We start from the raw sequence: 144,179 nt of genomic DNA on the forward strand, positions 1-144,179 counted from the left end.
GGAAGAAAGGGGGAAAGGTGCTGAAGGAGTCCTTGAACAAATTATAGCAGAGAGCTTCCCCAGTTTGGGGAAGGAAACACATTGAAATCTAAGAGGCATAGAGAACTCTTCTCAGACGTAACTTGAATCAATCTTCTGCATGACATATCATAGTGAAAATGGCAAAATATAAGGACAAAGAGAGAATTCTGAAAGCAGCTAGGGATAAAAGGGCCCTAACATACAAAGGGAAACCTATCAGAGTGGTGACAGACCTATCTACTGAAATGTGGCAGCCCAGAAAGGAATGGCAGGAAATCTTCAATGTGATGAACAGAAAAAATATGCAGCCAAGAATCCTCTATCCAGCAAGCCTGTCATTCAGAATAGAAGGAGAGATCAAAGTCTTCCCAAATAAACAAAAATTGAAAGAATTCATCACCACTAAACCAGCCCTACAAGAAATCCTAAGGGAGACTCTATGAAGGAAATGTTGCAAGGAACGCAAGGTACCAGAGCCACCACCACAAACATGAATCCTACAAAGAACACAATGACTCTAAACCCATATTTTTCTTTTTTTTTTTTAAATGTTTTTTATTTATTTCTAGNTCCAATCAAAAGACATAGGGTAGCAGAATGGATAAAAGAACAAAATCCATCTATTTGCTGTCTACAAGAAACTCATTTTAGACCTGAGGACACCTTCATATTGAAAGTAAGGGGATGAAGAAATATATATCATGCTACTGGAAATCAAAAGAAAGCTGGAGTAGCTATACTTATATCAGGCTAAAGTGGACTTTAAAGTAAAGGCAGTATCCTTGATGAATACAGATGCAAAAATCCTCAACAAGATACTTGGAAATCGAATTCAATAGCACATAAATGGAAATATCCACCATGATCAAGTGGGATTCATTCCTGGGTTACAGGGCTGGTTCAATATTCACAATCAATCAATGTGATACATCGTATTAACAAAAGAAAAGATAAAACCCATATGATCCTGTCGATAGATGCAGAAAAAGCATTTGACAAAATACAGCTCCCTTCTTTAAAATTTTTTTTTTTAAATGTTCTATTTATTTCTGAGAGAGAGAAAGAAAGACAGTGTGAACAGGGAAGGGTCAAAGAGAGAGGGAGATGCAGAATCTGAAGCAAGCTCCAGGCTCTGAGCTAGCTGTCAGCACAGACCCTGACACGGGGCTCGAACCCACAAACCATGAGATCATGACCTGAGCCAAAGTTGGGCGCTTTACTGACTGAGCTACCCAGGCACCCCCTGCATCTTAATAAGACCCCCAAGAAAGTTGGGATAGAAGGAACTTACTTAAACATCATAAAAGCCATTTATGAGAAGCCCTCAGCTAACATCATCTTCAATGGGGAAAAACTGAGAGCTTTCCCCCTGATATCAGGAACACGACAGGGATGTCCACTCTCACCACTGTTGTTTAACATAGTGCTGGAAGTCCTAGCATCAGCCATCAGACAACAAAAGGAAATAAAAGGCGTCAGAATTGGCAAAGAAGAAGCCAAACTTTCACTCTTCACAGACAACATGATACTCTACATAGAAAACCCGACAGACTCTACCAGAAGCCTACTAGAACTGATCCATGAATTCAGCAAAGTTGCAGGGTACAAAATCAATGTACAGAAATCAGTTGCATTTTTATACACCAATAATGAAGCAACAGAAAGAGAAATCAAGAAACTGATCCCATTCACAATTGCACAAAAAACCATAAAATACCTAGGAATAAATCAAATCAAAGATATAGGAGATCTGTATGGTGAAAACTATAGAAAACTTATGAAGGAAGTTGAAGAAGACACAAAGAAATGGAAAAACATTCCATGCTCATGGGTCGGAAGAATAAACATTGTTAAAATGTCATTACTACACAAAGCAATCTACACATTCAATGCAATCCCAGTCAAAACTGCACCAGCATTCTTCTCAAAACTAGAACAAACCATTCTAAAATTTGTATGGAACCACAAAAGAACCCAAATAGTCAAAGTAATATTTAATAAGAAAACCAAAACAGGAGGCATCACCATCCCAGACTTTAGCCTCTACTACAAAGCTGTCATCATCAAGACAGTATGGTATGGGCACAAAAACAGACACATAGACCAAAGGAATAGAATAGAGAACTCAGAATTGGACCCACAAATGTATGGCCAACTAATCTATGACAAAGCGGGAAAGAGTATCCAATGGAAAAAAGACAGCCTCTTGAACAGATGGTGCTGGGAGAACTGGACAGCAACATGCACAAGAATGAAACTAGATCATTTTCTCACATCATACACAAAAATAAACTCAAAATGGATAAAGGAGCCTAATATGAGACAGGAAACCATCAAAACCCCAGAGGAGAAGGCAGGAAACAACCTCTTTGACCTCAACTGCTGCAACTTCTTACTTGACACATCCCCAAAGACAGGGGAAGCAAGAGCAAAAATGAACTATTGGGACCTAATCAAGATAAAAAGCTTCTGTACAGCAAAGGAAATGATCAATAAAACTAATAGGCAACTGACAGAATGGGAAAAGATAGTCGTAAATGATCTATCAGATAAAGGGCTAGTATCCAAAATCTATAAGGAACTCACCAAACACCACACCCAAAAAATAAATAATCCAGTGAAGAAATGGGCAGAAGGCATGAACAGACACTTCTCCAAAGAGGACATCCAGATGGCCAACAGACACATGAAACGATGCTCAGCATCCCTCCTCATCAGGGAAATACAAATCAAAACCACACTGAGATACCACCTCACACCAGTCAAGTGGCTAAAATGAACAAATCAGGAGACTATAGATGCTTGCGAGGATGCGGAGAAATGGTCACTCTCCTACACTGTTGGTGGGAATGTGAACTGGTGCAGCCCCTCTGGAAAACAGTGTGGAGGTTCCTCAAAAAATGAACAATAGAACTCCCTTATGACCCAGCAATAGCACTGCTAGGAATTTACCCAAGGGATACAGAAATGCTGATGCATAGGGGCACATGGACCCCAATGTTCATAGCAGCACTCTCAACAATAGCCAAAACATGGAAAGAGCCTAAGTGTCCATCAAGTGATGAATGGATCAAGCTGTGGTTTATCTATACAATGGGATACTACCTGGAAATGAGAAAGAATTAAATCTGGCCACGTGTAGCAACATGGATGGAACTTGAGGGTGTTATGCTGAGTGAAATAAGGCAGGCAGAGAAGGACAGATACCATATGTTTGCACATCTAGGTGGATTAGGAAGAACTTAATGGAGGATCATGGAGGAGAAGAAGGGAAAAAATAGTTGTGGAGAGGGAGGGAGGCAAACCATGAGAGGCTCTTGAATGCTGAGAACAAACTGAGGGCTGATGGGGGTGGGGGGAGGGAAAGAGGGGTGATGGGCATGGAGGAAGGCACTTGTTGGGATGAGCACTGGGTGTTATATGGAAACCAACTTGACAGTAAACTATTTAAGAAAAATAAAATAAAAAAAAATTGCTTACCTTTATTTCTTGATTTAATAATAAACTTATGCTGCTCTTGTGAACACGTAGTTATTAATACAAACACTTCTAACATTCAGAGTCAAGAGCTGATCTTTGACCTATGTTTCCTCTTTATTCTTCTTGAGTGGATGTTCATATCATCCATCCATCCATCCACTCAGGAGGCAAGTCTATTTAGATTTTATGGAGGCATTTAGACAATACCCTGTAATATTTCTATATCTACTTTATATCCTTTTATGACTCCAGATTTGTTTTGTGTTGGTTTTGGTTTCTTCTCTACACCTTGGAGCCCCTTTCTACAAACCACCATCCCATACCTGGTATTATCCTGGTCAGGTCCTGCTCCTGCTCTAAGACCCTCTGAAAATCTTGTCATTCCCCCTTTCCTTTGTGGTGGCTTGCACCCCCTTCTCTCCCCTCTATTCTCTCCTCCCCCTACACCTGGGGTCTCCCACTGTACCTTGTACCTTACTATATTTGGAAATTTTCGATTGTGTGATTATTATCTACATAGCTGGTGTCCTTTGAGCAGTTGAGGTGCTCCTTGGTCCTCCATCTCACTTCCATCTCTATACCAGGGCATAGTTGCCTAATGATAGCTCATCTGCTTTTCCTGCAAACATGTTCCCTTCAGCCTAAAAGGAGGCTTCAAGGCTAATAACAACCTTGAAGATATTCCCTTAATAAATAGGCATTTACTGAGCACCTACTATATACCAAATACAGAGATTAACAAGGCATAGTCTCTCCCTCCAGTGGCTCAGCCAGGTGGAGGAGGCAGACATGAGCACTTGAAAATGAACCATAAACATGATTCCAGGGGATATCAGTGTCCTAATATGGCCCATCCAGTGATTTCTCTTGGAGTTCAAGAAACCCCTGCATGCTGTGTGGACAGGGAGAGACTTCCCTGGTGAGTTTAGGCTTAGAGCAGGGACTTCAAAGCAGAGAAAGATTCAGATGAACAGAGAGGATGGGGAGGGCATTTCAGGTATGGAAAACGGTGAGGCATGGGTGCAGAGGTGGTGGACTCCTGGTTTGTTCATAGGATTTACAGTCTGTAGGAATTGAAAGTCATTGGACTTAGTTCAGGCCTGATGTTCATGTCTAACTGATCACTTAGAATCTGCGTGCTTTCTCTGAGCCTCAATTTCCTTATGCATGAACTGGATGGTACATTACAAGGTTTATCTGGCTCACAGGGAAGTTAGGAGAGTCAAATGAAACAATTACATGATGTACAAAGCATCTTTGTAAATTCTAATGCAACACACTCATGGAATTCAAAGAATAATAATAGTCACCAATATGGCTGAAGGAAGGTGACTTGGAAGGGAACGGAAATGATGAACTATGTTAGAAATACTTAGGGTAGGGTTTGGAGAGGCCTTAAAGATTCCAAGTTTGCTTTTCTATTTGGATCTCACAATCTCCAGGATCATTCTGCTACGAATTCTTCCTTATCGATCTAGCCCCTTCACCCCTGTCTGGGTTAGTCTGCACCTCTGTGTTCCTAATCCCACTTAACTTGTAAAATAGCTTTTTAACTTCTGTTAACATATCTGTCTCCCAAACCAGGCTGGGAGTTTACTGAAGGCAGGTACCTTTCCCTATTTATTTTATATACTCAGTGCCTGGCACAGAGTGGCCAGTAGATGTGTTGGTAACAACTATCCTAGTGGCTCCTATTCGTGGATCAGTCATTTCGCTAAGAACCTAATGAGAATTTGCTTGTCCTCAGAACAATCTTATAAAGTAGATCTCATTCCTATTTTACGGATAGAAAAAGCGAGTCTTAGGAAGCTAAATAACTCAGCCAAGTTGATCCGAACCATAAGCATTCGAGCTGGATTTAAGCTGAAACAGGCATTAGTGTGCTATGCTTTTGGGTGACTTCATTCACTCATTCATCCCACCCAGTAATGGTCATGTGCCTACCGAGTGCCAGGAAATGCTCCAGGCTGAAGGACTATGTCTGGAAGATGTGATAAACAAGATCTCAGAAAAGCCCATGCCAGGTGAGAAAGGTGAAACAGATGGGGGACCAAAGCACAGCACATCCCAGAGGTGTGGGTGGGGTGTGGAGGATGCCTCTGACAGAGGAGAAAGGGGAGCAAGGGTATTGGGTCCAGGCAGAGGAAAGGGCAAGTGCAAAGACACCAAGATAGGAAGCAGCAAGTCAAGTGTGGATGATAGAGTGAACCTCGCTGCCTAGATAGTGTTCTTCTTGAGGGTGGAAAGTGTATCTTAAACATCTCTATGTTCATAACCATTCACAGAGCCTGGAATTAGGCACCCTAAAACAATGAGAATTTGGATAATGAATAATATTGGTTTCTACCTTTAAAAAAAAAAAAAAAGAACAAACTTTAAATTTCAGGAGAACACTGGGTGGCCGAATGGGAAAACGACTCCAGCTTGCAAAGGGCAGCCAAGGATGACCAAAAGGAAGTGACTTCGCGTTTTTCACAACCTCTTTGATAGGCCCAAAATATCCAGGCCTCCATCTGAAACCTACTCTCTTGTTAACAAATTGTGAAAACAAGCCCTTGTCTAAGGTACTGGGGCTTTTGCAAGTTGCTAGGATATCAATATATTTACCCACAGCCACAGACATTTGGCTGAGGAACAGCCCACTCAGTCCTCACATGAGGCTAGATCATGGGGATTCAATCCACATGAGGTCCTAGGGGGCTTTGAAATCAGCCAGGGAGTTGATAATTGCTTGGAGGTTTTGCTATAATAAGCCTTTTTGTTGTTGTTGTTAAGTTGATTTGCTTTGGCTTCTTTTGGGGTTTCAAATTCAGTTGTGATTTGCACCTGCTTTTTTGAACCTAACAAAACATGTGAGAGAGAGGGAGGAGTCATATTTTTTTACTCCACAGTCCCTGGACTTCCATCACGGGATGCTGTGTGTCTGGATGCCTTAGGGGAAAACAGGACAATTGGGTTCAGGGGCGGGGCCCTTTAAGGAAATGCAGGAAATATGGTCTAAAGCAGGTTGAAATCTTGGTCTAAGTGCCAAACACTAGTCCACTGCATCTGCAATGATTTTGGGGCATGTGTGGGACAGACTGTTTTTGTCAAACTGCAGGACACAGGGCTGACCCAAGACCTATGTCAGGGCCATGCACCTAGCCTTCATGTGCCTCAAATGTAAATAAATATGACAGAAGCAGGGGGAAAAAAATAGTCTCTGATTTTTAAAACTCTTCCAAACCATTGCTTTCTCTAAACAAGCAAACAAATGAACAAATTCTACCATCTCAACTCTGTCATTTTTTAAAAGAGCTGCAAACTTCTCTTGACATCACAATTAGCCACCACAATTAGGCCAAGAATTAAGGCCTTCTTCATGTGGATTCCAGGGCTATGAAGGCCAGCACTGGATCCTACTTATCATGGTCAGATGATAAGTCACAAAGGTGCCCCATAGCAATTCCTAAAGACACTGAAAGGAAAGGATCTTTTCTTCCACTGAAGTTATTATTTCAATGGCCATATGATTTATCTAATTATTGGCAGCATGGTAGCTTAATATCAACACTTATAACACTCTATTTTGGGTGGACAATGACTAGAAAAACATAATTAATACATAGTCCATAACCTCATAAACCATGAGCCCTTCAATGGCTCAAAATTTTAAGGTAACTTTAACGACACAATTTGCAACTAATTCAACCTAGAAGATTCACTGGCAAGTTAAACTGCTCAAAAGTGCATGTTCTATAGTATATTATTAAAATCTTCTCTGCAATTCTTTTGGACAAATGGCAACCCCTGCTTTGAAAAGTGTTCAGGTCTAAATCATTCTGACTACATTCAATGGCAGATACTGGCTCTTTTCAGGGCTTCCTTTGCCAAACACCGTCCCGCAGAAGATCATCTGTGTTGAGTTTTGTGGTCTCATTCTGTGATTGGTTTTGACCTTGAAGCTGCACAGAATCAAATGGATAGTTCACTGATAGAAATCCTGAGGGTCCTTATGGACTACAGATACATGTTCCTATGCCACCCCAATTTTCACATCTATAGTAACTTTATTTTTGAATCTTCCTGATTTTCATTTCATGTTTTGATTTTTAGCATTGTAAAATATTTACTATAAATCAAGAAACAAACTTAGAATATTTTTTTAAGTATCACCACTGGCCCTTCCATCTCCTTTGCCAACAGAGCCTCAGTGAGACTTTTGTAGGTGTATGTTTTCGCTGTTTGTTGAATTTAAGACATAATACTTGACCTCACATGGTCACGGAGAAAGGGCAGCTGGAAGCTATTTTCTACACTTCTGCTTTCCCAGGGAAAAACCGGGGAAATAATATATGCTCATATAAATTCAAGTCTGCTGTAGACATACTCTGTTTGTTCATGTGCTATAGAAATAAATAGTATGACAGGTCCACAGCCACATCTATACCTATTCTATATTTATATCATCGCTCAAGTATTATTGTTTTGATTTTAGTTCACATCGTCTGCCTTGTTTGGATTTGTTTATTTTTAAAGTAAATCTCTCTTCTCTTGTATTAGACTATGAGCTCCTTAGAGATAGAGACATGGTTTACTGAGTTTTGCATCTTACACTGGCACACAGTGGGTCCTCAAGGTAGGAACTGACATCAAGGGAAAGATAGCACCCATCAAACATACCCACTGCATCTGATGTTGTTCTGGGCAGAGCAGTCACCTCATCTCACTTAATCCTCGCCACCATGTGACCTTGTCTCGTTCTCTCCTGTACTGTGCTCTGGCCACACTGGCCTGTTTTTAATGCCTAAAATATACAAGCTTGTTTATTTAACCTCTGACTTTTGTACTGGCTGTTAATCTGACTGGAACATTGTCCCTGCCCCCCTATATCCTTCTATGGTTGGCTCTTTGTCTTCATTCAAGTGAAAATTCACCTCCTCTGTGAGTCTCATCCTGACCAGCTCAGTCAGGGAATCTGACCTGACCCCTCGACAAGACTATTCTATGTTCTAGTTCTTCTTTCAGTCTCTCCATAATACTTAACACCTGAAATTAGCTTGTTGATGTATTTATTTTCCTGTTTATTATATGTTTCCCCCTACCCCTTCCCCAATTGAAATGTAACTCCCATGAGGGCAGAGGTTAGCCTGCCTTTTTTGTGGCTATATTTATAGCCTAGAATAGAATCTATAATTCCTAGAATAGGAAATCAGGGCTGACACATAGTAGGTGCTCAATTATCACCCAAGGAGAAAATAACTTTGAGTGGAGGGTGTTACTAAACTATTATGAGAGCTTAGGAAACAGGCTCATGGATGTGGGGTGACATGCCTTCTGTGGGTGACTTGTGATCGGCAGATCTGAGACCCCAAACCTCTCACATTATAGGATACAGCTGCTCCCTGAGCACAGGCAGATGCATTGATGGATAAGAACGCTTCTTCTACTTTGATCTTCTGATAGTTCTGTTGTTTCCTTGTCAATTTTTAAATTATAGGCAACCAGGCACATGGATCTCTAATTTCAAAGTTTTATTCACCAGTGTAATAACAATAATTATTTCTATGTATGCTAATATGCAAAGAGTTTTGTATATATCGTTTCAATCCTTATAACAACTCAGTGAAGAGGGTAATTTTATCTCTGTTTCCCACATGAGGAAAATAAAACTCAGTAAGATAAAATGCCGCACCTAAAGTCAGTGGTATCAAGATGACAAGAATCAGGGTAACTTGAAAAGTGATTAATAAAAGACCAAAGGAACCAATATTTATCTCTTTGCTCCCAAAGCCTATATTCCTAACTGCAGAGATAGCCTCAGAACATTGTAAAAAGTAGGCTCTGAGCGGGGTACCAAGGACATGAAGACTCCCTGACCACAACAAGCTCACAGTCGGGAAAAGGGAGACCTGACTGAAACAAGAAAGGAGCCCAGGTATGGGGAGGATGTGTGGGTGGAAGGAGGGCTGTGTACTGCAGCCCTAAATGGGGGTGAATACAAAAGTGATTTCTGCAGAGCAACATGGGCTGTGGTGGGAGAAGGACCACTTGGAACTTATGTTTCAGGGATGTGTCCAGCACGGGAGAGAACCTGCTCACCTATGGGGGCTGGACAAGTATATAGCTGAAGTGTCCACACAGCGCTGGGCCACGGCAGAAGGAAAAAGCCGGAAGCTGACTCAGGAAATCAGGGCTACCACAGTGGTCCCAAGACCTGCCGGTCTACTTTCCCTCGTGGCCTCAAGCTGGTCACTGACTCATGGCCTTTTGGCTGCAGGAAATCCACAGTGACCCAGTTGAAAGCCTCGGACATTTGGTTTTGGTTTCATTTTCTGATACAGAGTATGGTCACAATGTTTATTAAGTGTACAGATTTTCTTCATACTTTCAAAGCTTCTTGTAGAATGGATGAGAAGGGGTCTTGTGACAGTGCGGTCACCTTGGTAAATGTCGCATAGCTGAACGGAGGGACAAGGGCTCCCTTCCCAGCCTGTTAAGCCACCACCCCAAATACCTGAGAAAAGTTGTCAGGGTTCCAGCAAGCACAGAAGGCATGTTCGAATGGGGTTATTTGGGGGACTTTTAGTGAAAGGACCCTTACTTAGATGCAAAGGAAAGCAATATCAAATAGAACAAGGGAATCTTGGGCTCACAATAGCAGAGAGCCACTACTATCACTAAGGCATGAAGGGGCAAGAATAAGGAGCTGTTCCTGGAGCCCAAAGAGAGTAGTTGTAGAGAGAGGGTCTTTTGAGAACAGGCTGCTGTCAATAAAGGAAATCACTGGGGCTTTAGAAGCCCTGAAAGGAGGAAGCCAGGGAGAAAAAAATACTCTAATTTCATTCTCCTTCCACTCTGCACCTGCTGGTGCCTCCCACAGGCTAGACTCATTTGAAGCTAGAAGACAAGGGAGCTTATCCACATGGTCCGTGGGGTACAGAGTGCAGAAAGACATCAGTGATGTGAAGGGACATGGAAGCTCACCAGAACAAGGGATATGGCTGATTAAGGATAGCTATCCAAAGAGTGGTGATTTGGGTAGATAGGTGGCATTGACATACTTGCTATATACCTAGTTCTTTTGAAAGCACTCCCGTGGACTAGTTCATCTGATAATCTGAGCAAGTCCATAAGGAAAGCACCACTCTGGTTCCATTTTACAGACTGGGAAAGTAGAGGTTAAAGAGGTCAAATACTAGCTGATAATTGGTGTGTGTGTGTGTGTGTGTGTGGACTTGAACCCAGATGGCTGTGATTACATATCCAGTGTTCTCTGTCCACTGGATCATCCTACCTTACCCAAAATGAAAATTTATTAGTTAGGTCATGAAGCATTGCTAAAATTTAGGGAGTGACTGAAATACAACCTAAGGAGACAAGGAAGAGATATTTCCATAAGCCAAATAAGGTCACATCAAATAAGACATCTGACATTGAACAAACAGACTCCTGTTAAAAGATATTAAAGTATAAGCCAAAAGAAAAGGGACAGGGATAGACAAAAAAATAGAGAAGGAGGCAGAGAGAGAAAGAAAGAGAAAAAGAAAAAGAGAGGGAGAGAGAACCAGCCAATTGTATACAGGATACAGGCCAAGTGTCTAATTATAGCTGATTAAGGCCCCTTATGATCTGTACCTTGCCCGACTCATCTTTCCCCATTCCCCATGGGGCACTGTGTCCCAGCCAAACTAAACTTTATTTAGTTCTCTAAATAGCCCTCAGATCTTGCCCATGCTGTCCCTTCTGCCTGGAGCACGGTCCCTTGCTTTCTGTTCTATTTATCTTATTTATCTATCAGGCCCTAAATCTGACCTTTCCTTCACCTGTCTCCCCTCTCCTCCTTCCTCCTTCCCTCTTCTAACACATATTTATTTATTGGGCACCCCGTACATAAAGGCACAGCGGTACGTGTTCGGACACTGGCCTGTGTTGGTCCCTGTCCTCATGGAGTTTCCATGAGGAAACCTTGGCTCCATGCCCAAATCTGGGTTGGAGGTTTCTTCTGTGTGTTTTCTCATGGGGAGGCCTACTCCTATTACAGCCCTTCTACTGTGTATTCTAGAACAATCTTTCTTCTGGTTCTGACCTATCTTCTCGACCACCAGACCATAGGTTTCTGTGGCTATGGGACTATGTTTCTGTGAGTATTCATTTCCTATTGCTGCTATAACAAATTACTACAACCTCAGTGGCTTCGCGCAACCCAAATCAATGGTCTTATGGATTCTAGAGGTCAGGAGTTTGACACAGGTCTCACTGGGCTAAAATCAAGGTGTGGGGAGGCTGTATTCCTTTATAGAGGCTCTGTGGCAGACTCTGTTTCCTTGCCTTTCCCAGCTGGAGGTTGCCCACACCCTTTGGCTTCATCTTCAAAGCCATCAATGGCTGGTGGGATCTTTCTCACATTGGATTACTCCAACACTGACTCTTTTACCTCTTCCATCTTTAAGGAATTTTGTGATTATATTGGTTCCACCTGGAGAGTGTAGGCTACTATCTGTAACTTAATTCTATCTGCAACCGTAATTCCCTTTGCCCTGTAGCGTAACATACTAGCATATTCTAGGAATCTTTAGGGGGCCACTATTCTGTCAACCACACTGTGTATCTCCAAATGCTAATCCAAGGGCAAGAATAAAATATCTGAATATCCAGGTAGGTTTTTATGGGTGTGGAACATATAGAATCTATAAACATGCCTGAGGCATGTGTCTGTTTGACACATGTTGGCTGGCTGTCCACACTGATGTCTGTGTTTGTGTGGGGATCAAGGGGCATACACTGCCTGACCTCATTAGCTATGGTCATATGTATATATGTATGTGTTGGGAGGCCGGGGGGACCACCCAAAGGGGGAAATATAAAGATGAACTAGACAACCAAGTATTATTTTCCGATACTTCAAGTTGTGAAATGTTTGGTTTATTGGCCATATGGACACTTATGGCTCAGAGACTTGGGTTACTGTGTTCTAGACTCATATGTGCTGTTTACCATATTCATAATGAAGGTAGCATCCTGTCTGGGCCAGGAAGCCCTTCTAGAAGGGCCTACATGAGTCAGAATACAGATCAGAGGCACATTTAGTGCTGCCAGCAATGAGCAGATCAATCAAATCATAGTATCCCATCTTTCCTGTGAGAGTAACAGCTTCTGACGTAGAATCCTGCTCAAACCACCAGCCCATTCCCTACCTCATTTTGTGAATCTAAGAACCACAGAGACTGGCAGAGCCTTGAGGGATCATCTAACTCACATCCTTCACTTTCCAGATAGGATTGGACCAAAGGAGCAGGTGACACATGCAGGTTCAGACAGCCAGCCTGAGTTGGGACAGGGATGGGGACTCCTACTGCAGTTAAGACCCTTATGAGGTGACTGTCAACCCCTTGAGGACAGGGACTCCACATTACATGCTCCTGTAGCACCAGGCATCCTTAGGGGTTTCTGTTCCTTAGGTCCTCATGTTTCGAAGAGATAAAATCCAGGGATATGCTTCTAGACACAGCCTCTTTATTCCCAAGAGTTGCTTCTACTAAGAATCTATCATACTTCTTACTTCTCATGGGAAACTAGGCAGGACAATCTAAAAATCTCACACAATGTTTTTCTGCCCTTCCTCTTGTACCTTAGATGAAGCCAGACCAAAACTGTAACCTTTTTCTCAGGGCTTCCTGGACATGTCCTGACACTCTTCAGCCTTCTGAAGAAAACATGCCATCTCCATGTGTTCGATCAACAATATTTGGGCATTACTACTGAGTGTAGTTGCTATGCTAGATGTCATGTGCATTACAGTAAACAGACAGGGATCCCTGCCCTCAAGGGGTGTATGGTCATAGAACTTCCCGGTTAAAAGCAACTTCAATCAGTCCTCAAATTGTTTCATTTTGAAAAAAGGAGAGCAGAGTGGGGACCTGGGTAGCTCACTCAGTTGAACATCTGACTCTAGATTTTGGCTCAAGTCATGATCCCAGGGTCATGGGATCAACCCCTGAGTCAGGATCAACACTGAGCATNAGCTCACTCAGTTGAACATCTGACTCTAGATTTTGGCTCAAGTTCTGAACCATGAGCAATGGGATCGATGTGGTACTCAAACTAATGAACCATGAGATTATGACCTCAGCCCAAACTAGGTATTTGACCTTAATCGATTGACCCACTCTGACAAAAAAAAAAAAAAAAAAAAAAAAAGATGAAGAAAAGAAAAAAAAGAAGAGAAAGAGAAAATGAGAGAGATGAACACCTCCAGTCAGAGTAGGGGTGGGCAGAGAGAAAACAGATCATGTGAACAAGAAAAAGACAGTCAGGGAGTACCTGGGGGGCTCAGTCGGTTAAGCATCTAACTTTGGCTTAGGTCACGAACTTACAGTTTGTGGGTTCGAGCCCCACATCGGGCTATGTGCTGATAGCTTGGAGCCTGGAGTCTGCTTTAGATTCTGTGTCTCCCTCTCTCTCTGCCCCTCCCTGCTCATACTCTGTCTCTCTCTGTATCAAAAATAAATTTAAAAAAAATTTTAAAAAAGAAAACAAAAAGAGAGTCAGAAGCACATGAAGACCCAGAAGGACAATGATGTGGCAAAAAATCTAGAAACAAAGAGAGAAGACCAAAGTGTCTCCCTACCGCAGAGACCTCCTTTGTATCTGCAGAGGATCCCAAGCAAGGCTCTTGCCTCCAGGATGGATGATCCTTGTGTGTCTCCCAGCTATGTTCAGGAAGGAAGCTAAGATGGAAAGAGACCCTCTGCAGAAGCTCCAATGTCCCCCAAGAAGCCTGGAGCATGGAGTGTATGGTCGGATCCTACCTAATGGCTGCTCTGAGCTCACCTCCTCCACAGAGACCTCCCAAGCATACCTGAACAGAAACCACTCTCCATCCAGATGAGAGGAAAAGCAAACCATCTATCCCATAGGCAGCCTTAGCTCATGCTGGGCCTGTTAGCTGTGGTTGTATGTACCATGTTGTGACACAGGTAAAGTACAGCAGGTGCTCCTTGGCCTTTCTCTATAAGGCTGAGAGCGGAAACCATTCATTTATTCTCATTTATCCAAACAATATTTATTGAGCACCTTTAGTATGTTAGACACCGTACTGGATGTGTATTTGCACCCCTAGCCTTAACCTAGGAGTCCACAACCCTGTACTGTGAATAAACAAAGATGTAGATCTCTACTTCACAGACAAGGGAGTAGAGACCCAGAGATAGCACAGGCCTCAGATAATGGCAAGACTCAGGTCTTCCCAGAACTGACCTTTCACTCTCTCTCTTCCCTACCCTCCCGCCCAGTCCTATCCATCCCGTATGTGCGCCCTGACTCCGAGCACAGGTGATTTCCTGGTCCTTGGGCTGGGGTTGGGGCTAGACAGGTTCCAGAAAGGAACCTTTCAGACTGAGTCAAGAGCTCTTCTAAGACAGGAATACTGTTTAATTCATCTTTGAAACCTCAGCACCCAGCCCCCGTCTCTAGCATGTAGTAGGATATGTGAAAGATTAGTTAAATGAATGAATAAACCTGTGAGGTTTTGACCTCTCAGATCCTGGAAACTTCCCTGTCTCATTTAAAATCTTAGCAAAGGAAACACTGCCCTCGAGCTCATGGCCTCTCTGCTGCCCTATTCCTAGATAAAACTTATGCCAACAGGTTACAGAGGGATCGTCCTCAAAGCATACGGGGACTTCCTCGTGAGCGACAGAAGCCTGGTGAGTTGGGGAAGGCAAGACCCTGAGCCGGGATGTCCCCAGTTCAATTCCCCATGTTGTAGGGGATGCGGCAACCCCAGGCTTGGAACCTAGTGCCAGAGGTTCCAAGATGGTAGAGGTGCATGGCAGCAGGACCTTCCAGACAACACGTGGTACCTGAAGGTGGGTGAGATCCAAGGTGATTTCTACTTTATTCTGAAAGGAGGACTCTGATCACGACACAGTTTGTAGCCTATGACAGAAGAGCACTCCAAGTCAAGGAGCAGCGTGAAGCACGAAAGAGCACGGGGTGGACCTGGAGGACTAACCAGCCATGGATGGGTGTGGGGCTTGAGCAGCAGGACAAGCCTGGGGGGGAGGCTGGAACCTGCTTCCAGAGGGCACTGAGTGCCAGGGGCTGGGAGCAGCCTGATCGGACAACGGGGTGAGAGGGACAAGGTGATGTTCATCCCGCAGTCAGAGCACTCTCGCAGGTTGGCAGGCGACCCCCTTGATGTGGGTGAGGGCATGAGACTTGCATAGGGACTGCACTAATCTGTTTGGACGGCTGTAACAGGGTACCAGCAGGCCTGGCCGCTTAAACGGTGGGTATTTCTTTTCTTTTTTTTTTTTTTAAGTGTTTTATTTATTTCTAGGAGAGAGAGAGAGACAGCGTGAGCAGGGGAGGGTCAGAGAGAGAGGGAGATACAGAATCCGAAACAGGCTCCAGGCTCTGAGCTGGCAGTCAGCACAGAGCCCGACACGGGGCTCGAACCCACGAACTGCGAGATCATGACCTAAGCGAAAGTCGGACGCTTAGCCGACTAAACCACCCAGGCGCCCCAACAATGGGTATTTCTCACAACTTTAGAGGCTGGAAGTCCACGATCTAGGTGTCAGTGTGGGTGGGTCCCAGCAAAGGCCCCTCCACAGCAGACTGTGGACTTCTCACTTCTACTCACATGGTGGAGGGTTAGCAAGTTCTCTGAGGCCTCTTTCATAAGGGCACCAATCCCATTCACGATGGTTCCATCTTCGGGAACCAAGCATCCCCCACAAGTCCCACCTTCTAATACTATCACACAGGACGTTAGGATTTCAACATATGATTTGGGGGGACACACACGTTCAGATCACACCAGAGACCAACAAGGAGACTATGGCAGTGGGCTAGGTGAGAGGCAATGAAAGCCTGAACGAGGCGAATGTCTGTGGGGAAGGAGAGAAGGGATCCAGTTCAAGAGAATGGGGGCAGGGAGAATGGACAACTTTCAAGGACGCATCAGATAAGAGAGACAGAGAAGGTAGAATGACTCCAGGCTCCCTGCAAGGGGCCTCCGTGGATGATGGTGCCCCACTCTGAGGTAGGAAATTTGAGAAGGGTGCAGACTGAGGGGAAGATCACAATTCCATTTTGGATGGTCAGGTTTGAGGGTTCTTGTCGGATACTAGAAGATGGTCAGGGGCACGTCTGGAATCTCGCACAACAGCTGACAGCACATGTGAATCTGAGATTCTGTCAGTAAGGCTCTCTGGGGGTGGCTGTGGGGGGCGGGGGTTATACTGAACCCAGCAAGACATGTAAGGCCCTACAAGGAAGAAAGAAACAAACAATGGCACCAGCCTTTTGAGCCCCAATTACACCCAGAACCAATGACTGCCATTGTTAGAAAGAGATTCTACAGTCCTCAAACTGAATATGCAAACATCAAGGTTAGTGTTCGGTGAGAACAAACCTTTGCCTGTCCCATAATCCAAGATTTTGCTAAGATGTACTAGCCTTTGATTTTTCTAAATCCTATTTCCTTATAATGCACCAAGTTTCCATCTGCACTCGGAAGCGGAAAGATCGCAACTTAAAATGAAAAGTCAGTCATCAAGGCAGCCTTCTCCTCAGCGGAGTCTTAGACACACAATGTTGTCAAAGGCTCCTTGTCCCAGATCAGCAGAATTTCCTCTCTTTACCGATTTACATATTTTTTCCTGCAGCCATCCAAAGGAACGCTTCAGGATTTTCACATTTCCTTCTGGCAAGGTGAGCACAGTAAGAAAAGGCAACATGGCCCCCCAGTCACCCGGGGCTCCCCGGTGCCAAGGAGAAAATGTTTACGGAACGATGTAGCCTGGAGCAAATCCGCCATCAGCATTTTTATAAACCTCTGAGAAAGATGAAGAAACAAAAGCTGTTGAAATGTGAAAATAATTAGAGAAGAGCCTTTCCCAGGGAACAAACATGGCCCACACTGTAACGGAGGGAAGAACAAACAAACTTTGGGGAGGTTATGGAGTTGTAAAATCCTTGTTTACTTCTGCAGAAAGAAATAACGTGGGAGGGAACCACCGGTCCGCACAACACTAAATCAAGTTCCAGGGGGGTGGGGGAGGAGGGGCTAGACTATAAATCCAGAGTCCAAAACAAAGCAACATTCCAGCAGTCCCTGGTGGCGTGTGAACCTGTACCGTTTGATTCCTGAGGAGCTCTGGCTCCTGCCCCACGTCACTGTCTTCCCCAAGTCAACGATGCCCCCCTGCCCCCCGGGGGGGGCGGTTCCTCCAGGCGGTCACCCCAGGGGCAAAGCATGTGGTTTGGGTTACGATTTCTGAAACGAAGTCGCAGGATGGCTGGACTCTCAGCAAGAAAGGGGGGAAAAAAATCAAAACAGCCTAGTTCCGTCTTCTCCTCGAGCTAAACTTTCCACAGCAGTTTCGGCAGCGACAGAAACCGCAGGCGGCTCAGCGAGGCGCAGCCAGGGCCGGGCCCAGGGAGGCAGGAGGAAATTCCCACCGCGCTGGGCCTCGCCTGGGAAGGGGAGCTCCCGGCCGCTTCCCGCCCCCCCCCCGGGGGGGGGGGGCCGGGGGTAAATTTGCCTGTGAAAGGTCACAAGTGAACGGAGCGGGCCTCCTGGCTAAGGGATTTTTCTCCCGGCTAACGTCCTAGGGTTTCTGGGAGAGAAGGGTTCTGTTTCCTGTTAAGTCAACCTCCTAGAAATGACACCAAGCGACACAGAGAACCCAAGGCCCTTTTAAAGTGACACAAACACCAGGTGCGAAGTGGTGGCTTTCGCCTTCAGCTAATAGCCCCGTGACACTCACTGCCGAGACCTTCAGGCCTTTCTCTATTTTTAGATGGAAATGAAAGCAAAGGGAATTAATTCCTCGAATATTGATTAAGCGCCTACTCTTTGCTGACTAGCTAAGCCCAGTAAAGGCGCGGCCTTGTGTAATGGTCGTAACTCGTCAATGAGATAAATACCACGATCATAAATACCATTGTCATGGTACAGATGGGGGAACTGCGGCTCAGAAAAGTTCACAGGGTCGGCCCCCTATCACCCAGCTGGCCGTGTGACTAGGATGCAAACTTAGGTCTGTCTCTAACTTCATTTCTCTTCACCACTCAGCTCTCTTAAACCCACAACACAGGTCCCGCTGGTAGAAATGGTGAAGAATACGGGAGATGAGGGAGAGCCTGGGTGGCTCAGTCGGGCTCTGTGCTGACAGCTCGGACCCTGGAGCCTGCTTGGGATTCTGTGTCTCCCTCTCTCTCTGCCCCCTCCCCTGCTCATGCTCTGTCTCTCTCTCTCTCTCTCCTTCAAAAATAGACATTAAAAAAATACAGGAGATGAAATTTTACTAAAGTTAATTAGCTTCATTTAGAGCTGGGTAGCCATAGTAACAAATAATAATACTGCTAAGAAACTGTTTATCATTGAGCACTTGCTATACTACGCTAAGGACTTTACATACATTATTTCAACCACCCTGCAAAAGTACCCATGGAGGAAGGTGGTATCCCCATTTTGCAGATGGGGGAAATGAGTCAGAGACAAGGTGAGGAGCTTCCCTAAGTGGCAGAATAATTTCAGGGTGTCACCTTGGTTCTAGCAGTGGTTCAAGCCTGGTTCTGATGGAGAAGTTCAGGGTCTTGGTGGTCTCTGCAAAATATCACCTATAAGGAGATTTCTTTTCAGGTTTATTTATTTTGAGACAGAGAGACATCACGAGTGGGGGAGGGGCAGAGAGAGAGAGTCCCAAACAGACTCCGCACTGTCAGCACAGAGCCCGACATGGGGCTGGAACTCATGAACTGTGACATCATGACCTGAGCTGGAACCAAGAGTCGGATGTCTAACCAGCTGAGCCACCCAAGGGCCCCAAGAATTTTTTTAGTGTAAAATGAACGTATAATTTACACTACAGGTAACATCTTAACCGAGTTTCATATGGACAAGGACCAAAGGCCTAAATGAGAGTGTGAGAACAAATCACCAAACTAATAAAACTATCCCTCCGACTCCTTTCTTTCCCCGTAATATGAGTAAGGGGTCTCCCGGCTGACGTCTAGAGGCTGCATCGGTCTAGCGCCTGCATTCCAGGGAAGGAGAACCCCACCCCGACCACCCTGCCACGATACTGTGTCATTCTTGAACACCAAGGTAATAGCATCTGCCCCTAGGAGCATCTCCTGCTGACAGGTTTATTAACCCATTTTCCAGATGAGGAGATCCTAACTCAAAGGTTACGCAACTCTCCCAAGCCAAGACCGCCAGCTGATGAAGCAGCCAGAACAAGCACTTGGGGTCTTTGATATTTTCTGAAGGGCTCTTCCAAGTACCCACACTGGCTCCACGATTCCTCCTCATTTCACTCCCGCTGCTTCTTTCCCTCACTTGCTTCTTGAGTTTCCTGTTGCTGCTGTAACAAAGTACTACAAACCTAGAGGCCTAAAACAACACGTGCTTAAATGGTTCCGGAGGCCAGAAGTTGGAAATCAGTACCGCGGGGGCTGAAATCAAGGTGGTGGCAGGGCCACGTGCCCTGAGGAGCCTCTAGGGCAGAACCCATTTCCTTGCCTCTTCTGTGCCTACAGGTGCATTCCCATGTGCCTTGGCTGGTGGCCCCTTCCTCCACCTTGACAGCCTGCAATGTAGCATCTGATTCGGCCTCACTCTTCTTGAGACATGTGGCCTCGTCTCCGTGTTGTAGTCAAATCCCCTTCTCTGTTTTCAACCACACATTACCTTCGTTTCCTTCCTTTCAGCTGCTATCAAAGCTCCCTCTGCCTCCCTCTGACAAGGACATCTGAGATTGCATTTAGGGCCCATGTGGATAATCCAAGATAATCTCCCCAACTCAAGATCCTTCACTTAAGGACATCTTTCCCCAGGTGAGGTAAAATTCGCAGGTTCTGGGGATGAGCATCTGACATCTTTGGGAGACATTTTCCAGCCTGCCATGCTTACTGTCCCCCCGAAAATTGCACTTCTATTTTTCCAGACGTGGAAGTAAGGTTGAGTTTGGTCATCCACCTCTCTTGCCTGATCTCCTTGGTGACCATGAACACTGTATATTCACCTGTTTCTTCCCGGTTTTTCAACTTTGTGTGCCAGCTGTCCTCTTACGGTATCCAGTCTGTGATGCTCCCTTCCTTATGCTGTTCTCACAAGGCAATGGCTGGTTGAAAGTCAAGTGCAAGGAATTAAGCTTATGAAGAGGAGAAAAGTACCAGGGCGCCTGGGTGGCTCAGTCGGTTAAGTATCCCACTCTTGATTTGGACTCAGGTCATGATCCCATGGTTCATGAGTTCAAGTCTGACTTTTGATTTCAGCTCAGGTCATGATCTCATGGTTTGTGAGTTCAAGCCCTGTGTCAAGCTCTGTGCTGACAGTGCAGAGCCTGCTTGGGATTCTTTCTCCCTCCATCTCTCTCTGCCCCTCCCCTGCTTATAGTCTCTCTTTCTGTGTCTCTCTCAAAATAAATAAACTTTTTTTTTCCCAAAAAAAGGGAGAAAAGTTCCTTTGAGTAAGTAATGGCCTTATTGAGGCAAAGTGTCACATACATATGAAAAATGACCTGGTAATGCCAAGGACTGTCTGCTAAATGCCAAGTCCTGAAAAGCAACAGGAATTTGGAAGTGAAAAGGGTCCAGTGAGCAGAAGAGGCCATGGAAGCCTTTCAGGAAGGGCTGCCGCCTGGAATAAGCTTCAAACATTAGCTAAGACTTTTAAGAAAAGAAGGGAGCCATCATATTTGAGCATCTTTGTGAGCTAAGGCTTTTACATCTGCCATCTCGTTACTCCTTGCCACACCTGGGGTGGTGGGTGTTATACATTTCCAAATGAAGAAACTGAGGCATGGTCAGAGAGACTGTGTCCCTTTCTTAGCTTGCAAATGGCAGAGCTGAGGTCCAATCTTGAGTCACCTGCTGAGAGCCCGTGCACTTTCCCTCCTCTGGCACCATTGACCTACAACCCTGGCGGCAGCAGGAAGTAATGGTAACATGATCATGGTGGCCAGTGTACTTAGGGAAGAAGGTGCCCGTATTGCAATATGGAGAGGAACAGAAACCACACACATTAACACACAGGAACATCAACACCTAGACTGGCAGAGGGTGCAGACTGGTGGCCCCCAGCCTCTATCAGGCTCACAGATGTATTTTTGGAAGGGCTCAACCAAGGTTTAAAGAAAATCTAAAACAGATTCCTGTAGCTAAATGTAAAATGTAGCCATCAGCATGGTGAAGGGGGTGACTTCTCATTCCTGCCAGGCAAAATCAGCTGGCATTAGACAGGACAGAAGCTCATCACTTTGAGGCACTAATCTCCAGACTTCTACAGGCATGTGAATCTGAGAGTCCAGATAAAACAATGTCTTTCAACATTTAGACATCCACTTTGAAGAACAAAATCAGACATACTCCACCTTCAATGTTAATTATAATTTCTCTTTTTTAAATTTTTTAATGTCTATTTTATTTTTGAGAGAGACATAGAGCATGAGGTGGGGAGGGGCACAGAGAGAGGGAGATACAGAATCCAAAGCAGGCTCCAGGCCCTGAGCTGTCAGCACAGAACCCAACATGGGGCTTGAACCCACGAACCGTGAGATCATGACTTGAGCCAAAGCCGGACGCCCAACCGACTAAGCCACCTAGGTACCCCTCTTTTTTTTTTTTTTAATGTTTCTTTCTGAGAGAGAGAGACAGACAGGCAGAGCATGAGTGGGGGAGGGGCAGACAGAGAAGGAGACAGAGGATCTGAAGTGATCTCCACACTGACAGCACAGAGCCCCATGCAGCCTTGAGCTCATGAACCGTGAGATCATGACCTGGGCTAAAGTCAGATGTTCAACTGACTGAGCCATCCAGGTCCCCTGTTAATTATAATTTCTAAGTAATGTCACTATAGTGATTGAAAACAAATCAAAAGACAGTTCTGTGTTCAAGCAAGACTTCCCCATAAGCTTTGTCACCCTGTGCGTCGTCAGCATCACTGGGGCCACTCTATCGGAGATGCATGATAACTCTTGTCAGAAGCATGCTGCTTTAGAGGCACCTGGGTGGTTCGGTTGGTTAAGCGACAGACATCAGCTCAGGTCATGATCTCGTGGTCCATGGGTTTGAGCCCAGTATTGGGCTTTGTGCTGACAGCTCAGAGCCTGGAGCCTGCTTCAGATTCTGTGTCTCCCTCTCTCTCTGCCCCTCCCCCACTTATGCTCTGTCTCCCTCCATCTCTCTAAAATGAATTAACATTAAAAAATGTTTTAAAAAGAAGCATGCTGTTTTGGTATACAAAACACTTTCATATGCCTTCATTTTTGTTATTCTCAGAAAAATGGTATGAGTTCGTGCTTACTATTTCTGTGTACAGATGGAGAATTCTTTAAAATGGCAGTAGTATCTATTGGAAAGAACACTGGCATTTGGGTTGAAGCCCTTGGAAGGTCTCAGCCCAGGACTTCCCTTTCCTGGACCGTAAACTCTATATCATAAGAGGCTTGTCAGATAAACTGACTTGTATAGACCCATCTACCCTGAAATTCTGTGAGAGAAGAGAAGAATTTTGTAACTCTAAACATATGCACTATTCTTTATATTGGCTTAAAATTGTCAAAATTTGGAATACACTGTGAATCTCGGTGGGAGGGTTTAGAAGTTTTAGCATCCACTTTGCTCTTTGGCACTAGTCCTGTCCTGTGTCTCTGTTGGTTGGTCTAGAAGGCCCTTCCAGGTCTCCTCAGAGTCAATCAGATTTTTAGAAGAAATGAATTCCTGACTGTGGAAACCTCAATCAGTGTTGGAGGAAAGTGAGGCTCAGAGAGGTTTAGTAGCTTGCTTGAGGACACACAGTGAGTGAGTGACAGTGAAAGAGAGTTCAGAGCGCCACACACACAGGGCGAGACTCTGGAGAGTTCCAAGCAAGAGCGGTTTCTCTAGCTCTGATTCACCTTGCGGTTGGTTGAACATGAGTTAAATTCAGATCTGTCTTGGAAGTTGAGTTCTGACATCACATTCAAGCACAACCTATCTCTTGGCCTTTTGGAGGGTCTGAGGCCTTAACTTTAAAATACATACATAAGGATTGATGGATGGTATGACAAGACAATGCTGTGGATATATCTGAGATGATGAGGGTGCTTGTTTGGGTCTCAAACAGAAGCTTTGTGATTGGCTGATAGGACCCAGCAGGCAGTGGTCTGTCCCTCTTACCAGCTAGTACCATCCACGAAATGCAGTCATGTGCATGTGGATGAACACTGCGTGGGAGGTATCCTGAATTGTGCATTGGGTCCAAGTTCATCCTCAACTCACCCAGTGATCTGTAGCATCTTCTCCACTTCTCTCTACTTTGGCTTCCCCATCTGGAAAATGGGAAGACAATGCTAGTTTCCAGAACCGTTCTGAAGCATCAGACCACCAACTTTGCAATGAGCCCGGATTTAAATCCCAGCTTGATTCCTTACTAACAGTGTGATCTGCAGTGAGATATTTAATCTTCTGAGCTCCAGCTTCATTTGTCAAATGAGGGTAAGAATCACGTTTCCAGAGGGTTGTTGCTAAGATGAAATAAAATCATGAGGCATTTAGGATTAAGACATCCATTTTTGTTCCAATGCCAAAGAGTTTTGTGAAACAGAAAGGGCCACTGAACTTTAAGGTGGAGGCATTATGGTTGCTGCATTATGGTTACTATCCTTCACAGATGGGTCTGGACAAGAGGCCCAAGGCAGTAGGAGGTACAAGAAGGCATGAGTCATGTAAGGGCAACTCCAGGAATTCTCAGTCCAAGGGGCATGACATTTTGGGCCAGCGGTAGAATCCCCCAATACCTTCTTCAGTCCCAAAGACAAAGACACACACACACACACACACACACACGCACACACACACACAATTGAAAAACAAACCACAGCACTAAAACACCTCCCATTGGTTTTGACTTTCCTTCCCCCACATATTGCTTTTGGGAAGGGCTGTTTCAGCCACAGCACTGCCAAGAAAACAGGGTGGTTTCCCTTGACCACTGGCCATGAATATGTGCCTTTTCCTAAGCTTCAGTGCAGGAACCCACAAGTGATTTTAAAAAATAATAAAATTCTTCTCTATAAATAAACCCTTATGCTTTCTGCTGTGGGTCTTGGAGGGATGAGTTTCCTCTTCCTTTGAACTTCCCATCCACAGAGGAACCACACATCATGAAGTGAGAGATACCCTGGATAATCATCCACCATTGTTTTCCATCAACACACATTCTGGAACTTAAGATCCATCATGCTCCTCAACAGACACACATCCCTCCACAGAGAACCCCATCCCTGCTTCCCCCAGAAATTTTACTACTGAGGGCTTTACTGACTTTCCGGAGTTGGGCAAATTAAGCTTTTGCAAGAATTTACTCAGTGACAAGGAGCAGCGGAGGAGGATACATTTTGGAGTCCCGAGACCTGGCATGGAATTCTGACTTTGTTCTTGACTAGCAGGCTGATCCTGGGCAGGGGACCTGACATCGGTGTGCCTGCCTCAGCTTCCTCATCTTGAAAATAGATATACATGATCTGGAACTAATGGGCCACAGTGAGAATGAGGAGAAATGGACTACATAGAGAGCCTCAGTCACACAGTCAATATTCAATATGTGATCACTGTTGTCATGTTCTCAGCATGACTAATTAACAGGAAGAAAAAGAAGCCTCACCCTCTGCTGGGCTCCTGGAGAGGATTTCACAAAGGGGGTAACGTGCAGGGGCCTGATAAGGGATAATGAGGCACCCAGGGACCTGTCACAGTGGGAAGCTATCACCATCCCTGTACCTGGAGGGATAGAGGAAGGGCCAGGTGTTGCTGGAGTCCATTAGAGGCAGAGCTGTAGGATAGGGGCCACTGGCAGAGGCTGTGGTTTTAGAGGAAACAAGCCACTGACAGACCCAAGCACAGAAGCAGAGAACAGAGCTGGGGCGGGGGGGGAGCATCCCAACCTCTTCTCCTACCCTCCCGTCTTTTCTTGTGATGCCCATCACCCACCAAACTCAGCGGGAAGACAGAGGCAAGGCAGCCCATCCCCGATTCAATCACAAAGGGCAGCCTCCCAGGGCACAGTGCAGACCAGAGAATAAATATCAGTGGAAAGAGGGTACAAAGGGTGAATCACCAGGCTGGTCAGAGAGCGGAATTCCTTGTGATTTACATATTGGCCAGTATTAGTCAACCCAAACCATAAACAAAACTCTTGCAAAAAATCCTCAAGTGGTGATTGTAATCACAATACTTCATGCCTAAAATCTCTGCATTGTTCCCCACTGCGCCCTCCTTCCACCCTGGGGATCCTGTCCCAGGCCCCCTCTACCAGTTTATCCCCTGTCTCTCCCCTACTTGCACCCTGTGGAATGTCCATGTCTTGTCACATCTTTTTGTTGTGCGTTTGCAGGTCTGTTTGAAACTTCTGATGAGTGACAATTTGATGACTGAAAGTCCTCACCAGTTCTCTGTCCCCGTCTTCTCTGCTTTACTGACTTCTTGTTATGCTCCAACACTCTGGGCAGGGCACCACCTCCTTCAGGCAGTGTGCCTTCCCCACTTTCACTAAGTTCTCATGCCGGGGCGGCAGACTGCTACCACAGAGGCTCTGGAGCCAGCCTGCCTGGCTTGCTCTTTCTGGCTGCAAAGTTTTCAAGCTGCATTGCGCCCTTGCCGCAGACCATCTCTGTGCCTCAGTATCACCATCTGTAAAACGGGGTGATGATAGCACCCACCTCATAGGGTTTTCTTAAGGATTAAATGAGTCAGTGTGTACAACTTGGAATAGTGCCTGGCACGTAGTAAGCACTTTATATTAGTCAATTTATTTTTATTTTTAATTATCACTCTATCATAGTACTTAACATAGTACTCGATATAGCATAATTCAAGGTTTTATTTGTCTGCTTCCCACATTTATTCTTTCAGCACTTCAACGGCAGGGTCTACATGTGTATGCCCAGTGCCTGGTTTACATAGTAGGTGCTCAGTAAATGACCAATGAGTGAATGAATGAACAAGGGAATGCATGAATGATACGAGGACTCAAAGTGAGTTTCTACAATCTGGTTTGGGCTTCCGTGTGAGGCATACTATAGGCCATTTCTCAAGAAATGAAGAGCTAATGAAGTCAAATCCAGAAAATTCAAGTCCCTCCAGAGCAGAACTGGGCCACCCAGCAGGGCAACTCCCCTGTAGGCTGAGTTTGGGTGGGTCCCTGCCCTGAGTAGCCAGCTACTTTCTCATCTAATTGTGTGATAAAAGAAATAGCTCCTCCACCCTTCTTCCCACTTCCTCCTCCCACGTTAAAAACCAAGAGTAATGATCTGCATTCATGTCAGAACCCAGTTGTCTCTGGGGAAGACACACACTTCACCCCATCCAGGCAAAACCTTCCATTAGGACTTTCAGGGTGGAGGACTCCAATCAGAGAATCCATGAGTATGCAGTGCATCTGTCTGCATGTTCCTCAGGTGGCTCAGTCCTGGAAGCAGGTGTGGGCCTGGGGAGGAGGGATGCCCACACTCTGTTATAGGCCCACCGTAGCCCTGATGTTCTTCCGGGCTTCTAGGACTCCCTCCTTCCTTCCATGAACTCATTCATGTTCTCTCCCAGTGCTTCCCATCATATTCATTGAAAATGAAATGCAAGGTCCTGCAACGCCCACATGACATACTTCCGGGATGCCCTCAGCCCTCATCTCTTCCACTCTCCCCTTCCCACGCCCTACTGCAGTCAATCAGTTCCTCAGCTGCTTCTCCATACACAGAGCACACTTGCTATTATCTTGCTTAAAAAGCTCTTGCTTCAGGCATCCTCATGGCTCTATTATTCTCGTTCTCCATGTTCATTTATTAGTCCTTTCAATTTAAAATTTTTTTCTTTTTAATTATGGTAAAAAAAAAACCATGCACAACTTTTCATCTTAACCATTTTAAAGTATACAGTTCAGGGGCACTAAGTACATTCACACTGTTGTCAGCCATCATCTCCAGAACTTCTTTCACCTTGAAAAACTGAAACTCTTGCAAAACAGACCCATTAAAGATGAACTCCTCATTCCCACTTCCCCCAGACCCTGGAACCATGATACTACTTTCTATCTCTATGAATCGGACTACTTATACAATATTTGTCCTTTTGTGGCTGGCTTCTTTTGCTTAGTATGATGTGTCCTAGGTTTACCCGTGTGGTAGCATGTGTTAGAATGTTCTTCCCTTTTTAAGGTTGAATAATAGCCTATGCATGTATATACCATATTTTGTTTACCCATTCATCTGTTAATGGACACTGAAGTTGCTTCTACCTTCGGGCTATCATGAATAATACTGATATGAACATGGGTGTACTAATGTCTGTTTGCATCTCTGCTTTTGTTTTTTAGGGGGTGTATGCCCAGAACCAGAGTTGATGAATTGTGTGATAATTTCATGTATAATTTTTTCAGGAGCCAGGATACTGTTTTCCACAGCAGCAGTACCATTTTACATTCCTATTAATAGTGCACAAATTTTCCAATTTCTCAACATCTTGGCCAGCACTTACTGTTTTCTGTTTGGGGCTCTTTGTCTTGTTTTAATAGTACCCATGTGAAAGGGTATCTTATTGTGGTTTTTAACAGACAATGTCTGAGAGCCTACTAGGGTCCAGGTCTAAACTGCATGATTATCAACACAGACAAATCAACTCTGGTCCTTCACCTCCAGGAAGAGAGAGTAGCACAATTAAAGCTAAACTGAGCCAATACCCTACAGATATTATCTTATTTAATCCTCACAATCTCCCTAAGGTGAGTATAATTATCCCACATTAATGAAGACACCTAGACTCTGACCTACAGAGCTATTATCGTTGATGGGACTGAAAACATGTTTTTGAGACTCAAAAGCCTATGCTCGTTTCTCTTTGACAGTTGTTCTCAGACATTTTTAAAATTTAACTAAGCCAAAAATATATAAAAATAACTTTGAGGCACCAAAAGAGTGTCGCCCACTTTATGTTTGGCAAAACAAAGAACATTGGAAAGCAATTAATTTGCCATAATGTCACTATTCTTGCACTGGAAGAAAATTTAACCACACACCCTTTGGAAAACACACACACATGATAAAGTTTTTTCAACTGAATAAACTAAGCTTTATGAAACCCTCACTCCACTGTCCTCCCCCAGCAATGAGGATCATTTCCCAAACCACGGTCAATCCTTGTCTTCTAGATGGCAGGTGCCCTGCCTGGAAGGCCCTCCGCTAGGTACTGTGGGAGATGGCAAGCCAAGTGTGAGTCAGCCTTGGGGTCAATCTGGACATGCACAGAACAGAGAAAATTAAGTGGCGCACAGGTTCGTCAACCTGCTCTGCAAGTGACAAGGAAGTAGAAAGCTTTTTCAAATCTGGCCGTTTCTGCCACCTTCGTGACCTCTCTTAAACTTTTCTCCTCCTCTCTTTTACCACTAACCCAGGTCCCATTTTTGAGAGGAAATTAAAAACTTCCATACAACATGAACCACCACAAATAAAGGGAAAAGATGAGCAATGAATGCCAAAAGCAGGTTTGTACTAAAGAATATAGAAAACAAAGATTTGCTCAGTATAACACCTTCAAGGTCCATCCACGTTGCTACACATGGCCAAATTTCATTCTTTCTCTTTGCCATGTCGTATTCCATCGTATAGATGAACCACATCTTTTTGATCCACTCATCAGGCGATGGACATTTAGGCTCTTTCCATGTTTTGGCCATTGTTGAGAGTGCTGCTATGAACATTGGGGTCCATGTGCCCCTATGCATCAGCACTCCTGTATCGCTTGGGTAAATTCCTAGCAGTGCTACTGCAGGGTCATAGGGGAGTTCTATTGTTAATTTTTTTAGGAATCTCCACACTGTTTTCCAGAGGGGCTGCACCAGTTTACATTCCCACCAACAGTGTAGGAGGGTGCCCGTTTCTCCACATCCTCGCCAGCAACTACAGTCTCCTGATTTGAATGAAATAAGTCAGGCAGAGAAGGACAAATACCATATGTTTGCACGTATAGGTGGATTAGGAGGAACTTAGAGGAGGATGCGGGAGAAGAAGGGGAAAAATAGTTGAGGAGAGGGAGGGAGGCAAACCATGAGAGACTCTTGAATGCTGAGAACTGAGGGCTGATGGGGGTGGGGGAGAGGAAGGGGGGGTGATGGGCATGGAGGAGGGCACTTGTTGGGATGAGCACTGGGTGTTATATGGAAATAAACTTGACAAAAAACTATTTTTTAAAAATTTAAAAAATATATAAAAATAAAGTCTATTTTGACCAATATAAAAAAAGAAAGAAAACAAAGATTTGTATTAAGAATTTATACAGTTTCAGTAGGAAAAAGGAGAAAGTCTCAAACAGTAATACCCTGCTATGTATGTGCCCCCAGCCTCATGCAAAATCTAAACAGTTCTCCACACCCAAGCAGAGAAATTACTCGAAACTGAGTTTGAATCAATTCATCACTCTGCTCAGAGGTGCAAAAAGTTATTCTCGTGGAGGCCAGCTCAGGATTTGGGACCAGACGACCTGTTTTCCATCCCAGCTCTCCCTTTACTAGCTTCATGACCTAGAGCAAGCTATTTAACCTGCCTGGGTTTCAAATTCTTCTTTTATAAATGAGGATGATTGTATGTACCTTATAAGGTTGTTGTGTGGAATGATTACTGCTTCTAGAAGTTACTATCTTACATCATCATTAGCATCATTGGCAGGAAGCCCTCCAAGACAGAACCTTCTTCCCTTCTTGCCAAGGCTTTTGTACTTCCGCAAGAAGTACCCCTTTATCACAGTTAGAGAAGTAACAAGGTATTCCCCACTCAGGAGAGCATAAATGATAGCGTAATTGGGGTGTCTGAGTGGCTCAAGTGGTTGGGCATCTGACTGTTGATTTCAGCTCAGGTGATGATCTCGTCGTTTGTGAGTTCAAGCCCTGCATCAAGGTGTGTGCTGACAGCGTGGAGCCTGCTTGGGACTCTCTGTCTCCCTCTCTCTCTGCCCCTCACTCACACTCTCCCTCTCCCTCTCCGCCCTTCTCAGAATTAAACATTAAAAAATAATAAAATAAAGAATTGTATAATGAAATCCCATTTTTTTTCCATCCTGCTCTTTAAGTCTTACCATTTGGCCATGTCTGATTCAGATTTTTTTTGTAAAGCAGGAAGTAAAGATGTGGTTCCTTGTGAGCCTATCTCTGATCCCTTCCCTCACTCCTTACATATGGCCACTATTCTGGTTTTCATTTATCCCCTCGCAAACATTTACACTGTATCCTGCAATATGAGGTAGTGTTCTCCTGGTTAAAAACCTTCAGAGGTTTCCCCTCACCTACAAGATCAACTGTAAGCTTCTATGCACAAATACTGGTAAGACAGCCCCCAGGCCATGGCCATTACTAGCTTCTCCGGCCGCAAGGATTATTCTGCTCACATCTGTGCTTCAGACACACCACACTGCTCTTTTAGCCCCCCACACTAGGCATCTTCACACACTGACTTCCTCTGACACCTCTATATTTAACACAACTGTGACAACTCCCTCTCTCCCCTGCCTCAACATAATGATACCAAGGCTTCAGGGGTGGGGTGGGAGGGCTGGTCTGCAAACGAGCAACTGTGTGCCAGACTCTTCTCCTGTTTTATAGTCCCATTAATTTTCCCCACAACACTGAGTACAGACCAGTGACCTCATTTTATAGATAAGCAAGTCAGTGTTCAGAGATGCTAAATGACCTGCTAAAGACACATAGCTATGTGTTCTATAGCTGAAAATGGCCAAATCAGAGGATGAACCCAAGTGTCTGGTGCTCTAATTATTGACACGCGGTCAGCCTGGTTCATGAGAACTAGGTGTGAAACCTGGCTTTGCCATTCACTTGTTTTATGACCTGGGTCAAGCCACTTCCCCTCTGTGAGTCTCAGTCTCTTCATTTGTAAAATTAGAAGATTAAACTCAATGGTCTGGAAGCCCCCTTCCTTCCTAGCAGCATGTAATTCTCTGCAGAGTCCTGCACGTTGCTTCAGTCTAGGGCTTCCCACTGGGAATAGTGAACTCTCTGATGATGAATCCCAAGTCAGCAGAAACCTGACAACCCTCTCTCATGCTCTTTAAAGTTTTTACTCTGAACTAGTAATTCCTGCCACAGGTCTGCATGTCTAGGCTGATGCCTGGCTCACTGCATCACTTACTAATGCCAAAAATCCATAAGGAGAAAAGAGATAGTGAATCCAAAGACAACATTCTCATGAATGTCATGAAATAACACTAAACTCTGCTCGCTCTCTGAGTGACCATGTGCAACCTGCTGCCTCACTCTGAGCCTTGATGACCTCCCTTATAGAACAATGGGGGTCAGTTTCCAGTAGACTGAGGTCCCTTCTAGATGCTGGGATATTACAAACTACCTGTGGCAGGAACTTACTTATAGAAGAAAGAGTCATCAAACAAAGGCCCATTCTCCCTGGGAGAACCTGACCTCAGCAAATTCAGATGTCTCTTTTGGAATATAAAAGTCCTCACCTCTCTGTGGAGAGATAGGTTCCAAGATGCCCAGTGGATGCCTGAAACTGCGGATAGTACCAAATCCTTTATACATGTTTTTTTTCCCTATACATACAGATGATAAGGTTTAATTTATAAATGAGGCTCAGTTAGAGAGTAACAACAATAGTAAAATGGAAAAAGTATAACCATGTACTATAATAAAAATTATGTGAATGTGGCCTCTCTCTCTTTCAAAATAGCTTATTGGACTGTACTCATCTTCTTCTTGTGATGATATGAGATGATAAAGTGCCTACGTGATGAGACAAAGTGATGTCAATGGCATAGGCACTGCAACATAGCATTAGGCTACTACTGAAGGAGAATCATCTGCTCCTGAATTGTGGCTGATGGCGGGTAACTGAATCCGTGGAAAGAGAAACAGGGGACGACTGTAGTTGGCCCCTATACCCACTTCAAAGTCATAATGGAGTGAAGGTTCCCAAAAGAATAGGGGTTTAAAACTGAGAAGTGGAAGGAAAGAAGAGAATAAACAAAGTTCTAGCCAACGAAGTCAAGATATTGAAGATGGTAGAAGAGTTTGCATGGACTTCAGAGTCAGGTGGTCTTAGAGTTAACTCCCCATTCCCTCACTTACTAACTGTGTAAACTTAGGCATGAACTTAATAAACTTAACCTCTCTGGGCCTGTTTCTACATCTGTTATAAAAAAAAAATAAGCTAATCACTTTTACTCACAATTACTTGTGGGACTTAAAAGAGATGGTGTGTGAAAGTGGCTGTTTAGTGCAGTGAAGGTGTTCCAAATTGCTCATTGTTTTTCTCTTATGTTTCCTATTTAAGAGAGTCAGGGACTGCCAAGGAAACACAGGGAAACTTAAGGCCAGATGTGTCCCAGCAAACCATCTATGGGAAACACGTTCTGGAGCATCCTGCATCGCAGTATCCTAAAACTGGAAGTGACTCTAGTGATGATCAATTACAGAGCAATTACACCAGATTTAGTATGCGCTATCCGCCACTGTCCACCATTGCTTGAACGCTGGCACTGAAGAGGGTATTTCACTGCTTTCCAGAACAGCATATTCATAGACAGAAAAGTGAGTTGGGGCAAACCATTGAAACATTGAACGTCAGATCCAGTGGCCCTTCTAATAAATGAGGCCTCAGTCTCCCCCTTTACAACCCAACTGTCACCAAGCCATATGTGGCTTTCAATCCACTCCAAGTTATCTTATTCCCCTGAGACTTTGTTCTTGCTGTTCTCTTCCAGGAGACCCTCCCCCTTCCCTGCTCTCTTCTTAACCTAAGGAGACACCTACTCACCCTTTAAGAGGAAGCTCAAACATCCCCACCTCTGAGAAGTCCTCAGTGAACTCCCACCCCAAGCTGGGTTAAGTGCTCCTCTGCATCCCCAGCTCCTTTTACTGAGCACTCAACTAGTACAAGTCAAGTGATATATTTACATATTACTCTCCTTGTCAGACTGTGAGTCCTCAAAACTCGGTACTTTATGTTCCTCACATCCCAGCTCTTCCCACAGGGTCTGCCTCAGTGAACAGAAGCTGTTTGAGAGCCTGAGCCACCCAAAGGGGTAGAGAGACCTGTGAAGAGCAGGCAGTGGCTGTGTTGCATAGGGAGGAGCTGCCCAGGGAGCATGTGTGGCAAGAATTAGAGCCTGGATCTGGTCTTCTGAGTAAGAGGATATGGAGAAGAAAGGTTTTTATTTCATAAATGCTCTAGGGGTTGTTTTGGTTTTATGTCTGTCTGCCACCAGCTGAATTCATGGAGAAGCCTGTTGAAAGCGTCATGACAGACATTTCTTTTCTTCTCCATTATACCCAACAAATTGGTGGGATGCTGGACACATGTCTCAGCCAAGCTATGTTCCAAGAACAAGATGGGAACTATTCTTTGAGGGGCTTTTGAGCAAGGTAATGGGATGTAATGTCATTACATTGCAACCGAGTTATTTGGTCATTTGGGAGAAAAAGCGCTGGACATTCTGCTAATTCATGTACTTGACAATGTACTTGGTGCTTTCCACATGTTAGTTTACACTGTATCTGTGAAATTAGGGATTGGGTTTCTGTTTTACATGAGAAGAAACTAAAGGTCTAGAGGTTAAATAGTGTTTAACTAGTCCTACATTTAGTTAGGGGACTGATCCAGGTGTAATCACCAAATGTGTGCTTTTTTACAGTCTCATAGCCAATGAGGTAAAGATTATAATTTACCTACCAAATATCCATTTCCCCCTTAGTGATTCCATATAGACTCCTACTCTCTTTTGGGAAAATCAGTGCCTAGAGTAAAGACATTGCCCAGCCTCTTTTATAGTTGAAGAAGTCATGAGAACAAGGTACTATCCCATGGTATATAGTTAGAAGGGCAAGTGGGGTTTCAGAGGAGGCTCCTGATAAGGGAGAGAGTGAGTGTCCTTTGTTTCCCTGATTTCTCCTGCTACGGAACTAGAACCAGGTGTGATACACTGAACTCCAGAAGCCACGTTGGACCTTGAGATGACCTTGAGGATGGAAGCCATGTGCTTAAATGGGGGCCCCTGGTAACTGGTAACTATGGAGCCTGAACCCAACTCTGGATTGTCAGATTTCTTTTACATGACCGAGGAAATTCTGGTGTGGGTAAGCCTCTCTTTCTAAAGCTGAAACGATACTTATAATGTCTCAGCTCAATCAAATTCACTGTGGGACTCTAGGAAAGTTGTTTAAACATTCTGAACCTCAGTTTTCTCAATTGGAAAATAAGTATATTGAATTAGAAGGCCCTTTTCAAGAAGGGTTCTTTCTAACACTAAGGTACCAAATATACAGCATAACACTGAGCAGTCAGCCCTGCTGTGTCTCCAAAGGCCACAGAATAGAAGAGCCTCTTTCTTAAGCATTTTCAAGGTAGTTAGAATGAGAAGCAGAACACTCATTCATTCATTCATTCATTCACTCCTTTATTCACACCCTGATGCTGTGGTATACTGCCCAGATGCCCCCTAACACCATTTTCACAGTTTCTGGAAGTGTTGGCTGCTGACAGTTCACAGCTGACTTCCTCCCCAAGAATTTCCATTACTTGGAGGGTCCTTCCTCAAGCAAAGCCATGCTTGCTTGCTAGCAGCCTCAAGTCATCAAGGGATTAATGTGGATGGTTCAAAAGCCTGGCCCCCTTTCCCTGATTTGTGACAGCTCAGAAGGTTTTCCCAGCTACAGAGTCCCAGGCCAACTTCTCCCTCCACCCAATCCTGCATTGCTTTCTCCCTCATGGGTGGTGTTTCCCAAAGCACTCACTCTTAAACTGTCTGCATACAGATACTTGCTTCACAATCTGTGTCCCAGGGTACCTAACCCAAGACTGTTGGTAGCAGGATGGCTCTAGATGGGATCTGGGGTCTCATTGTAGGGGCAGGGAGAGCACAGAGAGCACCTGGCATGCTGAAGCTCTGAAACTGAGAAGTTCCAGTGTTGGCAAGTGGGGTGGGATCACAGTGGCTGGTGTAATATATTAGATATTTGAGAGGTTTGGGGGAAGTAGTAGAGTCATCTCTTTTGTAGTCTTAATGATGATTGAGTGTTATTGATGTATTGGAGAAAGTCAATGAAAGGCTGGAAGTGATTAATCCTTAATTTAAGACAAACTATGAAAATCAGAGGGGAGGGCCTCCTTGGCAGTTTATCAAGAGATTCTCCTCTCCTGCAGCTGGAGAACAGAAAATTCTGAGGACTGGGCCTGGACTTAATTAAAAGGGTAGCAGGGTTTCTGTGAAAGTATCATTTTCTACCCGGGTGTAACTAAGGGCAGGACCCTGATTAGGAAGAAGCAGGATCCTCAGATATGGGGGGAGGACATCTGGGTTGATGCACTTGAGAACCTGGGAATCCTGATGCTCCAGCTGTGTTAGACTTCCTGGGCTGTAAGAGTGGCCCAATGTTCCCAGTTCTGGACTAAGGCATCCCCTCTGCTTGAAGATGACATGGAGGACTTTGCCCAATGAGGTAGCACACATCTGCTTCAGGACTTCCCTTCCAGGCCACCAGACCAAAAACTAGGATCAAGCCACCCCAAAATCCTGCCATGGATACGCTGGGTCTTCAGGAAAGGGGCTATACGCTGAAGGAGTCTCAGGGCCCAGCCCATCTGCACTGGCAGGTACAAGGCACCTGTGTGTATGACTGGACTGAGAGGCAATAGGCAGTGGGATAGCAGAGAGTTTACTGATATCAGAGCACTCGCCACAGACACAGAACTTAACATATGCAAGAACCCTGAGAGACAGGAGTTGGCTGTGGAGATCTTGCAGAAGATCACATCAAGTGCCCATCCTAAGAGAAATGGAAGCACCAGGACAAAGAAAAGAGGAAAAGATCTGAAGGCTCAGATAAGTGGGCATTCTGGGGTGATTGGCCACAGAAATAAGACACTCAATAAAAATGTACTGAGTAGTAACCCCGGTGGACACAGGCACTGGGATAATTTCTACAAATATTGGGATGAACAAGCATGGCCTTGTCTGTATGGTATCTATAAGCTGTGATTAGGAAGTAGGGAGACAGATTTTCAAAAACGAAATTAATCAGAACAGTTGTGTCCAAATGGGTGTGACTCTTTGGAAAAGTCCTGCCTGGAACCCGGGCTTCTAACGGACGCATTGGCACATCAGGGGAGAGTCACATGACGGGTTTGAATCTGCTCTTGATAGAATCTCCCTTCAACCTACCACTTAAGCCTGTGTGGCCTTAGAGAAATGTTTTAACTTGTCTGGGCCCTAACTTTCTCAAGTATAAAACTCAGACTCTAATATCTGCTCTGGTGGAGTGTTGTCTGATTTAAAATGAAATGCTATAAACAAATGTCTCATCCATAAACACTCCATAAAAGCTCATTCCTTTTCCTTCTCTTCTGTTTCTTCCTATTACTCTGTCAGCTTCCTTCTGCAAAGTCTCATTTCACTTTAATTTAAAATCCAAACAAGAAAATTAGTCTAGTTTTTTTCTTCTTTATTCTTTCTTGGACTCATTTCTTTAGCAAGCATGGGCGGGGGCACCTATTGCTTCCCTCACTCACTTGCCTTCCTTACATGCCTCTGAAAGACTTGCCTATTTCTTTTTTTTTTTTTTAATATTTTTATTTATTTCTAGGGGAGAGAGAGAGAGAGAGAGAGAGACAGCGCGAGCAGGGGAGGGTCAGAGAGAGAGGGAGTCACAGACTGAAACAGGCTCCAGGCTCTGAGCTGGCAGTCAGCACAGAGCCCGACGCGGGGCTCGAACCCACGAACCGCGAGATCATGACCTAAGCGAAAGTCGGACGCTTAACCAACTAAGCCACCCAGGTGCCCCAAGACTTGCCTATTTCTATACAACAAATGTAGCCCAATGGGATGAGGATTTACCCCTCTACGAGGTACAGAAGGTCATGCCTCTGGTCCTGAAGCTGCTGGCAAATTAGGAGCACTAGCAGCTCTCCTGAAATAAACCTCAACCTTCATGATGTGATGTGCTTAAGATGTCTGCCGTCACTGGAATATCTAACCTACACATCAAAAGTGAAATAGGATAAGAATGAAGTGGCAATACAGAGAAACAGAGGCAAAGATCAACTATCTTATCTGTAAAATAATAATACACACTGAGCACTTATGGAACATCACACTCAGACACTGGACAAGTGGCTGGGGAGACAAAGGTGGCCTGAGACACAGCTTCTGAGAGCTCAGGGTCCAGTGGAAGAGGCCAACGGGCTTGTAGGTAACTACAGCCATGTGCTGGGAGACAGAACAAAGGATGTTGGAAGCAATTTCCTCCATCCTGGGCATTGGAAGGCTTCACGTAGGAGGTGCCCCTTGGTTGGTGACTTCAGGATGGAATGAACAGTGTGAGGAGGATGGCATTTGAGGCAGAGGGAACAGAATGTGCAAAGCACAGGGGTCAGAACAAGCAAGGGCCATTTGGTTAACTACAAGTTGTTCAGCAGATGCTGGAGCATGGCAGGCTGACTGCAGGAGCAGGGAGGTAGATGGGCTACACAGCGACTGTCTGCCCTAGTTGGCTTTGTATCACCCTGGTTAGGCCTGTTGTCCTACCATTATAATACCAGCACTCACTTTTGTCCCCCAAAGTATTCCCATTTAGGTAAATCAAATGTAAAGTCAGCTGGTTTTAAGCAGGAGAGGAGTGCACTTCAGTCTGTGTTGTGGGTGATCACGTGGAAAGCTGGAAGGGGTGAGACTGGAAGTTTGATGGTGACCTTTTTTAACGTCCCAACTGGCCACAGCATTCTCTGATCTAGAGAACTCTGGACTAGGCACCAATTGTAGAAGAACATAAAACTGCCTTTTACTAATGGATAAATGTCTACTGAGCCCATAGACATGACAGAGTTGAGAGGAAGGTGATAGATGTTTGTGGCCTGAGGTGTTCTGGGAAGATTTCCTGGACAAGGTGGATCTGGACCTTGACCTTCAAGGATGGGTAAGATTTAAATAGTCAGAGGCATGAGATGGGCCTGGTGTGAGCCAAGGGGCGAAGGTAGAGATGATTAGGGAGAACGCTTACCTAACATGTCAGCCGCCAAAACTATCACCCAATCTTAGTAGCGGTTCATAAGCATTTGCTCCTGTTTTTTCTCCAGGCTCCTGCCATGTCTCTGCAAACTGTGCAGGACAGTGTGTTAATCTGTGTATTTCCAGAACATTAGAGTACAGCACTGGGAGCCCTTCCATATGCACAAGGGGGCTCAGTATAAGGTTTGCCCCCCTCTCTCTCTGAGAGGCCCCAGAGTTCAGCACCATGTACCATTAGCTCTGGGGCTTGGAACAGAGAAGGCACCCAGTAAGGTTGGTAGATTGATTGGCCAGAGAGAAAACAGAAGCATGGAAGGGTGGAGTGACTTGTTCAAGCTCGCATGGGGAGCAGTTGCTGGCACTGTCGCTTAAACTCAAGAGACTACAACCCTATTCTTACCACCGTGCCATGTGGCCACAAGTACTCAGAACATAGACTCTAACATTGTGAGGCATCACAGTTAAGGGATTCTAACCAAGGTCCTTCCCTCTCTGCATCTCTAGCCCTTTGCATGTCCTTTAGCCCACCATGGCCTTTTTCTCTAACTCTCTGTCAAACTTCATGTGTCCTTCCAGGGCCCACAAGAATGTCCATCCTCTGTGGTTCTGTTCCCACCTCCCTGGCTGAGTGAGTGACCCCTCCTTTGAACTGCCACAGTACCATGCTCAAATAGCAAATGTCTTCCCGTCATGTGCGGCTTTTACAGAGTAGAACACATAGTAGGGTTGGCTATCTATGGGCAGGGGACTGTATCTCACTTATCTCTGTATCCACTGTACTCAGACTAGCTCCTGGTCCACTGTAGGTTTTTGACGAATATTCACTGAACAAATGAATGAGTGAATGTACTTAGCCCCTCTCCAGAGCTCTTACTGTGATCATATACTATTATCTTATCTGTTTTTCAGCAGAGTTCAGCCCATGGGAAACCCTATCAGCACACAAGAGGCTGTGTGGAGAGAGAGGTGAGCTCTTTATTCCCTCTCCCACTTTCAAGCTTAGAGGGTATTGGATTAGTCTTCCAGGGCCACCACAACAAAATACCACAGATGAGGTGGTTTGAACAACAGAAACTTACTTTCTCACAGCTCTGGAGGCTACAGGTCCAAGATAAAGATTTTGACAGGGATGATTTCTTCCGAGGCCTCTCTCCTTGGTTTGTAATTGGCTTTCTTCCCCCTGTGTCTTCACATGGCCTTGTGCGTACATCTGTGTCCAAAATTTCCTTTTCTTATAAGAAGACCAGTCATATTGGATTAGAGCCCACCATAATGACCTCATCTTAACTTAATTGTCTCTTTAAAGACTCCCATCTCCAAATACAGTCTCATTTGACATACTGGGGGTTAGCACTTCAACAGATAAATTTGGGGCAGGGGACGCAATTCAATAGGTGCTAAAGTCACCCCATTGTGGTGAGTTCCTGGGGGTTAGTTCCTAACCCTGCCCACACCTCTGCGACAGTGTCTTCATTAATGCTATTTAATTTGAACCCTTTAAAAGTGTACTGGCTGTTATTTGGTAGGCCTCTCAAGGATACAGATATTAATGACTCCAGTCGAAATAACCTACAACCACTATAAGATTTCAAGAAGGACAAAGTTTAATACTAAACTCTGTGAAGAATTCAAAGCCAAATAACAGATCCTTCCCTCCCGGTGCCTCATTCTGCTCATCTGCAAAATGGGGATACTAAAAGCAGTCCCACAACCCTTATGAAAGTCTACTGTGATAGAGGGTGGAACAGCTTTGCACACTGAAAAGAGCAATGAGAGTGGAAGGGTATTGAGTCCACAGGGTGGACCCACTTTTCCAGGAGCAGAGAACAGCACTATAACTTTGAATTCCCAGGTCAGGAGTCTGCAGTTCAAAGGTGCAAAAAGGAGAGCAGTGTCCAAAAGGACAAGACTCAGTTGCTAGTAACAGAGAAGGGTGGAGCAGGAGGTGGGGCATTTTTAATGGGCCTCTTGTCAGGATAAGTTCTAGACACGAGGGAGGGCCTCCTTGGTAATAATGACCCACCTCATGGACTTGCTGAGTATCTATGGAAAACAGTCCAGGCAGAGATCCTGGATACGTCTATTTATGATGATGTTGACATAGAGAAGACCAGTATGTTCATGCAGAGGCCATGTTTCCTGTTTCTATAAACATCTTCAATGTGAGAAAAGCTTTCAGTGGGTCCATGAACACAATTTATAGCTTGCTCTGTGCCAACATAAATCAAGCATGCATACCATCCCAATGAAATAACTCAGATGGTTGATTTAGGGTGGTAAGGACCTGCAAACAGCATGGATTCCAAGGCAACTCGTTCTTACACCCTGTGATTGGTTAGCTTTTGTCTCTGGAGGCAGAGAGGGTCAACAATACAGCCATATGAGGTAGTGGAAAAGGTGTGAATTTGGGAGTTAGACAGTATGGGTTCAAATTCACTGTGATTTAAGGTTTAGTTTCCTCCTCTGTAAAATCAAGCCATCTGCTGCCTCAAGAGGTTGTTGGAGGAATTAAATAAAGTAATAGGGTCTTGGTAGGTGCTTCTTTGGTGATAAAGTCAACTTTCGCATTTTGTTTTGTTTTTTATGTCTTCCAATTTAAAACCGGCCTCCAAATTGGCAGAAGCAGAGTCAGGCACAAGATGTGACCTCCAAACGCACTTTGACACTTGGAGTACACTTAGGGACAGTGAACAGGACCCTGAGACAATCCAGAGCTCTGTCCAGTAGAGCACTGAAGACCACAAAGCTGTTCTCTTGCACCGTCTTCTTTGGATACTAATTCTCATAGCTATCTTTGTGTGGGGATAAGTGATTTTAATTTAGAATAATAAAAATGGAATAATAACTTAGCAGCAAGCAAAGTCAAGTTGCAGCCTATAACATCATGCTTCTTGGAGATTAAATTCATTCATGGTCCACTGGAGAGCCTCAGCAGTTTCTGAAAAAGTGTTGCTATATGATTGAGCTTGTGTGGATCTTCCGTGGACAGGTTTTTTTTTCTTTTTTTGCCAGCCTGTTCAACATCTACATAATCTTAAAAGCAGCAGAAAATATATGTAGAGTGTCTCTTATGACTCAACTTTGGGAGTATTGTATTGAGTGGATCTGACTTTGGCCCCTAACTCAGCTCCTTGCTCACCATGAGTCCTCACAAAATCATTTCCCACTCTTGGCCTCGGTTTCTTCATTGGTGGAAAAGAAGTATCATCCCAATCCTAAGTAACTCATAGGTGTGCGGGGGAAGACCCAATGAGAAGATGAATGTGTAGTAATTTATAAACCATGGCTATCAGGCATCTCAGTGCCAAAAATAGAAGTTGGTTTCCACTCCTCAAACCTCGGCCTTACCCTATTTTGGTCAGAGGCATCAGCATCTTCTTACCCTTTGATTTCCTCCCCTGCCCACCATTCCTCACCAAGCCTTGTTGACTGCCTCCTCATATATAGAGAGATCACTGTTACTTTTAATATATTTATTTGAATGTATTTTCAGCCATTTATTTCAAAATAATTTTGAGGGGCACCTCGGTGGCTCAGTCAGTTGAGTGTCCGACTTTGGCTCAGGTGATGATCTCGTGGTTCGTGGGTTCGAGCCCCACGTCGGGCTCTGTGCTAACAGTTAGCTCAGAGCCTGGAGCCTGTTTCAGATTCTGTATCTCCATCTCTCTCTGACTCTCCTTTGTTCATGCTATCTCTCTCTCTCTCTCTCTCTCGGAAAGGAAGGAAGGAAGGAAGGAAGGAAGGAAGGAAGGAAGGAAGGAAGGAAATAAAAAATAACTAAAGAAAGAAATTATTTTTTAAATAAGTTTCAGTTACAGAAGTATCACAACACTTACAGAATATACTTTTTAAAATTTTTTAATGTTTTATTTATTTTTGAGAGAGATAGAGACAGCATGAGCCAGGGAAGTTTTATACACACACACACACACACACACACACACACACACACACACACGCACTGAAAGTTTACTAACTTCTCCCCATTCCAAGATACTTAAGGTGCTTCCAATTTTGCTCTATTATAAACAACACTATGCTCAACATCCTTGTACATGTATCTTTACACGTATCAGCAACTATTTCTTCTTCTTGAATTCCTAGAAGCAGAACTGTTAGGTCAAAGGCTGTACATATTCTCTGACCTGAGATATAGATTTCAAGTGCCTGAGACAGCTTGTTCCAACAGAGGTGTCTCCTCGGGCACCCAAGTCCAGAGGCCACAGCGGCTCCCAGTCTCAGCCATTTCCACATGGCCCCGTGTCCACCCTGGGCCAGCCGGGCAGCAGTCTGTGTGTCTGGCTGAGGCCACCAGGTTCCAGTAATCCTGTTTACTCTGCTCTGGGCAGGGAAACAACCTGGACGTTCCCTCTTCAGAGGATATCAGAGACCTTTGCTTTGAACTTCATCTAAGAGAATAAAAACAACCACATCCACCACGTCTGCTGTTTCCCTACTGGCCTTTTCCTCTGTCCTTTGTGACACTGTGTTCACAAAAGCATCTATACATCTGGACCCTTTTCAATCACAGCTTCTCCAGCCTGTTACCCAGCAGAAACGTTTCTGTTCTTTTTGGCTTAGCTCAAGTGCCATTTCTTCCAAGAAGCCCTCTCCCCTTTAATCTGTGCATCTCGGTGCAAGGCCAAGAAACATGTTAATTTTTGCTGTGCTTGCTCACAGACTGTGGAATACCTTTTCCCACAAGAGAAGGGGAGTCCCCTCTTGATTCTCAGAAGACCTGAGCAGTCCTTATACATCTTCTCCGCTACTTCCCTAGTTAAATCGGAATCATTCATTCTGACACTAGAAGGGCCAGGACAGCGCTAGTATTGGAGTTGTAAAGGAGGAATGGCCTGACTCTGGTAGGGGTTCTCTAAGATGGCAAGATGAATTACAGTGGCTACTGTTTCCAAAAAGGAGGACCCGCATCCCACTCCCAGATAGCACCCCTCACCCAGGAGGGGCAGAATGTCCGAGAAGGTAAAAGCTACGAAGCTTAACAGGAAGAGCCATGATAGAGCACAGACGGAACAGATCTTCTGTGGGGCATCAAGCATATGCAGTTTGCGGGGCTTTAAGAAAAAATAATTACGAGCATAAAATGCCCCAGACCACTCCAACTTACCCAACGGGGGAAGTGTGATGGAGGAGATGGGGTGGGGGGTGGGAGAAGCAGCGTTTTCAACCACTGAGGTTAAAAAACCATACTTCTGCAAAGTTTGTAATAATATCAGAACTGTGGGTGCATTCCACCGTCCCTTGCAAGTGAGGGGCTCTGTGCTTGAGCTCCATAGAGGTCACCCTTGTGGTTAGAACTTTCTGGAGCTGAAGACCAGGGGCAGACACTTCTCAAAACTCCATTCCTTATAAGCCCCTGGGGTTCAGGGCAACCTCCACCCCATACAGCTCAGATGGGATCTTCTGGCAAATGCAGGGGTAGATGGCAAGCCAGAATTATTTAGTTTAGAGATACAAATGAATGTGGTACTTCTGACACAGAAGTATCCTAAAAGATCTTACCTATACCATACTCAGAAAATACAGAACCTTTATTTTTTTAAGGTAATCAAATAATATATTCCGAAGAAAAAAGGATTTCTCTTTATGAGTCTCAGTTTCCCCATCTCAAACATGGGGATGATAAAGCAGACCTCGTCACTGGCATGGCATGAAAAGGAAATGAACTAAGAGGCAGAAAGTTTCTGTCAGAAGGGAGTTCTTATTTCTGAGCATCTACTCGGCCCCAAGCCTTTGGGCTAGGTCCTGGGCACAGGCCAGGTAACTGCCAGCTCGCAGATGAGAGCTGCATACTTAGACTGAGGCCCCAAGGATTTGGGGAACATCAGCTGGCTTTGGGAGCAAACCCAAATCGGGCAGTCTGGGGGAGTAGGGTTTGAGCACAGGGCATGCCTTGCTGTGTCTTCATGGTAAGTCACTTCCCCTCCGAGAACCTGAGTTTCCACCAGAATCTGGGGAGAGGGTCAGAAGGACTAGTTGAGGAAACACCCTGCACAGAACAGGTGTAAGTGGAAACACATTCTGTTATATCCTTTCTTACCCTGGGTAAGGTTCTTTGGTAGAACTCTGCCTCTGGTTCCCTGGGAGGTATTTCTGAATCCTTCTCTACACGAAACAGACTCAAGTTCCAAGAGGAAGGCTTAGGATACTTCCCCCTTCCACTTTGTTCTACTGAACTGTATTTAAATGAAGCATCCTCCTTCAAGCAGGAAACTCAAACCACTTCCTCCGAGCAGAGATTTTTTGCAAAGTCCCTCTTTCTTAACATCTGGCCAGATGCCCAGCTGTGAGAAGCCAGAACCCTTTGATTTGAGGACGGCTCTGTGATGCTTTTTCCTGGTTCCTGTGCTGACTCCAGCCAATGGGTCTGGACTGAAGACCCAGGTCTCCATCACTGAGCTCCTCCCCAATGCCCTCCTTGTGGCTTCCTGCCTTTCAGCATCCTGCAGTCCACCAGGCAGCCTGTTGCCAAGACGGTAGTCCACATCCAGTGGTGCTTATCCACTCCCGGGGTCTTTTCCCTAGATGCCTTTCCCCACTGTACCAGCTGTATTTTTCCTGCAGCTCATTTTCATGAGGACAGGGACATCCTGACAGCACAGGCTGGACACCGGACTGAAAGCCAGCAATGCACAGAGCGGCAGCGATGTCCCTAAGTTCCCACTTTCCCATGAGCAGAATTAACAGGGGCTAAATCACACTGGCCTGAGGGGTCTCCTGAAGAGTAGTCCACACCCTCCCCTTGTATTAAGGAGCTAGGTCATGTCAGGATAAAGTTTTAACTCCGTTGCTTGTCTTTAAACCTAGTGTTCACTGAGCACTTGCTAGAGACCGGGACCCATGCCGGGACAGGAAGATCTTTAAATGAATAACATTGTTCCTATTCTGAAGGAGATTCCAGGAGAAATAAGAACATTTAAAGGTGAAAAGACAGGCGCTTATTACTAGAGAAAGAAAATACATAGATCTGGCACCCACAGTCTTCTTGGAGGCCTTTTCACAGAGGTAGAACCACACTGAATCCTGAAGATTAAGCAGGAGACCTTGGAGTTCAGAAGAGGCGAGGGAATGGGGCACCTGGGTTGCTCAGTAGTTTGAGTGTCCGACTTAAGTTCAGGTCATGATCAATGGTTTGTAGGTTCAAGTCCCATGTCAGGCTCTGTGCTGACAGCTCAGAGTCTGGAGCCTGCTTTGGATTCTGTGACTCTCTCTTTCTCTCTGCCCCTCTCCCACTCACCTCTCTCTCGCAAAAATAAATAAATATAAAAAATAAAATTAAAAAAAAAGAAGAAGAAAGAGGCTAGGGAAGGATGTTCCAAGAAGAGGGAACAGCGTGTGCAGAGATTTAGAATGAATCCAACGTGGCTGTCATGCGATGTTCATGCCATGAGCAGCAGAAGGGTCAGGGTCAGGGAAAGAGAACAGAGCACGTGCCAAAGTGCTTAGACCTTAGATCTTAGACCTTGGATCTCCCTATACAGGAGATACCTCTGTCTAAAAGCAGTTTCTGGAAGTTTCCAATGCAATCTGATATCATGGGGCTCGTCAAATCCAGACAGCAGAAGCAACCTTCAAGCTCCCCACGCCAACATAGCTCGAGCCCAAGAATCTCCGCCACTTTCACAGCAGAATCTCTGACTAACACTTGAAGAAAACAGTCTTAAAAGTAAGACAAATATTTAGAGTTTTAAAAGCTCAGCCTACAAATTAGGAGGAATAAGAAACTTGGAGGTCAGATGTGCAGCTTTGTTCTAATTTAAAGCAGACTTTGTTTGCTGGTGGGAGATAGATGGAACTCCTCCTGACTGCTCAATAATACGATGGAAACCACTTCTGAAGAGCCCATGTTTTATGTTATAGACAAGCAAATTTCACAGGGTAACAGGAGAAAAAAAAGTGACGTCAATACGGCTTTATCTGAGAATCAAAAGAAATATGTTGTTGCCTTGACTGAAATGTCCCAGTCTCAACTGCTATAGAAGGGCAAAGTGAAAATTTTCCACCTCCTGGTCCTCTTTGCATTCCCCACACCCTGACCCCTAATATACTCATTCCAAAAAAAAAAAAAAAAAAATTAGAGCTTGCTCAGCAAAAGGAAATGGAGTTTCACTTCACTTTCCTTCATCCTTTCCAGTGCAGGAGGGAACTGGGCTTTACAGAGTACCTGCTCTGTGCCTGGTCTTTATCTGCACTGAACTTTCACTGTAGTGTGTAACTCTCTGAGGAACATGTTATTTTCTTCATTTAAATTTCTTTTTTTAAATGTTTATTTGTTTGTTTAAAAGTTTATTTATTTTGAGGGAGGGAGGGGGAGAAAGAGAGAGAGAGAGAGGAGGGATAGAGAGAGAGAGATTGAGAGAGGAAGGGGGGAGAGAGAGAGAGAGAGAGAGAGAGAAGGAGAGAATTCCAAGCAGGCTCCATGTTGTCAGAACAGAGCCCGACATGGGACCTGAAGTCACAAACCATGAGATCACAACCTGAGCCAAAAAGCAAGAGTTGGATGCTTAAACAACTGAGCTGTCCAAGCACCCCAATGTTTATTTATTTTTGAGCGGGAGGGATAGAGGGAGGGATGAATGCAGGGGAGTAGAAAAGAGAGTGGGAGAGAGGATCCAAAGCAGTCTCTGTTCTGATAGCAGTTAAGTCCAACGTGGGGCTCATGACCTGAGCTGAAGTCAGACACTCAACCAACTGAACCGCCCTGTTTTCTCCATTTTAAAGCTTAGAAAGGTTAGGTGAATTTGTTGAGGTCACACAGCTCCGGTAATAGTATACTTGTGACTGACTGAGTTAGGATTGTGATCCCCTTCTTTTCTGACACAAAAGCCCATGTTCTTTCCCATGTTCTTCCCACCTGCCCCACTGCCTTCCTACAACCCAGATGTTTGGTGCATGGAGAGAAGCTCTCTACACATAGTATCTGTGAACAAAGGGCTTAAAAAGCAATGGGAGTGGTATAGTCCCATTTAATCACTCATTCATTCATTCATTCAACAAATAATTCTTATGGTGCACCAGGCATTATTCTAGGCACTTGGAATCAGACAGCAAATCCCTGCTTTTGTGTATTCATACCCTACAGGTAGAACAGTGTGGTAGGTGTGAAGACTCAGGAGCCAGATGCCTGAGATCATATCTTAACCCTGCTACTTGTAAGCTGTGTGACCGTGGACACAGTGCCGAACCTCACTGTACCTCAGTCTCCTCATCTGTACAGAGGAGCAAATAGTGCTGTCTCCTTTTACAGTATTTATGAGGACTGAATAAGCTGATATTTGCAAAGCATTTAGAGCATATGAGTATTGCTAAATAAATGGGGGGGGAACATAGGCAAGAGCAAAGTAAGATATGTAACATGTTACATGACATCAAGTGTGAAGAAGAACAATGAATCAGGAGGGAATGGGGATAGAGTATGTTGGTGGTAGGTTTGCAATTTTAGTTAGGGTGGCCAGGGAAGGCCACACTGAGAAGGTGTCATCTGGACAGACTTAAAGGTCAGTGAGCTAACAGGAGCCATGTTTGGGTCTTGCCTTGATGGTTCAGAAGGCACTGAAGGATTTTATGGCCCTACCACTGAATCTTAATCGGGAGTGTTGATTTTCTCAAACTATAAATTTAGGGAAATGCTTAACCAACATCCTTATATTACGTAATGTAAATTATCAGTGTGTTTGTAAAAGATTCAGCCTCTAACCAGGTCTCAGAGACCCATGAAACGGTCCTGTGCCTTGAGGGATAGTCATGTCTGGAATATTCCTTTATAATAAGAACAGAATTACTGAAGTTCACTCATGGTTCATGAGGTACATTCTTAGCTCTTATCTCATAGATAAGGCTGGTTCCTGCTGTCTCCAGGGCCCATGCATGTGTGCTGCACTCCGCCCTTGACTTTCTCTTGGCTCACACCTTCAGTCTTGGGAGTAGAGGCGGGCATGAGGACAGCGCTGAGTCTAGCTGCTCCTTGAGTGTAAAGCATCAAGTCCAACCACATGCCTCCTGCCCCAACCATACAGAAATCCGACTTCAAAGATCTTTTTAGATGCTGGAATGCTTGAAGAACTATGTTATTTTAGTGTATTCTACATAGGATGTCTAAGAATGATCGTTTTTTATGTTTTCATGGCCCAGAAGTTAGGTAAATGGTTAACGAATTTCATCTCTATTATCCTAAGGTGAGAGAAGGAATGCTAGCCTGGGAGGCTGGAGACCAGGGTTCAACACTTGCCTTTGTCATTAACTTCCATGTGTCTATACACATCACAGCTTCTGGCTCTGGCTCTCATTTCTCTGTGTAGAAAATGAGGAGATAAGGGGGCAAGTACGTACACATGTGCGCACACACACGTGCACGCGCGCGCACACACACACACACACACACTCACACACACACAACCTGCCCTTATTTACTATCTTCTCTGGACCAGGCATATAACACACACACTTAGATTACAATAGTCTAAGTCAGTGTGATTATTGTTACATGACAGTCATGATGTTGTGTGGTGGAAAGAGGCAGAGCAAGACTGAAACCCAGGCCTGACCTAGCTGTTAGCTGCAATGGCTCTAAGCTCTCTAAGAATCTTCCTAAGACTGCCATTCCCTGATCTTCAGGAATGCAGGGACTTCCCCACCTTGCTTTCTGTAGAAAGCCATCCTGTACCCTTGACTCTTCGTTTTCTGCTTGAGTTATAGCTAATCATTCTCTTCCTCCAGTGTCTATCTCATGGGTTTCAGCCCAGTTATGAAGAACCACCCCCCACCCCCTCCCACCCCCGGCTAAAGGAAAACATAGGGACAGACTGGCATGCAAGTGACAGACGCTGTCCAAGGCAGTCCTTCGTTTCATCATCTTGGCCCTGGAGACAGACCAGACTAAACACAGAAGCAGTGCTTCAGAGGAGGGGCCAGAACCCTCCCCAAAGTGATTCACTCGGCTTCATAAGAAGCCCAGGTCTCCTGGGGATCAGCAGTCAGCCTTGAGACCATTCTCTGGAAGCCCCTTCCTACGGCAATGCAGAGGGAAGACAGGTGCTGTGTCCTCAGGGAGAGACAACATATGTGCAGCACAGCCTCCAATTCTCCATGTGACCTCAGGTGAACTGCTTCCTCAATTATTATGAAGAGGGCATGGGAGCTGGTGTAGGGTAAGCAGGCACCTCAGGGTTTGAGAATGAAACAGACTGGCCTTGGACCCCAGTTCTGGCACTTACCAGAGGAGAATATGAGAATGACCTTGCAGTCTAATCTAGAGTTCCTCTGCTCTGAACTTGAATCTCAACTGGAAGGAAAAGCATCCGGCTCTGCTGATTACTAGCTGTGTGGCAGTGGGGTGTCGCTAAACTCCTGTGGGCCTCAGCTTCCTCATTTGTAAAATGCAAAGCATAAAAAGTTCTGCACACTTAAAACCATCAGCAGCTTCTACCGGTGGAACTGGCTTTAGAGGCTGTGGCAGTCATTGAATATAGCAAGGCAAGACTGTGCAGTCAGATTTGATTTCTAAAAGTTGCCTAAAGCTGTTGACAGCAGTGCTTCTCAAACTTCAGTGTAAACATGAATCATTTGAAATCTAGTTAAAATGCAGCTTCTGATTCAGTAAGTCTGGGAGGGGTACGGCACCGAGTAGTTATTTTCTTACATGTTTCCAGAGCAAGCAGGTCCGAGGACCACACTTTGAGTAGCAAGGATTTTAGAGCCAAGTGGCTTCCATAGCACAGATGAAAAGAGATCCACTATAAAACGATTATGAAGCAACAGCCTGATTTTAGTGATTTATTGGTTGAATTCATTAGGTAAAGAAATGTTCATGGAGTGCCTCCTCTGTACCAGGCACAATGCTGGGAAGCAGGATTTCAGTGGGAAACAAAGGTCGGGGCCTGTGTTACCACATTATTTATTCTAGTGGCAGAGAGTTAACTAAGCAAGCAGTGAGGATAACCGAAGTGCAGGGCCTGAGGGCGTCCAGTGTGTTAAGCGGGCGTAGGGCTGGAGAGGGTCAGGGAAGACCTCTAGGATAAAGGGACCAGACAGCTGGTCCTGAAAAGGCACGGTACTGCAGGCAGAGGTAACAGCGTTGGGAAAGCTGGGGAAAGGCCACCCAGCCAGGCAGGGGCTCAGCCTTCATTCAAATCAGGTCGATCCCATCCAAGATTTACTCTTGCTAGTGTCTTCCATGGCACATGACTCAAGTCTCACAAAAAGCTGCCAGCTGTCCTTCCCCAGGGATGTCGGAGCACCCGGTGTCAGAATGGAAAGCTATCTGAGGGGCTGAGATCAGGGCATCACCTGACAGCCATGGCAGTTATGAAATTTGCTTCTACACCAAACATGTTACACCATTAACACCGTCCAGGCTTGGCTTCAAGTTCCTTCCTCCTGAAGACATGTGACTGGGAAGTGTGGTTGCTTCTGATCACTGCTAATAATAGCCCTTACTTTTTTTTTAACCAACAAAGAACTTTGAAACTTGGGTGTAGGTAGCCAGGCACATCAGCTGGCTATTCCATGGGTAAAGTTCACTGGAAATTTACCTACCTTACATTTGACAGTATTCCTAAAATGCTAAGCTCAGTGACTGGCATACTATAAGCACTCAGTATGAGAAGGAAAGAGAGTCAGAGGCATTAAGTGATTCCCTTAGTCTTCAAAGCAGATAAGCAAGAACTCAAATTTGGAATTGAGTCTACCTCTGAAGCCCAGCACCTTAAATTCTTCATGTTCTCCTTATGTTAGAATGATATCCCTTGCCATTTGACTTTGTAGGGCCTCCCACTAGAATGGGTGAATATATTTCCCTGCCCAGTGATACTGGGATTGACCATATGACTTGTTGTGGGCAGAGGAATGTGGTGGAAAATGACAGCATGACAGTTCTGGGATGAGACCTCAGAGGCATTATCTGTTTCATCATGTTCTTGTCCACTCACTCACTCAGTTACCGTGAGAACAGCAATCAGAAGCTCCTTTTCAGCCTAGCCTTCAGAGTCTGACAAACAGAGTAAACACAAACCTGACCCAAAGTGCCACCAAACCTGAAGCCTGGGCCTAAGCCAGCCAACCTTCAAACACATAAGTGAGAAAAAACAAATCCTTGCAGTTGTGACCGAGTATTGGGTTATTCATTACCAAGCATTACTGTGGCAATATCTGACTAATACACTCCACAAAAAAGTACAGCCACACCAGGCCAGCTCTGCAAGTATTTCTTGAGTACTTGACAGGAAATGAAAAGGAATTTAAAATAATCTTTGCCCTCAAAGAGAGTTTCATTGCTCCTGTCTTCTTCATTGAGCACAGTCATGACACAGAAGTCACAAATCATTATTTTATAACAAGTAAATAAATGAGTACATGTGTTTTTGCTGTTGAGGAGAAAAACATAGCTCCATGAAATGCTACCTAGCAATATCAAGGCATATATTTTCCAGGATCTCAACAGTGTCAAAGTATTAATTTACTTCAAGGCATAAAATAAATTAAGGTATTAAAGTAGCCTTACTGGGACATTTAGCCTCAGCTGGTCCTTAGGAGTGAGAAGGGCTTCAAGAGGCTAGATATGGTTTTCCTGCCAATTCACAGGGCTTTAATGTTCAGGAGTTTTTGCTGAGGTAGGAAGCAATCAGAGGGGTCTGGGTTCAAATCCTTAGGCTGCTGCTTTCTAGCAATGACCTGGGAGCAAGTCACATATCTTTGACCTTCAGATAAGTCCCCCCTAGACGAGTTTTCTTCCTTTTACCTGCCAGGGTCCTCTCCACTTTTGTCCGCTTGCTGGCCCCCTCTCTGCCAAGAGGTTAAGACTTTCCCACTTTTAGGTCCCAGCTACACCCAGCTGAAATGATCCCAGCCCAGTGGGTACTCTGGAATCCTTCTCCATGCCTATATCTTCTTATGACAGACACAGATTTACTTTAGGACAAGGCAGTACCTTCTGCATCCTTAAATCCCCAGTGCCCAGCACACAGTGCCTAGCCTGAAACAGCCTGTCAGTAAATACTAGCTGGCTTTAACTAAACTAAGTGGAATTGCCCCAAATATCATCCGGAGATAAAGAATTTTGATTTTTTTTTAAGTTTAATTTTGAGAGAGAGAGACAGAGAGAGAGAGAGACAGAGAGTGAGCAGGGGAGGGGCAGAGAGAGAGAGAGGGAGACACAGAATCTGAAGCAGGCTCCAGGCTCCAAAGCTGTCAGCACAGGGCCTGACGCGGGATTCGAACCCACGGACCATGAGGTCATGACCTGAGCGAAGCTGGACACTTAACTGACTAAGTAGGTGCTCCAAGAGATAAAGAATTTTAAAGTACAGTTTCTACACTTAAAAAAAAAAAAAAAAGAGCGTCAGGGCTAAATACATAAATAAAAAGGAGACACGCACTTTGGAAAACAGGTCCACACAAACACACATGTATGCAAACAAACATTTGCCAGACACAGCGCTAGGAGGTTTCTGCAGACTTGTCTCCCATTTAAGGCCTGTAATTTCTCTCTTGGCTGACATTGACTTTGGCCTGAACCATGTTTCACAGACTCCTGGCAGGCAGCCTATTGGGTTTGGCTTTACATTGCTTTGTTTTGTTTTGTTTTGTTTCTTTTCCCTTTCCTTTCATCAGACCTGAAACTAAAAGCCACAGGCCTTTCTGAAACCTCTCAGCTGTAGCTACCATGCTTCCTGTCACCTGCTTACCCCTCTGAGCCCATGTGGGTCCATAAATGTGTCCAGAAGTCCTGTATCAAGCTGGTACACAATGGCTTCCTTCTAGAAGGAGGAAAACGGAGGCCCCGGAGGGACCAAATAGTCTGGGGACTGTCTGTGACTCAGGCCAAGCTAACCATTCTTCTAGCTGTCCATCTAAAATCTGATGGCCAATTTCTAATGTCAAAGAGGTAGGGACACTGTAGAGGAAACTGAGGCACATGAAAATGAAGCAAAATGAGCTACATTGTGCTGGTGACATGGGTGAGGCTTGTATGAAGTTAAATCCTGGAAGAAGTAGTGAGTGTTGGCTTATTAGATTGCGCTCTAGGGTCAGACATAGCTTGTGTCCAAATCCTTGCTCTGCTGATTCCTCCTGGGCAAGTTACATAACTTCTCTGAACCTTATTTCCTCATCTATGAACTGGTTTACACCTATCTTGCAAGGCTGATATAAAGATTAAATGAGTTTGTGTATGCGACGGGCCAGGCACTTTGTAAGGAATTCCTCAGTGGTGATTTCTGTCATTATAAGAGAGCTTCCGGTCCCAGAAGTGAATGAGCCTGGCAGCATGCATCCGGTCCTCCCCATTCCCTCCTTCTCTCCAGTGGCTGCTTCCCATCCTGTGCCTGCAGGTTCTCCAGGCAGCCTGCTGCCCCCTGGAGAAATTCTCACTACTAGAAAGTTCTTCCTTAGGCTGACTCTGAAGAGAGTCTGAAAATGGTCTCTGGAGCTTTCACCCATCGGCCCTTCCTACTCAGGGCCATTCAAAACGAGTCTACACCCTCACGCCCGTGGCAACCTTCTCTGTAGAAGAAAATTCCCAGGCCTTCCCTGAGGTGTCTCTAGAATTCCTGAGACTTTCTATATACACACACATACACATATTTGTGTGAGCATGTACGTGTGTGTGTGTGTGTGTGTGTGTGCGTGTGTGTACATACAGGCAATTGTGAGCAACTACACAGACATATATAAGAGGCACCTGTCCGGGTCTTGAAAGGTCCAAGAGGTTTCTTAGAGGAAGGATGTTGAACCTGAATGGTAACTGGCAAGTGGTTGTGCAAAGTCCTGCTGCTCATGGGGAGAAACTGAGACTCAAGCAGCCCACCCCGCCCCCCACCACCTGTGCCAGTGGGTGATAGCCGATGGCTATAAAGTGTGTAAAAGCTAGATATCATTATTGCTGAATTTATATCGTTTTTGTTATTCTTCAAATATATCTCTCCTGGCCCACTTCCCTCAGCACGTGTGGCCCAAGTTCATCTGAGAGCATACACCTCTTGAGTAGACGGAGAGAATTGAGTCTGCATCCTGGCTGTCACTCACAAGCTGAGTGACTAATCTAGCTGAGGTGACTTCTCTGAGCCTCCGTTTCCACCGGGTAAAATAGGGACAGTCTTGCCTATTCCCCAGGCTGGTGCGTGGATTGAACGAGGCACCACAGGGAAAGCCACTGAGCACAGAGCAGATGTTAGACAGACGTTTGCTTTCTTTCCTTGCTTCACAAGATGATTCAGGCTGATCTGATATTAGCGCTCTGCTAATAGCTGGTAATGTTTTAACAGCCTGTGCCTTCAAAGGCATTTGCATTTGAACTAGAGAGTGCTAACCAGTTCAGTGATGGCCTGGTATATGCCAGCCCCAAGCTGGGCTTAGGACCCTGGGAATGAGCAGACACAAGACTGAGAAACTCACTCTGGAGAGAAGGAGAAGCTCACAGAAGCTGACGGTGATAGCTGCTGTGACTAAATTTTATGCACACAATAGGAAACAGTGATCAGTTGAGGCTTCACAGGGGAGGTGGCGGATGTCTCTAATGATGGCAATAGCTTCCCAAGTATCATAAGGTCACATGAGAACAACGGCACTAGCTTCCCAGGTATCTTCCCTGGGTCTACACTCAGTCCTCTAGAACTATTCAGAAGACAAATCCTCCACAGTTATAAATCAGATTATGGCACTCCCCAACCCTAAAATCTGTTGTGATTTATTATTTTTATAAAACACCAAATCTTCCCCATGGCCCCTGAGGCTCTTCATGATGGGGTTCTGGCTTTCTCTGCAGCTCTACCGGCAGACCAGTGGGGCCTCTGGAAGCAAGGGAGATCCAATCCCTCCAGAACAGGTACCTAAACAGGGACCTCCACCTGCCCTGTTAGAAGATACCAAAGTTAGGGGTGCCCAGGTGGCTCAGTCAGTTGAGTGTCCAACTCTTGATTTCTGCTCGGGTCACAATCTCATCATGGTGTATGAGTTTAAGCCCCACATTGGGCTCTGCACTGACAGTGCAGAACCTGCTTAGGATTCTCCTTCTCTCCTTTGCTGTCCCTCTCCCCACTCATACATGCTCTCTCTGTCTCGAAATAAATAAATTTCAAAAATAAAAAATAAAAAAGAGGATACCAAGCTTATGAGAGGGGAAGGAGAGGAGCAGACTAGTGTCCTACTCTTGGCTAGCTAAGGCAGGATCTCTTTGAGGAGATGTGGAGAGCCTCCATAAGAGTATTGACTGGAATCATAGCAGGAAATGAATGCACCCAGAAGGGCTGAGTTGCAAAGAATCTAATAGCAAGATGCTGTGTGGAGGTGAGAGCAGGGTTTGGAAACCAGCAAGATAGGTTGAGGCAGCCCAAGGCTAGGGCAGCAGGACAGCCCCTACTCATTCAGGGATCAAGGGGAATAGAAGGAATGTGCTCTAGTGGCCATGCTGGTCACAGCCAATGCCAGAACTGTAGAAGAAAGGAGGGGACAGAGAGTGGGACAGACCCCTACCCTTTCTCTCCTCCCACACCACGTTCTCCCGCTACAACTTCCCTTTGGCCAGATTCAGCCAGAAGTTAGAGCCTAGGGGAGTCTAGGTGATACAGTTCTTAGAAGTTAGCCCTCTAGGGCTATGAGTAGGCAGAGAGAGCAGAAAATTAATGGGATGGGAATGATCACAGTAAGGAACTACCAACAGAGCAGGTGTCCCCACATCCTGCAGTAAGAATGAGAAGGGCCAGCCCTAAGGGGGTCAGCTTTTCCCCAAGAAGGAAGATGCCATGTAAGGGGAAGAGGGAGCCTGGCTGACAGGCAGTGTTCCCAGCCAGGCCACAGTGTTCACATAGCATCCAAATTCTGCGTTGGGGACACCTGCCAGAATAGCCACACGACCAGACATCCCATACCTTGGCTCATGCACAGCGGTGGAGGGCAAAGGGTTTGTCCTGTGATCCTGGACCTCACCCATCCTCCCTGCTCCTCCCCAGGATCAAGACCTGGGCGGGCAACGGGAGTCTGTGGTGCCACTCATAGGAGAGGCACAGATGACTCAGATCCAATAACAGAAATAATGATAAGAGTAACAGCGATAACAATTACATGTTATATAACATGTTCTGTGATCATTATCACTGTAATAATCACACGATTAAGCTCTACCCATGTGCCAGAGACTGTGCTCATTCTGTTAAATGATCCAGTCCTCTCCTAAGCCCTAGGAGGTGGTGGCTATTGTTATTCCCACTTACACATTGAGAGTAAGACCCAGAATAGGTAAGTAGCTTGCTGAGGTTACCATCAAGCCCAAGTTTGCTGACTGCAAGCCGGGCTGTGAACTACCATGCCAGACTGTCCTCAAAGCCAGCCGGAACCCACAGATGAGTGGGAGAGCGAGGCAGGATTCACACCACCCTTTATGGTCAAAGGGTTGGAGTTTGCCTCTCCAGAGTGGTCTTGCAACACTGGCCCTGGAGGCTATATTTTCCAATTATGCCTATCTCTGGTAAACTAAGCACCCGGCTTTCCCTTAGCCCTGGGTCTTTGCACAGGCTGTTCTCTTTGCCTAGAACACTACCTTCCTCCTTAATCCCCTCACGACTTGTTTAAATCCACTTCGGTTTACTATTGCTTGCTCCACAAAGCCTGCTGCACGTCCTGAGTCCTGGACAGGTGTTCCTCTTGGGAAGATTCCTAACCCCACCGCAGAACGTAGCCCTCCCTATGGTTCCGAGTGTTTTCCCCACCAGGCTTCAAGCCCTTCAAAGGATAAAACCTTTTTGTCTGGCATCCCCCTGTGTCCCAAGAGCCCAGCCCAGTGCCTGGCATGTAATGGGCGCCTGGTAAATGTGTGGCAAATGCAACTGGTTGCTGGCACAGATGTGGCCACCCGGAGCCTGGAGCATGTTGTGGCCCACACAGGGGAACCACACCCGGCGCTACAGGAGAAAGGAGGAGGGAGAAGGTCTCCCATCATCCAGGGCCTCGAGGAGGGACGCCCAGAGCAGGGGCTGCTGAGCCGAGACCCATGCATAGGCAGGATTTTGGTGGCACAAGAGAAAGGGAAAAGGTGTTCCAAACAGAAGGAGTGGCATGTGTAAAGGCTCAGAGGAATGAGTATGCATGGGGATTCATCTGGGGTAAACGGCAGGAGGGACCACAGGAGATGAGACCTGGCAGGGATAAGGCCGATCTGGGAGGGCCATCTGAGCTGGAAGACAGGAGCCCAGTTAGGTGGCAAAGAGCATAAGCTTTAGAAAGACTAAAGTTTGTCTCCACGTTTTGCCATTTCCTGGCTCTGTGACCTTGGGTGAGTTGCCTAACATTTCTAAGCCCGAATTTCCCCATCTGAAAAATGGGATAATCATAGTACTTGCCCCGAAGAGAATGAAAGCAATTCATGTAAGACGCTTTGCATGGGGAACGGCACACGGCAAGCCTCAATAAACAACAGCCCTTCATAGCCATGCTGTCCTCGCTGGCAGTCTAGGGAATGGGCTACGAAAAGGTTGTCCAGGATGGAGAGAGAAGCTGCCCATGAAGCGTTTGTGGAAGGGAGGAGGGAAGAGGGGAGTTTTAAAAAGAACCTTAAAGAAAGGGTTTGAAGAGATTAGACAAGCGTGGGAGACATGAGCTGGGAGTGAGGGGACCAAAGCACAAGGGCGGTCTGGAGCCAGCGAGAGAGGCAGGAAGTGGGACGGAACAGGGAGGGGAGGGATGGAGGGGAGGGATGCAGAGCACTGGGTGGAGAAGGACCTCTGGAGTCAGCAGGTCAGGGTGTGTGCGGTAGGTACTGAACAAATGGAGAAACTACTCTGGTCTCACACCCCCTCCATGGTGAAACCAGCTAGTTATGCCTCAGTGGCCTGGTGAGGTCACCAAGTGGAATACTCTCTGCGCCCCTGCACGTGGTGGCCATGGTCATTGTGGGAAGGCATGGTCATTTAAGGCGTGTCCGTGTTGCAGGAGAGTGAAGCTAGAGTGGAGCCTGGAGAGAAGGCTCAGCCCAGGGCTCCAGGAGGCAGAGATGCCTTTAGCCCCTCCCCCTACATTGGCCACCTATTCCACCACCCATCCACCCATAGGGGCAGGTAGAACCAGATGTGACCAACTCTCTCTTTTTATGATTCTGAATTCCTACGTAAAGTCTGGGGAGAAGGGCTGAGGAGAGGGAGTGACAACTAAAAAGGATTCAGCATCAGATTTGAGCCAACTGAGTGGTTCCTGTTCTGGAAAAGTTGGGTATGATCGTCACTGTCTCTATGTACTTCAGCAACCGGCTCCCTCCAGGGGCCAGGCATACATGATGCCCAGTCAGAACCAGAAGGGACAGAGGTGCCCAGACAGAGCCAGGGCACCAGCTTGTCAGATGGTGCCAGAACGAGCCTGTGCCTATATTGTCACCCCTCTGTTATACCAAACCACTTCTGGGAGTGCAGTATTGTCTCTGGAAGCCCCTGGGAAGCAGAGACACAACCAAGGGCCAAACATCAGTAACAACAGCTGTGGCCTGCCAAGCACCAAGGACATGCAGGGGACCTGGCACTGCCTCCTGACTGACCCTCCAGCAATGCTTCATGCTTCTTTAAAGATAAAGATGTATGACTTGGCCAAGGCCCCACACATGAGAGTCAGGGGTTTCAGATCCAGTCTCTCTATTCTGATATGGCTGCTGGAGGGGCAACCTAACTATTAAATAATCTGGTGACTTCAGAATCTACCCTGGACACCTACCCACTCAATGATTTGCCTACTCTCTCTCTTTTTTTTTCCCCCCAAAACTTTGTGGTAAGCACTCCACATAAGTGATCCCCAGTTTCCAGATGAGGAAACTGAGGCACAGAGAGATTGGATAACTTGCCTGGGGTCACTCAGCAAAGTAAATGGCTGAACTGGGAATTTTTACCCTAATCTATGAAAGAGGCAGACCAGGAGAGCTGGACCAGATACCACTGAGAAACAGGATCATATACAAGCATTGTATCTCTTTTGTTGCTCTGAATTTTACAATGAAGAGATTTCCTCTGGGTAGACAAAACTGCCCCAAAACAGAAACAGTTCTGGGCAAGACAAGGAACTACTTTGGGTCTCAATTTCCCCATCTGTTAAATATTCCTGCCTACTCTGATAGTTTAGGGTGAAGTCAAGGCCACAGAACTACTGAGTGCCAAACATTGTCCAGACATACCTGGTTTCCTGATGTCTCATCGTAGGTCATTTTCCTTTTATGGAAAGCACCAGCCAAGGGATTACACGCGCACACACACTCACATGCACACACACACACTCACATGCACACACACACACATGCACGCACACGCACACATAGGACAGGCAGTGCCTAGAAAACCATAGGCTAGGATTATCTGGTTGGTTCAGTTGGTTAAGCATCTGACTTGACTTCAGGTCATGGTCTCACAGTTTGTGAGTTCTAGCCCTGCATCAGGTGAGCTCGAGCCCTGATTCGGGTGAGCTAGAGATCTGTTCCAGGCTCTGTACTCTCTCTCCCGCTTTCTCTGCAACCCATGGGATTCTCTCTCTCTGCTCTTCACTCCCTTGCTCCCTCTTTCTCTCAAAAATTAATTAATTAATTAAATAGAATAAAGTAAAAACTATAGGCTAGGGGACATTCCCCTTCTTTCACCACCATCCCGAAAGGGGAACATATGACACACCGTGGGGAAGCAGAAGTTTGGGTGGCTGGCAGCACAGCTTCCCACTCAAGAAACACCCCCATGGATGCACACCCAGCACCCACTTTCTCAGCCTAGGAGACAGTGCAAGGCAAGAAGCACGGGCTCTGGTGTCAGGCTGATGCAGGTCTCAGCTCTGCCCCTTACTGCAGTGTGACCTCAGGCAAGTTACTTAAACTCTGTGTGCCTCGATTCCCTCCGCATTATTGAGAGGATGAAGTGAGATAACACATATGAGCCCTGCCCGTGTCACCCATGTCAGCTATTGCAATTCAGCTCTGCATTCACACCGTCGTTTACTCACCCAGTCACCATCTCTTCCAGTCCCTATCAACAAACACGGTTTGGAGCTCTCCTCGATGACCCCCCTCCGTCTAGTCCTAGCCCTCAGAGAGCTCCTAAGAGGAGAAGGAGACCATCCTCTTCTGGATTCCTATATGAGCTCAAGTGTTGTAACAGATTACCACGAACTTAGTGGCTCGGAACAACACAGCTTCACCATGTTACAGTTCTGGAGGTCAGAAATCCAAAACCAGTTTCACTGGGCTAAAGCCAAGTGTTACCAGGGCTGGTCCCTTCTGGAGGCTCTGGTGGGGAGTCCCTTTCTTTGGATTTTCTACTCTGTAAGGGTGCTTACCAGCCCAGGCTCAAGGCTCCTTTTTCCACTGTCAAAGCCAACAGTGAAATATATCCTCTCTACTTCTGTTCTTACGCCTCCTTCTGCTAACTCAGACCCTTGTGCCTCCCCCTTAGAAGGCCCTGGAAAGTCTAGGATGATCTCCCCAACTCAAGACCCTTATCTTTTTTTTTTTTTTTTTAAGTAGGCATCGCACCCAGAGCACAGCCAAATGTGGGGCTTGATCTCTCACAACTGTGAGATCAAGACCTGAGCTGAGATTCAAGAATCCGACACTTAACTGACTGAACCACCCCAAGTGCCCCAAGACTTTTATCCTCATCATATCTACAAAGTGCTTTTTATCAGGTAAAGTAATGTAAGGATTTGGATGTAGATGTGTTTGGAGGGGCTGTTATTCTGCCTGACCCTCTGGCCACCAGGGGCCTCAGAAAAGACAGAGATTAGGTTGCTGACCTTCATCCCTGCAGACAGCTGAGAACTCAGTGGACATCATTCCCTTTCAGATTCATAGACACTTAGACCAATGCCACCATGTGCATTTCTCAGTCGGTAGAATTGAGACCTGGATGTGTCTCAGGTCAAATCCCAGGTAAACTAGTGCTGCCCCTTTGCTGAGGCCAGCTGCAATGCTGCCACTTCTCTTCCTAAGGTGTTCCCAGACTCCAGGCTGTTTTCTCCAGCCCATCCTCAACCCAGCCTCCAGTCTGATGTTGCTAAAACAGACCCAGTCATCTGCCTCTCCTCCCTGAAATCCTCTCCAGGTGTCTTGCTGCCTCCAGCATAAAATCCAAGCTCCCTGGTCTGGCTCATTGGGGCCATTTTGACCCAGACTCTGCCCATCTCATTCTCAGCGTTTTCTCCCACTACTCTCCCCCACCCCCACCTCTACATTCTGAGCCCTTCCCAAGGACATCATTATCTTTATCGTCTTCATCATCGATCAGTTTGGTAATAAAACCCACAACTTCCTCTTACCAAATGCAAATAACCGTGAAAGGGAATGTGCTAACCTTCAGTTACCTTTGCAAATGCTCTTCTCTGAACTAGAATTCCTGACTCTTTCCCACCTGTTACCTAATATACCACGCTTTCTGAGAGAGCACAAGCCCACCCCACTCCCCACTCCAGGCAGGATTAAACTCATCTGGGCAGCCATAGGATGGCCTCTGCTTCCTTGTAACATTGCAACTGCTCTCTACTTCCTACCCTCCCTGTTTTCCACCTTGAGCTCCTTAAGGATGGTGCTTTCTTATGCATGAAGTCAGCCTCAGCATTAAGAGCCTGACATGGTACAAATTCAATGTCCAGTGAAACGTTGGAGAAAAGAATGAATCAAAGCCTCCTCTCATGCTATTCACTTCCTCTTTACCCAAGCCTGGGTTCAGCAACTGTACACACAGGTGCTGGTTTCTGAGAATGACGTGAAACAGGATTCCTTCAGGATTCTGCCTGATTCGGATCCAAAACTGAAGTGGGGAAGGAAGTAAGAGAGAGCATTCCAAGTGCTCTGCATGTCTTCCATCTCTACTCATTTAGTCTCTACAACTGCCATACTGAATAGACTGTGTTATTACACTGATTTTATAGATGAAGAAGCCAAGGCACTAAGAGGTTAAGACCTGCCCAAACCTTATGGCTAATAGTCTGGGTGGTACAATTTGGGATAGAGTTGGGGTCCTAATGCAGACAAACCACCTCTAGGGAGCCACATGCTGCACCAGCCACCCCACTGCCTGGTACATTTGTGTATTAAGCACTTCCTGTGTAAGAGGCAGAAGGAGGTGCTCTCCATCCACTACTTATTTCACCTTCCTGGGACGCACTATGATCACCCCTGTTTTAGAGTTTGGTACAGCCTCATTTAGGCTAAGATTTCACACTTATAAGAAGGAGCCTCCCAACCAAAGCCCAAAGAATGGCTATAACCTTCTTGTTTTCAGGCTCAATTGAAGAAATAGTCTGTGGAGAATAAACTAGTTCTATGAACATTGCAGGTTGCCAATTGCAATGGGTTTCTGCCTTGCTGTGCCGCTCAGGCCTAGGGACCCTGGGAGGTGGCCAAAAGGCAGTTTGGTCATTTCAGGATTAAGGCAGGTGGCTGGGACGACAGTGTCTGAAGCCTTCTGCTTTGAGCTGCGTGGAAAGAGAAAGGAATGGGTTTGGGGTCAATAGTCCTGGGATCAATAATATTGTCACTTCTCCCCAGCCCTTACTAGCTCTATGACCTTAGGCAGATCATTTAAACTACTGTGCCTTATTTTGCCCTTTTGTAAAATAATGCCTCCTTTGCAGAGCCATTACAAGATTAAATGAAATGGGTATGTTAAGCTGCCAGTACATGCTTGGTATGTAATCACGATGATGTTAATAATAATGATGACAACCTCACAGAAGGAACTGGCCCTAGGTCACACAATGCCCTTTCTACTTGAGCTCTTCTTTTTGCAGCTTCTGTTTTCATCCATGACTCCAGCACTCTGTCAGGTCCTGTGGTTGAAAGCCACAGAATCCTCTTTGACAGTTCCTTTTCCCTGAGCAGCACCCAAGTGGACACCAGCAAGTGCTCAGTAGTACATCCGTCTCCTGAGTTTCATGTCCTGTGTCTTTGCCCCCTCTTTCTTCTGGGCTAGCTCAATAACCTTCTTAAGAACAGAGCCCAGCACAGTGTCGAGTACTTCGTATGTATTCGGTAAATGTTGTTGAGTGAAAGCTGTCATGCATTCTCCAGACCCTTTTCTTTTTAAGTTTACTTATTTATTTTTGAGGGAGAGAGAGTATGAGTGGGGAAGAGAGAGAGAGAGAGAGAGAGGGAGAAAATCCCAAGCAGGCTTCACGCTGTCAGTGCACAGCCCAACTTGGGGCTCAAACCTATGAACTGTGACATCATGACCTGAGCTGAAATCAGGAGTTGGATGCTCAACTGACTGAGCCATGCAGGTGCCCCAGAGATGTAATTTTACATACAGATGAGAAAACCAAGTTTACAGAATCTTCCAAAACTCCCCTTAGGTCTTAGGCTCCTGTGTGGTGAAGTCCAAATTCAAGACCCTAGGGGTCTCACTCTAGTCCCACCTCAGGCCCCCACCCCCTCCATAGGTAGCTTCTGTGGAACCTCGAGAATTCCCAGTACTTTCTTGCCCTTGCACACTCATGTCCCTAGTACCTGGTCCAGAGCAGCACATGTCAAATTTCTCTTTGATTTGATGGAAGGAATAACTGGTTCCCAGACCCATTTTGTCTTATATTTTTCTATTAGCCTTAACTTATACTTTCCTTGGGGATGCAAAATACAGCGCTACTACTACCGAAGATAGATGTTCATTAAAATTTGTTGAAGGAATAAATAAATAAATGAATGAACAGTAAGCAAAGGCAGTTTCTGTTTCATGGGTCAGGCCTCACTTAGATCTTGCCCAAATTACAAAAGTGATTAGGAAAGACTGCTCTCAAGGCACACTAAAATGTTCCTTCAATGCTTGTATTATGGTCGACAACCACATGATTGCCAGTCTCCTCCCCTCCCCCATAGATGACAATCTCCACAAAGTCAGGATGCGTGCTTTCTGCTCCTTGTCATATTCCCAGTGCCCTATACGTGTCCAGCATACAGCTGCACTCAGTCCTTGTATGCCGATGGAACACCCAAGTCCATAAAGTAGGATATTGGCATAGCCTCTCCTGCCTTTTACAGCTGAGGCCCAGAGGATGGAGGTGACTTGGCCACAGTATCTCAGCCAGTTGGCATCAGAACCAGGTGTGTTGTCACCCCAGTTTCTTTCTCCCTTCCCTTAATCAGGAATACTGAGGATGGGGGGCGCCTGGGTGGCTTAGTCGGTTAAGCATCCGACTTTCGCTTAGGTCGTGATCTCGCGGTTCATGGGTTCGAGCACTGCGTCAGTCTCTGTGCTGACTGCTAGCTTGGAGCCTGGAGCCTGTTTCAGAGTCTGTGATTCCCTCTCTCTCTGACCCTCCCCTGCTCACGCTGTCTCTCTCTCTCCTAGAAATAAATAAAACATTTTTAAAAAATTTAAAAAAAATAAGGAATACTGAGGACGGTGACACTCCAGGTGCTCAGAATCCTAGGGGCGTCTCTAAGAGAAAGGAGGAGAAACATCTCAATATCTCCCTGCAGGTGTCAATGGAAACTGTATGGCAGTGGGGAGGAATCTGTCCTTCCGGACTGTACCAAGGCCAGGCTGGGAACTTAAACCAGCCCCTCTGCCTATACTGGTGGCTGACTCCATAGGTAATGACTGAAAAGTGCTTTTCAAGTGAACAGGAATCTCTGGGGGAGAAACCAAGGAGTACACTCCAGCTCCGGGCTCACCAAAAACTATGCAGGCTCTTCACTGCTGACACCCTCATCATCCTTCCATTCATACGGATACAGCAAGTTGAAGCCATCAGCCAAGCCTCACCACCTGCTACTTGTGTGACTTTGGGCAACGTCCTTAACACCTCTATGCCTCAGTACTCTGCACGTAAAATGGGCACACCACTACTCATCTCCTAGGGTTGGTATGAGAATTTGAAGTTCACACATGTAAAAGGCCTGGAACAGTGCCTGGCACACAGTGCACACCATGCAAGTGTGGCTTTCTATTACTCTGTTCTAGGCACCGAGAATTCATCTCCCTGCCCCTTGCCCCTATACTTTGACCTCTCTTTTGTGATGATGGATGCATGCATGTGCTCTTAGCAAACACCCACTCCTTACTGGGCAGCCAATCTCATCCCTTCTCGCCTCCTGAAAGCCATTCCTCCAGCAATTCTCTCCTTTTTGTCTGAGTAATCAACTTTTGCCTCTAAGCTTAATAATTCTCATCAGCATGAAAACATACACACACACTCACACACACACACACACACACACACACATACACTGCCTTCTCTTGAGCCCACATCCTCCTCCACCTTCTACCTTGCATCTTTGCTCCTCTTAATAGCAAAGCTCCTCAAAAGAGCTGAATACACACCCCACCTCCAAATTCTTGCCTCCCTCTTGCTCTTGGACTCACTCTGGGCAGGCTTGCACCCTCAGCCTTTCTCCAAAAGTGCCCTTGCCAAAGTCAACAGTGACACACCCCCACCATCAATCCAATGACCAAGCCCCAGTCTGGATCTTACTGAACCAGGCAGCAGCATGACACACCTTGCACGTCCTCCTCCGTGAAGCTCTTTCTAAGCTTGGCTTTTAGACCAACAGCCTTTTGCTTCCCCTCCTATCTCCATGGCTTCTCCCCAGTCTCCTTTGCTGGTTCCTCCCCACCTTTCAACCTTCCCAAACATTGCACAGGATGCCCAGGGCTCAGCCCTTGGCCCTCTTCTCCCCTGTGATCTCCTGGCCTCAAATATCATTTGTACACTGTAGGCTCCCAAAGGTCTGCCTCTAGCCTAGCCTCTCCTGCTGCATACCTCCATGTGGACATCTTTAGGCATCTTGCATTGAACATGTTTACCATCAGTCCTACAACAGCGAACACCCCCTAATTGCCTCTCTTGCCATCTTTCCATCTCAGTTAACAATGAATTAACAGAATCTTTCCTTTTGCTCAAGGTCCAAAATCCTTGGAGTCATTCTGAACTCCTCTTTCCCTTCACACCGTTTTCCAGGCTGTCAGCAAACATTGCTGGTCCTCCCCTCAAAAGACGGTCAGAGTCTGACCTTGTCTTACTCACCACATCGGCCCTCCACTCTGATGCCACCACCCGTCACCTGGATTGTCGCTAAGTCTTCCTAAAGGGTCCTTCTGCGGCCATCTTGTCCTCCTTCGCTGTCTCCAACACAGTCGCCTGAGCAACCCTGTTAAAACATGAGGCCGATCACATCTCACATCACTCTTCTGCCTGAGCCCTCCAATGGCTTCTAACACAGTCAGAATGAAAGCCAACATCAGCACAGTAGCCCTAAGGCCCTGTAGGACCTATGTCCTTCCCAGGCACCCTGCAGACCCATTTCCCTGCTGCCCTCCCCCTTTCCTGCCCTCCATTCTGTTCCCTGCTGCTTCTGAGGCCCTCTTGGGCCTGGTGTGCTCCCCTCCCGAAGTTATTCCCAGGCTCATCAGCTCCCCCTTCACATCCCTGCTCCAGGCCACCTTCTTGGTGAGGCCCCACCACCCCCCCTTCACTGCATCCACCTCTCACCCCACCATGCTCTCTCCCCTGCTCTGGCCTAGTTTTCTCTCTGGCTCTATGCCCTCTGGACACATTGGGTGCTTTCCTCATTTGCCTCCCTGGCAGCCCCCTGGAATGTGAGCTCCACGTCAGCCGGGGGTTAGGACAATTTTGTTCACTGCCAGCCACACATAGCGTGCAGAAGATGTTAATCAGTGAATGACTCTTCTTTTTTTTTTTTTAATATTTTTTTTTATTTATTTCTAGGGGAGAGAGAGAGAGAGACAGCGTGAGCAGGGGAGGGTCAGAGAGAGAGGGAGACACAGACTCTGAAACAGGCTCCAGGCTCTGAGCTGGCAGTCAGCACAGAGCCCGATGCGGGGCTCGAACCCACGAACCACGAGATCATGACCTAAGCGAAAGTCGGACGCCCAACCGACTAAGCCACCCTAGGCGCCCCAGTGAACGACTCTTCTATTGGCTTTGTCTTCCTCGGTTCATTGTGAGGGAAGAAGCCGCCTCTTCTCATCCCCACCCTGATGTCCCGGTGCCCAGCGGAGACCCTGGGTTCAGCTTCTCATGAGGCTTTGTCAGAGAGATGGACAATGGAGTGAATAGATGTGTGAAGAGTTCTGTGAGAGCAGAAGTCATGCTAGGCTGCATTTGTCCTGTTCGCCCAAAAGCAGAAACCTTCCCAACATACCTGTTGGTGACTGTCTTCTAAATCAGGCCATGTATATGGGCTCTGACTTTGGAAGATACAGCCTCCTCTCTTCTCCCCACCTGGGGGCTGACTGCTCACAATCCCAGGTCCTGCTCTCTTTCAATGTCCACCTTGATGCCTCCCCTCCCTCCATGAGGCTCTGCCTGAAACCCTGGCCCACCGGGCTCTCTCTGCCTCTCGGTAACCTTTCCACCCCCAGTCTCACCCTGCCATGTCAACACCCATGAGTCAACAGCAGGACTCTCTCTCACACCTCCAGACGGAGTGGAGGCCGTTCCCTGGGTAAGGAGTGTCCTTTCTCCAGCTGTGAAGCTGGAGAGTGCCTCCAGAAGTCTCCCTCGGCTTCTGCCCGTGAGCAGGGTAAGACCACCCTGCCCCAGGATCCGTCATGGTGGACGGGATTGGACGCACCGGGAACTTCACTTCTGATGGCTTCTACTTCCTGACTGAGGGGGGAAGCAAGCTCTTCAGCTGAAAGTGATGATGGGGAAGGAGGCGTGGAGGTTGGAGGACAGAAGAGAGAATTGGAAACAATTGAGAATGAGAGCGTGACCAGAGAGGAGTAGAGAGGCTTGCCAGGCAGCAATTAGCGTGTTTGGATGTTTTTCTCAGGCCACGGTTAACACACAGATGCAACAGCACAGTAGGTGAGAGTCACCTTTAACCAGAGTTGGGGTTTTGCCCAGCAATGTAATGAGTCAAATGGGAACAAGAGAAATTGTACGTCAGGGAGAGACTATAATGAAAATGACAATACAAGAGGCAAGAGTGTGTAATAAGGACACCCAGTGGCCCAAAGGGTTAAGCTTGCTGGGCAAAGTCTGACAACTTTGAAATTGGGATTGACTCAGAACACCTTTTCCAGAAAGTCCTCTCTCGGTGTGGATCAGTCACTGTCTCCTATCTGCTCCCATGGCACCCTACACTCACCTGTACTGTATTTTAGTCCTTGATTCACTGGTATGTCTCCCTCCTGGACAACAAGCCCTCAGAGGAAGGAAGCCAGTCCCCTGAATCCCAGTGTGAGACCCAAGAAAAAGCTCACTAACGGACTAAATAAATCTATCTGATAGAACCCAGACCATGTTCTGTATAGTAATGAATCCTCAGGTTTGTATAGAAATTTGAAGTTTGTAAAGCAACTTCGTATCCATGGTCTTATTTCAGCCTTACAACCCTACAAGATAGCAATGCAACCATTCACTCATTCATTAGTTCAAAGTAAGAGCACTTTCTCTGTGTCAGGTACTGTTTTAGGCACCAGAATACAGAAACAGAAGAGACAAAAATCCCTGTCTTCATGGTACTTACATTCCTGTGGAAGGGATTACCTGAATTACTGATGAGCAGAGCTGAGGTTAGCTCAGCGAGGCTATGCAACCTGGCCAAGGTCACGGCATTTGCAGGTAAAAGAATCCGAATTAGGACACAGGACTGTCTGACTCCAAGTACAAGGAATGCATTTTTCACCACACCACAGTTACCTCGCGGGATCCTGGACTTATCCATGAGGCATCTTTCTCCCCCCCCAACCCCAACTTAACGACAAATAAAAGGAGACTTGGCAGAAATCCACACCCCGGGACTACCTTGGAACTCCTTCGCTCGGCTGGTGGATGTGTTTAACAAAGATGTGAGAAATACCTGCCAGGTCTCTTCTTGCCAGAGCCAACTACAGAAGCCACACCGCATTGTGAACACAGCGTCTGCTTGTGTGCAAACCCGCAGGCATTTTTAGCAACTTTGGGGAACATAAAGAAAGCTGTTGGTTTTGTTTGCACATATTTTTCGCCTCTGCAGAAGGCTTCTCACCAAGCAGCAGCCTCAGAGTTGCCTTTTATTTGATCTTGAGACATGTAATGTCTCTATAACTCCCCAGCTGGGCTGCAGTTGGCAAATTCTTTCACCTGCTCTTGGCTCCCTTATTTGGCAAATGGGTCCGGTCATAAGGGTCCCTACCTCCCAGGGTGGTTGTGTGGGCGGAAGCAGGTCCTGTGAAAATGCTAGCCTTGTTTCTATAGAGCTTGATGCCTTGGGGGGAAGGCTGTAGGTAAGTACAGTGGAGGCAACCTGGGGAGAAGAAGGCTTCATCAGAATCTGAAGCACCTGGGCTAGAATCCCAGATCTCTGCAACTTAGGGCCCCCAGAGCCTTTGAGAGTAACTCGGTCACCTTCGTTCCTCCAGCCTCAGTCTCCTTCATCAGTTTCCCAAAGGCTTGTATTGAGTGTTAGAAACAATGTGTATATAGTGTCCAGCGCTGAGCCCGCATGTAAGAATTGTCCAGGAAATGGCATACAGTGTTTATTATTACTTTAGTAGTATTAGTATTATCAATTCTGCTCCCAATATTTGGGTGGCCAGGTCAACAACGATCTTAGAGGAATTTCAGACTACATACCTTGAGGCAAGGGTTCTGTTTTACGTATCTTTGTATACCCAATGCCCCAAACCGGGACTCGGCAGGTAGCAGGTGCTAGTAAAGTTTGGAGAACTGGGGTAGGTGGAGGAAGAAACAGCCAGAGCCCTCAGCACGGTTAGCTCAGGCTTGGACAAGGACACGAGCCCGCTGCACGCCTGCCGGGGAGCAAGCCACAGCCTTCATGTGTGTTCACTCCTCACACGAATTTACAAGGTTAGTATTATTTATGCACATTTTAAACATTAAGAGACTGATACTCTGTAGTCCAATGACTTGGCCGAGCTCACTCCACCGGCGGGTGGCAGAGGGAAGACAGGAACCCGAGGGCATCTCACTTCTGAGCCCACGCCCCTCTCATCCTCTGCCCTGCTCTGCCAGGAAGAGCTCTGGCTTGAGGTTCCCCCCCCACCGCGTTCAGTTCCTGGCCCTTGGGTTGTTTCTGATGTTCCTGGCAGGAAGAAGGGTAAATCCTCTCTCTCTAGAAGCCTGAGTAAATGATTTACACAGCCAGCCTGTGTTTGGGGGTGTTTTCTGTGCTTGTGTTCCGCCCAGAAGGGAGGCTCTGTCAATGTACAGGGAGACCATCACACATCTACGGTCACCCCTTCCTCGGCTGTCCCCACCCACTCTGGAAGCAGATGTCACCCTCTGCCAAGGGGCACAGGGATCCCTGCTGGTGCCCCTCTCCTGGGAAGTATATGCTGGCAGCCAGAGCTGGACGGGAGAAGAGGTGGAAGGAGCCTGCCCCCGGGAGCCCCTGCCAATGGGGCCAGAGGCTAGCAGGTGGGAAAGAAGAGGGGCCAAAGTTCTCTGCTGCTGCCTGACTCATCAGGTACTTCCTTTAGGCCAGCACAGTGGATATTCCCAGCAGCCTGCAGTATAGTCCGAATCTAGCCCAGAATCATGGCCCCTCAGTCCAGAGAAGAGAGAGGGCTCGCCCAGGGTCACACAGCCATCAGCAGTGGAGCCAGAACTGCCATTTTTCTTATTCCCAGACTTGTGATCTCACTACAGTGCAACGTCAGGTGATGGAGATCAAATTCCAAAGGAGCTGTTTAAAGCACCCCCTCGGTTGTGTTTTTGAGCGACAGGGTAACATAGTAGGTAAGAGTTCCATCTCTAAAGTGAGAGTGACCTGAGTCTGAATTCTGGCTCTGCTCCTAGCTTAGTGACCATGGACAAGCCACATCATCTCTGTGAACCTCCAAGTAGAGGTGACTGTACCCCTCCTTTGCAGGCTGTCTTGAGCATTAGATGACATAGTACATTGAAAGCCCTGTACCCACTTGGCAAATGTTAGCTTTATTTCCTCCTTAGTTCTCCAGACACCTGGGCATTAAAATGGTCACTTTACATACAATATTTCATTCAGTACTGACAACAATGCTCTAAGGTCGGAATTAAGATCTCCATTAAACAGACAAGTGAACACAGTGTCAGAAAGTTCAGTGACTTGCCCAAGGGATCCTGACTCTCTGACTCCAGAGTCTTTGTTTTCTATACTAGTTCGTAGATACATTTGGTTTGGTTTTGCTTTTGTTTTAACCCAGGGGTGGTGTAGAGGAACTAACACCACCTTGTACCTTGTGGCATCGATTGTCTAAATGTGAGATTCCTCTTATCCTTATTAACCACCACAGTTCTTTTAGAAGAGTTCTCCTACATGTTTTCTCTTAGCACCTGCGTCAGAATCACCAAAAATGCAGACTCCCAGGGCCAGGCCCCAGAGCCACCAGACCAGAACTGCTAGGTGCAGGGCTGTTTCCCAAGCTCTCTGGCTGATTCTAAAGCACACTCAAGTGTGAGAGCCACTGCCTCTGGGGGTCAGTAATCCAATAAGCACCGGCAGCATGGAAGCGGGAAGATTGTTTTCAAAAAGCAAAAATCAAACCCACACAAGCTTGAAAGGCCATCCTGGGTGGGGAGATGGGGATCCAGCACACCAGGGGCACTTGGGTGGCTCAGTCGGTTAAGCTGACTCAGGTCATGATCTCGCAGTTCGTGGGCTCGAGACCCACATCGGGCTCTGTGCTGACGGCTCAGAGCCTGGAGCCTGCTTCTGATGCTGTGTCTCCCTCGCTCTCTGCCCCTCCCCGGCTCATGTTCTGTCTCTCTCTGTCTCTCAAAAATAAATAAACATTAAAAAAAAAAAAGTGGTTTCACAAACTCCCTGGTTATAGTGTCAGTTCAGGGCCGTTCAGGCCTGGAGGAGTAAATACCAACCCAGGCGGTCTGGCAAAGCTGCTAAGGGTGTCCCTCACTGCAGGAAAAGCTGTCAGCACAACCCACAGCAGGTGACGTGAAAGGTCTAGGACGAAAAGGAAGCAGGGACCCTGTCTGGCCTTCTGGGAAAAGGCAGAGCCAGGGCTCCAGACCAGATCATAGGCAAAGCCTCCCGCATGAGGCACAAGAACAGCCTGAAGGTCTAGAACACAAGGTCAGAGGGCAATAGGAACAGGGAGGCCATGATGCAAACCTCTGAGCAAAAGTCCAGAGCACACAGGCAGGGCCACGTCCAGCAGAGGAGGCTGAGCAGGTCCCGCAGCAGCAGCGGCAGCCCACAGGGTGGTGGGGGAGGCGGTCAGGAACACCGGTGCTGCCTCCAGCCTCCACAAGTCACCCAGCCCGGCCTCTTTCCAGCGTCTGTACCTGCCTGAAGCAGGAGGATGTATCTTAGCACCTGTGTGTAAGTAATGGATCCTGCCATGAGCTGGGTGACCTCACTCAAGCCCCTTCGTGACCCTGGGCATCCGCACCTCCTCGACCCATGAGGGACCACACCTGATGACTTCAAGGTCTCCATCAGCTCGTACATCTACCTTCCAGGGTATTTGTGAAAATTAGCTGCCATATGTATGAACGAGCCAGACCCCACACGTTCCTTGAATCCATGACCTTGCTAGTTTCTGTCTGATTGGCATATGCCCATCTTCTTTCTAAGCCCAAGCATGAGCAGGAGACAAGGCCTCAGGGGATTTCAAACCAGGTTCCTGCCAGGGACTCGTCTGAGTTGCCCTGGTTTTACGACATGGGCCCCCGAGCTGCATGGGTAATGGCAGACAGCTCTGCTAGGGGTGTGAGCATGCTCATCTTTCCTTAATACAACAACGAAGAAATGAGAAAGGAAAGAAGACGAAGGGGAGCATGAAGGACGCACCAAGCACACAACACTTCCTGGAGGGGTGCCCAAGTCTGTGAGGAAAAGAGGAGTGCTCCACTCAAGTGACAGACTCGAGGAGGTGGGTCACATGGCAGCTCCTGGCTAATTTGGCAACTGATGAAACAATGGGGGCAAACTGGTCTGCTCGCTCAGAAAACGTAAGGAGGCAGCACAGCAATGCCAGATATTTCCAGACTGGGTGGCAACAGGTGAGAGGGGCAGAACATTGCCTATTGTAGCAAAATGGACTGAAATCCTAGAAAGATTTTTTTAACAATGATGGAACGGACCTCCTAATACTCAGGGCAGCAACAGAAAGGTAGGAGGCAGTGGGGAGAGAAGTGGCCCTTGAAACCACATGGCTCGGCCAAGAATGTGTCATGGGGACAGAGGACAAAGTGTGTAGCCTTTATGAGTTTTAGTTTCTCAAGTGTAAATATGATATCATGTAACTTAATAGAAAAAGTAAGGATAAATGTACCATAGCTCATACATCCTACGCTACTGATTTTTTAGCGTCCCTAAAATCAGGGTGTGTCTTGTCATTGGTTACGTTTTAGAGTCTCTGAAATTAATAGTCTGTAAAACTTATCACACGAAGTGAGCACTCAATAGCTGAACAAGTCAGAGCCAGAGGACGTATCCTGTGGCACATCCCGCGATACATTTAAGGCCATGAACCACAATGGCAGGATGGTTAGGTCGCTGGGGTGGAGGAACCACTTCTCCTCTTCACTGCACACTCTTCTTGATCTGTTGGGTGAGTGGATCTACCTACAGGCCCTGAGGTTCATTCCAAATCCAAATGCAGGTAGTGTATCTGCTACTTTAACTCTACCATAAAAGAGTTCCCTGCTGTCTGTATCCAAAACGCAGGAAACGTGATTTCTCATTATCACAGAATAAAATCCAGTCAATGTCTGATTGGACTCAAGTCATCTGCAGAAGGCCAGAACCATCCAGAACAACCCAAAGTTCTTGGAACCATATTGGTTCCCACCTCTGTCTTTCTGCATGTGCTCTTCTTTCTGCCTTCCTCCTTCCCTCCTCCTTTCCTTCTCCTGTGCGGGGGGTGGGGGGGGGGAGTTGGATTGGCTACAGGGGGGGGCCAATGGACAGGGTTCCTGCCCACAGATTACTGAGAGCCTGGCAGCAAAGACAGTTAAACAAGTAATAACAAGTAGTGACAGAAAATGCAAGGCATGTTGAAATCAGGAAAATAGGGTGAAACTCTCCTCACGCTGGCTGCCTGACAAAACCGCACTCCTCTCCGTGCCCCCTCCTCTGTGAAGCTGGCCTGTGCCCTCCAGTTGGGCACTAAGCCTGCGGGGGCACCTTTCACTCTGCCCTCTGGTCCTCTGACACCACCTCTAGACGGTGAGCTGACAGCGCAAATGTGTCTGTCACAGCTTAGTTCCTAGCATGATGGCGGGAATTTAGTAAGGGCTCCACAAATGTTTGCTGACTGGAGATCAATTAATAAAGGGTTTGTTTTGTGTTTGGTGGATTTCTCCACATGAAAAGATAAAAATAGCCAATTGCATTAGCTGCCTTCCTTTGAGCCTCAGTGTTAGTCTTCTGTAAATTGAAAGAATTAAAGTTACCAGTGTTTTCCTTCCTCCCTCCCTCCCTTCCTTCCCTTCTTCATTTCTCTTCCTGTCCTTTTTAAATAATTTCCCTTCTTCTCTCTCCTTTTAAGTAGTGAAACATTTTCTTCGAGTGAAATCTTACTCAGAAGCCAATATGTAATACAAATAGCATCTGAGCTTCTCTGAAATGAGAAGTGGGGCCCTAACCTGCAAAACTCCTCACTGTCTTCCTTTCCCTCTAACACTTCTCACCTCTAACACTTAGTCAAGCTCCAGTTTACTGCATCTTGAGTAGCCAGATTCACCAAGACCAGATACTACAGCCCAGAGACAATGCTAAATATTTATTGAGCACCTAATACATGCCAGAACAGCCCGGCCCTTTAAAAAAAATGCCTCGTTCCTTCTCTTTTCTTGCCATTCCTTCCTCTTTTGCCCTAAATTCTCCATTTTCAAGTTAAAAATAATCATGTACTGTTGTTAGCTGCCTTAAATACTTTTGGAGAACAAGTTAGAGTTATAAATAGATCTAAATACAAAGCACGGTGTTAGTTTAATCCTCACAACAAACCTGTGGGGTTGGTTTTCACATTTCTGTTTCGTAACTGAGATCAGCAGGGCTCAGAGAGGAAGCAAAGTTGCCCAAGATCATTCTGGGAAGTCAGGGAGCACAATCCCATTTCCCACCTCCATGGGTGCTCCCCATGCCTTTGCACCACCCTCACGAAGAGGTGTGCACTTCCTAATTTATTTAATCCCTGAAAAACTTTGTGAGATGGATACTGCTGCTACAGCTATGGTACAGATGAGAGTCCAGAGGATTAGAGAGGTGAAGTAGCTTGTCCAGGGCCACACAATCTACAAAAAACCAAACCAGGTGTGTTTTTTTTTATTTTAAAAAAGTATTAGAGTATTTATTTACTTTGAAAGAGGGAGGGCGAGCAGGAGTTGGGGAGAGACAGAGAGAGAGGGAGAGAGAGAATCCCAAGCAGGCTCCAGAGCCCGACATGAGGGTCTATCTCACAAACTGTGAGATCATGACCTGAGCCAAAATCAAGAATCAGATGGTTAACTGACTAAGCCACCCAGGTGCCCCTAAGCGATGTCTTTATTTTTTTTTTTAATTTTTTTTTTTAAATTTATTTCTAGGTGAGAGAGACAGCGTGAGCAGGGGAGGGTCAGAGAGAGAGGGAGTCACAGACTGAAACAGGCTCCAGGCTCTGAGCTGGCAGTCAGCACAGAGCCCGACGCGGGGCTCGAACCCATGAACCGCGAGATCATGACCTAAGCGAAAGTTGGACGTTTAACGGACTAAGCCACCCAGGCGCCCCAGCGATGTCTTAAACCAAGTCTATGTGGTGCCCAGGCTGGGGCTGGTACCCCCTCCAAAGCCTGCACCTTACATCCCCACTCCTCTTGAAGGTGTCCTCTGTGCCCTCCTGGGGGACTGGGAAGAGTGGAGAAATGTCAGGAACAACACAGTCCACTACAGAAACACAGACCATGCTCATGAGGCAAACCAGGCTCTCTGGGGGCAAATGTAGGTTTCCACTTAGATTTGGCTGTGTGACCTTTGGCAAGGTATTTAACCTCTCTGTGTCTCAGTTTTGTCAGGCACAAATTTGTGATTAGAATCAGAGCAATCTCAGAAGTATTGTTGTAAGGCTAGGAAACTCGCGGAACAGTATCTAGCATAGAATAAGTACTCAGTAACTGCTAATTCTTATTATGTGCATAAAAAATGCCCAGAATTAATAGCAGCTCCCTCATCATGTTATCACAGTCCCTGTCTGTGTCTTGGGGGATCATATACATCTGTGGAACTTTTTTTTTTTAATGTTTATTTATTTATTTATGAGAGACAGAGAGAGCACACAGGCAGGGGAGGGGCAGGGAGAGGGAAGGAGACACAGAACCTGAAGCAGCTCCAGACTCTGAGCTGTCAGCACAGAGCCCGACGCGGGGCTCAAACCCATGAACCGTGAGATCATGACCTGAGCAGAAGTCAGATGCTCAACTGACTGAGCTGCCCAGGCGTCCTTCCTTCTGCAGAACTTTTGAGCACACGGAAGCTAGAATCATCTACAGAACTGACTCAAGGGGAAATCCTGATCACGTTCCTTCTCTCCCAGGCCAAAGACTTCTGGTCCCTTCCAAAAGAAGCTTATTTGAATCGAAGAACTCTCCTGAGCACCTACTATGTGCTGGGCCCTGCTTGAGACTCTGAGTGTAGAGAAATCACAGGTCTCTCTGCCTTTTCGTGTGTGGGGAGGAAAATGTTCATAATATAATATTTATGATTTTAACCATCCATAAATTTCCAGTGCTGTGGCATTAAATTCATTCACAACATTGTGTGACCATGACCACTATCTATACCCAAAATGTTTTCATCTTCAACAAAAACTCTGTAACTATTAAAAAATAACCCTCCCCCCTCTGCCCAGACCCTGGGTACCTCTATTCTATGTTCTGTCTTAACTATATCTTTTTTATTTTATTTTATTGGGGCACCTGGGTGGCTTAGTCGGCTAAGACTCCAACTTCAGCTCAGGTCATGATCTCATAGTTCTTGAGTTCAAGCCCCGTGTCAGGCTCTGTGTGGACAACTCAGAGCCTGGAGCCTACTTAAGATTCAGTGTCTCCCTCTCTCTGCACCTCCCCACCACCCACCCCCACTCTCAAAAATATATAAACACTAAAAAATTTTTTTTTAGTTTTACTGTGGTGAAACATACAACACCAAACTTGACATTGTAACCATTTCTAAGTATGCAGCTCAGTGGCATTAAGTATGTTCACATTGTTGCCCGACCATCCCCGCCATCCATGTCTGGTATGTTTTCACATTTCCAAGTTAAGACTCTAAGTCCCTATTCCTCTGGCCCTCCAGCCCCTGGGAGCCATCCTTTCTCCTCTGTCTCTGTGAATCTGACTACTCCAGGAACCCAACAGCAGTGGGATCATACAATATTTGTCTTTTCGTGACAAAAAGCTCATTCCACTCTGCAGCATGTCGTCAAGAATCATCCATGCTGTAGCGTGCGTCGGGATTTCTCTGCTCCTTGAAGCTGACTGACATTCCACTGTATGTACATACATTTGTTTACTCATTCATCCTTCAAGGGACATGGTTGCTTCTACCTTTTGGCTGTTGTGACGGATACAGCTTTGAATATGACCATGCACCTCTCCCTGCCTTTGCCGTCTGATGTGAGGGACCACCTGTACATTCACCTGCAAGTTTCCCTGGATGACCCCTCTGTCTCCTCGTCTGTGAAGTGGGGATAACGGCACCCAGTGCAGGAATTAAATGAGATGATGCATGACTCGGCACACTGTAAACACTTGATCGATGTTCGCGCTTGCTGCGCGTGCTGCCGCTGTTAGGGGGAAGCGTCTAGAGAAGAGGGGACTGGAGGAGGGCACTTGTGGGGATGAGCACTGGGTATTACATGGAAACCAACTTGACAATAAACTATTTAAAATTTTAAAAAAGTAAAAAGAAGAGGGGACGGGGAATCGGTGGGCAGCGGCGGCTCCCCGTGCCCTCTCGTCAGACTACTCTCACAAGCATCCTGGCAGGTAGGCCCAAAGATCTGGACTTTCCAGATGAAGAAGCAGACTCGGAGAGGCAAGGAATAGTAGCGGTGGACTGGAACATGGCTCCCAGAACCTTCCTGCAGGAATCTAGGAAAGGCCCAGGGGAAGGCAGGCGCAGCACGCCGAAGATCCCTAAATGTCCACGGAGTGGGCCTGGGAGAGGCGAACACACCAGGCTCAGGTAGTCTCTGTGTGGGAGGGAAGAGCTGGGGAGGCAGAAGGGAGGGAAGGTGCCGGCGGACACAAAGGCATGGCCCACAAGCAGAAGCCCGGGGTGGGAGATGCCTTCCCTACAACAGTGGGAGGAGGCCGGTGGAGCCACAGGTGTGGTCCGCACAGGGTGGCGCCGGGTCACCGAGGGCGCGGGGCCAGACAGCCCAGCCCAGTCCGTCTGGGGAGGGCTCGGCGGTGTTTCAGATTAGTCACACTGATAGGAGAGGGACGCCTGCCTCACAACAGATCCCTACCTTCAAACTACACACAATGTTTCAAAAAGTGTACGTGTGTTTTACCAACCTCCGGTGCATAGCTCAAAACTTTGGAGACTTCTAAAAAGCCTGTTGGCTAACCGCATTCCCCTCCACATTCAAATCGTACTGCCCAGAGGCAGCCACTGACCAATATTGCTCCCAATATGTAACTCCGTATTTCTTTCTTTTTTAAAAAGAAAATTTGTTTATTTTGAGAGTGTGTGTGTGTGTGTGTGTGTGTGTGTGTGTGTGTGAGCAGAAGAGGGGCAGAGAAAGAGAGGGAGAGAGAGAATCCCAAGGAGGCTCCCCACTGTCAATGGAGAGCCCAAGTTGAGCTTCAATGTCACGAACACTAAGATCATGACCGGAGCTGAAATCAAGAGTCGAATGCTCAACCGACTAAGTCACCCAGGTGCCCCTAATTCCGTATTTTCTAAATAATGTGTTTAGACTTCCCTTCCTTCATTTTCTGAGACATGCCGTGTTGACCTGCTCCCATAGGGAGCGACTGTTTTCCCCACAGAGCCACCATACCCCCCCAACCCCCACCGCCCAGCTCCCATCTACTTTCAGCATAATCCTTGGTTAGATTTAGCGTTTATAGTAATGTGACCATGTAAATCACAGTTGAACCATATCACATTACGTGTTTGTACAACTTACTCTTTTTGATGAAATTAAGGTCTCCATTTTTAAACCAATTTGCCTCATTTTCTAAGTATATTCATCTGTCTCGTCTCCATGAGAATGTAAGTCCCCCCTCAGAAGTGACAAGCACAATGGGTAACCCGTCCATCTGTCCGTCTTCCTTCCAGAGCCATCAGTGCTCCCGTGCTCCCGTCCTAATCTGCACACCTGTCTTCCGCTGGGTGAGGAGCTGAGTTGTGCCCAGCTGATGCCAGCCAGGTGAAGGGGGTCAGATGCATTTTGACCCAATTGTCATTCATCTGCAGATTTTATTCGGAAAATACCTACTGGGTGCTTTCTAGATCCCAAAAGATCCAAGGCCAGAGGCAAGCAGGACAGGTTGAATTAGATGTAGTCCCTACCTTCAAAAGAGTCTGAGTCCTGGGATGGATATGAGTTAGTCCGGGGCCAGAGGGGGGCAGGGGGGGGTGTTCTGGGAGTTTTGAGGGGCCAAAGGAGAAGCCCTAATGTAGCCTTTGGGAGGGCTAGTATGGAAGGCTGCCTGGAGGAGGTGAGGCTGAATGAGTCTCAGCTTGTCAGGAGGAGTTTTCTACGAGCTCTGGGAAGGGCATTCCGGGCAGGGAACATCATGTACACAGTCATGAGGGCATGAGGGAGCATGACTCGCTCAAAGAGTTTCAAATAAGTAATCAGTGATGATCATGTGGGAGGGTTCTAGTCGAGGGTAGGCAGGGTCTCACATGCCAGGCTAAGGGACCAGACGGACATAGGGAGCCACAGAAGGATCTATAAGAGGGAAGACAGGAACAGGTCTACATCTTTTTTTTTTTTTTTTAACATTTATTGATTTTGAGAGAGAGAGCAGGAGCAGGATGGGGGCAGGGAGGGCAGAGGATCCAAAGCAGACTCTGTAATGACAGCAGAGAGCTTGATGCAGGGCTTGAGCTCATAAACTGTGAGATCATGACTTGAGCCAAAGTCAGACACTTAGTTGGCTGAGCCACCCAAGGTGCCCCAAATCTGCATTTTAATTTATTTTTATTTTCTATTTTTTTAAATGTTTATTTTTCAGAGAAAGAGTGCTAGTGGGGGAGGGGCAGGAGGAGACACAGAATCTGAAGCAGGCTCCAGGCTCTGAGCTGGCAGCACAGAGCCCAGCGTGGGGCTCGAACTTGTGAACCACAGGATCATGATATGAGCCAAAGTCGGGACGCTTAACCGACTGAGCCACCCAGGTGCCCCCCCCAGCCCCCCACAAGTCTGCATTTTTAAAGAGACAAGATGGCTTCAGGATGTGAGAGAGATTCAAGAAAAAGGCAGTCAAGTGAGGGGCACTCTGAGGTCTGGGATAGGATGAGGAGGGTCTGAACTAACACTGGCAATGGGGGTGAGGCATAGGGCTCATGAGACCATACAGAGACCAAACGGCCTGGACTTGGGGTCACACGCAATGTGGGAAGCCTGACTGGTAACGGTCCCATGTGTCCATCACCTGGGAAACCAGACGCCACTCTGGACTGGGAAGAAGGACATTGGTGTCTTGGGATGTTTGGGGGCCAGAAGTGCTGGCACAGTGGATGCCCGTGGACTGAGGGAGCAGGGCCATGGCCTGGGGCTTTCAGAAATTAGAAGGCAGGGGTAAGATCTAAAGGCCATGGGGTCAGAATGGCTTGTACAGTCCAGCTGGTGACGGCGTGAGCTCTGGACTCCAGCAGCCCTTGGTTTAAACGCCAGCTCAGCCACCTGCTTCGCTGAAACTCTGTTTCCCCATCTGCAGAATGGGGACCAAAGTCCTTTCTACTTCATGGGCGGGTTGTGAGGGTTAAACAAGACCCTGGCTATAAAGTGCTTGGCACGGTGCCTGGAACATAAGAGGTGTTCATTTAGTGACTTCCTCTCATGTGTCCGGGGAAGCAAGGACGGCTACGAGAAGGAGATGATACTGGAGGAGGCAGGCCTGGCTCCACGGGCGTGCGGCCTGTGCACTCACACCTAGCCCTGTGCTCAGGAGAGCCCAGAACTTGGCTTTATGCTCTACGTTGCCATCTTGAAGTTCTTAACAACTTCGGAACAAGAGACCCCACATTTTCATTTTGCATTGGGCCCCCACAAATCATGCAGTGGGGCTGTGAGAAGGAGGCCATTGGGCAGAGAAGAGGGGATACTTTTGAAGAAGTGGGCCCCAGCATGGCTGGGACTGGAGGCTCAGCTCATTCCAGAAACACTCAGTGCCAGGCATGGTGTTTCTAGCTGGGGACTTGTGTCTGGGGGGAGGCAGTGGGAGCACAGAGTGATGCATAGCCAAAGGCCTTGATGCAACATTAGGGAGTTTGGATGTTACCTGTGTACACATAGGAGCCTTTCGAGCTCTGCGAGCCTGGAAATGAGCGATAGCTCAGGGGGAGAGGGCCCCGGCACGGTGGAAGGGCACGGCGTGGACACTCTTGTGACCTGCAATTTACCGACAAGGAAGCAGACCTAGAACAGTGCATGGAGGGCCGCCATGGGATTTTTGTGACTCTAGGCACTTTTGGCTTCGTGGGCCCCTTTCTCCAAATATAAATATAAATAATGTAAATACACACGTACACGTACATGTGTATAATTACACTTTGCAACGGCATGGGCTTAAAGGCATATACATTAATATTAGATATTAAAACATTTTCTTTGACCTGAAGCAGTGGGACTCTGAGGTGCTGTGCCTACGTGACAGGTAAGCCACCCCGGAGAGGAGCCGCTCGGTTCTTCTAGCTCAGCAGACACTGCAGCCAGGACTCCCAGGTGTCCCCAGAGGGGTGGGTGGCCCTTTTCCTCCTCAAGGGGAATGCTGGCCAATCCCTAAGGGCATTTCCACTGAGACCTGCAGAGCCTCCCAGGTCTTTCCACCCCAGTCTCCTGTGGAGGGGGCTGATGGTTGTTTGGGCTGAGAGCCGGATGGTGGAGTTGAGTGACAGGTGAGGGAGAGAGAGTTGCACATGTCCTCGGGCTTGGGGAAAAATCAAAGGTCTCCGTGTCTGTGGATGTCTGGGACTTTACTCCCGGTGCCACGTACAACGTCAAGCCTGGGGACTGGGCTGCCCGCCTACCCCACCCATACGGAGGTGGGGAGGCTGAGTCAGCGGCAGCTGCTGAGGATGCTGTCTGGAAAGGAGAAACATCACCGTCTGTCTGTCTGTCTGTCTGGGGTTCCAGGGAAGCCCATGTGGAGGTGGGGGAAGTGCACAGGCCTTTCTGTGCGTATCAATTGCTCATGTAGCCCAGGAGAATGACAGAGGTTCAGAGAGGCGTCCCCATTTCACCTCCTTCCTCAGGATTTCCTCATAGGCTCCTCACTGGCCATCTCATTCTTTTCTCCAGAGACCCAGGTGGCGATAGGATGCCTGGCTTTGTGAGCTTCAGTCTAGTCCTCTCACTGCCTAGCTTTGGCCACTCATGGACCTGGGTAGGTGGGCAAGAGACAGCACAAGGGGTGCTGATTTGGAAAGAAAAGAGGTCTGCTTACCCCTGTAGATCTCAGTCTTCTCGTCATCTTCAAGTCACATTTCTCCAAGCTCTAGGCCCTGCTACGTATTTATGACGGACGATGGACAATGGGATGGATGGATGGATAGATGGATGGATGAGTGAATGTTCAACCTTTACCGATCTTAGAAACCACTCCTGCTCTCCAATTTCTGTTGCCAGGAGCAGAACCTCAGAACCCAACTGCCTCTAAAACAGGAAGGAGACTGGGGTGCCTGGGTGGCTTAGTCGGTTAAGCGTCTGACTTCAGCTCAGATCATGATCTCATGGTTCATGAGTTTGAGCTCTACGTTGGGCTCCATGCTGACAGCTCAGAGTCTGGAGCCTGCTTCAGATTCCGTGACTCCCTCTCTCTCTCTGTTCGTCCCCTGCTTGCACTCTGTCTCTCCAAAATAAATGAAGGTTTTAAAAAATTGTTTTAAATAAATTAAAAAAAAAAAGCAGGAGGGAGATTGAAACGTGCCGATTTAGAGAAAAGTTACTGAAAAAGTTCCCATCTGACTGCTTCCATTTTCCCCACCAAGGCTGAAGGTTTGGCGGGAAGATAAAGGCCAAAGTTTAGAATCACTATTGTATACAAATTCAATTAGGGATTTGCAGACACATCATGAGGTAGTGCCATGGGCCTTATGGTTTGGGTGGTAAGAGTGATAGCTATATTTCTGGAGCAATTATTACAGGGCAGGCACTGGGCCTGGTGTGCTACTCACACCATTTCCTTCTATCTTCACATCTACCTAGGAGGCAGGTGCCTCTGTAAGGATGAGACTTGTCATGTTGCAGGAGTTTAAAAAAAAAAAAAAAAAGGCAAAGAACAAAATTCTAAGTGGTTTATAAACAGAAAAGCTTATTTCTTGCTAATGCTCTCTGTCCATCCACCAGTGTGGCTGGAGAGGAGGCATGGCAACAATGAGAAGCCAGGAAGATCTGAAAGGATGGGAAGGAAAGGGGGGAGAGTCGAGGGCCTGGCACTCAGGAGATCAAAAAGCCGGTATGGGGAGAGTTCTGGAATGATGAGGGGGAGGGGTCGGAGAGTGGGGCCTGCGAGTTGGGATCGCAGGGGTGGAGCAGTAGCCAGCCAAGATAAGAGCAGGTGCGGCCTTGAGTGTGGGTGGCTGGAATGGAGTAAAGACGAAGGCTCCTGGAACTGAGGTCAAAGGTACTGGGAGATGGAGCCAGCTTCCATTTCCTGGGGAGAATGGGCATCCGTGGAAGGCTACAACAAGCCACAGGTTGAGCACATCGCAGCTTTCCTAGGCCATAACTTTTACCAGGACGTGAGGTGTGGAAGTCGTTTTTTAATAGTCAAACATGGAAATGTAAAGTGTAAGTCCTCTAACAAAGGTGTGCGTGGAAACCCACTCTCTGTACTAGAAAGCTGGAGAAGCCCCAGGTGTAGAAGGGCCACCGAAAGTCTGAGGTGAATGCAACCAGATGCAAACAAGGACCATGGGGTCTATTAAAATTTCCATTCAATGATAATCATAATTGTTCACAGTTCATGAGAGCCCATTGTATGCTAAGCACTGTTCTAAACATTTTAGAGGCACAACTGCTTCGATTCTCTTGGGACACCCTACTCCCACCTTACAGAGGAGGAAAAGAACCATCTAGCATAGCACTCAGCCAAAGTAGCACACTTGTGTGTGTCAGAACTGGGACTTGAACTCAGGCCGGCTGGCTTTAGAGCCCATGTTTTTGAATGCTACACCAGCAGTTCTCCAACATGGATGAGCATCAGAACCGCTTGGGGGGCTTCTTAAAGCAGGGTGTGGGGCCCCTCCCCTAGAGGCTTGGGGTGGCCCGAGGATTTGCATTTCTGTGAAGTCCCCAGGAGATCCTCAGGCTGAGGATGCATAGACCACACTTCATCCTTTCATCCTGCCTCACAAACAGACACAAGTATTCAGTACAGAGCACGTACAGTGTCTCTTTCCAGATGTGGCTACCAAATGCCTGGCAGCAGGTGCATGGGGGGGGTGTGTGTATGTGTGTGTGTGTGTGCCTGTGTGTGCATGTGTGTCACAGAGGGCTGAGGATTATGGCTTAAGTAGTGCTAGGGGACAAAGAAGAAAGTGATCTTGCTTCTTGAGCCTGAGGTATGGGGGATATGGAAAAACAAACCATCTCCACAGAGTGAGGGATTGCTCACAGATTCCACTTAAGGTCTGGAGACAGAAACACAGAGCAGCCAGGCTTTAATTTTTTTTAATGTTTATTTATTTTGAGAGAGAGAAAGAGAGAGTGCAAACAGGGGAGGAGCAGAGAGAAAGGGAGAGACACAGAATCTGAAGCAAGTTCCAGGCTCCCAGCTGTCAGCACAGAGCTGGATGCAGGACTCAAACTCATGAACCGTGAGAGATAATGACCTGAGCCAAAGTCGGTCACTCAACCGACTGAGCCACCCAGGTGCCCTCAGCTAGGCTTTAAGTAAACTGTATTTGGTGCAATACGGGGTCTAGAGGGCAGAGTTGGAAGAGGAGCAGAGAAGGCAGCAGAGATGGGTCAGAATGGGCGAGAGTGAGGTGTTGACAGTGGCTTGGTAAGGAAGAAAGATGGAGGTTATCTGAAGATGGAAGTACAGAGAAGAAGTGCAGATGGGCCATCACTGGAGGCCTTCTTGGAGTTGACAATCTCCCTTCCCCTTCTGGAAATTTCCTAGGGCCCAGTGATGACAAGTAATACTGGAGCTGACCCCTGAAGAGGGGCTGAAGCACTTGAAGCTTCTCATGGAAAGTAGTGAGCCAAAATCAGGCAACTGTTTCTGCAAAGCCAGCCTTTAAATCTTAAACCTGGGTGTCACTGAAATGACCCACTTTCTGGCCCCTGAAGAAAACTGTCTGCCCTTCTCATTCACTGCCTTTGGGTCAGCGTGTGAGGCCCCCTCAGCTCCCCAGCAGCCGTCTCCCCTGTAGTTTGGGGACCAGCTTAATTAAGACCTCTGCTGGCCGATTAGTCTCGGTCACCTCCGTAATTGGGCACCAGCTGTGCTTTCTTTTGACAAGGACTCCTTTATGGAGCCTCTAATGTAAATGCATTACATGAAAAAACATAACAGTTCCAGGGTTATATGATCATAAAACCGGGAACACTTGTTTTCTACAGAAATAAAGAGTGCATCCCTCTCTGTGTTCCAGAAAATAAATTTTTTTTGGAAAGTTGGGAGGGAGGGTCTCGAATGGTAAGTTCTTCCCTTGTTTATGTTTTGGATATGAACGCTCATTGTGGTTTTAAATGATGTTTTGCATAATCACAGGTCCTGGTACATAAAGATTTGGGAAGTTTCCTGGCAGAACTGTGAGACTTGAGAAATTGAACCATGAATGGCTCCATTTATGAACAGCCACCAATGATTGACAGAATGACTATTAATAGCTAATATTAACTGAGCCCTTAGTATGGGCTCAAGCCTATGCCGAGCACTTGGAAGGGATTGTCTTGTTGAAACCTGGGGGGAAATCACCTTATAAGGTGGGTACAAATGTCCTCCCCATTTTTTACAGATCAGCAAAGTGAGGCCCAAAGAGGTGGAATAATTCATGTTCAAGGTCACACTGTTCACCATTAAGTAGCTGAAAGGGACTGAAACCCAGGTCGCTCTCATGCCAAAATTCCTTTCTGCCTCTCTCTCCAACTGAACAATGCAACTAGCTAAAGTGCCCCGTTTGCAACAATTAGAGTATCAACCATGACCCTTAACATGTGTACAGAGTTGCGTGCTCACTAAGTTCCTTTACATTTGCTGTGTCCTGTGATAGGATGGCCCTGTGACAGAAATAAAGTAGTTGCTATAATCCCATTATTACAACTGTGGGAACCTCGGTACCAAGGGGCTAGACTCTTTACCCAGGAACAGTATCGACAGCAAAGAAGGGAGTCAGACCTTTCTAATTCCTGCTCCACATCCAGTGCTCATTCCACTATTCCCCCCACCCTCCCTGTGGGGTGCTTTCCCCTAAGGAAGCCAGATAGATTTAATTTTTTTTCCAGCCATTTATATCCCCTCATTTATTTACACGGTCAGGTTGTATTTTCATTTTCTCTCTCTTGATTACTCATGTTTAGTTGCTGTCTGTCTCCCCTTCCTGGAATAAATATAAGTTCCATGAAAGCAAGCCCTGTCCTTCATGATTATATTTCCAGCCCCCGCCGCCACCAGTAGTGCCTAGAACTGAAGTGTTTACTTTTCAATTCATTCAAATAAATATCAATTCATTCACTCAGTAAATATTTATTGAGCATCTATTATGTGCCAGGTACCGGGGCTCATAACACAGGAGTCCTGCGCCGAATAAGACAGTCATGATTTCCCACTTCCCTGGTGGGGAGGGCGTCTTACTTACTTACAAGTAAGTAAATAAAATAACTGTTGATTGGGACTGGGGAACTTAAAAGCAACGGGATGGAAGGGGACTGCCACTCAGATCTTGCCCTGGAGCTGCCGCCAGGCTAGGGAGGCAGATCGCACGTTCAATGGGAAGTTTCTGTCTCCCGGGAACAGGGGTGGTTTGCAAACTCAGAGGCAGTGTCCTCAGCTCAGAGTGCCAGGGCTTGGGCAAGGCTGAGGGCAGGCAGGCTGCCTGAGGATGCAGCACCTGCGTGGTTTCAAAGACAAATAGGAGTTATCTAGGAAAGGGGTGGGGACGACTCCAGGCCTGTGCAAGGACAGGTGGCAGGAGGCCAGCTGGCACGATACAAGGGGTCACTGAGCCTAAAGTGTGAGGTGGGGAGACAGGGAAGAGAGGAGGCGAAGGAGACAAGCGTGGAGTAGGTCCAAAAGTATCACGTTGTGATGGTGAGTTTTATGTGTCAACTTGGACAGGCTATTGTTCTCAGTTATTCAATCAGACACTAACTAGGGATTGCTGTAAAGATGTTTTGTAGATACAGTTAACATCTACAGGCAGTTGACTTTAAGTAAAGATTATCCTCGGTAATCTGGGTAGGTCACGTCCAATCCGTGGATGGCCTTTAAGGGCAAAAGTGGGGTTTTCCTGAGGAGGAAGAAATTCTGCCCATGGACTGCAGCATCAGCTTCTGCCCAAGAGTTTTCAGCTTTCAGGCAAGATCACACAGACACAGAAGCCAATTCCTTGAAATAAATAAACCTCTTGATAGATAATAGATAGATGATAGATAGATAGATAGATAGATAGATAGATAGATAGATATAGATAGATGGATAGATATATGATAGACAGACAGATAGATAGATAGATAGATAGATAGATAGATAGATAGATAGATAGATAGATGATAGATAGATAGACAGACAGATAGATGATAGACAAACTCCCAATCTCCTACTGGTTCTCTTTCCCCGTAGACCCCTGACTGACTGTTACATGTCTAGGCAGCTAAGTGAACTTCATCCTTAAGGAGATGGGAAGGAGCCCTAGGGGTCTTTAAGCAAAGGAACAGCATAATCAGATCTCTGTTTCTTAAACAACATGGCTCTGGCTGCAAAATGGAGTGGATCAGAAAGGGCAAGACTGGAGGGTGGTAAACCAAGTCAGAAGCAGTTGCCTGAACTCTGGCAGCAAGAATGGCCTGGAAAGAGGGGGACTCATTCAAGGGATATTATGAAAGCAGAATTGACGAGACTCAGTGTGCAATTGTGTGTGTAGGATGAAGAAGGCAGTCGCACTGAGTGCCAGGCCATTGGACATCTTGGCAGATGGAATGTGAATGCAACAAGAGCAGGGACTTTGCTCTGTTCCTTGCTCTCCCCTTTGCAAGGGGAACAGTATCTAGCGTCTAGAAGGTACCACTGTACATTTATTGAATGGATGGCGGTACAGTCCTTTGAAGTGGAGAGGATGAAGAGCATACCAGTGCGGCTTGGGACATATTGAGTTTGGGGGGGGTGCTGGCAGACAGCCAGGAGGAGAGGTCCAGAGGGAGCTGGAGAGACAGTCTGGAATAGGCTGAGCTCTGAGTCCTGAATGTGGGCATTGTACCTAAAACCAGGGATCAAGGCCCCTGAGAGTGTGTGGAGTGAGGAGAAGGGAGGTCAGGGACTAAATCCGGGAGCAACAGAGGAAGACCCCTCAGAGGAGAATAAGAAGGGGGGGCCAAAAAGAGAGGGGAAGATCAAAAGAACAAAGTGGGGAGGACTGAGGATCGAGCAAGGACAGAGTGTTCCCACCGAGGCTGAGAAGTACTATCATGATAGCGACCTTGACCAGGGCAACTGTGGTGGCGGTGGAGGGGACAGAGGTCAGGCTGCAGACTCCTGGGGAAGACATGAGAAACGAGGCAGGGAAGGCAGTGTCTCCAATGGCCTCCTCCTATCTCCCTTCCAAATAGTCACCCAGAGGGGCACCCTCGGTTAAGCATCCGACTTTGGCTCAGGTCATGATCTCACGGTTGGTGGGTTCAAGCCCCGCGTCAGGCTCTGTGCTGACAGCTCAGAGCCTGGAGCCTGCTTCAGATTCCGTGTCTCCCTCTCTCTTTGACCCTCCCCTGCTCTCTCTCTCTCTCTCTCTATCTCAAAAATAAAATAAAAACATTGAAAAATTTTAAAAAAGTCAACCGGACAAAACCAGCCCATGTTCAAGGGCATGAAACTGAGGCACACCAGAGATAACACGGGTTAAGAGCAATCATGCAGCCAAAGAGGGCTGTGTCCTAAGACCACAGCTGTTCAGACCACACACTACCTTTTATGGCTCAGCAGGATGCGTACAGAGACTTTGCAAAGAATGGTTGCTCAGGGTGGGGCCCTGGCCCTGTCCGGGCTGATCACTGAGACGTGCAGGGCAACGGCCTCTAGGGCGTGTGAGAACATTTTCTCAAGGGGAACCACCTTCCCTTGAAACAGCTTGTTCTGCTGAGTTGACAGGAGGGAGGGACGGGGACTCCTCAGTCATGGGCCGGGTGCCAGACACGGCGCCACGGCGGGAGGCTCAGGGAGGCCGGGTCTGGCTGCAGCCTCGCGGGCTCTGCGTGGGCCGTACCATCTCCTCTGCCTTCTCCGGGGACTGGCGGGGGGCTGCGTGTGCTGGCTTTGTTTGTTTTTAGCTAACATCCCGCGAGCCCTTACTCAGCGCCAGGCTCTGGATTCATCATTTTACATCCTTGAACTTACTTAAAGCTCACAGCGTCCTTGGAGGAATGTACGCTGATTGGTCTTGTGTGAGGATGAAAAAATTAAAGCCCAGAGAGCCTAAGCCCGCTGCCCAGGGCTTCTCACCTTGCTCTGTGGGTGGGAGAGCAGGGATGCTTAACTCTTGAATCTGAGAGGATGACTAGCACTGGAGTGTGGGTTCAAATCACCCGCAGGGATGGGGATGAGACTACAGATCAGCCTTCCTCTCCGACTTTGGGATCTTAGGGATATTTTATGATGGCTCTGAGACTCTGTTTCCTCTTCTGTAAAACGGGGCTAACGTTGCCCGCTTCATAGGGCCATTGTGAGAATGAGAGAAAATGTTTGTAAAGTGTTTTGCAGAGAGCGTACAGCCCAGGGGTGCTGCTCTATAAGCACTTTAGTTCTCTTCGTGTTTTCTGTTCTTCTGGAGAAGGTTTGTCTCAAATCTGTAGGTTAGAAAATTAGGGCAAGAACTCGGGACTCTGAATCAGACTGCCTAGGAACTGAATGCTGCTTCTTATGCCTATTTGTTATTTGGTTTTAAACAAGTCACTTTTCCTTCCCAGGGCCTCAGTTTCCCCAACTGTAAAGTATGGGAAGACCAGTTTGGTCCAGGATAGCACTCAAGCCCCCACAACCCACTTCCAACCTTATACAAAATCACCAATTAATCATCAACTTGGTTTCTACAGAGCCTGGGGCATTACCTGAGAACTCTTTCAGTATGAACTTCTATAGTTTGGTTATAACTCAAAAATGTATAGGATATATAGTAGATAAGATTTATAATATAATAATAGCTACTTCCAGGAGTTTCTATGAGGTTTAAAAGAAATAATATTTCTTTTTCAACTTTTTTTTAAGTTTATTTATTTTGAGAGAGAGAGAGAGAGACAGAATGAGTGAGAGACAGAGCACATGAGCAGGGGAGGGACGGGGAGAGAAGGGGAGAGAGAGAGAGAGAGAGAGAGAGAGAGAGAGAGAATCCCAAGCAGGCTCTGCAATGTCAACCAGAGCCCAATGTGGGGCTCAAACTCACGAGCCATGAGATCATAACCTGAGCTAAAACCAAGAGTTGGACGCTTAACCGACTGAGCCCCCATGATCCCCAAAGAAATAATATTTCTAAAACATGCAATTCTGAAAACTTTGAAAACTCAGTATGTTGTAGTTTGTCTTCATAATTCTGTATCCTCTTAGCAATTCTATGAAGTTGGTAAATGTTTCCTCCATTTGACTTGGAAGGAAATCAAGCCTTGGAGAGTTTAAATCTCAGAGAGGTTAGGTCACTTGCCCAAGATTGCACAGCTAACCAGTGCTAGGACCGATACTCAAATCCAGGACTACCTGACTCCACGAATCAAGCATGACACCATGGCCACGTGTTCCCCAAACCCACAATGGGACAAGCAGCAGAGCAACAGAAAACCACGTTCCTTCTTGGCGTCTTACGCAACAAACCATATGGGCCCTCCAGCTCTTACATAACAGGCGCAGTGCTAACGAGGGGAAGTTTAACAACAACGCAAAAAACACATCGCGTTCACAACAGACCACCATATGTTCTCCCGTTCCCTGACAGCAGCCGCCCCAACTCCTACTCGGGCGCCTACAGAAATTTTCTCGACCAAAACAGTTTTATTCCCAAGTGACTCAAAGGATTGATGCCTTTATAAAAAGAATGAGGGGAGGGGTGGTGGAAGTCTGTGCTTCTTCAAAATAAATAAGTCTTGCTAACTCCTCGGGAAAGCCCACAAAACTTCAGCCTGCACTCCTTGGTCTTAGAGGCTGCGGGCTTCTCCAGGGATGGTCGCCTTTGTTGACCGGGCAGCTCCCGCCCTCAGAGTGAGGGCAGCTGCCATGACTTCTGGTTTCCGGGTCGCTAAGCTGAATAGCCCAGGTGTTTTGGGTCATCCCTTCACTTGGTCTGGAATGGCTTCACTATCTCGTGCTCATGCTCAATTCAAGAGCCTCAAAGTTGCTCCAGGCTTTTTGGAAGCTCCCTCTGGAGATGAATCCAGTTCTAGAAGGGGGGATCGCCATGTGCACATTGGGAAAGGGTTTCTGCAGTTGGCTGCAGGCCAGCCACTATCTTCCTATTCCATATATTTTTTTTTGCCTGGTCCTCTGCCTCCTTCACTCCCTCCCATCTATTTCTCTATCTTGCAGCCAAAGCGATCCTGCTAATTTGGAAATCTGATCAGGTCACTCCAAATTCCTTATGGCACCTGTGGTCCTTCATGCTCTACCTCCTCACCCCACTTTGCACTGTTCTTCTGCTTGTCCTTGGACTTCAGCCAAATTGGCTTTCCTTCTGTTCCTATGGCTTTGTACTTGCTCTTCCCTCTACCTGATCACCCCCCTTCCACTTATTCCTCACTGTGTGCATCTCAGCCACATGTGCCCATTGCACCCTTGAAATGTGGCTACTGGACTAAGGAATTAAAATTTTAATTGTATTCATTTTAATTAATTTAAAATAATTCTTTAATTTTTTTAAAGTTTATTTATTTATTTTGCACATGAGAGAGTGCCCATGCACATGAGCAGGAAAGGGAGAGAGAGAGAGAGAGAGGGAGAGAAAGAGAGAGAGAGAATTCCAAGCAGGCTCTGCACTGTCAGCAAAGAGCCTGATGCTGGGCTTGAACTCATGAACTGTGAGATCATGACCTGAGCTTAAATCAAGAGTCAGATGCTTAACCATCTAAGTCACAAGGATGCCCTAATTTAAAATAATTTTAGATTAATTCCCAGGTTGCAAAGAATTTTCTTTCCCATGTTTTCTTTCTATACTTTAGGGATTCACTTTTTGTATTAGAATACATGTGGCATTTATCCTAATATGAGATCTTGATACACAGAAGTTGTGTATCCAAATGTCTTCTTGTGACACTTTGTGTTTTCTAAAGATAGCTATGGTAATATGGATTCCAACCCATATTCTCTTCTTACAATATGACACTGTCAATCCTTCAAAGAGAGGTAGAACTGGGTGGAGCTTTGTAACAGACCAAGAGAAGATGATGGCCTAGGTAGCATATGTCTTTTGAGCTTAGGTCACAGAAGGAACTGCATCTTTCAGCACAGTCTCTGGATGACTCATGCTGAGGGAAACAAGCCACCACACTCTGAGGACCCTGATGTGGAGAGGAGTTTAAGGTCTCAGCAAACAGCCATCACCAACTTTCCAGTCCTGTGAAGAAGCCCCTTGGAAGTGGATTCTCTGGCCCCAGTCAAGCCTTCAGATAACTTGCATCCCCAGCTAATTTCTGATTACAGTTTCATGAGACACCTCACCTCAAGGGAGACCTGTCCAGCTGAGATTTTCCAGAAATCCTGACACTCAGAATCTATGAACACTATAAATGTCATAGTTTTTGTTTTGTTTTGTTTGTTTATATATGTCATAGTTTCAAGCCACTAAGTTTTGGGGTTGTTCGTTATGCAGCCATAATAATAGGAACACTAGTCATTTTTTCCCTACACCATTTACCAACTAGTTTATCTTTTCCCTACAGATATGTCCCTTTCATTATAAATGAAATCATTGTCTCATGTGGGCCTATTGTTGGACCTATTCTCTTCTATTGGGTGATACCAATTCAAGCCCTAATACCAGATATTTTAAGTCACTAATGCTTTATTGTATGTGTTAATACCTGTTAGAGGTAGCCCACCCTCCAATATTGATATTCTTTTCCCTAGTATGCCTGGATAACATGGCTTCTTTTTTCATAGGAATTTTATTTTATCATTTTTTAATGTTTATTTATTTTTGAGAGAGAGAGAGAGAACATGACCCCGGGAGGAGCAAAGAGAGAGAAAGAACATGACCCCGGGAGGGGCAAAGAGAGAGAGGGAGACAGAGGACCTGAAGTGGGCTCTGTGCTGACAGTAGAGGTTTGAACCCATGAACCATGAAATCATGACCTGAGCTGAAGCTGGCTGTGTAACTAACTGAGCCACCCAGGTGCCCCAAGAATTTTAGAATCAGCTTGTGTAGCATAAAAAATAAAAGGATATGTTGCATTTTTATTGACCTTGTGATAAACTTATAAAATAACACAAAAAATTGATATGATATTGCAGCTTTTTACTCAAAAATATAAGAGGTGCCTGGGTGGCTCAGTTGGTTAAGCATCTGACTCTTGATCTCAGCTCAGGTCTTGAGCTCAGGGTTGTGAGTTCAAGCCTTGTGTTGGCCTCCATGCTGGGCATGAAGCCTACTTTAAAAAAAAAAAAAAGAAGAGATATAATATATTCTATCATTTAAGTTTTATTGCATGATGTTCAGGAGTGTTTTAAAATTTTTTTAATGTTTATTTTTTAGAGAGAGAGACAGACAGAGCACAAGTAGGGGAGGAGCAGAGAGAGAAGGAAACACATAATCTGAATCAGGTTCCAGGCTCCAAGCTGTCAGCATAGAACCCAATGTGGGGCTCAAACCCACGAATCTCAAGATCATGGCCTGAGCCAAAGTTGGATGCTTAACAGACTGAGCCACCCAGAATGTTTCAAAGTTTAGGAGTGTTTTAAAGTTTTCTTCATATCCAGTTTCATATTTCTTATGAAGTCTACACTTAGGTATTTTACATTTTAGTTGGTGTTATATATGGAATTTTTTTCTGTGCTATGCCTGCTATCCTAAATAATTGTGACTTACATGCGTGAAAACTATTGATTTTTGTATGTTAATTTTGTATGCCACTTCTCTACTAAATGATCTATTTGTGGGGGCTTTCGGTTGGTTCTCTTGGTTTTATGAGGTATATAACCACATTACCTACAAATCAACATAGCTTTATCTTTCTACAATTTATACCTTAAATTATTTATTGACCTTTTTGCACTGATTCACACCTTTAGTATAATGTAGTCATGATAGTGTGTCTTCTTTAGTGAAACTACCTTTTAAGATTATGTCTAGCCATGGGGGGCTTTGGGATGCTTGAAATGTGTCTATTTGAGACTGAGGAATTTTATTCAATTTAAAGAATTTAAGTAGCTATTTACTTAAGTCTTCTTTAATTTCTATCAGCCATGTTTTTGTAGCTTTCAGTGTATAGGTCTTGCACATTTTTTGCCAGACTTGATACTATTGTAAATGTTTCCTTCTGCAACTTGAATTTCCAATTGTTCCTTGCAGCTGAATAGAAAAACAATGGATTTTTAATATTGATCCTGTACTTGCAAAGTCGTAGAGCTCACTTATTAGTTCTACTAGCTTTTCCCTAGATTCTATCAGATTTTCTATACAGACAATCATATTGACTATGAATAGAGTTTTATTTCTTCCTTTCTAATCTGGGCTCCCCTTATTTCTTTTTCTGGCCTTACTATACTGGATAGAAACTCCATGGTAATGCTGATAAGATGTGATGAGAGATCATACCATTGTTTTTCCAACGTTAGGGGGAAAGTAGTTTTTTCACCATCAAGTATAATGCTAACCTAGAGTTTTTCATAAATACCCTCTATCAGATTAAGAAAATTCCCTTCTATTCCTAGTATATTTCAAGTTTTTATCAGGAATGGATATTTCATCCATTAAGATGAACTTATAGTTTTCTTCCATACATTGTTAACATGGTAAACTTCATTGATTGATTTTTGAATATTAAACCAACTTTTCACTCCTGTGATAAACTCCACTTCATCATAGGTATCATTATTTTTATATATTGTTGCATTCAATTTGCTAAAATTTTGTTTAGAATTTTTGCACCTATGTTCATGAGGGAAATTGGGCTGTAGTTTTGTTTGTTTGTTTGTTTCATCTTTGGTTTTAGTATCAGGTTAATTCTGGCATCATAAAATGAGTTGGAAAGTATTTCCTTCTCTTCAGTTTTCTGGAATAGTTTGTGTTGAATTGGCATCTCGTCCCATATGTTTGGTAGAATGCATCCCATGAAACAAATTGGGCCTAAAGTTATTTTTATACATAGGCTTTCAACTACAAATTCAACTTTCTTAATATAGGGCAATTTATGTTATCTGTTTCTTCTCCAGTGAGCTTTAGTAGTTTGTGTCTTTCAAGGGATATATCCATTTCATCTAATTTGTCAACTTTATTGGCCCAGGGTTACTTATGGTATTCCCCAATATTATTATCGGGGTGCCTGGCTGACTCTGTTGGTTACGCATCCGACTTTGGCTCAAATCATCATCTCATGGTTCGTGAGTTTGAGAGCCCACTTCAGATCCTCTGTCCTCCTCTCTCTCTCTCTCTCTCTCTCTCTCTCTCTTTGCCCCTCCCTTGCTCATGCTATCTCTCACAAAAAAATTAACATTTATCAAAAATATTCCCCCAATATTCCTTTTAATACCTATAGTGATGTCACCTTTCTTGTTTCTTATATTGAACATGTGTGTCTTTTTTTCCCCCCCTGATCATTCTTACTAAAGGTTTATTGATTTTATTTCCTTGAAGAACCAGCTTTTAGTTTTATTGATTTTCTTCATTGTTTTTCTGTTTTCTATCCATTGATTGCTGCTCTGATCCTTGCCATTTCCTTTCTTCTTCTCATTTTGGGTTTGATTTGCTCTTCTGTTTTTAGTTTCTTGAGATAGAAGCAAAAGTAATTGACTTAAGACCTTTCTTTACTACTGTAAGCATCAATTTTCCTGTACATTCTGCATCAGCAGCATTCTACAGATTTTAATATATACTATTTTAATTTTCATTTAGTTCAAAATACTTTATAAGTTCCCTTTGATTTCTTCTTTGCTCTGTGAGTTATTCACGAGTGCAAGTGTTGAGCACTGTTCCCTCTCTTGCTTTTGGAGGGCTCTTTCCCCAGTCTCAGAGAGCATCCTCACATGTGTGCACTGACCCAGGTCCTATGTAGATCATCAGAGGTCTGTTTCCATATGGCTCTCTCCTGTCCAGTGCTCCGGCCTGCGCATTCTGTCTATGCTTGTCTCTCTGAACGCTTAGTTTCATCTCCTCAACTTGGACGGTCTTCTAGACTCTGCCTGGGTCCCTCTGTCATGCCACAGCCTGGGAACTCCCTCAAGGCAGTGGTCTGGGGCAGCCGTAGGGTTTCCCTCATTTGTTTCCTGTCCTTCAGGGATCATTGCCCTTCATTTCCTGAAGTCTAGTGTTTTGAAAACCATTATTTCATCTGTTTTGTCTGGTCTATTTGGTTGTTTCAGGTGGAAGAGGAAATCCAGTCCTTTTTCCCAATTGTGGTTGAATCCAGAAGTCGAGTAAACTAGCTTTCATTGACTTATTTTTCTTAATTTATTTCTGCCATTCACTATATATGCTGTTGTGATTTATTGTTTTTATGTGCAGCTTTTTTGCTATTTAGGATGGTTTCTATTTATGTTGCAGTGGTTACTATTTTAATCATGTCTTTATACAGCATCTTTTGTTCTCTCTACTTTCTGGGTAGTATCTATTAATGAGTTCATTATGCTCAGCCATGACCCAATCAATGTGCTTGTCTCCTCTTCCTCTTCTTCTTAACAGACAAGTGTTGGTCCATAACATTATCTTTCTTAGCGGGTTGGCTTGCATGGGTTCTTAAGCAATTAAGCATATATTTCTATAACTTGAGTCTTCAGCTTTTCCTCCCAATTCTTACGTCTTCTGCATAATTTCCTGGTAGGATAAGGGAGGAAATGTTCACTTAAACAGACGCATTCACCTCAGAAGTCCCCAAAGCATCAGTATAGCATACAGAGACATGCATCTGAGCCCACCCTCTGTAATCACTCTATGGCAACCTTAAGACAGCTGCTTAAGCTGTCAGAGCCTTCATTCCCTGGTTTTCAAGATGGGATAATATCTCTCTTTTAAGGTTGTGATGAGACTTGAGCAATAGAATACATGTGAGATGCTTAGCATAAAGCCCGATGCATATACAATGCATATAAAGAGCTAGAAAATGCCAGTTATGAGTGGTAGCAACAGCAAGAAAAATCAACAAGGAAACATCTATGTAATACACAATACACAGCAGGTCCTGTGCCAGCTGCCTCACGTTCCTTATTTCATTTAATCTTGGCCCTGAACCTGTGGCAAATGTATCACCCTCATTAGAGATGAGGGGAGACTGTAAGAGGTTAAGAATAAACTAAAGTCACCCAGTGCGTAAGTGACTGTGGTAGAATTAAGACTCAAATATTCTACGGCCAAGTCCAGAGTGAGCTCTCTCTCACCACTACTCTACGGCTGCCTTTATTATCCTGAGCTCTGCCTTGCTAATGAAAGTGTGTGCACACACATTCACACACACATGTGTGCGCTCACTTTATTCTGAGAACAAACTTGGCCTTACAGCTCAGTATGTAGACAGGATACACCTGGACGAATATAATTTGCCTGTTTTTCCAAACTCTAGGTTCAGAGTCTGGCTTGCAGACAAGGTACAGATGGAAATCTTCCTGGACTCAGACCAAGAAGAGGAGAAAGAATGGGAAAGCCTTGCCCCATGGCCTGTAGTAGCACCAAGTAAACTCAGCTTAGACTGATGTTTGAAGATTAGCTGGTGGGATCATGCCATTGACACTCACTGGCTTATCTAGCACTTTACTGAGTTCTTCAGCATCCATGCCCTCATGGGCTTTTCATAGCACTATTAAAGCTGAGGAAATGGAGGCCCAGAGAGGTTAATACTTTGCCCAAGGCCACAGTTCATTGGTGATAGGGCCTAGACAACAATCCCAGATCTCAACACTTGTCCAGCGCTTTTCTCATGATATGTGTTTGACTTCATGGATGGCATTTACCCTTTCATAGTTCTGTTGTGGCCATGACTGTGCCCCATAGATGTGTAAGAGGAGAATCAATATTTATGTGTGTTCAATCTTCAGCACTGTGCAATAAGTAGCAACAGATAAAAAGCCGTGAAAGTGAGCTTTGTTCTCAATACTCATTCATTCATTTCTTTATTTACTCATTCATTCTAAAAGTACATTGGGTTCCATATCTGTTAGGAGTTGGGGAATACTCCAAGGGGCTCACTGTCTAATGAAAGAAACAGATTCAAAAGTCAACCGCTCCAATTCAGTTGCAGAAGCTAAAATTGGGAGTATTGGGGGGGGGGTGATGAGCATATCATTGACAGTACCTCACTTTGCCTGTGGGATCTAGGAAGGCATCCCCACAAGAGGCTGAGTGTGGAAGGAGTCACAGGAGGTGAAGGAGTGGGATTTGCCACCGACAGAGGCAGAAGCGAGCATGTTTCTTGCAGAGGACCACAAGCGATTCCATGTGGCCAAGGCCAGGGAGGGCTGGGAGCAAGCTGAAAGCCAGGCAGTGTTCCTGCAGAGGAGTTTAGACTTCCTCCTGCAGATGGTGGAAACACATTTTGATTTTTTTAATGTTTGTTTTTGTTTATTTTTGAGAGAGAGAGAGAGAGTGCACGACTGGGGAAGGGGCAGAGAAAGAGAGGGAGACACAGAATCCAAAACAGTCTCCAAGCTCTGAGCTGTCAGCACAGACCCCGAGGCAAGGCTCTAACTTGGGAATGGCGAGATCATGACCTGAGCTGCAGTCGAATGCTTAACCCAGTGAGCCACCCAGGTGTCCCTGGAAACACAGGCAGAAGAGTAGTAATATGATTAGATGTGGTTAGAAAACTCACTATGGTACAGGTGGGGAGAATGGACTCACAGGGAGAGGGACCAGTGAAGAGGTGGGTCAAGGTGAGGGCCTGTGGTGGCTGTGGAGTGTGGAGAATTGCTCTGGCAAACCCCCACTCACACTGAAGGTTCAGCATGGACGATAGCTCAGAGACGTTCAGTCCAGCCAGAAGCTCTTCTCATGGCACCCTGAAAACTCTCTCCCACTCCCTGAAGCAGAGGAAGAGTTCAGTGTCTGTTAACAGCAACGGCTCTGGAGCCAGCTTCTGAGACACTGCATCGTGCCTCCACTGCTAACTAGCTGTGTGACCTTGGACACATTGCTTATTCACTATGTTGCCTCAGTTTCCTTATCTAAGGACTGCCTGGGTAGCTCTGACGGTTGAGCATCTGACTCTTGATTTTGGTTCCCATCATGATCCTAGGATCGTGGGATCAAGCCCTCCATCAGGCTCTGTGCTGAGCGTGGAGTCTGCATGAGAGTCTCTTCCCACCACCTCCCCAGCTGGTGCATTCTCTCTTTTTATCTGATATTAAAAAAAACCCAATAAATAAATAAGTGAAGATAATATTACCTACCTCTTAGGGCTATTGTGATTACATTATTTGATGCATTTAAAGTGCATAGAACAACGTTTGGCAGTGATTGAGTGTGCAATTAAAACTGGGGTTTGAGTATCATCACACCCATTCACTGTAGGGAAAAATTGTATGTTTTTCTCAGACTGCCCAGTCTGAGAACTCCTTAGGGACATGTATCCTTATGTCCAGCAGAGAGCCTGGGACACAGCAGACTCTCTGCCTATGGAATGGATTAGAGATGATGCTAATGACAGAGAGATACTTAGGAGTTAAAGATGCAGCACTGGGGGTTGATTGGACATTAGAGAGAGGGTTAATGAGGAGAAAAAAATCATTTCTAAGGTTCTGAATGGGGACAGGAAGATGATGGTGGTGTTGTGGCTAAGACAGGGAATTTGAAAAAAGGGGCTGGCTCTGAGGAATTGTGGCTAACATGCACAAGATCAAATCAATAGGGCCGAAAGAAGCTGAGGTTTGAGTTCGGATTCCCTGAACTGTTTGTAGAATGTGCAAGTCTACAGTGAGCACAGCACCTAACATAGCAATACTTCATAATATAGATCAGATGAACTGGGGAATGCTTGAATGAGTGGATGTCTTTTGTAGATGCCGGGACATCATGGTTGTTTTTCTTTTCAATGATAAAATAGAGGTCTGTGTGGAGGTTAAAAGGAAAAAAAAGTCACCATAAGATTTATTTTTTAATCTTTCTCTTAAGTTTTACTTATTTTGAAAGAGAGAGAGAGTAGGGGAGGGACAGAGAAAGAGACGGAGAGAGAGAATCCCAAGCAGGCTCTGCATTGTCAGCACAGAGCCCAGTGTAGGGCTCAAACTCATGAACTGTGAGATGATGACCCAAGCTAAAGTCAGACACTTAACTGACTGAGCCACTCAGGTGCCCCTACCATAAGATTTAAAAATGAAGAGCTAGGGGTACGTGGGTGGTTCAGTCGGTTGGGCAACCGACTTCCACTCAGGTCATGATCTCGCAGTTCATGAGTTCAAGCCCCGTATCGGGCTCTGTGCTGACAGCTCAGAGCCTGGAGCCTGCTTCGGGTTCTGTCTCCCTCTCTCTCTGCCCCTCCCCTGCTCACACTCTGTCTCTCCTTCCCTCAAAAATAAGTAAACATTAAAAAAATTAAAACATAAGAAATAAAAATGAAGAACTAGTAACCAATATTTTAAGTGAATGAATATGGGAGCCGTCTTCCTCCCCCCGCCCCCCTCTGACACATCAGGACATTTTTTTTTATTATCTCCAGCTTCAGAACATACTCTTGCAAACTGCTAGGAAGGATGACTAAAACTACCCACCAGGAAGCTTTGCAAAGTCCAAGCCAAAAAAAAAAAAAAAAAAAAAAAAAAAAAAAAAAAAAAAAAAAAAAAAAAAAAAAGCAATGTCAAGGAATCTAGGAATCCAGAAAATGCCTGGTGACAAGGGAACCAGTCACACAGGCTCCTCTACACATGACTCCAAGTTCAATCACCACCTCCTCAGACACAAGCTTAAGTCAAGCTGCTTGTGGGACTCACATCTGAGTAGAAGAGCAGAAAGAACTGTCTGCAATAGTTCATATTTGGTATCAATAAGTTTTCCTTCAGTACAAGTTAGCTGGTAGAGTAGTAGTAAGAATTATAATACGAATCCCTATAATTAATCAAATATTTACAACTTCCAGAACATGGTGAGTGCTTTATAAACATCATTTCTTTTTTTATTATTTTCTTAATGTTTTATTTATTTCTGAGAGAGAGAGAGAGAGAGAGACAGCGTGAGCAGGGGAGGGTCAGAGAGAGAGGGAGACACAGAATCTGAAGCAGGCTCCAGGCTCTGAGCTAGCTGTCAGCACAGAGCCCGACGCGGGGCTCGAACCCACGAACCGTGAGATCATGACCTGAGCCGAAGTCGGACGCTTAACCGACTGAGCCACCCAGGCGCCCCTAAACATCATTTCTTTTAAACCTCATCAGTTCCTACAAGAAACAAGAAATTGTCCCCCTTTGAAAGATGGGGAAACAGCCTCAGAGAAGTCAAGCAACCTGACCAAGGTCACTCTGTGAGTGAGGGCTTGGGATCTGAAGTCCACCTTGCCTGCTCCAAAGCCCAGGATACTAATCCTATTCACACATAGTTTTTCTCCCTGACTCCTTTACATTGGGGCCATGCAGGGTTTAACTTCATCCAAGTGAGTTTAATTGGGGCATGAGGCTCACATTCTAACTCCGGGTGTGACAAGGCAAGAGTGTCCCTGCTCAGAGGCCCTTTATCAGACAATAAGAATCAGAGAGGCATCGTGCAAGGATCAAGAGACATGGGTTCAGAGAACTGGGTCAAGATATCAACATTGCCACTTACTAGTGGTGAGGCTCCTCCCCCCCCAATCACTTAAATTCTTTGGGCCTTTGTTAGTTTCTTCATTTTCACCCACTCTGCCCTCACCCCTGCATCTGGAATATAAAACGGTTTGCCTAAGGACACCTGGGAGGCTTAGTCCATTAAGCAAGCATCCGACTTTGGCTCAGGTAATGATCTCGTGGTTCGTGGGTTTGAGCCCCACATTGGGCTCTCGGCTGACAGCTCAGAGCCTGGAACCTGCTTCAGGTTCTGTGTCTCCCTCTCTTTCTGACCCTTCCCCACTCACGCAGTCTCTTTCTGTCTCTGAAAAATAAATAAACGTTAAAAAATTTTTTTTAAAAAAAGGGTTTGCCTAGGGGTGCCTATGTGGCTCAGTCAGTTGAGTGTCTGAATCTTGATTTCAGGTCATGATCTTAATGGTTCATGGGTTTGATCTCTGTGTCAGGCTCTGTGCTGACAGTGTGGAGCCTGCTTGTGATTCTCTCTCTCTTTGTCTGCCCCTCCCTCGCTTGTGTGCGCTCTCTCTCTCTCTCTCTCAAAAATTAATAAATAAACTTTAAAAAAAAGTTTGCAAAAATGATTTGTCAAAGCCTTTGAAAAATTGATTTTTTAAAAATCTCAACATATGTATCTTTTCCAATATGAACTTTTCTTGTCAAAAAGTAATACATACTTACTAAGGAAAAAACATATTCAAAAAAAGTAATACACAATTGTTTAAGAAAAAACTAAATCTGATTCTTTTCAGTGCAAATGGAATCACAGTTCAAAGCCTGAACTTAAAGGACCATCAGAGAGCCTTGCTCCCGCTTTCACAATAGTAATAAAAAGTCATGTCTGGGCCCTTCCTGTCACCTCCTAAACATTTCTTGATTTTCCTTTTGAAGACGTTTGTATTTCTTATCTACTTTTCAGTGCTTAGGTCTAAAGACTTAAAACCTTCTTACGAAGACTTTTTTATTCTTCTGAGGACTGCAAATGAAATAAAGCAAAACCAAAACGTACTGGGGAATTTATTTTTTTTTCCAAAATAATTCACTCCACAACCTCTTACTAAGAACTCACTATGTCCAGGACTGGTGTAAGGAGACACCCAGAGCGCAGTGCGATCCCTGGTGAGGAGCCCGATGCCTAGTAGAAGTGAATGGAGGTAAGCGCGCAGTGCCCTGAGCGCACACAGGTGGACTCTTAAGTCTGTCACAGAGGAGGGGACAAAGGCTGAGTCCAACAGACCGGCGAAGCCTTAGAGAAGAAACCACAAGCTCTAGGGTGCTTATCTAGTTCTAGGGTGACGAGGGATTTATCTTCCACGCTGGGGTAGTTGATAATGAAAGCGGAAGTACTGATAATTATGTCAGGATACCGGGTGAACATCAGAATTTCCTGGGCAAACGAGATCAGATGGTCACCTCACTTCACGCTAACATTTTGTTGTGAGAAATGGGGCTCTGGGTCTCTCTTTTTTTTTTTTTTTTTTTAAGTTTATTTATTTATTTTGAGAGAGAGAGAAAGCAGGAGAGGAGAGAGAGGAGACAGAATCCCAAGCAGTCTCCATGTTATCAGTGCAGAGCCGGATGCGGGGCTCAGGGCTCAGCCTCACAAACCATGAGACTAAAATCAAGACCTGAGCCAAAATCAAGAGTCAGACGCTTAACCGACTGAGCCACCCAGGCGTTCTTGAATCTCCTTCCTTACACACTGAAACCCGTGATGGAAATGGCATGTTCAGAATGCCCCAGGGAAGGCTTCCCCACCCCAGCTAGCTTCCTGAACAACTTGAATAGGTTCCCCTAACAATGCCTTTCAGTCCGGTTGTTGGAACCTAGTGTAACATCAACACGGCAAACAAATTGTTCAAACTAAAAAAGCACTCTTTTGTATCATCCCTAAATTAGTTTCATAGTAACATGAGACTCTCCAAACCGCATTGATATTCAGCCTGAGGAGTTTGGGGTTTTCCACACTGCTTTGGGGACCCACTCAGAGCCCTAACTCCCAACGTTTCCAGTTGCTATTCCTTGATTTATTTGTGTGTTTAGTTATAATTCCAAAGAGATGATGAAGATTCTGCCCTGGCAGGGACTATTTGGAAAAGTCTTGGGGGTAGAAGCAGAAATCCAAAACATTTTAAAATAAGACTGGTGCCATCTAGATGTGACATCTGCTGGTGGGCCATGAGGCAGAAAGCACAGCATGTGCAAAGGCACGGGGGCAGAAACAACCATGGAGGGAACTGTGTGGAATTCTCTGGCTAGAAATGAGCTTGAGAATGTGGTGGGAAGAGAGATAAAAATGGAGAGTTGCGACTAGGTAGTGAAGGGCCTTGAATGCCACTCTAAGGAGATTAGACTTCATCCTATTGGAACCGATGAGTCTCTGGAGCTCTTCAAGCAGGATATTTGCTTTTGGAAAGAGAGCAAACCAAACAAAGCCAGGGAGAGTCAGTGGTCCTGGAGCCAATTTCTCCCTTCAGGTTTGCAGTGTTGATTTGCTCCAAACTTTTTGTTAACATGTTCCCTGACTCACTTCAAACCCCACCCCAGTGGAATGTATCTTGACTAGTGATTTTAGACACAAATTTCAGATGCTTTGAGTTTAGCCCAATCCCAAACCTAGGATGGATTGGAATATCTTAGCATTTCCTAGCTCTGTTCCCACATGGGAGTCTGGAGAGGTGAGGGGCCTGGTCAGGCCCAGAGAGGTGGGGGGCAGGAGGAGGGCTTCTGTCTTCCAACCACCCTCTGGGAAACTGCTCCCAAAGACTTTCCTTGGGGGAATTTATAATCTTCATTCCCTCAACCCTCCACCTACATCATGTGTGCCTGGGGGCCAAGTCCAAAGTCAAGAGGCTAATGTAAAAATGGCAGCTATATACCTTTCAGCTACTTGGGATGCTTAATGAATGGACTGGCTTGGAAGATGAAAGTCTGCTTGACCCCAGAGGTATCTGAACAGGCTTGCTTTAGAGAGGTTTCTCTCAGACAGTATGGAACTAGAGTCTGACAGATGAGGATTCAACTCTGCATCCGACTACTTACAACCTCGGAGCCTCTGTTATCTCAGCTGTAAAATAGGGATCATAATAACACCTTCTTTATAGGGTTCTTAGGGAGAAAAAAAAAAGGGAAAAAACACAAGATAATGAATGATGTCACTTAAGCCAATGCCAGGCACTGGTATGTGCTCAGTAAAAGCTGGCAATCATCACGGCTAGCATGGCCATCTACAACTGGTTGAGCTTTGTGCTTCCAATGGTGAACAGGTCATTTATTTCTATTTCCGAGTATGACCTCTACTCCGGAACACGATGAAGCAAAAGTCCTCTAGGCAAAGAACTGGTCATCAACACCATTGAATATTACCTGTCAGAGACCATCTAGCTGTGGGAACCAAACTTTCCATTTTGCAGAGCGAGAAATAAATTCAGAGAGGGGAATTAAGGCCCACATCCCCACATTAAGTTACAGATACATTCCTGATGAGATCTCAAGCTTCCCTCACATTCAGGACTGTTCTTTTTATGTTTCATTTTCTGTTAACAAACTTTAGGACCTTTGGTGATCCTGCCTTCCTTACATACACGAACTCGTTCAGTCCTTACAGTAATTTCATGCAGCTGATCTCACTGTCAGTCTCCATTTTTCAGATAAGGGAATTGAGACAGAGAGAGGTTAAATCATTGATTCAAGCCTCACAGCCAGCAAGCAGTAAAAACAAGATTGGAGCCTGGGCAGTCCTGCTTTGATGCCTGGCTCTAAACTATAACCACAGTCTGACCCCCCACCCCCACCCCAAAGTGAAAACAGTGTGTGGGGTCTGCCTCCAAGGGGCACACTCCCTGCAGAAGAGAGAGACACAAGGCACCAGCGTACACAGTCGTGTGCCCTAGGCACAAGGAGAACAAAAGAGGGAGAGTTTCGTTGGGCAAGGGGAGGAGGGAGAGAATTAGGAAAGCTGCCTGGAGGAGGTGGCCTCTAGCCAGTTTTCAGAGCTGGCTTGTCTTCTAAGCTAATGAAGGTGGGGGCAATGCGAAGGCATTCCCCGCACATGGAAACATCTCTGTGAGGCAGGCAGGCGGGTGTGAAGTGGAGGAGGGTTTTAGGGGGTACCATGAAGGCCAGGACACTGGCCACTAACTCAGTGTGCGACATGGGCAACTTACTTAACCACCAGAAGCCTCAACTGCCTCTTCTGTAGAATGGGGATAATAATGCCTACCTTTGTGAAGCTGCTTGAATATTAAATGAGATCATGTGTATATACCTCTCACCCCAGTGTTATTCCTCTTTCTTTATTTACCCATTATGAAACTATTTCCCTCAGTAAAAAATTTTAATTGAGCCTATTTTTTTACACTTATGCTCACAGGAGCATTAGCAATAATCCTGAGTGGGTTATTAGTCATTCGTAGTAACAATATAATTAATGATAATGTTAATTGCCATCGATGGAGGGCACTAAGTACTTAATATGTATAATCTATACTTATCTAATCTACTCCTCAGAACATATCTTAAAGATAAGATTCATTATCCCCATTTTTTCAGGGAGCTTAAGAAATTTAAGGTCACCAGCTAGCAAGCGGCAGGACTCGTTTTCAGACCTAGGTCTGTCTGTCCAGAAGAATGCCCGACAGACAGAGAATGCCCTGTGTTTTGAGTTCATGTTGGTCTTGGCAATGTCCCTCAGCCTCTTTCTCAGAAAGAAAACAAACATTGGAAGAGGTTTGCTAACACGTTGGAACAGGAACGCCCTAGTGAGGGAGGGAAGAGGCAGGAAGATGAGTCCATATTTGGAGGGTGGGGCTGGGGAGGCCCCTCAGCCTTTTCTCCCCAAGCACAGACGTCCCAGAGAGAGCCTGGCTTGCGCCGGAACGTTGAGCTGCCCAGAGGTCGTGGCGTCTTGGCAGGTCAGCCTGTGCCTTCTCAGGCTTCTGGTAGCCCTAGCGAGCCAGCCGCGCCCTGCCCGCCTGGGGAGGCTGGGAGGTGGCGGGCCAGTAATCCAGCCCTTCCCCCCGTGGGTAGCTCCCAGGCAGCAGGGAGTTAATCTGCTATCTGTTGGGAAGGCTTCCAGAGCCCTCCTCCCCGCCTGTGTTTGCTCAGGGCTGGGCTCTTCAGAAACTGAAACCGGCAAGGCACCAGGCCCGGCCAGCCCTCACGGGATCCTGCCTGGGTTACCTTCTATGGGGAGGATCAGAGGGCTGGGCGGAGCAGAGTCTGCAGCCTGGGCAGGGCCTGCAGATGTGGCAGGCCTGGCTCCCCTCGGCCTCCTCCCCAGGAGTCCTCCCCACCCACACCTCCACCACCACCACCACCACCATCACCAGGGACCAGCTCAGGACCCTAGGGAAGCACATGGCCAGACAGGCCAGGGTGGCTTGAATGTGGGCCCTGCCCCTCACCGCCTCTGAGACACTGAACAGACCACTAAACTCCAGTTTCAGTTTCTTGCACTGTAAAATGGAGATCAATAATGCCTGGCCTTTGGATTCAGTGACCTATGTGTAGTGCTTAACACATAAGAAGGGCTCGGTATATATGGTCACTGTATTGGTATCCTCGCCACTATGATCGCCACTGTTGTTAACAATGGGCTGTACAGCCTGCTTTGTGAGGTAGTAAGCTCCCATAGCTCAAAGTGTTCAGGCAAAAGCTGAATGAGATGGGGGAAGGAAAAGAAAAAATGAGAACGGGAGGGGATTCCTCAGTGTCATACCCACATACTGACCTGGTCACTTCAGAATCGCCTGGGAAACTCAAGCACCACCTCCGACCCACAGAATCCAAACTTTTTGGATTTATCTCATCCTGGGGGCAAACTTTTTCAAAAAGTAGAGCTTCATTTTATAAACCACTGATCAAGGCCAATAATTTCTACATTTTCTATCTTCAAAACACCCTAATGTTATTCCCTCCTATACCCTCGATTAAATAGTGTGAAATATTTTATTGACCACGCTAGATTTGTTAACTCATAATTAACTCATTTACATGCTACCTATGTACTAAAAACCCAGAGGTCATTCAACGAATAATCATTCACTCAACAAATATTTATTGAGCAGCTAGCACGTGCCAGGCTCTACGCTATGTCATGGGGGGATGGTGGAAAAGAAGGTGGACAAGAGCTCTGTCCTGGGCTTTCCAGTCGGGCAAGGAAATGCAGAAAATGAACAAGGATTCAAATACTGACACTGGAGCCAAAAGAATTCCGCTGAGTATAAGACACAATATTTCTACAGTAAGCAGACAGCATTCCAGTCAATAGCAAGTAAAGTTGATGTATCAATTCCTCTGTACAGCATCATTGTAGGGAAAAGTAGAGGCCCCTCCTCAGCAAGCACATACATATGCACGTGCATGCACACACAGACACTGCCAATGGTATTATTACTTTTACAAATCCCAAGAGGTCCAAGGTCTTTGGATCAAGAACAGCTAAGGTCTTATGAAGAAAGGAAGACACTTTGGACCTAATTCCTGTTCATGTGGCCAGTTTCATTGCCTCTAACACCCATGAACAACTACTGGCCAGTGACCCCAAACACTCCAAGCAGAGTAGCTAAGAGCACGGGCTCCAAAGCCAGGCAGCCTGGGGGTTGCATCCTAGTTTGATTCCTTATTAGCTGCGTGATCATGAGCAAGTTCTCATGAGCTCACAGAAGCGTTGGCAAGCCCTCTGTGTGCCCCTGAATGATAATACCCACTCAGAGGTGTGAAGATTATAGAGATGGCACTGAAGCAGAGGTAGGCATCAACATCTGAGCTGTTCTTAACCTATACTGCCTTTGTGCCTTTGATGGTCTCTCTACTTCAAGTACCACCCTCCCTTTTTCTATCTGAGGAGCATAGAGTTATTGGTGCAATGTCCCTTCCTCTCTAGAGCCTTCCTTGGTTACTTCACCAGGCAGCATGATGCTTTTCCCTCTGGGTTCCTTTAGCTCTTCATACATACCCCTTAGAGCACCTCACACACTGCACCTGTGTTTCTAATTGCAGAGGTGTTCTTCCTCTCTGGATTGTGGGTTCTTGAAGAGCAGGGGCCCTATTTTATACATCTTTTCATCTCTAGGGACAAGAAGGTCCCTCAGATAGAATAAACACTTGCCACTATCTGTTGAACTAATGAAGTATAGGCAATGGGTGGATGGATGAAGTGAGATGCCCAGCATCACCGAATTCTGATATGCATTTAGTGTGTGTTGGGGAAAGTGCTTTCCTGAGCTTCTGGTTTCTCGTTTGGAAAACAGAGCTGATAAGAACGGTACCTCTGTCTCAGAGTTGGGAGGGTTAAATAAGGTACATACAGGGCAGTGTTCAAATATGAGCTTTAGAATCCGATTGTTTGAGTGCAAGTCCCAGCTTCACTACTCATAAGTTGTGTGATGCCTGATATGTTCTTAACCTTGCTGTGCCCAGAGGAGACAGATCTTAACCCAAAAAGAACATATCATCATCAATGGGCTATTCAGAGAATGAAAGGAGATACTCTTTATAAAGTCACCAGGGCCTGGCACAGAGTAGGTATTTAGTAAATAAATATTGGTTCCTTCCCCCACTTTCTCCAAGCCTCTAGGCCCTGGCCTCTGAAAGCCCAAAACAGCTGTTCAAATGCTACATTTTGCTCCGAGTGACTAATGTCCCTTAAGCCAAGGTTGGAAAGCCGACCCCAGAACTAAGCTTACATTCCAGTGTTGAATTAGATGCAGGGAATGTGACTGCCTGGCTTGTTTAATTAATAAGGAAACTTTGGGAAAGGGGGCAATTTAAAATCAACAAGCATGCCAAGGAAATTAAAAAGCAAGAGCCAGCCCACAATTTCATATGTGGGTTTCATATGTCATTGGAATAGTCCCTTCTGTAAAGACATGAATAATGGGATCATCCAAACCCCAGTTAATGCTTTACAAACTGTAAGACCAATGGCCAGAATTCTGTTTGGGGAGCAAATGAACCAGTTAATCAGTGTACTACCCTGTAATGGTTCTTGAATTTCCAACTGCTTTATCATAACATTTTCTAATAAACTCATTATTCAAAATCCTCCAGTGGCCACATGTCTACTACTGAGCCAAAGGCTACGGAAGAGAAAAAAAAAAAGGTGTTTTCATTTTGGACCTAGAATCCCATGACACTCCCAGACCAATTGCCCCAAACCTCCTTTTGGTAGGATTTAGAAGAGGCTGAAATGACGGTGCCCAGGACCCTGGGATGCTGTTAGCAGCCCAGCCGGCCAGCATTTGGCAGGTAAGTTCAGAGAGGAAATTGGAGAGCGCAGGGGTCTCAATAGACCTGAGGGATGAGCTGCACCGTGGGGGAGGTGGAGGGCAGGAATCTTATTAGCAAAACTAGCTGCCTGCCAAGCTGGGCGTGTGTCTGGATTTCTGAAGAAGAGGAAACTGCAGCTGTTAGTTTTAACCTCAAGCCTTAAAGGATTGGGAAGAAAATGCGGTGGGGGTGGCTAGGGTGAGTACTCTACTCCCTCTCCCCAAGCACATTCTACCTGCAGCTACTTAATCCAGACCTTGAGCCAGGTCAGACACCTGCTCCAAAAACTCTTCCCTGATCTCTCCACCTGGGGAAAGAATCGCTCTCCTCTTCCCCATGTGCCTGGGGAACTTTGTGTCTCCATTTTTAAAATTTCTCAGAGTGGAGGGCACTTGTTGGGATGAGCACTGGGTGTTCTGTGGAAAGCAACTTGACAATAAACTATAAAAGAAAAATAAATAAACAAAACAAAATTTCTCAGAGTTCTTTACGATATGCCTGCTAACCTTCTTCATCCTTTTTAACTCTTATCTTCCTCTTTTTAAGAAGCTTCATGGTGGCATAATTGACATACGATTAACGGCGTGTACTTGAAGGCACAGTTCCATATGTACAGACCCGCGAGTCATTAGCACGTCCAAGAAAGGGAACATATCCATGGCTCCAAAGGTTTTCTCATGGCTCCCTTCTCCCAACACACACCCATCTGTTTTCTGTCCCCGTAGATCAGCATTTCCTACAGTTTTACATAAATGGAGCGAGAGAGTATGTCCTCTCTTTCGAGCGGCTTCATTCACTGAGCACAGCGACCTTGAGATTCATTTATTCCTTCCACCTTCCCTCTTCCCTGAAACATGGGCTTCCCCAGGGAGAAATGGGGTGCAGCCAGAGCATGAAGCTCAGCAGAGGGCACACAGGAAGAGCCGTCGTGGAAGACCCTGTGGTGAGATGGACAGATCTCTCTGGACATGGCGTCAGGATATGCATGGACCTCACATATAGTCATGCCCAGACTCGATCACTGCCAGCTGTGCAGAGGCGAGTCACTCACAATCTGAGCCTCAGTTTCCTCATTTGTAAATTGGGATGATGATAAACCTCTCTGCTCTGGGGAGAGCTCTGGGAGACTCCACTGAGCCCAGGGATCAAGCGCTCTGTAAACTGTGAAGGGTCAGTCCTGGGCAAGAATTAGGTCTGAAGCAAGCCAGCAGCATATCAGGAACACCCCCAGCTCCCAGGGCTATTTAAAGGCTTGCGTGCATTTCTTTCTGGGGAAGCTGCATGGATTGCCAGTTCCTCACAGAAATGGCCAATAAGAGTTATGCCTGGTGGCCTTTAATCCTGACCCAGTCACCAAAATTTCAAGGATTCTTTTCCCTCAACCTCCCCCCTGCCTTTCCTCTGCAGAAGCTGTGTTTACTTACAAGGCCTCTCTGCCTCCAGAGAGCTGCATGTGACCGGAGGGTTCCTCCTCTGGCCTGGAGCCTGCTGATAAAGGCAGCCCATCTGCTGGGGGCTCCTAGGCCTGCAAGAACAGGAACTGAGCAGCGGAGGGGAGCCGAGGGGGAGCCTGCCAGGCCTGGCTGTGGCTTCCTCTGGCCAGGACTGACAGAGGGGGGATGAGGTGGGACGGAAGAGAAGGAAATAGTTGTCTCCTGTTAGAAACTGACTTGACCTATAAAATCACACCAGATTGGAGGCCGCTTCCTATGCCCTCCTCCCCTGCCCCCTGCCGCGAACCGGATTCCTTATTCGCTGCTGCTTAGGGAAGCGAGGTAAGGTCAGCGGCTAAGACACACACAGGGAGATTCAAGAGGTAGCAGGACTTGGGGAAGCCGCTCTGCCTCCTGGGCAGGCGGGCTGTCCTCAGTTAGAGCTACCTTTTGTTGAATACCTGCTCTGCATCGGGTGCTAGGTTTTCTCTAAGCTTTACAGTGTAAGCTTCAAAGCCATACTGAGGGGGGAATGTGCATCCTCTCATTTCACAACTGATAAAGGTGAAATAACATGCCCAAGGTCGCCTCGGAGGTGAGCCAGAATTTGAACTCCGTGATGTCTGACAACGGAATCCATGTTCTTTTGAGAATCTGAGGACATTGATTCCCAAAGAAGGAACTTAATAACAAATTATTTCCTGGTCATGCCCTGTGAAAAGAAGGCTCTGTGACCAATTTAACATGGGGAATACCACATACAATGTTCCTATCTTAAAGACCCATGGTATACTTTGTGTCTAGAAGGTTCCGGAATAAAATAAAACCTTATAAAAGTGAGAGGTGCCTAGGTGGCTCAGTGCATTGAGTGTCCGACTTTGGCTTAGGTCATGAGCTCACTTTCATGGGTTTGAGCCCCGCATCAGGCTCTGTGCTGGTAGCTCAGAGCCCGGAGCCTTCCTTGAATTCTCTGTCTCCCTCTCTCTGTTCCTCCTCTGCTCGCACTCTGTCTCTCAAAAAATAATATAAAATGCTAAAAAAATTTTAGAAGGTTCTGAGAAATCTTAGCTTAAAGGAACTTACCTTTTTTTCCAACCAAGGATTTCCCACATTAAATTGATCACCCATCTTTTTTCTTATGAAACCTCTATTCATATTCCTCAGAGTAGGTGTTCCTCAGAGCATTGTGAGAATCGCAGCTGAGTCAGAACTGGAGGGATTACAGGGTTTATCCACCTTACTCTAACGAGCGCATTAACAACACCTTTTATTAACATCTCCAGTGATGAGAGACTTAGTACCTGCTAACACAGCTTGCTCCCTTCTTGCACAAACTCAGAGCTTAGAACAGCACTGCCCAGCAGATAGGCCACAAGTTACATGCGTGATCCTAGATTTCCCAGAGGCCAGGGGGAAAACTAAAAAAGAACAGAAAAAATTCATTTTACTAATGTATGCTAATTAACCCAATGGATCTAATGAAACTATTATTTCAACATGGCATCAGTAAAACCAGTGACGAATGGCATATTTTCCTTTTTCTTTTTTTTTTTAATTAAGCCTTGGAAATCCAGATTAGCCACATTTCAAGAGCTCAATGGCCATGTTTGGCTAAGGTCTAACACATTCGATGGCACAGCATTAGAAGATTCTTCTTTAGGCTGAACCAAACCCTGCCTTCCTGTGCCTCTTTTCCATGGTCCTCAGGTTCAAGAGCCTGGTCTACAGATGTGTAACTTTGTCACCACCCCAAGGATGAGCTCTGTTTGGCTATATGCTTATACGTGTGCATCATATACTCCCCATCATGGAGCTCTGCCCACTGGCAGTGGTCTGCTGAGATCTCTCTCCCCTTTTAAAGGGCTTTCCAAACTTCAAAGTGATGTCTAAATAAAAAGCCTTGTTCTCCTGACTCCTAGGGGGGCAGGCTTAGAATCACCCAAGATTTTAGTGTTCTCATTACGTGGCTATGCTATATTGAACCCACAGGCAGCTGGTAATACTGTGTCTGGCCTGCGGCTACTCCTATCTTCTCCCTGGGCCTCAGTTTTCCTATCTGTCAAATGACTGATTTGAGATTTCTAGGATTTAGACTCTTTCTGCCTTATCTCACCCACACCACTCTCTTTGCCTACCTACTAAATTTCCTTTTAAACGAGGTCTTAATTTGAAATCAGGAAATACTTATATCCTCCCATAGACTATAAAAATAAGAATTCTTGGAGTGTTTATCATGTATGGGGCACTGTGCAAAGAACATTATTTTTTTAAATTTTTTTTAATGTTTATTTTTGAGAGACAGAGAGAGTGGGGGAGGGGTAGAGAGAAAGGGAGACACAGAATCTGAAGCAGGCTCCTCACTCTGAGCTGGCAGCTCAGAGCCTGATGTGGGGCCCCAACCCACAAACCGTGAGATCATGACCTGCGCTGAAGTCGGATGCTCAACCGACTGAGCCACCCAGGCGCCCCTAAGAAGCTTATTAAATAGCATCTCATTTAATCCTCTTCACACCTGACTAAAGTCAATACTATCATGATTCCCTTTTATGATTGTAGAAACTGAGGCACCAGGTGGTTGAGCCATAGCTCTCACGCCTGATAAAGGGAACAGCTGGAGATACCAGCCCGGGGGCCTGCCGCTCCCAGTCTCTGCTCCCAGGCTGCGAATACAGGTCCAGACCGTGCACCTGAGCGCGGCCCATGCCTGGGACGACTCAACAGGGAACAAGGGCCCTGGGCAGCTGCTTTTTGCTGATGTTGTTTTTGCTGCCGCCGAAACCCACAGAGCGTCCTCCTCCTGTGTTGCCGAGGAAGGAAATACGGTTATACTTTCCTTGCTAAGGAAGTCCTACGCTTCACAAGTCAACTTTCTTCCCATCCTCTTGACCTTTCGGGCAAGGGCCCGAGGTCCCCGGGAAGCCTCTGGAGGAGACCCGAGGAGCTCAGCGTGCCCTGTCTAGGGCAGGGGTATTTTTAGAGCACTGTTTACAAGGAAGCCGGTCCCCTGAGCCTGCCCCCTCCCTTCAGGCCCCGCCCGCCCCCGCCACGGGCTGCTCCAGGCCCTTCCTTCCTCTCTCCCTCCTGGCTGCTCCCTTCCCGGCATCTCGGTCAGCACGTGGGCCCCGTCAGCGCGCGGGTGCCCTGTCCCCGCTGCCCGTGAGACACAAGTGAGCAGAGCCACGGCCCAGGGCGCTGCGGGCCTCCGGGAGGGCCAGCTGTGGCCCCGCACTGGGAAAACACCACGTGAGCGCACGGCCCTGGCAGCTGGCGATGGACGGGGAAATGCTGCAAGCGGGCTCAGCTGCGCCGTCAGCGCTGCCGTGCGTCAGGTGCTTCCAATGGTGACAAGTCCCTAGCCCTCCTCGGCCTCCTCTGATGCAGCTGGGGAGCAAGGGGGGCTTGAAGAGTCGGGGCAGGGGGTTGTGACTGAACGTCTGAGCCTCCCCGACCTTGAGGAGTGGACACTCAGGCTGACCTCCCGGAGGTGGCGGGAGCTTTAAATGGAGTAAAAGCCCTGCACATGGTGGGCATGTGGCCCCTAGGAGCTCGGACACTAATTCCGTACCTCCTGCGCCCCACACAGGGTCTGGCACAAAGTCGCTTCTCCACGGCGATGCTTTCCTTTATCCTTACAGCTCAGGGGTCTTTCACCTCGAAGTCTGTACAGAACCTCTCCTCAAACTATGCACTTTTTAAAAAAGTTTTGTATTTATTGTGAGCGAGTGAGAGAGAGAGAGAGAGTGAGAGAGAGAGAGAGAGAGAGAGAGAGAATCTCAAGTAAGCTCCACGTTCAGTTAAAGCCCAATGAAGGACTCCATCTCCCACACTGTGAGATCATGACCTGAGCTGAAATCAAGTCATGAAGCTTAATTGACTGAGTCACCCAGGTGCCCCCAGCACTTCTTAAGAAAAATTTTTTTTGATGCTTATATCTCTTTGAGAGACAGAGACAGAGCATGAGCAAGGGAGGGGAGGGGCCGAGGGTGGGGGACACACGGAATGTGAAGCAGGCTTCAGGCTCTGAGCTGTCAGCACAGAGCTCCATGTGGGGCCCAAACCCACAAACCATGAGATCATGACCTGGGCCGAAGTCAGATGCTTAACCGACTGAGCCACCCAGGCACCCCCAGCACTTTTTAAAAATTATTTACTCCTCTTGCCCAGCCCTGCACCCCTGTACTACTTTGGTTCAGGAGTCTTCCAGCAGAAGCCTCTTCTCTGAGTCACAGTCCTGTGGCTTCCAGGGCAGGCTACCCACCTGTACCCTCACCCCGTTGGCTCTGGTGACACTGGGCCCAGCCCAGGGAACCAGTCATCTCAAGGTCTGACCGTGAGCTAGCAGGGCTTAGAGGGGGAGCTCGACCCAGGCAGCCTCGCCGCTACGCCAGGTTCCGTGGATGTGGGTGTGGAGATTACAAAGCCTCCCTTCTCAGTCCCGAGGACAAGCTAGACTTCTCCTCCAGCAGCTGCAAGAGACCTAGGGATTGTTACCAGAGGCAGTTACATTCCCACCATGCACCCCTCCCAGCCCACCTCCTCTGCCTCTTGATTCCCACTTCCCCTCCTCCTCCTCATAACCAGCCTCCTTCTCCCGCTGCTCCTCCCCACAGTTATGCCTTTGACCCAAGTGACAGCCTACTGTATTCCTAAGGGGAAGTACCAGTGGCGGGAGAGGGCTTGACTTCTCTCTGCAGCCTTATACGTCTCCTTCTCAAAGTCCCCACAAAGATGTCTTGGGCCCTCTGGTGTGCCAGCAAGTCAGCGATGTGGCCGGGTGCTGACACCAGGGGCTACTTAGCCTGGCGAGCTGGGACCCTCGCAGCATTCCTGGTTGCCGGGGGAGTTGCATGTTGAAATAGGTGTCCCCTTTGACCACCTTCCCTATTGTCCCAAGGTCATGCGTTCACACTTTTTCCAGCGTGGTCTTACTGTCATGCAATGTATTACCTTAACCTCAATGAGAGGGTGACACTTTTGGAGAATGTGATTACAGAAAGAGGTGTCCTTCCTTTTCTCCCCACCCCCTGCTCACTAGACACACACACACACACACACACACACACACACAGAGCAGGTTTAACAAGATCAAAGCCTGAAAGGGTGATGGAGCAGGCCACCTAAGGTTTGGTTCCAGCAAGAGCGAATATCAGGAGAGGAGGCTGCAGACAGAGAGGGGACAGTCATGCCAGCAGCCACCACCAGAAGCCATCGCTCCCTGCCATTGTGCATCAGGGCCTGACTGCAGTGAGGGTGTGGAGGCTGCGTTAGAGAAGGGACAGTGGGGAGCCTTCCTGGGAAGCCTCAACAACTTGTCTTGCCCTGTTGAACCCCCTCAATCCCTAACCCCTGACCTTACAGACCTGAAGTTCCCAGGGTTGTGCTCATTCCCAACCATTTTCCCCACCCACCTTCTGTTTCTTACTAGCTGGGTGGCCTTAAACAAAGTCCTTCATCTTTTGTGGCTGTATTTTTCTCATCTGTAAATCAGAGAAAGTGTGTGTGTGTGTGTGAACGTGCATGGGTACACGCACACAGATGCACGTACATACACACTCACCACGGGTTGTTATGAAGCTTAAGTAAATAAGACACTGTGGAAGGAAGCCCTTTGGAAAGCACAGGCAGTTCTCAGCCTCTCCTCGCCCTCAGCTGCTATTCCCATTCCATGAGGGGAAATCCTCACCCGGAAAGCCATGTGCACACTGGCCCAGGTCCCAGGGCGGGCGCCTCCACGGAGGCTTGGTCTGTCTCTTTCCATTTCCCTGTTGACTTCCAGTGCGACTGCCGTTGGCTTGTGGATGGACAGGCGGTTCCCTGTGACGTGGCCCGGGGCCGGGCTGATGACCCACCAAGCCTGCACAGGTCCCCTGCCTGTACCAAGGACGAGAGGGGCCCGCGGGCCTCTGCCCTGGATGGAGAATGTCAGGTATCCAGACAGGGTGGGGCAAAGCCTTCTTACGTTCAGGCCGCGGCTCTGACACAACCTGCCACCTCCACAAAGGCCTCCTAGTGAGATGAAGAAGTGAAACTGGGGAGGCGATCTGAGCCAGGAAACATGGGAAGAGAAGGGATTCCCAGGAGAGGACGAAACATCTGCAAAGGCACAGAGATGCCAGTAAGCAGGAAGTTTGCGGCCCATGGAAGCTCTTCCTCTGAATGCAGCTGCCCACCTATTAATGAACTGCTTCGATCCCTCCTTCTCCCAGCTGCCCCCACCCCCATCGATTATCAAATTCTGAAGGTTCTCATGTCTTATACAGTCTACGGACTCGTCTTCTCTTCTCTAGCCCTATGGCCACTGCCTGGAACTTATAATCCATCTGGCCTAGACTAATTCAAACAGCTTCCTAACTGTTCTTGACTCTAGTTCCTGGCCCTCCCCTCCAATCCATCAGCCTCACAGTTACCAAAATGATCTTTCTGATACATGAAACTCTGATTGTGACAGGTCCCTCTTCTGCTGGAATCCTTCAAGGGCTCCCTACCATCTTTCAAGTCAATTCTGTAGCTTAGAACCCAGGACCTACCATTCCATGATCGAACCCGAGCATCTACTTCTCCTGCCTCATTTCTCACCCAATCCTACACAAGCCCTGAGTTCTTGCCACACTAAATTTCAGTTCCCCCAAAGAGGCATACACACTGTTTTAGGCTATCTGGTGTTCTTCCTGTTATCTGGATTCCCCTGCACCCCTATTTCCCTGGCCAACTCCTACTCCTCCCTTGGAACACAGCTAAGGGGTCACCTCCCCTAGAAACATATTCCTGACCCTTTCTTTTTTTCCTTTGGAGCCCACCGTGCATATACCTCTAGTACACAGGTTCTTCACCTCAGATGGAATTCAAGAGCTTTGAGAACTTGCATGGGGATAAAATGCATTTTTAATGTTCACTAACCTCTGCGTAAAATTTAACATTTCCTTCAATTATGAATGTAGGCTCAAAGCACACTGATATCTACTATATCTGTGATTCATCACCAACAGAACCACAGAAATTTTCATATCACTTTGGAATTATTGCAGGTTATCTCACAAATTGTCTATGCTCATCAGTATTTTGAAGTTTCAATAGTTAATAAACCTATAGATCTGATTATTAAATGTGTAAAAACACTCATAAATTATAACCACTTTGATTTTTTCTACATATTTTGTTAATTCTTTCTAAAAACAATTGACTTCCTCTGCTGCTGTTTGTTTACTTTATGCATTTTTTTGAGAGAGAACATGAGTGGGAAAGAAGGGCAGAGGGAGAGAGAACCTTGAGCATCCTCCATGTTTAGCGCAAACCCAACACAGGACTCGATCCTACGACCCTGGGATCCTGAGCCAAAATCAAGAGTCACATGCTCAACCTACTGAGTCACTCAAGCACCCCATACTTTATGCATTTTTAAATGTTATTCTGAGAAGAGGTCCACGGGCTTCACCAGACTGCCCAAGGGCTTCCTGTCATGAAACAGTTATTCTTTCTCTGACAGAAACCTCTAACACCCTCCACTAAGACTTGCTTCATCTTGTCCATCCAAATTTGGAGCACTTGAAATCATGAGACCATCTTTCTACTGGCAAGGCTTAGTACAGTGCATTGCACCTAGCATATTCCAAAACATATTTTGGGGAGAATGAAAAAACAAATGAAAACAAAAAGGAAGGAAGGAAAGGAAAGAGGAAGGGGGGAAGTAAATTTGATCTTCAAAGAACATCTGTTCTTCTCTCCATCTGGGACACCATCCCAGATCTCTCCAAGACTTGCTGCCTGCCTCCTCCATGTTTGCTCTCATGTCCTCTTCAAAGTGATGCCCTCTATGGTACCATATTTGATGTTCCAGTTCCAGAACCCCCACCCCAGGCATGCTCTGTCCTTCTTCCCTCCCTGCTTTATCTTCTTCACATTTACTCCCATCTGGCATACTATATTTTTCCAATTTTTTATGCATTTATTGCCTGTCTACCCTCATTAGAATATAAGGTCCATAAAACAGGGACCTTCATCTAAGATTTTTTTTCTGTATTTCTAGCACCTGAAAGAACATCTAACGGATAGTAAGCATGAAGTAAATATTTGATGAATGGGTGACAGAGAGAAGCACCTGGTGGACAGCAGTCAGTTAAACCAGTCTCCATTCTGCAGATGAAGGAGCCAGAGCTGGGAGACTTTGTGGCCCACAGAGAACAGATCACAGAGCTGAGTGGATTTGCGAGTGGTGGGAAAAAGTGTGGGTTGTTTGGATATGGCTTGGAACCCCAGCTTAGGAAGTTTGGTCCTAAGGCGTAGTACATGTTTTCAGTGGAGAAATGACAGAGCTCCAGGAAGACTGGTCTGACACAGGAACAGAACTGAGGAGCAGATGGAGACTCATCGGGGACATGTCTTATCTTTAGACCATTGCTGTTGGATCCATAGTTTGGATTTATAAAAATCCTGCCACTCTGTCTACTTCTGGTAAAGCCACAGTCTGTTCACCCTGTGAGGTCTGACAACTCAAAGGATCTCTGAAGGATTCAGGAGCCATAATGAGTGGGTCCCCTTGGATTCCTCAATGCTCTCATGCAAACCTCTACCACAGTGCTTACCCAGCTAGGCCAGAATGTTCCCTTTTCTGTGAGCTCTTTGATAAGAGGACTACATCACAGCCTTCTCCCTTTGGCACTGAAAGACCTGAGCCTGACACAGTAGGTTTTTAGTGACAACTTATTGAAAGAAAAATTAATTCAATCATGGTTGATTTGATTACTTCTACTCTCTCTTCCCACAAGAATGTAAGCTCCAAGAAGACAAGGGTTTTGTCTTGTTTATGGCTCTCCTCCCAGCACATAGTAGGTGCTCACTTAAGAAGTCTCCGTGAATGAATGCAAGGCTTAAGGAAGCACATAGGGCTGGCGGTGCCTACCGCACTCAGGTGGGGATGGGGCTCACAGAAGACTTCTGTAAGGAAGAGGTCTTGGCCAGAACCTGGTATTCCCAAACTTTTATCTCCTTTAACATTCCCTATTTCATGACGTCCTCCCAACTCAGTGGGGTCACACCCACTGTATGAAAAAACAAATCTCAGTAAAGGGGAATCAGCTTGGTAAAGCCCACTCAGCTGGCACAGCAAAGACCTGAACCTGAGTCTCTCAAGTCAAAAGCCTATGCCTTCTCCACACAGCCCTAAAAAACCATTCAAAAGTGAACTAAGTCCAGAGGACAGATCATCAACCCACCATCAGCATCCACCACCACCACCATCATCATCAACATCATCATCATCCTTATGGCAGCTAAATTTTAACAAGTGCTCATACTATGGCAGGTACTTTCTAGAACTCTACACTTGTTAATTCATTCTTCACAACCACCTTCTGATGTGGGTTCGATTGTTGTTCTCAGTTTATAGATGAGAAAACTGAGGCACTGTGAAATAACTTTGTCAGGTCACACTGTTGGTAAAGGAAAAGTCCAAGATTCAAACTCATGCAGTTTGGGCTCAGAGTCTCTTAACCATTTGATCTTTTGCCTCAAAAGGCCATGTCTATCTCTTCTAAGTCTAGAAGACTTTTAGAAACTTCTAGCATTTTTATCAGCATTTTTATGTTCCATACACTATAGTAGGTGCTGTGGGGAAAACTACAAAAAATAAACTAATAAAGTTTCTTCCTTCAAGAGGTGGCCATTCTAGAATAGTAGATGGATAAGAAATCAACGGATCTAAAATAGGAGACACTGTGGATGTTTCCAGAAGCTAGGGCATTTTAGCTGTGTCTTGGGAAGGTGGGAAAGGTGAAAAGCAGAATGATGCTCTAGAAAGCCACCACATGTACCCTATGTATCCTCTCCTCCAGGTACAAGTGTAGATCCAGTGTTGGGAAGCATCACTCCCTTCATGGAACGTAGGACAGAGTGTATGGGTTGAAGACGGGGGAAAATCAAAGGAGAATTGGGGCCTGGATCCTGGAGAGTTTGGACTGCTGTATTAAATGAAATTGTTCACTATTTAGTAGATGACAATCTACCGAAGTTTTGTCAAGCAGGAAGTAAAAGAATCTGTCCTGCATTTCAAGGAGATAACAGGATGCATATGAAGAAGGAGAAGGTTGAAGACAGCAAGGCTGGTGGATCTTTTTGCTCTTGCTGTGTAATCAGCCACCCCGTAAACAGCTACCGTTTCATTATTGCTTTCAAGTCCGTGAGTCAAGTGGGCAGTTCTGTAGTCGGCTAGTGGGCTGCTCACATGTCTGGTGGGAACTGGGTATTGGGCGGGACCACAGGGGTGACGGGACCACACGTCTGTCTTTGCCCATGGGCTTCTTTGCAAGGTAGCAGTTGCAAAGGCACCAGGAACTAGAAGAGAACACAAGCTATGATGCACACGCACTTTTCAAGCCTCTGCTTGTGTCATGTCTCTTAATGTCTCATTGACCAACCATAGACCCAAAGGGCAGAGCAATGGACACCACTTCTCAAAGGCAAGAACAGCAAGATCACTTAACAAAGTCGTGTCAGTGCAGGGATGGGATGAATTTAGGGACATTTTTGTTAGGAGGCATGGTAATGGGCCAAACAAGAAATACTAATTGTTTACTAATGTCCTACAATTAGTAGGAAATGGCAGAAGAAATAGAGAGGTGATCGAGCACATTTGAAACATATTCAGGAGATTATTTGCAAGAGAGAGGAAAGGATAAAGAATGCCCTCCAGGTTTTTGGCCTGAACATCTGGGCAAATGGATCAATGAAGGGAACCAATAGGAAGATCAGGTTTAAAGGTGTAGACACATTCCAGGTCATATAGTTCCTCTGGACTCTATGAATGTGCTGCCTTCCTTTCTTGGAAAAAAAATGCTCCTTCACTAACCTTCCCTCCACTATGACCACGTGGTCCAAATGGAAAGTGAGAACATTTACATGACACTGATTTTCTAGCAGTAGTAATTGGCCAGGTATGGACAACTGATCCATACTAGGCTAAAGAGAGTAACCAGCCTCACCTCTACTGCCAGCCAGGTCTACTATGTACAGTTGTGTAGGTTGTGCTCTGAACAAGGCTGTCTGGAAGGCAGGGTAAATGGAGCTTGAGTCCAGTCTGTGCTCTGCTATACTAGTGGGCCTATAGCACCTGAGGATGAGATGCCTTCTTCTAACTCCTACAGAGGCACTCTCTGTGTTGTCAGCCCCACTGACTGCTCCTGGCCAAGGAAGGGCAAGGCAGGGGGTGGAGAATGTGCCACACTAGGCAAACTGTACTCCTCTATGAACTATCCTATTGGAGCATGTGGAGAAGAGACTTTCTCCACTCTGATCCTAAAGCTATATAGATGGGAGCCCATTGACATCCATGTCCCTATGACATGCATAGCTGATGACACACAACAAAGTCAGTATATCAGGAGACTCAGTAAAAAGAGAGAGAGAGGGAGAGAGAGCGAGCTGTCGGAATCAGAGCTCCCTGTTTCAGCCAACTCCACCCTTCCTGGGGCTTGGTAGTTTGGTTATGCCCTCATGCTGCAATTCTGCCTATATTCTCATTTAAAACTCCCCTTTTGGGTCACCTGGGTGGCTCAGTCGGCTAAGGTTCTGGACTTTGACTCAGGTCATGATCTCACAGTTTGTGGTTTTGGGCCCCGCATCGAGCTCTGTGCTGACAGCTCAGAGCCTGGAGCCTGCTTCGGGTTCTGTGTCTCCCTCTCTGTCCCTACCCTGCTCATGTTCTGTCTCTCTCTCTCAAAAATAAACATTTAAAAAACCTTTAAAAAACTCCCCTTTTTGCTCAAGTAAATTTAAGTTGGGATTTTGCTTCTTGTAACTAATACAGTTTTAAACAATGAAAGGAAGAAGGTCGTGAGTTGAGATTTGGAGAGGAAGGGATAGGCATGAAAGATGGGTCAGGGGCAGAATTAAAAGAATGTGGTAACCAATTCACCGAGTCACACAGAAGAAGGGGTGTCCAGGGGGAAGTCCCAGGCCTTTAGTTTGAATGGTTGGAGAGGATGGTGGTATCTTTAGCAGAAGTAGGCAATCCAGAAGGCAAACTATAGGGGTGGAGTGGGGGATAGAAGAAGGGAAATGTATTCTTCCATTCATTCATTCATTGAACAATTATTTGCCAAGCCCTGTTAAGGCACTCAGGATTCAACAGTGGATGAGTTGAGTTAGATTTGGATAGTATCTGTGGGCCATCATTGACTTCTTTATACAACTGACAGTAAGCATCACCTGTGGGCTATGCACTGTCCATAAAACTGAGCATAAATCTAGGCAGTGGTGTCCAGCAGGCAGCTGGAAAGAGGGTTGAGTTGGCATTTCTGTTTTAAGAGTCATCCCTATGGGGATAATTTTGGAAGACGTGGGAGACAGCACTTGGAGAAGAGAAGTCTAGCTCAACACGCTTTGTCCATCATGCCTCAGCTTCATTGGTGAGCTGAGAACACAGTGTTTCTTCGGTCCATGTCACTGAAGCAGCCACAGAAAGAGCATGGGTTTAGGAGTCCAATCTGATTGACAGCCTGGGTTCATACACCAGGCCTTCCAGGTAATCATGTGAATGACCCTGAATGAGTTGGCTTGCCTCTTGGAGTCTCGGCGTCCTTAGCTACAAAATGAGGATATGAACACTCACCCCAGTGTTGATGGTAAGAGCAAAGGTAGAAGTTCATTCACTCAACCACAGACATGTAGTGACCACCTACATGGACCAGGTTCTAGACTACAGGATTAAATGGAAGTCAGTATTCGGGGGCTCCTCTGAAAGAGACATGTGAATTTTGGGGGCTACCATGGCTGAGTTCTGAATCACCTAAAGCAGATGATCCCTCTCTGCCCACCCCAATCTGCATCAATCCGCCCCTTCCCCAGCCCATACAAAAGGCAACGTTTTCTGCAATTAGAGAAGAAAGGGAAAAATGAGTGTTCTGCTGTTCTCTCAGAGCTGTTCTCTAGAGCAGCAGAAAAAGGGCCCACGTGAGCCATGCTGTTCTTGGCAGCCGCTACCCAGCTCCTCACAGCCAGAGGCTTAAAGCTTTATTTGTGGTTTAAGTTACAAGCAAGGGCGAAAACCCCAGAACAGGGGGGGTAGAGGGGAGAAAACATTTTAAAAGTTGAGAAAATTGCCCTGTGTTCTCAAGTGAGGGCAATTTGTCCAAACACCTGAGCTCTGTAGAATCCTAGTGGTCTGACTGTGGTTTTATATGTTGGGGCTCTGGGCCCAGGGTCAGGGGTGGGGGGCATTTTTTCATACACAAAGAAAATCACAAAATCACTTTTTACAATATATTAATGAGTAGCTTTACGGTTTCAATGGCGACATTGTTGGAGGTTTTGAAAACAAAATCCAGGTCCAGGTTGTGGGATGGTTTTGTTTTGAAGATTACTACATAAAGCATTTCACAGTCATTATATGCCATGTCTGGGTATTGACCCCAAGATCAAGAGTGGAGGAGGTTAAATATTTTAAGGATAGAGGCCTTTAAGGCCTTCAAGTCCAGCCCTCTCTTTACTCTGATGACAAAAACGAGGCCCAGAGAAAGCAGGACACATGTCCAAGGTAGCACAGTAGGTTTGTGGTAGAAACAAGTCTAGACCCCAGGCTCCTGGATTCTGAAGGTCTTTCTGGCAAAGGCTTTAAGGAAGCCCAGAGGTGACATTCCACCTCAGAAAGCATGACTGGACTCCCCTTCGTGTTGACATTTCTGCGGCAATGACTTTGAAAGCTACCTTTTATGGCCCTGGCTCTGGAAGGGCAAACACTGTTATCAGTAGAACAACACAGGTGGCTTCTAAAGCTGGGCCCAGGTGGAGCCGGGCAGGAAGGGAGGCCTCTCTGCACAGGCAGACATGACCCAATCACCTGTCTGGGTTCAGAAAGTGCACAGACACTCCGTGGAGAGCAGGACAAGAGGTTAGTGTGGTGGTGAAGGGCTGGCTTTCGGGCAGACAAGATGGGTTCAAGTCCTGGTGACCCTCCTCGCCAACTGCACGATGAAGACAAGCTCCCGGACAGGGCTGTAAAACAGAGACAATGATCATTCACGCAAGTGCTCAAGGGTCACATGCTGTTGTGGCCACTGTTAGCACAGTGTGATCAGGGTGATCAGTTAGTTGGCCATGCCAGGAGGGGCACTGGGCTCTTGATGTTGATTGCTTGCTTCTGGGTCTTGCCCAAGACTAGCTCTAAAAGCTCAGGCTCCTAGCAGAGACATCAGGGCTCTAGGCTCCTCTCTCTCCTCCTTGGCCCCATTGATAATGCAAGGATTTGGCTTCAAGATAGGCAGCCTGTCTGAGTGTCCCTCTTGTGCTTCCTAGAGTGGAATCCCAGAGTGGGAGGAGGTAGGCGCCAGGGATCGGGGCTGGGCAATGCCTGATGTAAATGCCAGCCAGAAAGCCTTGGATTCAAGTCCCAGTTCTCTCGCTCAGGTGTTAGTGACCCTAGGTAAGCCAGTGAACGTCTCTGAGCCTCAATTTCCACATGAGTGCTGTCTGTCTGCCAAGTCACGTACTAATGAGGGAATGAGGCAGCAGAGGTAGAAGCACTTTGTACTCCGTTAACAATGGGAAACTCTTAAAAGTAAGGGGTTTGCTTTCTCCTTGCTTTGCTTCCTTTTTCACTAAACAAAGTACTTGGAGGCTGGTAGCTGCCTTTGAATTCGATGTAAATGGCTGTTGTACTATTTGGAAACATTCTCCAGAGATCTGGGGATTAGAAGAACCCAAGATCCCAGAGATAACCTGGCGGAGTTCCCTGGAGGGAGGAGAGAAAGGGGAAGCATTCTTTGCACATCTATTATGTTATAGATACCACGATGGTCACTTCCCTACAGAAAGAGTGATGGCGGTCATGATGATGACGATGATGGCTGACTGTATCGACAGGTTCCGTTCTGAGCGCTTTACACAGAGTAACCTCTTTTTGCACATGAGGCAACTAGGCATGGAGGAGTTAAAACAGGGCAGCAAGTTTGCCCCCAGTTACAGTTTAGATCCCAGCGGTCTGAGTCCCAGCCATGTGCATGAGGATCGCCGGCCCTGCTCCCAAAGTCTGGCACATGGTTGGATTCTCTGGCTACCCCCACTTGCACCCCTCCAGGCAAGGAGACTGAGGCTCAGGAAAATGAGGTGATTTGGGCAGGATCACACAGAGGAGAGGGAGAAGGTTCCTTGAGGTTTTTTTTTTGGTTTTTTTTTTTTTATTGTTTCCCCCACCCCCTTCGAAACTATTTCCTTTTTCGGCTGCCTTTTTCTCTGGTAGAAAGGCGTCATTCCATTTGAATCTAACTCTAGCTTCCTGTTAGCTCCTCGCTTGAGTCCCATTTTCCCCTGCGGAGTCAGTAGAAGAAATCTATGGCCTCGCTTAGGGAAACCTGACAGCCCTCTCTTCTCAACTTCCTCACCGCTTCCCTTCCTTGGGAAGAAGAAATGTAGGTCCTTCAGCCTATACAAGGATGGAAACATCCTTCCATTCTGTGTTCAGGTGCTGAGCTTTTGGACCAGTTCCAGGTTGACTAGGATCATCTGAAAATGTGGAACCGGACCTTAACCCCACATTCCAGCTTTAGCCTGACTGTGGAGAAAGTGCAATGTCACCTTACTTATTTGACGCTGTGCTCCTAGTGATACAACCAAAGCTTATATTATCTCTTTTGGCTACCGCCTCCGCACTGCTGACTCACAGCGCTATCATGCCCTGATTTCCTATCCATTGTTCTTTCCTCTATTTGGCCTGATTTCTTAAGACTTCTCCTGGTCACATTATGCTGAGATTCTTGAGGGGTTGTTTTTTTTCTTCAGCAGTTACCACATAAGAGACTACAGGCTTGAGGATAATCCATATCCTCAAATTTGGCCTTCAAGGTCCCAAAGATAGCTGGATCCAGTATGGGATGGGCAGGTGCTCTCTGACCATGCTAGGGGAACCAGTGGATAGAGAGAGGGCTGCTTCATAAAAAGTCAGATCAGTCGGTGGAAACTGGAAAGCACCCCTATCTGAGGAGCAAACACCACTGTGGCCTGGTCCCTTTCAGAATGGTTTGGGGTTTGCCCAAGGTCACAGTGGCCACAATCCATTTGCACATGTATTCACTTTAACGTAGTGTCTCGTAGTTCAGGCTTTGGAACCCAACAGGCCTGGGGTCATTTGCCAACTTTGTGACTTCAGGCCAAGTCCCACCATCTTTAAGTCAATTTCTCACTGCAAAGCTGGGGCTGCAATGGTACTCCCTTCCTCGGGATGTTGCAAGAAGAGAAAGCATAGGCGAATGGCTTCGCCTAGCGCCTGGGTGTGCAATGGGGGCTCAGCATTGGTGATGAGTTCTTCATGCCTTTGTTCTCCCTCTAGAGCATTTATTCAGAAGTGTTCAGGGAGAGTCAGCAGGGCAGGCAGCTGCGAAAGAGCACAGTTGCTTATAGAGGCTGGAGAGCAGGATCGGGCTCTGGAGCATTGGGGAATGGCTAAATGCTCTGTAGGAACTTCTCTCGTCCTGGGTTTGTACTACTGAGCATCCCACCCACTTCGCCACCACCCCACCCACAAACAAACATTGTCTCCCTGCCCAGGTCTGAGCGGGAAGCTTCTCAGATTACTCTCAATGTGACCTGGGGCAAATCCCTTAAGTCAGCCTCTGGCACATTTCCTACCAGAGATAAGAATACCCACAGTGCTGAATTTTTATAGAAGATTAACCAGTAACAAATGTAAAGTGAACAGCCAACCCCGCACTTGGCCGACACTCTGTAACTTTTAGCTGCAGTCTCCCCACTACGCCCTCTGCCAGCCAGCCCTCTGTCACTATGTGCCAAGCTGGTGCTAGATGCTCATGGTCAACAGGCTTATGAGAAGTTAGCCCTGCCTGTAGGGAGCTTAAAGTTTCAGGGGGAGGGGGGATAAACATTTGAAATTCTAGCCTTAATAAAGCATGCTTAAAGACTGGTGGAATCATGTCCAAGGTCATGGGGGAACACCAGGAGAGGCAAATCACTCTGCCTCATTTGCCCTCAGTTTCCTTATCAGTCAAATGGGTATAATATGTTTCTACCTCACATGAGATGACTCAAGTGAGTTAGTAAACATGAAACTGTATGTTGGAAAGTTGAGTTGCATACTAGTGCTTCTATTTACTTATTTGGTTCCCTATTAGAATCTGAGGGAGAGCCTACGTCTTATTTATTCCTTGTCCCCAGCACAGAGCAGGTCCCAGTCCGTGTTGGTTGAGTGAACCGATGGAAGAATTTGTTCTCTAACTTTATGCCCCCTGACCCCAGAGAACCACACCCATTTTATAGATGGAAAAAAACAGGGTACAGAGTTCAAGGAGTTTCCCGCCAATCCGTGACTGAGCCAGACATCTTCCGAGCTCTTCTGATGACCTTTCTACTAGATTCCACAACAGATGCCACTCTGGCTTGGATGGGGTAACACTGCTGTCCTAGTCATGACTCACCCGGCTCCATGGGTCACAGAGAGAATCCATCAGCCTCTCACACTGAGTCATGGGCTGAGGTGAACCTGGGACCTGAGGAGAAAGCAGAGCTGTCCTGTTGGACAGGTATGCCCAGGGATCCCTGAGGCCAGCTAAGCACACCGCCTGGGAAATCCCTCATGGGAGGGGGTGAGGATGGGATGGGTATAGAGACGTCATACCAGGTCGACTTCCCTCTCTCGCAAGAGCATCGAAAGGACAACACCTAACCAGTCACTATGCCCAGTGGGCTCTAACTCAGAAGCATTCCTTCCTCTCCATTCCCATGGCCAACACCCTGATTTTCACCCTCATCACTTTTGTCTTGACTGGGCTCCCAGCGTCCACCCCACTATCTTTCCTTCTAAGAAATGAATGAACTGCCACAGTCACACATTATGACTATGTTGTGCTTATGTTCAAAAGATCTCTAATGGCTCCCTAGTTTGCAGGGAATGAAATCAAAACCTCCAACTCTGCATTCAAGATAATCACACCTGGATATATGCTTAGTCCTCTTCTCTATACTCCCTTGAACTCTTCACCTTAGCTTGATCAACATGTTGGTATTGCTTGGAGTTGCCGTTCACTCTTCCTCCTCCTTGCCCTTGTTGTTGCACTCTCTTTCACCTTGCAGGCCCTTCCCTTGTTTCACTCATCTTTCAAATCTGAGCTTAAAATCTGGATGCATTCCCTGATCTCCTCAGCCCCAAATGATGAAATGCTAGCATTGATCATTTCCTTTGTCTAAGTCATTGTGATTAGTATTTTAACATGCTTCCTATAATTTGACTCTTCCAACAATCTTCCACAATAATGACTATCATCAGTCCCTTTTGCTCAATGTGGAACCTACCTTGTCCATACTCACACAACTCCTGAGGCTCAACTGTCAGTCTGTCTGACTCCCAAGTTGTTCCATGACTTTGGTTCAGACTCAGCATGTCCTTGGCATATTTTGGAAGCACATATCTTGCTGGGCATTATGTTTTCCTTTATCAGTTCTACTGTGCTCATCCCAAAGACAAGGGACTACTTCTTGTGCACCTCTAGATTTCTGTGTGCCATCTGACACATACTGGGCCCCGGGATAGAAAGCAGGATTTATCGAGCACTTGCCATGTGCCAGCCCTGTGCTCGTTGCTATGCCCACACATGCACACACACTCATCTAAGTCTTGTTAATATCATTCATAGAAGAAGAAACAGGTGCTGAAAGGCCACCTAACTTTTCATCATTAAACATTTTGTTTGAATTAGCTTTAACCACTTGCATGTATTTCTTTTTCAAAAAATAAAATCAGTTTATTTAAAATATGGACTCATACAATTTTTAAAAAAATTTTTTAATGCTTTATTTATTTCTAGGAGAGAGAGAGAGAGAGAGCGTGAGCAGGGGAGGGTCAGAGAGAGAGGGAGTCACAGACTCTGAAACAGGCTCCAGGCTCCGAGCTGGCAGTCAGCACAGAGCCCGACGCGGGGCTCGAACCCACAAACCGCGAGATCATGACCTAAGCGAAAGTCGGACACTTAACCAACTAAGCCACCCAGGTGCCCCTCATACAATTTTTTTTAAATCACATGTCCTGAGAAGAATTCAGGCTTAGGCTTTTCTGACTCCATGGATCATTCTACTGTAACCATGTCATTTCTGACATACCTGGAAAAAATTTTGCTACATGGTATTATTAGAATCAGCTGCATATGACAGAAAACTCATGATTATCATGAGGTTGAAGCCTTTCACATATAACAGAAGCCCAGAGGGAAGTGATCACACTCCGCGGTGGGGGAGGCCTAGGCTCCTTCTATCTTGTTGCTCTGCCATTCTCCATGCACAGTTCCTACCTTCTTACCCAAGGTGGCAGCTCCCTCCAGCAAGAAGGAGGAAGAGCAGGACAGAAGGCATGTGCTCTGCAGGTAAGCACCCTTCCCAGAAGTCTCATGCACCATTTCCACTCACATCCCATGGACCAGAACTTAGGGAACAGCTAGCTGTAATGGAGGTCAGGAAATACTGACTTCGTTTCCAGCAGCCACATGCCCAACTAAAACTCAGGGGCTCTTTTGTCAATGAGGAAAGGGAGAATTGTTTTTGGGGACCACCAGTCATCCTCTGACATAAGTATGAGTGTTTTGCTTTCAGGATGTATCTGTCTCGCTCCCTAAAACTGATTCATGATTGGAAATGTCTCATGCTTCTGACATATTCTCGGGCCCTCTATAGGGATCAATACACACCTTGGGCTTTCTCTGAGGGAAGGTCCAGTTGTATGATCTTGGGCAAATCAATGAGTCTAAGTCATATGACCTTGGGCAAGTCACTTTATCATTGTAAGCCATTCTCTATCAGTTAAATGGAGATAAGAATAAAATATCTATCTCATAAGATTGTGGGCAGTTTAAATGGCATCATGAAAAACATGAGAGATTAATTTTGATAAAATATTCTATTTAACTTAATATATCCAAAATGTGATCATTTCAACATATAATCAATTTAAATTGCTAATGAGATATTTTACTTACTATTTTTCATACTAAGACTCTGAAATCCAGTGTGTTGCAAAATCCAGTATTTGCAAAATATCTCAGTTCAGACCAGGCACATTTACAAAAATTGTTTTAATGTTGTATTTATTTTTGAGAGAGAGATAGAGGCAGCATGAGCGGGGGAGGGTCAGAGAGAGAGGAAGACACAGAATCTGAAGCAGGCTCCAGGCTCTGAGCTGGCTGTCAGCACAGAGGCCGACGTGGGGCTTGAACCCACGAACTGTGAGATCATGACCTGAGCTGAAGTCAGACGCTTAACTGACTGAGCCACCCAGGCGCCCCTAGACCAGGCACATTTTAAGTGTTCAATAGCCACAGGGTCTGGGGGCTACTGAAGGAGCTAGTACTGGTTGAGACTAATTTTAAATGCCCTTGGTAGGTGCTCCCTCATGCTTTGTACTTACAAATGAAGAGGTAATCCTCCCCATGCAAGTGTCTGTTTATTTGACTTATCTGCAAACAATTCCCTTGAGGAGAGGGAATGATGGCAGCCCCGGGGTCTAACATAGTACCTAGCACAGAACAGACACTCAGCAAATACTCGTTAAACAAATATTATTCATCTCTCTATCCCCAATACCCAGCCCAGTGCTTGACCCTCAGTAAGCATTTAATAAAGACTTATTAAACTAACGAAGTAATGACCCAGAATTGTAATGGTAAGTGAATTTGTGATTTGTCAGCAGGTGAAAACCAGGCAGTTTATTGCAAGGGAGACAATGGGACCTTTCTAGCCTCAAAGTAACACCTGCTGTTAAGTTTCCTCCACCACCTCTTCCTCCCCAACACAGAAACTGAAGCCAGATGGGAAGCCATGGGCCTGCACATTCTGGTAAGATCACACAATGCCCCGGCCTGCAGTGATAAGCAGGCATATCAAGTTCCCATGAATAAATGGTTAACTCCCAGCTAAGGTTTGATTTCTCTGGGTCACTATTCCTTTTCTCTCAAGATTGGCTCCGCATAAGTGCAAGGGGGAGGCTCTACCAAGCTGCGAGACATTGTGCAACAGAAATCTAGGGAACTTTACAGTAATGCCAGTAGTCATCACAATGCTGGGACTTTTCAGCGTTGGCAGCACCATGTGCCAGCGTGATGACCTGAAGCCACTTGTGTCCCTTCCATGAGCATTAACTTCCTCATCTGTAAGCTGGGAGTGATGGCACAGGCTTCTCCAGCCACGCAGCTGCAGCCCCTGCAAGGGCAAAACTCCCTGCACTTACCGGTGCTCAGTGAGCAGTAACTCGCATTGTCTCTGCTGCAGCCTTGCAGGGCTCTCCTGAATGACATCATTTTTGTCTTGACAATCAGCCATAAGCTGGATGGTTTTCTTAGAGTTCTGTAGAGCTTTCTCCCCCCTCCTGCGGACAACTAAAACACAAACACTATTTAGAAAGATCTGGGCCCAGTCATCGCTTTGGAGCCTGGTGGCAGGCCAGGAGGCCGGACACAAAGGCTGCATTCAGCTGCGAACAGCAGCCTGGCGGGCAGGGGCCTTGTCCCAAACATTCTTTACTAGGCTTGGTGGGGGTGGGGGTGGGGGGGTGGACAGGGAGGTGTCACTGGCCTCCTCCAAATATTTGTTTCCATATCTCCATAGCAACCCCATTGGCCATACAGAAACCTTGAAACTGCACATCGAAACTTGGGAGGTGCTGCAGAGTCACCCGTGATTGGGAGAAGGCTTTCTCCTGAACCTCTCCCCCTTTCTCTACTGAAGCTTTCCAGCCTCTTTCAAAGGGCATTAAAGAGAAGCCATTATGCTGGCGGCACACAGCCTGCCGACCGCTCTGATGAAAGTTGTGTGTGCAAAGGCGGCACCAATTGACCAGAACAAGTTCTAAGAGTCATAGACCAAGTTGAGCAGCGCAGTGTCATCTGCAGAGCCTTTGCACCAAGGTGTGTCACTGGACAGTAACACCAGTGACTACCTGTGTGACCCTGGGTAAGTCATCTACAGTCACTGAGCCCTTACTTAAGCAAAATAATAATAATAATAATAATAATAATAATAATAATAATAAAATAAATAAATAAACCAAGGAAGCCAAATTCTCAATTCAGTAAACTCTTATTGATGCCTACCCTGAGCTACATTGCAAAGCTGGAATTGCAAAGCTAAAAACACATGGCTGTTGACCTCAGGGAACTCACAGGGTCTACCAGGTAGAGGTGTGTGAAGTGCAGTTGGATCATACACATGTCGTGGCTCCCAGTGGGGAGAAATCATACTATAACGGTTTATTTCTCCCCCTTCTTCATACTGAGCTACTCCCAAGAAAGCCCTGAAAGGTGAACAAGAGCCCATGTACTTTGATAACGTTCTTTTCACATCCAAGACAAATTTACCAATTTGGACATCACTGCGGCAGAACTGATCTTTTCATTGATTTTATATACGTGTTCATTATAACATGCTTTCATGATCCTCATCTCATTGGATTCTCTTCTCTGCTGAATCTAGAAGGGCAAGCCATTGCTCTCCAATGTATTCTTTCAAAAAAATATTTTTTTTGAGTAGCTACAAGGTGTCCATATTGTTCTAGACATGGAGGCTAAAGCAGTGAACAAAACAAATGTCTGTTAAGGAACTTAAGTTCTAGAGGAAGGAATAAGGCTATTAGCCATCACATAAATACCTACTATCTCTGGTAGTGATAAGCACTATGGAGAAAAAATAAGCAGAGTGAAGCAAATAGTGGTATGGAATACTATTTTGTATAGTCATCTGGAAAGTCTTTTCCATGGAGACCTGGGAGGAGTGAGGAGCTAGCCAGGTGGTTACCATGGTGGAAGAGTATCCAAGTAGGAGGGGGAGGAAACCTTGAGACACTGAGGCAGACACAGTGTCTTTGCGCCCGTGAACAGCCAGCACACCAATGTGGCTAGCGCAAGGAGAAAGGTGAGGAGATCTGCAGGGGATGACGCCGGAGAGGCAGTGAGGGCTCCAGTTCGTGAGAGTCTGGTGGGGAGTGGAATGAACTTTGGATTTTACCCTGAGTGAGACTGGAGCCATCAAAGGGCTTTGGGCCAAGGAGACTGACATGATGTGACTTGGCATCCCTCATGCCCGCATGAGCCTCGGTCTGAAGAACAGCAAGGAGGGACCGGAGGACCAGTTAGGAGGCTAATGAAACAACACAAGAAAAAATAGTGGCTCAGTGGTAATCATGAGGTGGGGAAGTGACAGATTCTGGAACTATTTCTCAAGGACAGGCAACAGGATTTGCTGACGGTTGGAGGTGAGATATGAGCAAGAAGAGTCAGTGATGACTCCACAGTTTTTGGACTGAGTAACCGGCAGTGTGAAGCTGCCATTTCCAGAGATGGAAAATCCTGGGATACAAGCAGGTTGGGGGTAGGGTGATAAGGAACAGTTTATTTTAGATAGAGTACTTTTGAGACACAATGGGAGAGGCAGAGAAGGTGGAGAGCGGCGATCTGGAGATATTCGATTGCCATTCATCAGAACATATGCTATTTATGGGAGCTATAGGCCTGGATTGAAATCCCCAAGAGAGTGAGTGGGGATACGGGAGAGGACCGACCCATGGAGACTTCCAGTGGCCAGAGCTAATAAAGAAGAAGACCCAGCAAGAAAGCTGTGCAGCAGGCACCCCTTAAGAGAGGAAGAAAGTCCAGAGATTCCAGTCCTGGCAGCTGAGTGAAAGAAGTGTCTCAAGAAAGGGTCAAATCAGTGGTAGGTTAGGGTAGAGACTGGGGATCAGCCTTGGGATTTGGAAGAACTTCCCATCTGTAGAGATGCAATGTGTGACCTTGACAATATCAAGGTCAGTGGCGCGGCGAGGGCAAGAGCATAATTGAGTGGGTCTGAGAAACAACAGGAGGAGAGCAAGTAAGAACTACAAGTAGATTCAACATTTTGGTGGGTTTTTCTGGAAAGATGAACAGAGAACTGAGGGGAAGACGGGATCAAATGGAGGGTTTCTTTTATTTATTTATTTATTTATTTAAATGTTTTATTTATTTCTGAGAGAGAAAGAAAGAGAGAGAGAGAGAGAGACAGTGTGAGCAGGGGAGGGTCAGAGAGAGAGGGAGACACAGAATCTGAAGCAGGCTCCAGGCTCTGAGCTAGCTGGCAGCACAGAGCCTGACGCGGGGCTCAAACCCACGAACCGTGGGATCATGACCTGAGCTGAAGTCGGACGCTTAACTGACTGAGCCACCCAGGCGCCCCTGGAGGGTTTCTTTTAAAGATGGCTGACTTCATGGCATGCTTGTGTGCTGATGAGCATGGCCTCCTAGAGGGATACATTGATGAGGCAGGACAGAGAAGGAAGGGTCTGTTCTGGGAGCAATGTCCTTGAGTAAATGAGAGGTTTGGGACGAATTTCAACCCTAAGTGTATCTTCTCCTGTCATGACATGGCCCCCCAATTGATAAAATTATATGTTTGGGGATAATTTTAAGCCAGTTTCAAATGCAGACATTTCTTCCAATTATATAGAATACATTTACCAGGAGGTGGAAAAAATACTTCCCAGTGGGTCCTGGAGAACCTGCCTCGGTGAACACGAGTGAGCCAGTCCTCCTACTGCTGGCTTCCCCTAGCATTTGCACGCAGCTCTAATTGTAGGTCACTGGCATGGTAGCCTCCCATCCTTGTCTTCGTACAGGGGACCTCCCCATTGGTAGGGACTGCGCTCTATTCCTCTCTGCAGCCCATGACTAGCAAATGTCTGGCATGTGTGGATTCACAAACCACTTGGGAAAGGAAGGAAAAGAAAGGATAAAATGAAAGGAGGTTAGAAATGAATCTCCCTGCCCTACAAAACCTCTCCCTTTTCAAATGAGGCATGAACTTAATATTATTTTGTAAATATACCTTCCTGACAGTATGGCCGGTAGTTTCTTTCTCTTCTTTTTAATGTGCGAAAGACAAAAAGGAAAGGAGGAAAGAAATAAAGATTTATTGAGTGCCCACACTGTGCTAGGCACTCTGCTATGAACAGTTGTTGAATTATCTCTTTTACAGATAACCAACATGACTGGGAAAAAGCTTTATTTTGCACACAGTCATCAGTACTACCATTGATTTAAAGAGTCATGCAGTGTAACGAGATTCCTTATATAGTGATGAGCTTTCCATCAATGGAGGTATGTAAGCACAGTCTGTATGATGTCTATGAAGAATCCCAGCAACTAATGGTCACTGGGCTTTATCACCTATGGTCCAACTCAATCCTGAGAGTTAATAGGTCTAAGTCATATTATTCTTTTTTCTTTTAATTTTTTTACATTTACTTATTTTTGAGAGTGAGAGACAGCATGAGCAGGGGAGGAGCAGAGAGAGGGAGACACAGAATCTGAAGTAGGCCCCAGGCTCTGAGCTGTCAGCACAGAGCCCAGTGAGGGACTCGAACCCACAAACTAAGATCATGACCTGAGCCAGAGTTAAAACACTTAACCGACTGAGCCGCCCAGGTGCCTCTAAGTCACATCATTCATTCTATAACTGTACAACAGATACGTCAAAGTTTCTCATCATGAGAATAGAAGCATGTAGAATGTGTTGTATCAGCAGGCAAGAGAGCATAGTAGTTAAACATGCAGAGTCTAAAGTCAGACCGTCAGGGACAAAATCTTGGCCCCACTGCTTACAGACCACGCTGTGTGCCTCAGTTTCCTCACCTGCAAAATAAGAATAATAAGAGCATATTCGTCACTCCAGAATCCATCTCAAGTGCTTTGAACAGCACCTAGCACATAGCAAGTACTCAATACATGTTAGCTATTATTTGTTTATTCAGTTCGACCATCTTTCATAGACTGTGCTGACGGTGTCCTGGAACCATGGGCATCTGTTACGACCCATGCTTATACATTAAACCAACGCTAGTTAGAAAGACTGGCCTCAGCAGACAGAAGCCATTGGGGACTGAGGTGTTTTTGTAGGGGTATCGTGGCCAAGCCAGCCCTGCTCCTGCTGCACGAGTGTATCCATCTGCTCTGGTTGGGCAACGTGCAGAAATGTTTATGGCGACCTCATCTGTTTTCCTTTCTGTTACCACTGCCTTCCAAAGGCCAGGAACCGCTGAAATTAAACCAAGGCAGGGACCAGGGGAGCAGCCAGGGCCTGGGCCAGGGCCAGGAGTAATGAAGTGGAAAATGTTCACACCACAGGCAGCATTACAATGCACCTGTACAAATAGAATGAGACCTGCCCACCCCCTTCCTCCCCGGGGGCCCAGCAAACTCCAAGACTTCTCTTTATGGCTTCACTTTCTCCCTTGCCTGATCCATGCTGAGGTCCATGGTGAAGATAAGAAACAAAGACATCCAGAGTGTAGTGATGAGAGGAGGAACAGAATGAGAGGGACACCCTCAGTCCCAACATTTCTGGAAAGTTCTGGTGAGTTCTCTGAAAGCCTGGTTGCCTAAAACAGGGGAAAAATGAACTGTTCATTAGTGTCAACTATGAGCTCGGATTTGGGCGGACACTTTCATATGCCTTTGCTAATTTAACCCATCCAGTGTTATTTCATCCCATTTTACAGACATGGAAACTCAAGTCCAAGGAAACAAAGCTAGCGGTGACAGAATCGAGATTCTAGGCAGATATCGCCATTTCTGTTTTGCAATAAAGCGACTCAGAACCAGAATGTTGAGGGCCTTTCTCAAGGCCATTGAGCTATTAAGCAGAAACCCAGAGGTGCTGCATGGTCCATGGGGTGGTCAGTGCTGCACCTTTGAACAGATGGGGCACTAAAGACGAAGGGCCTGGCTTCCTCCAGGCAGAGGAGCAGGGCCATATCTCCATCATGGTGCAAGGCAGAGGATTAAACACTTAGACTCATCTGAGACGAGCATTGCATACTTTTTGAAGCAGTGTGATACTGAGTGAGACCCCAACCTCCGTGAGGCTGTTTCTTCATCTCTGAAATGGGTCTCAGTAAGCATTAAGCGAGATGGTATCTCTAAAACCCCAAAGAGTTGTAGCTTTTCACCCCTCTCAGGCCCCATCTGCGGTCATCCCCAACCCCTACTGCTGGTCAGCCAGGTCCTTCCATAGCAACATGAAGGAAAAACACAAGCCAAAAGTAGAGGTCTTGGCCCTAGCATATACTCCAGGGGCTTACCTTTAATCACTATTTTCTCTTACATAAGTTGTTGGGATCCTTAAAAGAGCTAACAGACAAAAATGCATCCCACAGAGAGTCTGGACACAGGGAAAGCCCTCAATAAATGTTAGTTCCTCTAGTGGAATAGGAGCTCTTTGCAGACCAACACACTTGCTGTTTTTTTGCTCTTGAATATATTAACATCATATCCTCATAGTAAATGCTCAGTAAATGTCTGTCTATCGAGTCTGGTAAGCACTTTGGGAACGTCTATCATCGCGTCCCCTTAGTTGACTTCAGCATCAACTTTGTTGCTGTCCAAATGCCAGGTACTGGACTCCAAGATCCAGGGACCAAGATGACACAATTCCCCAAGGAGGTACTCAGTTGTTTCAAAGAGTTCAACTTCACCAAATGCAATATTGGGAATGAACTACTTTTGTTGTGCTTTGGTGCTGTTGATATTTTTGTGGTTGCTATAGGCTTATCTGATTATTATTGTTGCTTTACTCAAGGAAGACTTCTAAGCTTTGTAATGTATAAAAGAATCAGAACTGTCATGTGTTTGTAAAAGCCTCTGCACTTACTGTGCTTTTTACTTGCCCTGGTCTCTCACTAGGTGCAAGGCAGAACAAGGATCTTGCTGCTCTTGGAGAAGCAGACACTGGAATAAATACCTTCCATACATCGTGACTACTGAAACAATAGGAATATGTAGAGGTGGGAGAGAAAATTCAGTGCAGGAGTTGGCAGTCAGTGTCCCCTTCCACCGCCATTGTTCTAAGGGTGGTGATCTGAGTTAGGTTTGAATTCCATCTTGGGATAGTCCCTCAATAGACCATGTGGACCTGGCTAGGTCTTCTGAACAGTTGAGTGGTCTGCATCTTCAGGGTGAAAAAGACCCAGCCACACATGGTCTGTTCGCTTCAATTAGTACATACTGTTACCTCTAGAATGCGTACTAATAAGATGCTATCTAGGGTTGCCATTTAATAGTTTTCACATGAAGACTGTGCATAACAAAAGCTCCAAAAATATTGTTGATCTATCTCAACTGAATGATGAAATTCAGTCCTATGACTGCAAGACTTTAAGCTTGTAAGCACTAGAGGCAAGTCTTAATAATTTTAATCTATGCATCAGCATTTTAATTCCTATATCCCCACGGCAGCTGACTCCTATTAGTCCATCAAACTAGGATGACCAGCATCTCCCCAAGAAACCTCCCTAGGTCTCCAAGGCTGGCGACCCCTCTGTGCTCCCATTGCACCCCAAGTCCACCACCACAGCACCCACTTGTTCATTTGCTTGTTTCCTCCCTTAGGAAGAGGGTGAGACTCAGTCATCTATATGTCCCTCCAGGCCCGGACATAGGAGGTCTTCAGTTGACACATGTTGAATGTATGAACAAATGAGTGTAGTTTCCTGTAATAGGGCTGAATTGCCCCAGATGGATGTTAAGTTCCTTGTGGACAGGACCACGTTACCTGTGGAGAGCTGGAGTAAGCCAGGGCACTAGAAGAGTGTTAACATCAGAAGAGCAGGATGATGCCAAAAGGTAAAGGAAAGAGATTCCTTCTCTTTTTTGGCAGATTTTCCTCACCTTTGAGATTCTTCCTGAAACCTGGAAGTAATTTTCTTTCTTTTTTTCTTTCTTTCTTTCTTTCTTTCTTTCTTTCTTTCTTTCTTTCTTTCTTTCTTTCTTTCTTTCTTTCGGAAGAGCATGCAAGCAGGGGAGGGGCTGAGAGAGGGGGGGGACAGAGGATCTGAAACAGGCTCTGAGCTGTCAGCACAGAGCCCAATGTGGGGCTCAAATCCACAGACCATGAGATCGTGACCTGAAGCTGGATGCTCAACTGATTGAGCCACCCAAGCGTCCCTGGAAGTAATCCTTGAAGCAAAGCTCAGTGTGTGACTTCAGGAGGGCTCAGGCAGGCCAGGTGTTTCCTGTGAGGGGCTGGCCCAATCCACTCTTCCTGTCCAGGCAGAGGTGCCATGGCTAGGCGAATGTGCTGGGCTTGAGTCTCTGTGTAGGACAGGAGGCAATTCCAGAAGGGCAGTTGTGAACCCTCAGACACAAATGCCAATTTGCCATGCCTCCAACATCACTACCAAAGGTTGATGTTTCTGGATTATAAACCTTTTTTTTTTTTTACATTATTCTATGAAACCAAAAGATAAAAATGAAATATTTCCTTTTCCCAGTGGGGAACCCACTCAATTCAGCTAATATTTGGTATGTTCTGGCTTAAGAAAGAACAGACCATTGAAAGCACACAGAAAAATCACAGAATATTCACCTGAAATCTGAAATAAAGAAAAGCTCCCGATTTGCAGCTGGCTTCATGACAAACCTCCTTTATATAGCAAGCAACCCCACAGCTTTGGAACATTTTACAAATAAGAATGTGATCGCTCAAAAAACACCAGGCATACAGTGGGGGCCGGGGGCGTCTAACACGTGCCAAGGTTGTACAATCCAATGTCAAGCAAACAAATAAATAAATATCTACCAGTCCTTGGTAAACGTAGAGAAATTTAAGTACATTAATTCTTACTTTCGAGACCTCAGCATGCCATGGGGATGGGATTTGACTTTTCTCTGTTCACATACAAACTAGATGCACTAAATATTTTTCTACCTTCCTTAAAATCGACATGTTAGACCCAAAAGGAACATCAGAAGTCAGGGAAGACACAGAGTTCTACCTGGCAGTGGCAGTGTAGAACAGAGCTGAGAAGGATTCTGAGGCCTCATTTGAACTGAGCCAGAAGGTATGCAATGAACGATTAGGGATGTATGTCCTGGGTCTGTGAACAGAGAATAACAACACACCATATGTTCGCCATCCCTGATTCTGTTTGAAAGTTTCAATCTATTGATGCTGTTGCTGAGGTCCAGAGAGACAAACTGGTTTTGTCTAAGGCTACAGTGAACTTTTTTTCAAAGGGCTCGGAATTATGTAGATATAATTATTAGGCCATCTGTGTGAGCTACAGAAGCTCATACCAATATGAACTCATAATCTATATAACTTAGAGAGGATGTCCAGCCTTGGCACAAAGGGTCTCAGGCAATAGAGATTCTTGTACTATCCAGCATCTAAGAAAATATATCTCCACTGAATAGAATGGTACCACCCACTGGAGAGCCTCTTCCAACTGTATTTGAAGTTTAATGAAGAGAAACCACTGATACCATAATGGGGTCACTGAGGCCCACCACACCTCAAGTCCTTGAAACTCTTTCAAGAGTTGGGGACATTGATGGTCACCAGAAAGGGGATAGGATATGAACCCATATCCCCTCTGGTCCATGACATTGCACAGCTATGTGAGTGGTGGCTCTGGGTATCCTCTTCTAGGAAAAATGTTTCCTTAATTTATTCAGGCTTTCTCTGAGGTCACTCTCTTGTGCCCTGGATGAGGCACTGTCTCCATGCTCCCTAAACCCCTGTGAATCCCTCAGCCATGGTACCCATGACACCTTCTTATGATTACCCACAAGAGACAGAGGTTGACACAGGCTACCAGTATGTCTTATTCAAGATTACGGCTCTAGTAGGAGAGTACAGTGTCTAACCCAGAGTAAGCCCTTCATAAGTATTTGTTGCAAGAATGAATGACTGAATGGATGAATAGTGTCTTCTTCAGTTTTTATCCTTCTCAGAACTGTTTTAATCCAGTTGCTCCCAACGCAAATTTTCCTTATATTCTGTGAAATGCTAGCAATCCGTGATATAGCTGTCACCCTGAAAAAGTTATAAATAAAAAATAAAAATAGTTCTTGGGATTTTTTTTCTGAAATGTCATTTAACATATATGCATAAGAAATGTGTGTGTGTGTGTGTGTGTGTGTGTGTGTGTGTACTCCTCATTATTATAGCATCATGCTCTGGTCAGAAGAAATGGAAAAATGGCACCCCCTACATTGGAATGCCTGGTGGTCTTGTGAAAATTCCAGACTCACAAACCTGGAACATTCCATAACCATAATGCATACACAGCTCTAACTAACTCATGTCTATTGCCTTTTTGGATTCTTGGTCTATGTTACGTATACTTCTTATAAGAGCACCATATATTTCTGCTATCAGTCAATGTTATACATTGAACATATGAACCAAATGTGATAATTTCTTACAACAATTATATGTTTTCATTAAAACACTAAAACACTTTATTCCTGTCTTAATCAAAATGAACATTCAAGTTGTAAGTTCCTTTCATATCCCATCAATATACTATTTTTTTTTTAAGTTTCTTAGATAATAAATCTGATCATTGAACTGCTCCTGCTCTGATTTGCTGGTTTCCTTGGGGAAATAGGCAGCGATTTGGAAATGGAGGGAAGAGTGGATAGGGAATTGGAGGTAATAAAATGAGATCCCACAAAAGTTAAAGTTTAAAAGACACGAAGCTCTTGTAAGCCCACTATTAACCACAATGGCAAGGGAGCTGTAAAACATGTGGATAAGCAGAAATGAGCTTATAAGATAGAAACTCTTGGTTTAAATTTTAAACTAAAAACCAGTGGTTTGTCTACATCAAGGACTGGCACACACTCTTGAGTTAAATTTTTTTGAGTTAAACTTTAAAATAAAAAACCAGCAATCTTTTTAATATATAAAAAAAGACTGGCAGACCAATGATTACAGAGAGCTTAAAATAATAAGGATGGAACA

The sequence above is a fragment of the Hyaena hyaena genome, unplaced genomic scaffold (genome assembly GCF_003009895.1).
Source record: "Hyaena hyaena isolate Hyena2069 unplaced genomic scaffold, ASM300989v1 scaffold_5, whole genome shotgun sequence".
NCBI classification, from domain to species: Eukaryota; Metazoa; Chordata; class Mammalia; order Carnivora; family Hyaenidae; genus Hyaena; species Hyaena hyaena.